Source organism: Bos taurus, chromosome 3 (genome assembly GCF_002263795.3).
Source record: "Bos taurus isolate L1 Dominette 01449 registration number 42190680 breed Hereford chromosome 3, ARS-UCD2.0, whole genome shotgun sequence".
Classification (NCBI taxonomy): domain Eukaryota; kingdom Metazoa; phylum Chordata; class Mammalia; order Artiodactyla; family Bovidae; genus Bos; species Bos taurus.
In genome coordinates, this window is record NC_037330.1 from 114,729,320 (window position 1) to 114,873,498 (window position 144,179).

The window sequence follows — 144,179 nt, forward strand, 5'->3', positions numbered from 1 at the left end:
CCCATGGATGGAGGAGCCTGGTGGACTACAGTCCATGGGGTCGCTAGGAGTCGGACACAGCTGAGCGACTTCACTTTCACTTTTCACTTTCATGCATTGGAGAAGGAAATGGCAACCAACTCCAGTGTTCTTGCCTGGAGAGTCCCAGGGACGGGGGAGCCTGGTAGACTGCCGTCTCTGGGGTCCCACAGAGTCGGACACGACTGAAGCGACTTAGTAGCAGCAGCAGCAGCCCAGCAAGTTGTCCTAGTTTGAAGATGCTGCCTGCCCCCTGCTAGGACCTGAGGGATACAGCCTGGGTCATAATATTTGAAAGAGTGCAAATTCAAGCCACATGAATATGTTGATTTGATAACTTGCACACGGCTTTTGGAAACCATTTATATGTTAATGACTCCTGAATTTACATCTCTAGTCCATTCCTTTCCTCTGAGTTTCAAGATCATATATACCCACTTGAATACTGGCTATTACCTTTTGGATAGTTCCATTTCTGTTTCGTTTCAGAGGCACCTCAGGCTTTGTTCTTGTGGCAGATCCCATCTCTTCTCTTGTCCTGTGTCCCACCTGCTCCTTCTCAAGTCATCCTGGCCACAGCAAGTCACACCACCACCCACAAGTTCACTCCAGCTGTCACTTCTATATCTCAACAAGCGCCCCACACCCACCGAACCGCTCAGTGCAGTGTCCCTGCAGAGTCTACTACCTCCAGTTCATTACTGTGGGAGGCAGGTTCCACTCCACAGCAGATGTGGAATCTCTTCTGTTCTTCCCATTCCTGCTGACACCCACCTAGTTCAAGGACCACCGTGGACCTGAATCACAGCAACGACCTCCTGAACACCTCCTGTCTCTCCTCTCCAGTCCTCTCCATACAAACATCCAAAGAGAGAGTTTGCACACCTAGCTTGGATCACATCACTGCCGTCTAAAATCTGTCTGTACTCTCAGGGGCATCCTTGCCCTCACCCAGCACTTTGTGCTGAGCCCTTTCCCACCTCCCTCCTTCCCATCGACGTCCCCTGCGCCTGGACTGATCTTTTCCCCAGAGCTTCACAGGTCTGGGTTGTTTGTGTCTTTTTTATCCAGTTCTCAGTTCAGTTCAGTTGTTCAGTCATGTCCAACTCTTTGCAACCCCATGGACTGCAGCACACCAGGCTTCCCTGTCCATCACCAATTCCCAGAGCTTACTCAAACTCATGTCCATTGAGTCGGTGATGCCATTCAACCATCTCATCCTCTGTCGTCCCCTTCTCTTCTTGCCTTTAATCATTACCAGCATCAGGGTCTTTTCCAATGAGTCAGTTCTTCGCATCAGGTGGTCAAAGTATTGGAGTTTCAGCTTCAGCATCAGTCCTTCCAATGAATATTCAGGACTGATTTCCTTTAGGATGGACTGGTTGGATCTCCTTGCAGTCCAAGGGACTCTCAAGAGTCTTCTCCAATACCGCAGTTCAAAAGCATCAATTCCTCAACGCTCAGCCTTCTTCACAGTCCAACTCTCACATCCATACATGACCACTGGAAAAAACATAGCCTTGACTAGACGGACCTTTGTTAGCAAAGTAATGTCTCTGCTTTTTAATATGCTGTCTAGGTTCTCAGCAGTTTTCAGTTTGGTGGGAAGTTCATGATCCCATCTCTTAATGGGATGAGCAGGACAGTCATCTTGTGAATGGTGAGAATGTCAGGAGGCATGAAGGACTGTGGCCACTGGTGAAACTCCCATGTGGTGGACAATGGTAGAAACAGGCTGACCTGGGTAAACGGTCTCCCTAGGAACAGAAGGACCTTCCAGGTCCCGAAGTCATTCTGGGCTGGCGACCGCTCCTCCTGGGTTCCGCTGAGAAGTGACTGGGCTGTTCCTCCCTGGGATGGGAGGCACCTGGCCTGTGGGGTAGATTCTATCAGCACTGTGTCCCCACCTGTCCCTGCTCAAGGTCACCGGCAGAGTCCAACTTACGAAGTGCTGCCTCACCATCCTCAGTGACCCATCAAGTGACCATCTGTGCCGGTATTCTTAGCTTGACGGTCAGGCCTCTGCATCCTTCTAACAGCAGTGATTCCCAGCTGAAACAGGAAGTCCAGATTCCTGCTGGATGTCAGAAAAAGGCACCCTCAAATCTGGAATGAGTCACAAAACAGAAATATCAGTGTGGTCAATGCCAAGGTTACCATACACCAGCTGAGAGGTCCAGAAGCTCCTTCTAGGCTACGATTCAACCAGTCCATCCTGAAGGAAATCAACCCTGACTATTCATTGGAAGGACTGATGCTGAAGCTGAAGCCCCAGTGCTTTGGCCACCTGATGTGAAGAGCCGACTCACTGGAAAAGACCCTGATGCTGGGAAAGATTGAGGGCAGGAGGAGAAGGGGCAGCAGAGGATGAGATGGCATCACTGACTCAGTGGACATGAATGTGAGCGAAGGACAGGGAAGCCTGGCATGCTGCAATCCACGCAGTCCACAAAGAGTGAGACAGGACTTAGTGACTGAGCAACAGCAGCTAAGGATCCATGGCCTGAAGCAGCTACTGAGCGCACGTTGAAATGTCTAAGGCATGCGCACTTAGGTCTCAGGGCACAGGCTCCCAGTGAGGTGAGGGGCTGGGGGAGCCCCTGTGGGTTTGGAGGTGTCACACCTGGAAGGTCACCTGCATTCTCCTGCTCAACACCTACCAGGGCCACACATCAATCATGGTTGTGTTTTTTCCCCCGCTGTGGTCACTAGATGTCACTGCAGGAAAAAATCTGACCAGTAAACAGATGCAAGGGAGAGAGCCATTAGTGTTTTGGATCCTAAGGAAGTGGTTGCCTTGGCAACAGGGAGCACGTGAAAGAACTTCCTTCTTCGGGAACAGCGTGCGGCTTGTGAGTGATGGTTTAGGCAGTGCCTCAAACGGAAGACACTGTCCGGAGCCAAAACCCACGTACGGGCCCCCGATGAAGCAACGCTGGGTGGCGGCTGAGGGGAGACACAAAGGCCAGAGAGAGAGGGGAGGGGGCAACAGACAGACAGACGAGGGGCATCTAGCATTGGGAGTGCTCCCCAACCCTTGTTGATTCTAAGCCTGAATTCCACGGACTCAATCAGAACGGTATTTTTTCTCTGCAGTTGTTCCTTATCCTAAGAAAGGTGTCCTTTCTTGGCAAATTCAACCGCAACTACAGAAATACTGAGAGCAGAGCCCGGGACCAAGCCTGTGCCCACGGATGACTCCACTTCAGATACTAAACCACTAACGAGGGGTGAGGATGTAGGTGCAGGGTGGGGTGGGGTGTAGGGGCCAGAGGGCAAGGGGCATCCAGCTCATCTGGGGTCACCACTCTCTTCTGCTTTCCCACTTTCCATCCACACCTTTTCTTGAGGATGGGGACTCTCCCTTGAGATGCAGAGATGGGAGAACAGGAGAGAAGAAGGGAGAAGTGTAGGCTGAATGTTCTAAGCTTCCCGGCTGGTCTTGGGTTTTAAGGACCGATCAGCTGGCTGATGGCAGGCAGGGAAGGTGTAGACAGAGATTAACTGCCCCCTGAGCAGCACAGCCCTGAGCAGAGTGGTAACAGAGTGAGCTCTTTGCCCCCATCTCTCCACCCTCTTCCCTCTACCCCCTCCCCACTCCAAGGTGCCAGGGTCCTTGAACTGCCCTCTGGATTTTCCAAAGTTCTGCTGTACACCACAGAGAAGGCGATGGCACCCCACTCCAGTCCTCTTGCCTGGAAAATTCCATGGACAGAGGAGCCTGGTGGGCTGTAGTCCATGGGGTCGCTAGGGGTCGGACACGACTGAGCGACTTCACTTTCACTTTTCACTTTCATGCATTGGAGAAGGAAATGGCAACCCACTCCAGTGTTCTTGCCTGGAGGATCCCGGGGACGGGGGAGCCTGGTGGGCTGCCGTCTATGGGGTCGCACAGAGTCGGACACGACTGAAGCGACTTAGCAGCAGCAGCACTGTACACCAAGCTTCCTGCCTCCTCAGAGCTGGTTCCCAGAGCCCTGCTGAACTTTGGGATTGGAATAATCTAGCTCACCAGAGCCCACGGTATAGCCCCTTCAGGGGATGTTAATGGTTTCAAGAGTGGTTTCTTAACCAAATGCATCCTATCTAATGCCTGCAATGAGAGATCGGAGAATTCTAGACTGGATTCCACTCAGAGCTACCAAACCAAGAATCTTCACTTTACCAAGGCCCTGGGCGGGGTCTTCCATGAAGCGCCACATGCAGCAGGGTGGGGCCAACCAGGCCAAGGAGGATGAGATCCCCAAGCTCTGACCTTGGAAGTGACTGATGTTTCCTGGATGGTCCTCAGGGAGGGCAGCCAGAGGAAATAGTACCCCTTGGAGATCAGGACAAATTACAAACAACAGGGTGGTACATTCCAAAGGCCAAGGTCCTCACAAAATCGAAGTCCAAACTGTCCAGCCAGGAGGGGTTTCCGTGCCTCGATCACATCAGAGCCTCGCAGGAAGCAGTGATGGGCATGGTGGCTCATGAGAGTCTGGAGGAATCAGCATCAGATAGCAGGTCCTAGTGGAAGGTTGTGGAGAAGGCAATGGCACCCCACTCCAGTACTTGCCTGGAAAATCCCATGGACGGAGGGGCCTGGTAGACTGCAGTCCATGGGTCGCTAGGAGTCAGATACGACTGAGCAACTTCACTTTCACTTTTCACTTTCATGCACTGGAGAAGGAAATGGCAACCCACTCTAGTGTTCTTGCCTGGAGAATCCCAGGGACGGGGAGCCTGGTGGGCTGCTGTCTATGGGGTCGCACAGAGTCAGATACGACTGAAGCGACTTAGCAGCAGCAGCAGCAGCAGTGGAAGGTTGGGGTTGGAGGCTCTGGGGAGGGGCCTTAGGACCAGCTGCCCGATCCTCAAGGGTCCTGATCCTTTTCTGCTTATGTCAGAGGACTGAGAATTCCCCTTCGGGTCATGCTGAGTGCCCTCGGTTTTGACCATACCGAAGTCTCGTGATGAAGCTTGCAGCCCAGATACATCTGCACAGAACATCAATCACCTCTCCTTTCCCTGACCCCCAGGCACCTTTCACCACACCGAGACCACTCTGCTACTTTACCCCATAAATATCTCAGGGACATTTATCACCCCCAGGAAGGCAGCTCTGAGACTTTTTCTCCTGTCTCCTCACTTGGCTGCCCCATGAATAAAGCCTTTCTTTGCTGCAAATGCCGTTGTCATGTTTCGGCTTGCTGTGCATGGGGCAAACGACCCTGTTTCGGTAACACAACTCGTCTGACTTCTAGTCCATTTCCACGCTCACCCCTGCACCTCTCCCTGGGCTGTGCACCTCTCCCTCTGTTAATCTGAGGCTCTGGGCAGTTTCTCTCAACCACCTTGATTTCTTCTTGGTTTTAATTGCTCAGTCATGTCCGACTCTTTGCAACCCCATGGACTGTAGACCTCCAGGCTCCTCTGTCCGTGGGGTTTCCCAGGCAAGAATATTGGAGTGGGTTGCCATTTCCTTCTGCAGGAGATCTTCCCAACCCAGGGATCGAACCTGTGTTTATCTGCATTGCGGGCAGATTCTTAGCCACTAGGGAAGTCCTGATTCCTTCTTTGCTGAACTCTAATCACAGCCCAGCCATTAGGGCTGCACAGCTCAGCAAGAGACTGGGTTCCCTTATTCCAGTCTTCATCTGTTTCAGGATTGTTCGTCTGAGTGCCTGGTTCAGTCCGTCTTTGTAACCCAAACATTCATGGAGCCCTTGGCTCAGAAAAAGCACTCAATAAATTGTTTACCGAGTCAATGACTAAATTGATGGGCCATGTCCTCTATTTCTGGGTACTCTTCACAGTTTCCAATAGAATGATTAATTGACAGATTGACTTTTCTTCGAGGTGTCCAAGATGCCTTGTGTCTCTCATTCACCCATTCATTCTCCACAAACACACTGGGCATCAGTGCTGTGCTATTTTCTAGGATTACAAAGATGAATTAAGACAGAAACCAGCCCTTAATTATCCTACGAATCAGTAAGACCGGAAGGCGTGTGCTGTCAGCAGCCCGGTCATCAGCCGCTTTGTGCTCGAGCGGAAATCTCTGCTCCCACCAGTCGTCTCTGGGGTCCGAGTGCGCACATGGAACACATCGATTCCAGGCTGAAGGATGTGTCAGGCGAGGTCCTGCTGCCATGCTGCTCTCCCAGTTGTTCCTGGCACCAAGGTCCCTCCATGACTTGGGACCCCTCAGAACCACTTTGGAGGGCTGCTCTGTGCTGGCCTTGGGGTGACACAATATGGAGGTACCCACGGTCCCAGGATTCCTGACGCCCTGAGACTTGGGTGGCGTGACGTGTCCTCCTGGACGTGTTACAGCAGCTGGGCCAGGGGCCGGCATGTCTCAGGCTGCAGTTATTGTTACAGACTGAATCATAAAATTTATATGTTGAAGCCACAGGACCTCAAGCTGTGACTTTATTTGGAGACCTGGTCCTTGCCTATGTTATTAGTTAAGATGAGGTCATACTAGAATCATAATAGACTCTTGAGAGTCCCTTGGACAGCAAAGAGATCAAACTGGTCAATCCTAAAGGAAATCAACCTTGACTAGTCCTTGGAAGGACTGATGCTGAAGCTGAAGCCCCAGTATTTTGGCCACCTGATAGGAAGAGCTGACTCACTGGAAATGACCCTGATGCTGGGAAAGATTGAAGGTGGGAGGAGAAGGAGATGACAGATGATGAGATGGTTGGATGGCATCACCGACTCGATGGACATGAATTTGAGCAAGCTCTAAGAGATGGTAGACAGGGAGGCCTGGCGTGCTGCAGTCCATGGGGCTGCAAAGAGTCGGACATGACTGAGCAACTGAATGACCACTACAACATACTAGAGTAGGGTAAACCTGTTGTCCTTATAAAAAGGGAGAATTTGAACTCAGAGACAGACTTGCATAGAAGGAAGACACACAGGGAGAAGATACATAGGGAGAAGGCTCATTGGGAAAAGACCGCAGTTCACAAGCCAAGGAGAGAAGCAGGAACAATTCTTTCCTCACGTCCCTGGGGAGGTCATCCTGTGACCCCGATCTTGGACTTGCAGCCCCGAGACTGTGAAAGTGAAAGTTGCTCAGTTGTGTCCTACTCTTTGCAACCGCATGAACTGTATAGTCCATGGGATTCTCCAGGCCAGAATACTGGAGTGAGTGGTTGTTCCCTTCTCCAGCAAATCTTCCCAACCCGGGGATCGAACCCAGGTCTTTTGCACTGCAGGTGGATTCTTTACCAGCCGAGCCACCGGGGAAGCCCAGAAATGAAAGTGAAAGTCATTCAGTTGTGTCTCTGCCACTGCATGGACAATACAGTCCATGGAATTCTCCAGGCCAGAATACCAGATTGTGAGATGATATATTTCTGTTGTTTCAGTCTCCAGCATGCTGTGTGGAGTCAGGGCAGCCCTGGCAGTCCATCAGACACAGCATCTTGGGGGTCTGCCATGTTGTGGACATCATGAGCCTCGAGCATCATGAGCTGCCCTCTGCCTCCCAGGTCGCCGGGGTGGACGGGGGCGTCACGGTCCGTCCCCATCCAGGAGGCAGTTCTCCGAGTCCCACTCCCCATGACATCACGGCTTGGTTACTGGTCTACCTCCTCTTGCCCAGCTCCTCCCGTTCTGAGGATGTGTCTCCCCACCAGCCATTTGGCCTCTCTCAGCCCCCAGGATCCTGAAGGGAAGCTGGCCCTTTGCCCATCAGGTGACGTGAGCCCAACCCCACAGAGCGAACAGCGTGAGGCTTTCCCCGGAGGCCCTCAGCCCGCCGCAGGGGCCGCCACCGCTGACCTGCAGGCCCCCACAGGTCCAACCCTGGGGACCCGCCCCGGGGGCTCAGGCCGAGGGCCCCGGGCACCCCAGGAAGTCACCCTCCGGACAGAAGGCTCCAGGCAGGGACTGAGGCTGTGACCCCGGGGTGGGGCACGCAGCATCGGGGAGGTCTGCGGGCGGTTCAGACGCGGCGGGAGCTGACGTGGGCAGAGAGCCGCTTGCGGAGGCCTAGAGGAGGGGGGCCGCGGGCTGGACAGGCCCGACGCTGCCCCGGAGGCACGGGCCGCGACAGGGGTGAGGAGGGACCGCGACAGGGGTGAGGAAGGGCCTGGACAGGGGCGAGGAGGGACCAAGACAAGGGTGAGGAGGGGCCAAGACAGGGGCGAGGAGGGGCCACAACAGGGGTGAGGAGGGGCCAAGACAAGGGTGAGGAGGCATCGAGACAGGGGAGAGGAAGGGCCTGGACAGGGGCGGGGAGGGACCGAGACAGCGGCGGGGAGGATCTGGTCAGACTCGCTCAAAGAAGAGCAGCTGGCCAGGGTGCCGAGCTTCGCTTCAGGTTTCCCATCCTCCCTTCATTCCTCACACACGTGTGTGAGTGTGCACACCCGCCACACTCATACACACAGAGCACACCACACACACATGCCAGGCATACACACCACACCACACTCACACACTCACACACACCACACTGACACACCAAACACACAGAGCACACCACACACAAGCCAGACATACACACCACACCACACTCACACACACATACACTCACACCACACTCACACCACACATACACACCACACCATACTCACACACACTCATGCTCACACCACACACACAGAGCACACCACACACACACTCACACTCACACCACTCACACACCACACATACAGACAGACCACACACACCAGATATACACACCACACCATACTCACAGTCACACACAGCACACTCATACACCACACACACAGAGCACACCACACACACACCAGACATACATACCACATTGTACTCACATACCACACTCACACATACCACACACACACTACACTCACACATCATACACACCACACACACCCCAGACATACACACCACCCTCACACACATGACACAGAGCACACCACACACACACCACACTCACATGCACACCATACACACCAGACACACACCAGATATATACACCACACTGCACTCACACACACATCACACCACATTCATACCACAGTACACAACACTCACACACCACACACACACAAACACTATATGCAGTACACACTCTCACACACACTTGCTCTCACACACACTCACAGACTGTGACACACACACACACCATACACCATACATCCTTCTGTGCCGTCTGCCTGGCAAACACTTCCCAATGTTAGCTCACCAGTCTCCCCAGGAAAAGCTCTTTGCGGTTCTGAATGAGCAGGGCAAATATGTTCATCCCTCTGAGGTTTAGCCCCCTTTCCTGGAAATGACATAGCTGTCCTGCTAGGTTCACCTACAAGGGTGGAACTAGATTTCAGTATTGGCCAATGCTTTCTGTGTTGGCATGAAAGTAGGGGTGCCGGTGAGAACTATGATGCTGGTGATGAAGATGATGGAGGTGGTGGTGGGGATGGTGAGGATGGGGATGCTGAAGGTGGTGGTGGTGGCAGTAATGGTCATGATGATGCCGATGGTGGTGATGGTGTGGTGATGGTGGTGATGACGACGATGGTGATGGCAGTAATGATGGTGATGGTGGTGGTGATGCTGGTGCTGGTGGTAGTAATAACCATGATGATGGAGATGATGCTGGTGCTGGTGGTGGTGGTGGCCATGATAATAATGGTGATGATGATGTAGAAAGCCAGTGAATCCTATCTTCCAGGCTATTGGCCCTCTAGACCAGGCGGCTACCTTATGCTGCTCTTGATAACACAGCCAGGGGGTGGGGGGTAATTGGCAAATGTGAACAGAGCAGCTTATCCCCAGATACTCAAGTTCATCAGAGCAGAGAGGCCCACTGCTCATGGACCCTCCTCATTCGGGAGCTTGTGCCTGGCACTTCAACGAGGAGTGAGGATGCCTTGAGCACACCCTCTGCTCAGCTCCTGTGCCTCTGCAGGGTGTTCTGGGTCTGGTGGACTTGAGCCCTGAGATCGTGGGCCTCCACCCTGGTGGGCCAGGCAAGCTCTGCTACTTCTTGCAGTCCCATGCAATCCACTCGTGGTTTGCTCCCCAATGGGAAACTCGAATTAGCCAAGAGAAGTGGGAGTTCACACATAAGAACTTGCACATTCTTATGAATTAAAAAGTGATCAGCAGTCCTGTTAGTCACATCCTTTTACCTCTGACCTAGAAGGCCGAGACTTGAGACAAGAAAAATGCTGTCACTTGATCCCCAAGGGCCTCTAAAGTCACGTTCTCAAGGCCTTGAGGCCTTATTCAGCAACTTTATTTTCCCAAGGGCACTGAATTTTTTATAGGTTATCACTTTAGACTGAAGATTTTGGTTTATTGGAACAAAAGTTAACTTCTGCTATATTCCATATAATCTGTTTTCTAAAACAGGTTCAATCCAAGGAGGAGAATTAGAAACAAATAAATACCCAGGGCTCAAAGTGAGCCATCAACTGGGATAGACAAGCATCTTGCACGTGACTGGAGGGAAGGACGGATGTTTCTCTTTCTAATGAACTGGCTCTCCCACACCGGGACAGGATGTTTGTTCAAGCAATTGATAGAAAATGTCTTCCAAGACAAGCCCTCAGGGTTTGGTGTGAAAAATCCCACGAGTCACTTCCTACTCTCTATGTAGCTGGAACCTGCTCAGTAGCATTGACTGCTAAGATGCTATTAAAAGTCAAACCAAGTGACTCTTGCCAAACCCCAGGGGGAGAGATGTCGTGAGTCAATAGTTCTAAAAAGATCCTGGAAATCTGTGTGCATGAACCACAATAGGCCACTGAAGTCAGAGCAGCAAGGGGAAGCTGCTTCAGTCGTGTCCGACTCTGTGCGACCCCATAGACAGCAGCCCACCAGGCTCCCCTGTCCCTGGGATTCTCCAGGCAAGAACACTGGAGTGCATTGCCATTTCCTTCTCCAAGGCAAGGGGAGCAGGGGAGTCTAAACTGGGACCCCTATGAAACACTGGCTCTCTCCCCTCAGCCTGCTTGAGGGAGGCGATGCCTGTGCCCCCATCTACAGTCTCAGCCACAGGATGCCGTCTCTACTTTTGATCAGTTAGTTCGGTTCAGTAGCTCAGTCGTGTCCAACTCTTTGCAACCCCATGGACTTCAGCCCGCCAGGACTCCCTGTCCATCACCAACTCCCAGAGTTTACTCAAACTCCTGTTCATTGAGTCGGTGATGCCATCCAACCATCTCATCCTCCGTCATCCCCTTCTTCCCCTGCCTTCAATCTTGCCCATAATCAGGGTCTTTCCCAACAAGTCAGTTCTTTGCATCAGGTGGCCAAAGTATTGGAGTTTCAGCTTCAGCATCAGTCCTTCCAATGAGTATTCAGGGCTGATTTCCTTTAGGATGGACTGGTTGGCTCTCCTTGCAGTCCAAGGGACTCTCGAGAGTCTTCTCCAACACCACAGTTCAAAAACATCCATTATTCAGTGCTCACCTTTCTTCATAGTTCAACTCTAACATCTGTACATGACTACTGGAAAAACCATAGCTTCGACTAGACGGACCTTTGTTGGCAAAGTGATGTCTCTGCTTTTTAGTGTGCTGTCACTTTTGATCACTAGAGGGGAGAGAGCAAATTCCTTCTCAGTAGCTTCAATACCAGACTCCTCCTCTCATTGCTGGGGGCTACTCCTACGGCCCCTTCAGTGCCCCAACAGGCTGAGGTGGGCATTTGCAGCCAGGAATCTTCCCAGGTGGCACAGTGGCAAAGGATCCATCTGCCAGGGCAGGAGATGCTGGTTCGATCCCTGAGTCAGGAAGATGCCCTGGAGAAGGAAATGGCTACCCGCTCTAGTATTCTTGCCTGGGTTTGTATGGAAAATTTCATGGACAGAGGGGCCTGGCAGGCTACAGTACATGGGGTAGCAAGAGAGTTGGACATGTCTGAGCATGCGTGCATACAGTAGTCAGGTCAGGGCAGTGGGGAGCTAGGGCATTGATTCTCCTGCTGGCCTCAGATCTGGATTTACCAAGGAAACTCAGTAACTTCTGCCCTTATCTCTTCTTTGCCCACCCATGGTCACATTCATTCTGGGTGCTGCTGTCTTCAGAGAAGGCAATGGCACCCCGCTCCAGTACTCTTGCCTGGAAAATCCCATGGATGGAGGAGCCTGGTGGGCTGTAGTCCATGGGGTCACCAAGAGTCGGACACGACTGAGCAACTTCACTTTCACTTTTCACTTTCATGCGTTGGAGAAGGAAATGGCAACCCACTCCAGTGTTCTTGCCTGGAGAAACCCAGGGACGGGGGAGCCTGGTGGGCTGCTGTCTATGGGGTCGCACAGAGTCGGACACGACTGAAGTGACTTACCGGCTTAGCGGCTGCTGTCTTCAGGGAATCAGCCTACGTTTATGTTGAGCCCATCACTTAAACAGTCTGAACCTCAGCTTTCTCATCTGTCGAATGGGAATGAGCCTTTCCTGGTTGCAAGAACAGAGACTGATTTGTTGTTTTTAAAATATTTTTAATTACTATTTATTTTTAATTGGAGGACAGTTGCTTTACAATGTTGTGTTGGTTTCTGCCGTACATCAACACGAATCAGCCATAGGTTTACTTGAGGGCTTCCCTGGTGGCTCAGATGGTAAAGAATCCACCTGCAATGCAGGGGATCTATGTTCAATCCCTGGGTTGGGAAGCTCCCCTGGAGGAGGGCACGGCAGCCCGCTCCAGTCCTACCCCTCTAGGCTGTCACTGAGCACCAGGTGGAGTTCCCGGTGTTATCCAGCAACTTCCCACAAGCTACCTATTTTACATACAGTAATACATACACATTTCAATGCTACTGTCTCAATTTGTCCCACCCTCTCCTGCCCCCGCTGCATCCATAGGTCTGTTTCTATGTCTGAATTTCTATTCCTGCACTGCAAATGGGTTTATCAGTACCACTCTTCTAGATTCCATGTATATGCATCAATATACAATGTATGTTTTTCTCTTTCTGCCTTATTTCTCTCCAAATAACAGGCTCTAGGTTCATTTACCTAGAGACTTATTTAGATTACATCAGAAGTAAGGAAACGCTTGGCAATAAGAATGACAAGGATCGTGAACATGAGACCATTTTGCCGAGAGACTGAATTGTGTTAGGCTCTGAGCGAGAGTTTTCGGGGTTCAATAGCTGAACTGCAAACTGACCAAGGGCTGTGGGGGTGGGGGGTCAGGCTTCCTGACAAGGGGTATCCACTCATCCCAACCCCGCTGCATTAACAGGACTCAGCAATGCCTCTCCGTGTGTCTTCCTGGGAAAAGCCCTTCTGAAGGGACAGGGTAACACTTGTTTCCCAGGTGGACTTTCTGTGTGAAGCTACACTTCAGGGGGCTGGACTGTAGGGGCCTGTCCTTAAACCACATGCCTGTCCCTGGTTTAATGAGACTGCAGAGGTCAGGGTCACTAAAAACAGGCAGAGGAGGTGTTTCACGCTTCACCTTCAGCAGGGGAGTCATGCCTCCCCAGTAGGCCATGTCATAAGGATAATGACACAAGTGTCCAGACCCCCATCACTACCTTGGAGAGTCTGGTTAGGTCAGAGGTGGTCAGAAAAATCTGGATGTTGAGCAGTAGGTGAGGTCTGATGGGATGATGAAGCGTGGGACAGGGGCTGGGCTTCCCCACCTTCCCTGGGTGTCCCTGGCCCCGCCCCACGCCCTCCCCCACACCCAGACCACCGCAGCCTCTGCCTGGGGCGGGAACCGAGGTGCCTTTGTGGAGCAGCCTTTGTTCTGCTGTCGCCCTCCAGCCCTGGCCGGGACCTGGGTGTGAACAGGTTGGGGGCGGGCACAGTGTCCAGCACTGTCTCAGGACAGAGTCTGATGGTGGTCGTCTCCTCCTCCTCCGACAGACAGGGCCACATTGTGGCAGGTGAGTGGCTTGGTAGAGGCCCCTGCTTCAGTCCTCACGTTTGGATCTCAGCCTCGTGGGAGGCTGAGCTACAGACCCAGCTACTACCTGCTGGACTCCTAACCCCGGGAAGGTGTGAGGTCATGCGTTTGTGTTGTTTCAAGTAAGTCCTAAGTTTATGGCAATTTGTTATGCTGCAATGGAAAACACAGAGCCTGTGAAAATATAAGTCCCCAAGAAATTTGTAGAAATCCTAGTGAGGGTTTGGGATGCTTTTCAGCTGTGCAGTTTGGAGAGTCCAGGCCCCTGTTTACTAGACTCTGAGGAGTAGAGGGGACTCTTTGACACCTGGTCCCACCAGGCTCTGCCTTCTGCACTTTCCTGCTCCCTAACGAGGTAGACTGTGGGACGTGCTCCTGCGTGGTGATGCAGGCCAGCTCCAGGCCCAGGTCCCCTGAGCAGGTAGGGTGCAGGTCAGCTCTCCCTGGAAGGGTTGAAGTCACCTGGGAGCTTGCTCAAACCCTCACCTTCCCAGGGTACACATTCTACAAGGAGAAAACAGAGCAAGACTGAAACCACGAGTGTGTGAGGTGATGACAAATGCTACTGAGAATCCCCAGGCAGGGTTGGAGGCAGAGACGATACTGGGCCAGGAGGAGGTTTTATGCGCAGAGACCAAGGAAGACTGTGCAATAGAGAGGTGTCCCTGGGAGGGGGTCTGGACGGGGACCTCTGTGCGTAGTCTGCGAGGGGCCATCCAGGCCGAGAGGAGCACAGGTGCAAAGACCCTGAGGAGGGGCACTGAGGAGACCAGGAGCTGGAGAAGAATGGGAAGGAGCCAGGGTCGGGGAGGAGGCTCAGAGGCACTGGGGTGGGGGCAACACATGAGGTCTTTAGATCCAGTGGAAGACTTGGGCTTTTACTCTGAACAAGATGGGGCCACGTCAGGTGTAAAAAGTGCTCAGTGTTAACGACTGTTAGTGTCAGCCCATTTTCCATGTGTGGGCTTCCCAGTGGAACTAGTGGTTAAGGAACCCGCCTGCCAATGCAGGAGACACAAGAGATGTGGGTTCAGTCCCTGGGTCGGGAAGATCCCCTGAAGGAGGAAACGGCAACCCACTCCAATATTCTTGCCTGGGAAATCCCATGGACAGAGGAGCGTGTCCGACTACAGTCCATAGGGTGGCAAAGAGTCAGACGCGACTGAGCAACTAACACACACATTTTACACTTTTAAGAGAAAATGTCTTGGCTAACTTAATTTTGCAAGCAGTTTAAGGAGGGAGTCCGAGAAGAGAACATCTGAAACCCCTCTTCTGTCTGCCAGCTGCAAGCGGTGCTCGCACCACCTCCTAGTCCTCTCTGAGACTGTTCCGGAGCTTGTTCAACTTCTCAGTCCTTTGGCTGCTTCTGGGGTATTCCTAGGTGTTTGGTTCCTTCCTGGAATGCCTTAAACTCTGCAGGGATTCTAGAGGCCTCATAACTGCCATGGAGGAAAGCATTCAGGGAGGTGAAAGAGAAAGATTGCACAGAGCCTTCGAGAATCTGTTGGATGCTTCAGCCTCTTTTTACACTCATCGCCTATAGGAATTCTGCTTAAGCCTGTGTCTTCAGCAAAAATCTTTGAATGTTTCCTTGTCATCAAAATAGCGCAGACCGGTTGCTATTCACAACTCAGAGATGAGCACCGACTGTCAGAGGACTCCCATGCAGGTCAGGCTGGTCCTGGTGCAGGGAAGGGGACTTTCCATGGGAGAGAATGTAGTTCTTTCTTAAGAGATGAATCGTTCTGCGGAGCAGAGGCTCCGACCAGCCTCCCTGACCACTGTGGCAGCTGTTTCCATGGCACCTGCTGGCACTGGGCACATTGAAAGAAAGAGCAAGGTTGCAATTGAGAGATGCTTCGGGCATCAGGGAAGGGAAGAGCAAGTGAAAGAGTCCATGCGTGGTGGGCAGAGCCCTCCTGGATACGGTTTGGTCACCAGCCCTAGGTTGGACAGGGCTCCCTCCTTTCATGGAGAGCAGACAGGGTACTTAGTGTGGCTCCCTGGCATTAGACAGACCGTTTTGGTTCAGAAAAACCACAAGAATGTGTGTTGGGGGAACTCCTGAGACGCTGAGATCTCACAAAAGGTCAGTTGCCGTCTCCACTCTGAACTTGAAGCTACAGAGCAAGGCTGGTGAGGGTGGGTCTGTGCTTTGTGTTACTAGCATCATTAGTGAGGAGTGGGCGCCAAGCGCTATGTAGATTCTGCAGGGATAGAAAGCCACGTGGGGCAAGGTCTCATCTCCTGGAGTCAGAATCTGAAGGGGAGAAGGGCTTGTTGTTGTCTAGTCTCTCAGTCGTGTCTGACTCTTTGCGACTCATGGACTGTAGCCCACCAGGCTCCTCCGTCCATGGGATTTCCCAGGCAAGAATACTGGAGTGGGTTGCCATTTGCTTCTCCAGGGGATCTTCCCAACCCAGGAATTGAACCTGGGTCTCCTCGGAGAAGGCAATGACACCCCACTCCAGTACTCTTGCCTGGAAAATCCCATGGATGGAGGAGCCTGGTAGGCTGAAGTCCATGGGGTTGCTGAGGGTCGGACATGACTGAGCAACTTCACTTTCACTTCTCACTTTCATGCATTGGAGAAGGAAATGGCAACCCACTCCAGTGCTCTTGCCTGGAGAATCCCAGGGACGGGGGAGCCTGGTGGGCTGCGTCTATGGGGTCGCACAGAGTCGGACACGACTGAAGCGACTTAGCAGCAGCTCCTGTATCACAGGCCTTTTTTTTTTTTTTTTTTTTAACCACTGAGCCACCAGGGAAGCCAGGAGAAAGGCTTGGTGGATTTTTATAAAAAGAACAAATCAAACCATGTCTGGGACCTGCTCACTCAGTCAAGCAGGTGAGCAAAACACACAGGAAACCACTAATTCACCACATATTCAGAATCATTTTAGAAACTTCTACTTGAAAAATTATTAAAGGGAACACTTCAACTCAGGAGAGATGGTATGTCTTTCCATTTGAAAACTTTTATTCTCCGAAATGATATACTACATATGAGCTGGCTATATCATATTTGATTTTATAGCAGTCATAAGTTTTAAAATATTTTATTATTAAAATTATGCATGCACATCAGAGAAAATTTAGGACATACAAAATAATATAAAGGAAACATTGAAATTGTCCATAACACACTACTCAGAGATTGTCACTGTCAAGCTTTCGGTTTTTCCCTTTAAAATTTTTATGTTTCTTTTTATAAATATGTTTACAAGATAAAATATATTTGATTAAACTGTCTATTGTAAATTGGTGACTGAACAACAAACAACAAAACTGCATATAGAACTACAGCCTGATCTTTTTGCATAACACTATATTGTGCACAATTTCCCATCATTAAAGTTTTTTAAAGACCACTTTGTTGGTTTGTTCAGTTGCTAGGTCACAGCCAAGTCTTTGCAGTCCCATGGACTGCAGCATGGCAGGCTTCCTGTCCTTCACCACCTCCCAGAGTTTGCTAAAACTCATGTCCACTGAGTCAATGATGCCATCCAACCATCTCATCCTGTTACCCCCTTTTCTTCCTGCTCTCAGTCTTTCCCAGCATCAGGTTCTTTTCCAATGAGTCAGCTCTTCACATCAGGTGGCCAAGATATTATTGAAGCTTCAGCATCAGTCCTTCCAATGAATATTCAGGGTTGATTTCCTTTAGGATTGATTGGCTTGATCTCCTTGCCATCCAAGGGACTCACAAGAGTCTTCTCCAGCACCACAGTTTGAGAGCATCATTTCAGATGACCACATTCCATCCTGCAGATACACTACCCCTGATTTGACTGCTCCCTGACTGTTAGGCACTTACGTCATGTTTCATGTGTTACCATAATAAATAACGAATATCCTTGCACAGAAATATTTGTCCACCTTATTCATCTATCCAACAGACATTTACTGAGCTTCTGTAAATGCATCCCTCTGAGAGTCCAAGAGGACAAATCCTCACCTTTGTGGTGTGTGTGAAGTGTGTGAAAGTCGCTCAGTCGTGTCCGACTCTTTGTGACCCCGTGGACTATACAGTCCACGGAATTCTCCAGGCCAGAATACTGGAGTGGGTAGCCTTTCCCTTCTCCAGGGGATCTTCCCAACCCAGGGATCGAACCCAAGTCTCCTGCATTGCAGGCGGATTCTTTACCAGCTGAGCCACGAGGGAAGCTTGGAGTATACACAATAGTAGTGGTGACAAGCCATAGATAAGTAAATGAATCATGTGATTTCAAATGATAAGTGCTTTAAAAAACTAAAGCAGAGTAGTGGGCAGAAACTGACCAGAGATGGAGGCTATGTTACTGATCCCTTCAGAGAAGGCCTTTAAGAATGTGATGCTTAGATCCCTGCGTGATGGGTGGAGCCATGTGTGGCATTCTAGGCAAAGGGAACAGGCAGGGAAAAGGCTGTAAGTGGATAGTAGCGTGGGGGATTGGAAGGACTTTGGGAAGAACAGTGTGACTACAGGAAAGGGAGCACGAGTGAAGGTGGCGGGAGATAAAGGTCAAGTGGCCCATAGATCCAGGCGCTGGAGTCTCTGTAAGTGGTCTGGATGGTGAATGTGACGGGCAGCCATTGGCCACAGTGGTCAGGACAAGAAGTGACTTGGATGACATTTAAAACATGACTCTAGCTACTAAACCAGAACTGGTTGGGAGGAACAAGAGTCAAAGCAGATCCCAACTCAGTCTATAGGATGGAATTACCCTGATACCAAAATCAGACAAAAAAGACATCACGGGAACAGGAAACTGCATGCCAAAATCATTGGAAGGACTGATGCTGAAGCTGAAGCTCCAATACTTTGGCCATCTGATGCGAAGAACTTACCCACTGGATAAGACCATGATGCTGGGGAAGGTTGGGGGAAGGAGGAGAAGGGGGTGACAGAGGTTGAGATGGTTGGATGGCATCATTGACTCAATGGACCTGAGTTTGCGCAAACTCTAGGAGATAGTGAGGGACAGGGAAGCCTGGTGTGCTGCAGTCCATAGGGTCGCAAAGAGTTGGACACAACTGAGCAACTGAACAACAGCCTCTCTTGAGAAAATAGATACAAAAATCCTCAACAGAATACTAGCAAACCAAGCCCAGCAACATGTAAAAGGGATTACTCACTATGACCAAGTGAGCTGTATCTCAGGAATGCAAGGTTGGCTTAATATTCAAAAATCAAAGAAGGGTCCTAGAGTTCTGAACACATCCACTTCTTCTTTATTAAAATACATCCCCAAATGTAACACCCCTGAGTGAAAAGATAGAAAAAAATGTCTGTTTTGCAAAGGTTTTAGATTAGGGGTTCATAGGTCATTAGAGTCACATGGTGATTGGAGTGCAAGTGGGAGAAACGGCCCCAGTCTAATTTTATGGATCTTGTCCTGCAAGCTGTCTACTCTGCTCCCCAGTGTAGCACAGTTAAATTATCCACACTCTCTGGACAAGCTGTGCCTTTCTTCCCCAGAAAGAATTGCAAACTACAGAAATGTAAATACAGGACTTTCCAGGGGGCACTAGTGGTAAAGAATCCACCTGCCAGTGCAGGAGACATAAGGGATGTGAGTTTGATCCCTGGACCCAGAAGATCCTCTGGAGGAGGGCATGACAACCTACTCCAGTATTCTTGTCTGGGAAATCCCATGGACAGAGGAGCCTGGTGGGTTACAGTCCACTGGGTCACAGAGTCTGACATGACTGAAGCCACTTAGCATGCATGCATTACAGAAATGTGGCTTAAACATACAGCCACGCTTGGAAGGTTGACCTGTCAGCAGCTCTCGTAGGAGAGCTACCTACAGTGTTAACAAGTCTAACAAGCTGTGAGTTGTGACCTGAAGAAAAAGGGACAGAGCAAACTTTAGGAGGAGCAGTGAGGGGATGAGGACACAGGGTGGAGGGTGGAAGGAGAGGAGCAAAGTCAAGTGAGAAGCTACTCTTCCTTCCTGAGCTGAGAGGGCTGACCATGTGGAGCCAACAGCCAGCCAGGATCAAGGGATTGGAATCTGCTGGGGGAAGGACAAGGTGAGTCAGAAAAACCCACCCAGCTGTGCACTACATAGGGTTTGGGGAAAGCATCTCACCATGTGTTCTTTCTGTGCTCGACTGCCTTTAAAAACCATGAAAAGCAACAACAAAGTAGAGCCACACACAAACCGTTGCAACCTCTCACCTCTGTCTTTTAAGGGGCCAGCAGAGGCACTCACCTGCTCAGAGGCGAGCTGCTGATATCGGTCTTGAAAAAGAAACTGAAATTGTGAAATAGTCCCTGGCATTTGGTGTCAGTGTTTGGTTTTGAAGCCAAAGGGCTGAAAACCATGAGTGTAAAGGTATCTGTAAAACCACAGACTCAGAGCTTCCCCAAGTCTACTTTTCTAGTTGAAGTTTCCATTCTGTCAAAGGATTCCAGAATGTTCCAAAGCTATTTGAGTTGAATCCCCACTACATCATTTCCTTTCTCCACAAGGCAGTGAGGTCACCTCTGATGAACCTTTCATCATTCCCTTATCTGTTCCGGCAAAGAAAGGATTCTATGTCTAACGTCCATGTGAGGGTCATCTGAGGTCAGAAATCCTCCAAAGAGTTCTGCAGGGTTTCCAGGTACCTACAGATTTCTTTCTGCAGAAGCAAGGATGAACATTTTCATCCTGAGTCCAGCCTGTCCTGTGCTTACTGCAGGATTGGAAAGTTCATCCACTTCCAATCTTTCCTTTCAGAGAAGCAACTTGACCAAAACATCTTATATTTTGGACAAAGGTACCGTAGCGTCTGCATTTATTGTGGACTCTTGATGTAAAGATTTATCTTCTTCATATGGTCATGACTCTATAACCATGTGTTCTGCATCTGTGGCTTCAATGAGAATTAAAAAAAAATTTTTAATTCCAGAAAGTTCCAAAAAACAACACTTGAATTTGTCATATGCCAGCAACTATTTCCATAGCACTTACATTATAAGTAATCTAGAGATGATTAAAATGTGGGGGATGATGCACATGGTTGATATACAAATACTATGATGTTTTATAAAAGGGCTTGAGCATCTATGGATTTTGGTATCCATGAGGTTCCTGGAACAAACCGCCATGAATATTATGTGAGAGTTGACTATTTGTCCAAAAATATTCCTCCAGGAATCTCAACAGTGAATGAATGCCACGTGATCAACAGATTTTTGTTCTGTTTGATTTCTGTTTTCTCTCTCCAGAAAAGATAGGCTGCCTAAATTTGCACTGTAGGTCAATTAACTAAGTTCTCCTCCATGTCTTTCTGAGCTGATGTAAATAGATAGAAAAGGGGAACGTCTAGTAGAAATTATTACTGCTGAAGAGAAGGAGAAGGACGCAGAAAGGAGTGGCAAAAACCACCAGTCCCCACCCACCCCCCGCAAAGAAATAAAAAAAAAAACCCAGATCTGCGAAAGTGAAAGTCACTCAGTCATATCCGACTCTGTGACCCCATGGACTCTACAGTCCATGGAATTCTCCAGGCCAGAATACTGGAGTGGGTAGCCTTTCCCTTCTCCAGGGCATCTTCCCAGCCCAGGGATCAAACCCAGCTCTCCTACATTGCAGGTGGATTCTTTACCAGCTGAGTCACAGCAAGAGGGGGGATAGACAATTGTAAGATAACCATATGAAGAGTTGGATGTCTTTGGCCACGAGTAACTTGGAAAAGTTCACTCAGTCTACACCATTCGTGATCTCTGGGAAATGAGAGAACACAGCTTGAAGAGCTTAAAGTCTTACTGATAGCCACTGCTTGGCACAGAAATATCTCGAGGCTAAAGATGACTTGCAATTGGCATCTTTCCTAGTGGCCCAGTGACGGTCTCATGTGGTTGCTATAGAGATTGAGTAAGGTAAAGCTTGAGAAAGCCCATTAAACTGGAGCATGCTATTCAATTTTAGGGATTATGTGTAGTCATCAAATAAAATCCTACTGGCATGAAAAGTATTTATCAAGGTGTGACAAACATGCCAGATACTTCACATTCATGGCTTTTATTTACTCATATATTGATGACTGTCCTGGGTCTTAGTTGCGGCATGCAGTCTGTCTAGTTGCAGCGAATAGAGGCTATTCTTCATTATGGTGCTCGGGATTCTCATTGTGTGGCTTCTCTTGTTGCAGAGCACGCTGGCTCTGGAGCCCGCAGGCTCAGTAGTTGTGGCTCATGAGCTTGGTTGCCCTCCGGCATGAGGAATCTTCCCAGACCAGGGATCAAACCCATGTCTCCTGCATTGGCAGGTGGATTCCTATCCACTACACAACCAGGAAAGTTCCTTATGATGTATTTTCATCTTTATTAGTCCCATTGATTGTTTTTGAAGTGAAGATAAGTCCACGGGGTTGCAAAGAATCAGACAAGACTGGGCGACTGAACAATAGGTATGGCTTGTCTGTGAGAGGTGTTTCTAGGTGTTTAGGAGAAATTTCCTGGGCGTGCAAAGTAGCTGTAAATGCAATTCTTGAATTCCACAAGAACAAGAATGCAGCATTTGGATTTAGATGACTCTAGCGTCTCTAAGCCTGGTGGGCTGCCGTCTGTAGGGTCGCACAGAGTTGGACACGACTGAAGTGACTTAGCAGCAGCAGTAGCAGCAGCATCTCTAAACCTGGAGCTGAGTATTAAACACATTTGAACTTGGATGTGTCCTGCAGCAGGGGAGTGGCTAGTCGATAGACACTCTGAGAAGGAAAATGCAGAGATAAGAGTGCCTGGTGAAAAGAAGGGAAGGCCACATTTCTTAGGTTCCCTCTTCCTAACTGACATTTATGAGAGGAAAATGAGCTAGATCTTACCCGGTTTTCCTCGTACTACTGGTTTGGGGATGAGAAAAGGAGCTCAGGGTGGAGGAGGGGCAGGAGACGGTTTTGAGTGAAGATGCTGTGTGGACAAGCTGAGATGACTCGTTCAAGAAGCTGCAGAAAGTGTTTCTTCCAGCCTCGTGGGCTCAGAACACCTCCAGCTGAAAAGAAGAAACAGAAAGAAGAGAGAGAAAGCTAAGCTGAAAGGTGATGTGGAACAGAGTCACAAGAAAAAATGGAGCTTCTGTCTTTTGGAAGTTAGAGAGGTAAGCAGAGGGTATGAAGCTGTGGACCAAGACCCCAGGACCCAGAGAAGGCCTGACACAGAGCAGTCAGAGGGACAAGGAGAGGCAGCCTAGTGATGACGCTTCAAGGTCCCACCAGCTCCTCCTTTAAAAAATAAGGGAAGTTCAAAGAAGGAATACAGACTGCCGATTAGCACATGGAAAGATGAACTCACCATCACTAACCATTAGGGAAATGCAAATCAAAACTACAGTGAGACATCACCTCACACCCATCAGGATGGCTATTATCAAAAAAAAAATCCCGGTACATTACTCGTGTTAGCGAGGATTTGGAGAAGTTGGAACCCTTGTGCACTGTACACTTGCACTTGGTGCAAATGTAAAATGGTGTAGCCGCTGTGGAAGACAGGATGGAGATTTCTCAGAAAACTAAATGGAGAGTTACCCCAGGATCCAACAATTTTGTTTCTGGATATATACTCAAAAGAATCAAAAGCAGGAACTTAGAGGTATTTTTATTGATACGCCCATGTTCACAGCAGGTAATTCACGATAGCCCCGAAGTGGAAGGCCCATTAGTGGGATGAGTGGGTAAATAAATGGTTGTGTATACACAGAGTGGGCTGTTTCTCAGCTTCCAAAGGAAGCAAATTCTGGCATGCTACAGCCTGGATGAGCCTGGGGGACATCATGCTAAGTGAAGTAGGACGAATACTATAGGAGTCCATGTAAGCGAGGTATTTAAAGTAGACAGGTTCCTAGAGAAAGAAGCCAGGGGCTGGGGTGGAGGGAATGGGGACTTAACGTTTCAAGGGGATGATTTCCATTTTTCAAGATGAAAAGGGATCTGTGGCGGATGAGGGAGTTGCTGACACAGTAATGTGAAGGGGCCTGATGCCCCTGTATGTTATACGCTTATAAGTGGTTTTAGGATGGTACATTTTGTGTTATGTTTATTTTACTACAATTTTTTTTAAAGGGAAGGGGCAGGCAGATTCGGGACACTCAAAAGTGGAGGATGCAGAAGACTGGTGTTCTCTCGGTCACCTTGCTCATCTTTTCCAGGGAGGAAACCTCCCCTCACCTGTGGTTCTGGGTCCTGATATCTGGGGACTGCCTTATTTATTTATTTTTTTAATATTTGTTTATTTGGCTGCACCGGGTCTTTATTTGCACCATGTAGGAGCTAGTTCCCTGACCAAGGATCAAACCCAGGCCCCCTGCATTGGAAGCGCAGACCACTGAGGTAGGCCATCCCTGTGGGCCGCGTTATGGTGACTCCTGTCAAGGTTCCCACTAAATGTTTCTTCCTGGGGATAAAGATGGTCCCTGCGAGAGAGGTAGGACACACAGAATGGCTCCTTGGGCCTTGTCCCTCTTGGACTCAATGTATAACAAAGATAATTCTATGCCAATAGCTCCTCCCATTGATCGAGATGGAAGCTTGGTGATGTCATGGGCTAGGATCCTTGGTGATGTCATGCGTCAGGTGACCCTTCCCATCACCTTCACATCCTCACCCCACCAGGTTGTTGGAGAACAGAGGCTTTCATTACTCAGAGGGAGCAATGCACCCGCCAGGACTGTACTCTGGTGACAACGTGTCAAACTGCAGAAAAGCTCTTGCTGGAGCCCCACGTCACGCTCATTGTTGCTCCAAGCAAAGAAAGACCATTTTGCTTCCGCTGTGCTGGAGATGGACGTGCTCATTAACCTCTGGGGGACCTGAACACGAACAAGCAATCACGGTGTCCCACTTACCCTCCAGATGAAATCAAGCCAAAGAACTGGAAGAAAAAAATAAAACAAGTATAAAGAAATTCACCAACATTCTCATTTTCCCTGTGATCACTACTGAGATGAGACTGAAATTTTTTAATCAGTGTACTTCATTTTTTAGATAGGTTTTAGGTTAATAGAAAATTGAGCAAAAAGTACAGACTTCCCATAAAACTCTCACCCCACCACCCCCCACACATAGAGTTTCCCCTGTTATTGACACCTTGCACTGTGTGCTTGTATGCCGAGTCGCTCAGTCGAGTCTGACGCTTTGTGACCCTGTGGACTGTAGCCCGCCAGGATCCTCTGTCCATGGGATTCTCCAGGCAAGAATACTGGAGTGGGTTGCCATGCCCTCCTCCAGAGGATCTTCCCGACCCAGGGATCGAACCTAGGTCTCCCTCATTGCAGGTGGATTCTTTACCGACTGAGCCACCAGGAAGCCCAACACCTTGCACTAGTGAGGTACGTTTGTTACAACTGATGAACGGATATTGGTCCAGTATGATTAGTAACTGAATAAGCCCACAGTTTACCCTAGGGTTCACTCCTGGTATTGTGCATTCTGTGGGTTTTGCCAAACAGATAATATCATGTGTCCAGATAATATCAGATAATATCATGTGTCCAGATAAAACAGATAATATCATGTGTCCAGCGTGACCGTGTCATCATTTCACCACTCTAAAAATCCTCTGTGCTCTCCACCCTACTCCAACCCCTGGCAACCACTGAGCTTCTTACTGTGTCTGTGGTCTTGCCTTTTCCAGGATGTCTTATAATTGGAATCATACAGTATGGAGACTTTAAAAGCTGGCTTACGCCATTTAGCAACATGAATTGGTCTCCTCCATGGCTTTCCATGGCTCAGCGGCTCATTTATTTTTCACTGGATTTCCATTGTCTCGAGGTACCAGTTTGTTTATCCATTCATCTATTGGAGGATAGATGAGCTGCTATCCAAATCAGGCGATTATGAGTAGAGCTGCTATAAATATCCACACAATGCAGAAGACCTGTGTTTGATCCCTGGTCGGGAATCTCCCCTGGAGAAGGGAATGGCTACCACTCCAGTATCCTTGTCTGGAGAATCACAGGGACAGAGGAACCTCGAGGCCACAGCCCACGGGGTAGCGGAACTGGACACAACTGAGCGGCTAAGCACACAAGCATCCTTGGGCAGGTTCTCACGAGGGGTAAGTGTTCACCTCATTCGGGTAAATATCTTGGGGCACAGTTGCTGGATTTTGTGCTGAGACTATGCTTCACTTTGGGGAAAACTGCCCAGTGTCTGCTCCGGGGCCCCAGGGGCGCAGGGTGGGGGTCGGTCCTCTCTGCTAGGACATCTGCAAAGATTTAAGGAGTGTCTGCACCTGCATTCAGCCCTGAGTGGTGCCCTTACCAGCATCTGGGTGAACCAACTCAGATATCACTGCTATCCCCATGCCTTGCTTCTTGGTCTGATCCTCTTCCGGGTCAGGGAGAGCCACAGCTCTCAGCGAATTCCTGACCCTGCTTCCTCCTGCTTCTCCATCTCTCCCCTGAATCTATGCTGCCACCATCCTGGGTCCATCCCGCAGCCCTCAGAGCCAGCCATCCCAGGAGCATAGGGACTTCCATTGAGGCTGCAGGTGTCCTGGGAAGGGGGTCCCATGGAGAACAGGGCAGCCTCCTCCCCTCCATCACCCTGCCACTCTGTGGTCCTGGCTGGCCTGGGACATCCTCCCCACCAGGGCCCAGCTTCCTGCCTGTCTCCCTGGGTAGTGGGCCCTCCCTGCCCTCCTAATCCTGTTATAGAATTGTTCACCATCTTGTCCCCAAGCATACTGGTAATTATTTTGTTCTTTTCTTAATCAGTTTCAAATCCTATGTTTTTACTTGCATCTTTTAAGAACCCTGTGAAGTGAGCCAGATGAGATGGGATTCCTGTTGCTCTTTCAGACACGAGCAAAAGAAACACCCAGACTTTGGTTGTTAGGCGATTGGTTTAGGAAAGTGGCAGAGAGGACAAGATTCAGGTGTTTTGACCCCTGGGCCAACTCCCTTTTCTAGAAGTGTCCAAACCCTCCTCTTTGCTACCTCTGATTAGTTTTTTACTCCCTCTTATGATCCCAGTTTTTTACCCAATCCGGCTAATGTTTCATATGGGTCTTGTCTTATAATCCTTTCATCAAATTGTCCTGCAACTGGCCTGAAATTGAAAGCTTGGAATTGGGGACTGAAATTTTGGAAGGTCCTGACCATTCTTGATAAAGGCTTCCTTTCAAGCCAAGTTCAACATCAGTTTCTGGGGTGTGAATTCACGTGCCCCACAGACAGGCCTGCTGATTTAGCCAGGTTCTCCAGTAAAATGAAAAAGGATAATGAAGGCATAAGTTTTCTCTACATTAACATAGAATTTTATCTTTCCAGCCACTTTCTGAAAATTAAGAATTCTTTCTCACATCACGAATGCTGGCCTTAACAGGGAGGCTGAGCCTACAGGGACGCAGCAAACGAAGCCCCCATCTTGTCTATGAGCCGGATCAGAGAGTCTGGTTCCCGTGACACTACCACCTAAGCATTTGAATCAAAGTGCAGAAGAGAGAATGTGATTCAGATTGTGGCAAATCATTACAAAAACATCCTTTCGTGAGCATTTTTAATGAGTGGACATATCATCACAGCTGGGAGAGTCATTGCTGAGATCTCATGAAGGCTTTTGAAAATTATTTCATTGATATTTCAAATAACCCTTTAAAAACATTCCCTGGAGAGCTGAAATCAATTCATAACTGCAAACCATCCCCATTCCTAAGGAGGGTGCCCATCACAGGACAATCATGTTTTAGGTGGAGGAAGGATGCCTATGAGATGGAGCTGCATTGACCTGCCTCTCCTGAGGCCCCCAGCCCTCCCAGGCTCCGAGTCTCTTGGGTCGGTGTATCGCACGCAGCCTTTGACTTGGCTCAACATAGTGAAGGAGCCTCGTTATCCAAACTTCACAGCCCGCACCCCCACCGAGCCTCGCTGTGGTCAAAGGATTGTGCGATGCTTGATTATAACCAGCTTCCTCTCTCTGCCTCGAGCCTGGGTTTCACGGCCAACAGATGAAACCAGACTCAAGCAGCACCTTCGGGTGCAAACATCCTACTTGGAGACCAGCCTCCTGCACAGCTTTGCCAGGTCCCTTTCTGCCATGCGGCTGCCCAGGTAGACATTGCTGAGTGGGCAGTGCCTTGGAAGTGCCCGCCCATCAGCAGATACCTGTCACAGCAAAGTGAGAAGATGGGCAGCAGGGAACACTGCACTGGGAGCCGGCGGCTTCGGGAGAAGCCCATGGACCTGGTACCACTCCATCTCTGACTCTTTCTGTCCAAAGTCTAAGCCCCTTTTGGGAGAATAGATTTGCTCTTTGGGAAGCAAGAACTGTCAGGATTAGTACAGAAAAGCAGCACAGTGGGTTCAGGCATTTTCAGGGTGAAGGACTCAGATGTAGCCCAGGTTTTCTATTATACGTTCCTAGAGGTTTAATAGATTTTAATCCTAGGCTGGATTAGCACCAACAGTTTGAAACAACTCACTTTTCTCCCTACTGTGCCTTCAGTAAGGCAGCTGAGGTGGAAGGGCTGAGCTCTGAATGCAAATTCATTTCACCAGCTGGTCAGCTCTGGATCAGAGACCTGAAATAAAGATAAAGACCACGGCACGAACATTCCCACCTAGGACTCATCCCCTGTGCTCTCTCCTGCTGAAAAGGGCATGTGTGCATGACACATAAATACTAATGCCGGAAACGAATGCTGTAATTAGAGGCTAGAAATTCCTTTTTATTTATTTCTTTTTTTGGCCTCGCCACATGCCATGTGGGATCTTAGTTCCCTGACCAGGAATCAAACCCACACCCCCTGCATTAGAAGTGCAGAGTCTTAACCACTGGGCCCACCAAGGAAGTCCCTAGAATTTCAATTTAACGGAAATGGTTTTCCCAAGAAGCTGAAGTCGGGACACAGAGCTGGAGCTGATCTTGTCTATTCCTTTCCTCGAATGCAGGGACTTGATCTGCCTTGATCTTGGTCCGTCTTGTCTTACTTATCGCTTTCTTACTCTGCTGAAGGACTCAGCTCGCAGGCCCAGCTTCATGGCGGGGTGACCCCACAGGCGCACCAGGCCCCACGCTCAGGGGCCGGCACTGGTTTAACCCTGTGTGCCTGCCCTCCTGAGATGCTTAATAATTTTGGAACAAGAAGTCCTGTGTATTCATTTTGCACTGAGCCCTGCCACTTCGGAAAGATTGAAGGCAGGAGGAGAAGGGGAAGACAGAGGATGAGATGGTTGGATGGCATCACTGACTCGATGGACATGAGTTTGAGTAAACTCCAGGAGTTGGTGATGGACAGGGAGGCCTGGCGTGCTGCAGTCCATGGAGTCACAAAGAGTCGGACATGACTGAGCTACTGAACTGAACTGCCACTTAGGTAGTTGGTCCCAGTGATTTGGGGTCAACAGGATTTCTGTGCTATTGAGGGTCTGCCGCTGAACCCCCCATGCAGATCAAGCATCCATTGACATGAGACAAAGTGAAATGGGATCCAGGGCTCAAAATGATGAGCACCCAAAGGTGCTGCTGGCTGCAACCAGGACCTGTGGCCCTAAGGAATGGGACATGGGGAGGAAAGGCCTATGGAGTGAAACAGCCAGAACTCCTGGGGTGTTAGGGGGAAGGAAGGATAATACTTGGAAAGAAGACCCAAAATTAGACCACTGCTGTGTCCCCAAGAGGAAAAGCACAGGAGGTAGTGAGAGTCACATGGTCACACGGGTGTCACAGGCTTTGCCCCACCATCTGCCACTGATTCACTTGAGGTACTGGGGTCGTGCAGGGTTGACTTTATTTTTATTGAAAACGTGATGAACTCTTCCTCCCGGACATTTATTTTCTCTAGGTCTGTGAGGAGCTTAACTGCAGGGAGACCAAGGCTGATACGGAATCCTGTTTATCTGAGATCTAGGAATTGAGGACAGAACCCCTCTTTGAACTCTGCCCAGGGAGAATGGGAGAGGTGCTTTGGGGGGAGGGCAGTTCTTCCTGGATTGCAGTCCACAGGTTGAGATCTACATCACGAGATATAAAGAATGAAGGGAGAGTCGAGCTGCATGTTTTGACTCTGTAAATAAACAGACTGCAGCTCAACGTGATACCTTCTTCCTGTTAGCAGGGTCTCATCCCATTGGGACAGAGTATAAATCATCCTAGAACACTCTGCCCTGTTTGAAGGGAGACCTGGCCACTGAAGTGCTTCCCGGGTGGCTCAGTGGTAAAGAACCCACCTGCCAATGCAGGAGACATTGGTTTAATCCCTGGGCTGGGAAGATCCCCTGGAGAAGGAAATGGCAACCCACTCCAGTTATTCTTGCCTGAAGAATCCCATGGACAAAGGAGCCTGGCAGACTACAGTCCATGGGGTGGCAAAGACTTGGACACAGCTGACCCCACGCCTGTGGTTCCTGAATCCTACTGCTTTTTCCTTTTGCCTCTTTCCCCTCTCCTCCTTTCCTCAGAGATTCACTCCCCACCTCCACCCCTGCCACCTACTTCTGTCCAGTCTCTCCTCCCCAGTCACTGATGCCCTAGGCATCCCTCCTTCGTGTCCCCACCCCCCAGATCTGAGCCCCGCCCCCTGGCCATGTCCACTGAATGGAAGCCCCTGGCCCCTAGTGGGGGTGGCCACTGCTCCCCCAGGCCTGCAGTGGGTTCCCCATAAGCGCCGTCTTGCTGCACAAAGTTCGTAGTGTTTCCCACCACGGACAGAATAGGACCAATCCCCATCATGGCCCCACCTCGCCCTCTGCTGCTCCCCTGCGTCGGTCACACGTGGCCATTCTCCGTCTACCCTCCTCCACTTCAAGGCTGCCTGTCTGCTCCTCCCCCGAGTCAGTCACTGTCCCTCTTCACAGCCAGGAATGGTGCTTCTCATGTGTCCCTGTAGGGCTGCTGGCCCCCTACCCCCACCCCAGTGGAGAACAAGCCCCCTGAGAGCAGGGCCTGTACACTCAGCCCTTGTCCAGAAGAGACAGTGGACACCGGCTCAGCCTTCAACAGCCCGTCTCAAGTGGTCTCTGTGCAGCCCTTTCCCTTGTGTCCCCAAGAGCCAGGGTGACACGGCCGTGTTCTGGGGCCACCTGCTTTCCTGGGCCGGCGTTGCATTGGCTCGGATGCCTGATACATAGCAGGCCAATAAATGTTAGCTATTATTATTTAAAAACAAAGTTTGCTGTTTGTTTTCTCCATCAGGAAAAATTTGGCAAATATCTTATTGCCTCTAAAGAATCTCTAAGACAAACGCTGTTACTAATCGGTGTGTTGTCTTTGGCATGCTAATTTAATCCAGGCAGCTATTCATTCAGTCTTTCATTTATTTTATTTAATGTGCTGGTTGGATGCTCCAAGAAGCAGCTGCTGGTGCGGTTATTAATATGAGAGGGTTATTGGAAATTAACACCTCTGAAAGATGAAAGAGGGAAGAAATGGGACTGGGCAGGGCAACCCTTCAGACCACGATGCAGCTGCAACCAGGTGTCAGCCGCCGAGCAGCAGGTGTCCCTACACCGGGCAGAAATGTCCCTGTCCGTGTATCTGCGGTGCCCAGTCACTGTCTGGGGCAGCCCTGGAGGAATGCAGTCTCTTCTCAAAGCCAAGATGGTGTCTGAAGTTGCTTCGAGCTGGAGGATTGCAGCCCGCGGCACACTTGCAGCCACCTGGCAAGTCCTGTCTTGCTTTCCCAAGACCACCTCTCTCCACCCCTTGCTCCCTGGGTGTCTTCGTATGACACCAGGAGCTGCGTGGCTAGGGGACCATTGGGCAGCTGATACCCTCTACTGACTCTTGAGATGGTGACTCCTCTTATACCTGCCTGGATGCAGAGTTCACAGAGTGCTGGAGGCAGCTGTCACTTGTATATTACTTCATGGAGCCCCAGTAGCACACCATCCGCTTGGGAAACCAGAAACCCTGTAGAGCCCTGACTTGCAGAGAAGAGAAGTGAAAGCCTCCCAGTCCAATTGTTCAGAAGGACAGGGTGCTAGCTCAGGTCCTTTGAGGAGAAGATGCCAAGATGGGATTGGACATGCAAGAGAGTTTGCAGAGGAGGCACCATAAGGATGGAGTGGAGTGAGCAGGAGGTGGGGAGAGAGCCTTAGGTTTCCGCAAGCCTGCCACCTGTGATGGAGAAAGAAGCACAGAGGGCTGGGCAGGAAGAGTCTGAGACTGCAGCACAATCCCACCTGAGATCTGGCCAGCCAATGGAGAGTTCTCGAACTGAAGTCACCCATTAGAAATGTCCAGTGGAAGACAAAGCAGGGGAGGCAGGATTGAGGGAGAAAAGTATTTGGACAGTAATGGAGGTGTGACACTTAAGAAGGAGAATGGGAAGGAAGCTGGATTGGGCAGGGAGGGGCTTCATGGGCAACACGAACTTGAGAAAGTCTCGGGCGACCCAGAAGGGACCGCAGAGCAAAGACGGCTAGCTAGGGGAGCTCTTCACAGGCAGACACGCCCAGGATCCAGAGCCAGGGAAGGGCTTGGTCTCAGCTGCAAACCTGGAGTTGACCTTGAAGTGCGAACAACTGGAGGCTGCCCACTCACTGCATCCTCGGGCTAAAGGGTATGTTCTTTCCTGATGGGAGATTGAAGCAACCTGTCTCCACCACTGCTGCACCAAACACCATTCTACAGTCAGTTCCCACTTTATTGCCAACATGAAGTTAAATGTCTGCTTATTTTCTTTAAGATGAATGAAATAATGTCGAACATTTTTAGTGCCTATTTAACAAGTGTTTATATTGCTTAAGAGTTGACTCCAAAATGAAATTCTTGGGTCAAAAGTATGATCATTTTTAAGATTCTTGGTACACAGGGCTCATTTTTTCCTGCAACATCTGAATCATTTTGTGCTTCACTCAGCAATATAAGCTTGGCTCCTTGAAACAGGTCTACTTAGGGCCATCTAGTTAAATAGAAAAAAAATTTCATCTTGATATTTATTTATTACAACTTGAATGAGGTCCTTGAATATGATGGAGGCTGGGCATTTTTTTCTAGATGCTCTTAAACCAGTGGTCATTTATAAACATGTGCTAATCTTCTTCTTCTCAGAGGAGGGTGTCAGCACAGGATTAACCTGGCCAGAGAGTCACTAGAGCACTGACCGATGGGAAGAACTGGGAGGGAGGTGGGAGAGCTGGAGAACATGACGGTTTGACCCTACGTGAAGGAGAAGGGGAAGGAAGGAAGGCATGAGGGAGGCGTGCTCCACTGCAGTGTGTTCCAGGGGAGCACGAGGGCCAACGTTGTCTCCAGAGGAGCCCCACAAACCCCCAGAGATAGTAACCTGCCTTGGTGGCCCTGCTGCCCTGGAGCCTGGCTGGGAGCAGTGTGGCCTCAGTATGACCGCTATGATGGATTTCAGAGCCAGCTCTGGTCAATTACACTCCCCGTGGTTGGAGATCTGAGAGATGCGTTTGCATGATCACCATGAAATTCTTCCTGTGCTTTACCTACAGTAGATTGCTGTTCAGTCGCTAGGTCATGTCTGACTCTCTACGACCCCATGGACTGCAGCGTGTCAGGCTTCCCTGTCCTCCACCATCTCCCAGAGTTTGCTCAAACTCTTATTCACTGAGTTGGTGATGTCATCCGACTATCTTATACTCTGTCACCTCCTTCTCCTCCTGCCCTCAAGCTTTCTCAGCATCAGGTTCTTTTCTAAAGAGTCGGCTCTTCATACCAGGTGGCCAGTGTTTGTGTTATTTCATTATTATTTGAGACTTTAATGTAGTTACTAGCTAGTTGCTTGTCAACACTGTCGAAGATATAAATGTCAATTTAGCATTTTCTTTTCAGATTTTTATACAAGCATTTTTATGTATAAAAATCAAATTTATCTACTTTTTTCCTTTTTTTACTGGAGAAGGAAAAGGCTACCTACTCCAGTATTCTGGCCTGGAGAATTCCATGGACTGTATAGTTCATGGGGTCGCAAAGAGTCAGACACAACTGAGCAAATTTCACTTCACTTTCCTTTTTTTAACATTTCAATCTCAAGAAATAAGGATTTTTTTGAGTTTTCCTATTTAACTTTTGAATCATTCTAGAATTTATTTTTTTAATTAATTTATTTTTAATTGGAGGATAATTGCTTTACAATACTGTGTTGGTTTCTGCCATATATTAACATGAATTTATTTTAACATGGGGTTTGAAGTATACATTTTTTCAAAATTCCAAATCACTGATTTCTCCAGGCAATTTTTGAACAACTCTTTCCTTATCTATTGATTCAAAACGCCACTGTTATGATGGATCATACTCCTGTGTCTCCTGGATATAAATTGTGTACCCATAGCTATCATTTTTCCCAACACCACAGTTAATGTTGTTTAGTCACTAAGTAGTGTCCAACTCTTGCAACGCCATGGACTGTAGCCTGCCAGGCTCCTCTGTCCATGGGATTTCCCAGGGCAAGAGTACTGGAATGGCTTGCCATTTCCTCCTCCAAGGGATCTTCCCAACCTAGGAATTGAGCCCACATCTCTTGCGTTTCCTGCATTGGCAGTCTGGTTCTTTACCACTAACGCCACCTGTTAGATGGGTTTAGACCATTGACATGTTGAGCTACATGTCATGTCTTTGTTTTCTGGAGCTGCTGTAACAAACCATCAAAATCCAGGTATTTAAAACAAACAGACAAAATTTATTCTCTCACAGATCTGGAGGCCGGAAGTCTGAAGTCAGATATCAGCAGGGCCGTGATCCCTCTGAAGGCTCCAGGGGGGAATCTAAACTCTATTCCAGGACTTTTTCATAGTTTCTGATGTCCCCTGCCATCCTTGGCGTTGCTGGCCAGTAGACGCATGACTCCCATCTCTGCCTCCATCACCAACATGTGATTTCCCTGTGTTTCTCTCTGCCTCTTTTCACAAGGACCCAGCCTTTGGATCAAAGGTCCAGCCTACTCCAGGGTGACCTCTTAGCTAATTCCATCTTCTCTCTAGGTGAGATGACAGGAGGGGGGTGCCTGCAGAGGATGCTCAGCCCCACCGGGCATTCTCCTCTCCTCTCTTTGGTGACTGTAGTGTCTTCTTCCACTGTGTTCCTGCCTCTCTGTGCTCAGCACACTGGGCTCAGGCCCATCTTGCCTTCTGGGGCTCCTGGCAAGCAGGTATGCTCAGCAGAGCCAAACAACTCCTATGTCCTTGTCCTGAGAGACAGTGGAGAGCTGAGGGCATCAGAGGCTGCACTGCGGCCCCAGATCCCAGCTCAGGGCTCCAGTCCAGTTTTTCCAGTACAAAAGGCTGATTCATTACATCCGGATGTCCAAATTCTATGTGTGACTTTCAACTGCCTGGGAATTTATGTGCGTGTGTGCCCTGTTGCTCAGCTGTGTCTGACTCTTTGTGACCCCATGGACTGTAGCCTACCAGGCTCTTCTGTCCATGGAATTTTCCAGGCAAGAATACTGGAGTGGGTTGCCATTTCCTCCCCGAGGGCATCTTCCCAACCCAAGTATAGAACCCACATCTCTTATTTCTCATGCTTTGACAGGTGGTTTCCTTACCACTGAGCCACCTGGAAAGCCCACGGTTATTTGGGAATGAGATAAACTGGAGAGATGGCTGGAATGAACTGGTCCTGCATTTGGGGGTGAGGATTGATAGCTGGAGAGACAGAAACTGCACTGGGACAGAGCAGCTCCTTACCGCCTAGGGAGCTCCGTGTGCAGAGGGCAGAGCTGGGCTGTGAGTAACCCGCAAGGACTTGTTTATGACGCTTGCCTGGATCTCTGCAGTCACCTTGACCTGAATTCACTGGAGCCTGGCTGGGTCACAGCAGGCACTGGAAAGAGTGTTGGGGCCCCAGCCAGGCAGAGCTGCCCATGTGGACTGTGCAGGCAGTAGTGGGCAGGTGCTTTTATTGGCTTTCTCCAATCTCCTGGCCAGTCCAGTGTTTACACTGAGAGAATTTTGGTATCTTCCTCTCCATCTTCTCTGACCTTCATCTAAAATCAAAGCAGTTTTATCCAGTAGTTGTGTGGTTGCTCCACCTTCACTCTGATACCGAAATGTGCTCATTTTGATTCTGAATTTTGGAAATTAGAGATGGCTTTACCCACAAGGCATAGGAGGCCTTTTTAACAAATAATTGGAGTTGCATAAAGACCCATATGGGAGAAGGAAGCAGAAGTAAAGTTGAGTGACATTAATATAAATCTAAAGGGCAGAATAAACCTCCCATGAGACTTGTATCCAGAACATCTGAGTGTGGGAAGAGATGACATGGGCACTCCTGAGACCTAAAACAGCAGTGGGAACCGTTTCAGGAGGCGATGGGACTGAAAAGGGAGAGACAAATCCAGACCCCCACCCACTTCCACCCTGGCCTCGAGCCTGCAGAGTCAGTGCTGAGCACAGCTAGCTCTGGGGGAGAGCAGACGGCAGACTCATTGGCCCCAGCAGGCCACAGGGGTCCTGCAAAGCAACTGCAGCTGCTCTTGAGGACTCTGCTGAGGACAACCTTCCTGCAGAAGCAGATGCTGAGAAGGAGGGAGCATAGACCTCTGGGAGTTAGATTTCACTGGGCAGAGCAATTCCAAAGCAAGAGGCAGTGGTAGTAGCCATGGTAGCCAAGACACTATCACTAAACATCCCACCACTGAGGCAGCACCCAGGCTTCCCAGGTGGCTCAGTGGTAAAGGAATCTGGCTGCAACGCAGGAGACACAAGAGATGCGGGTTCCATCCCTGGATCAGGGAGATGCCCTGGAGGAGGAAATGGCAACCCATGTAGACTGGTAGGCTAGAGTCCATGGGGCCACAAAGAGTCAGACATGACTTAACAACAACAAAGAAAACACGTGAGGGCTAGAAGCACAGGCTTACAGAGATGCAGAAATTGAAAATCTTCCTACACTCAGAATGTGCAAAAAGGAACCCAATCCAAGACCTGATGATTGGAGTGTCATCAATAAACTCCCTAAATTTCACAAGAAGATGGGATACCTCGAGATATCACTCTTTGGCAGAGGAAACACAGATGTTTGGCTCTTTGACTTTGTATCAGACAGCTACAGCAATGCTGGTTAACAAACAAGCCCAGAACCTCAATTTTTATATCTTGTCCATAGGTCCATAGGTTCACGTGCAGGCACCCCCGGTGGGCTCGGTTCAGGTCTGCTCAGTGTACTTCCTCACTCTCTTTGGAACAGTGACTGACAAGGCACGTCCCTTTTCTGGCAGAAGCACAAGAAGTCCAGCTGAACAGTGCTGGCACTCTGGAGAGCTCTATGAGCATCTCATTTGCTGACACTCCATTGGTAAACAAAAGCAAGTCCTGAGACAAAGCTCTAAATCAACAGGGGATATGGATTATCCTCCAAGTATTCCATGAGAAGCACTGCAAAGTCACATGGAAAGTCTGGATGTGGAACCTATTACAGAGGGCAGGTAAAGGACCAGACCCACACGCCAACTTACCATGTTCCTTATGGTTATGAACGCATGACACAGATTCTCCAGCAAGAGCAAAATCAAGAATCGTTCCTTTCACATTCCCTCTGTCTGCCTTCTTTCTTTCAGGTGCACACATCTCTAGATGGCCTTTGGAGACGTTGCTGGCTCTGCATTTTTGGAGTATCTCAATGCCGTCTCAGTTCCGTCTTCTGATCACATTGCGAAGCCTCTGGTGAGCTGTATAGTACATCTTGCTGGACATAATTTAAGACAGTTATTGGAAAAGAGAGTATATTTTCAGCCTCAGGCACAATATGTCATGAGGCAAATGTGATTAATGTACTGTTCTGTACCATTTCAGAACCATCCCGGGGAAGGACTGAACTGCTCAGTGGTGCTTACTGGGTCCCTGAAGGACACAGGCAGGAGCTGTGGTTGAGATTAGGGAGGGGCCTCCTGAAGATAAGACAGCCGTGATAGAGAAAGCTGAGTGCTGAAGAACTGGTGCTTTTGAACTGTGGTGTTACAGAAGACTGAAAGGAGACCAAACCAGTCCATCCTGAAGGAAATCAGTCCTGATTATTCATTGGAAGGACTGATGCTGAAGCTGAAACTCCAATACTTTGGCCACCTGATGTGAATAACTGACTCATTGGAAAAGACCCTGATGCTGGGAAAGATTGAGGGCAGGAGGAGAAGGGGACGACAGAGGATGAGATGGTTGGATGGCATCACCGACTCAATAGGCATCAGTTTGGGTAAACTCTGGGAGTTGGTGATGGACAGGGAAGCCTGGAGTGCTACAGTCCAGGGGCTTGCAAAGAGTCGGACAGAACTGAGTGACTGAACTGAACTGAACTGATAGATTAGGCTCTTCTCCCCGCGAGGGTCCAGCACCAGGCCCTGACAGACCACAGCCCGACAGCACAGCGCAGGGGCTGAGAGCACAAACCGAGGGGTGAACGCTCATCCTTCACCCCTCACACCAACACGGTGGGGAGAGGTAGTGGTCAGTGAGGGCAGGGTTACGCGGCTGTCACACATGAAACCTCAGGGGCTTGAAACAACAAGCGTTTGTATCTGGCTTACTCCACGTGACCCTCAGAGGTTGCCAAGGCTACCCTGTTGCACCTTGCCCTTACCCAGGGGCCCACGAGGACGGAGGGAACTCCACAGGGTAAGATGTCAGCCACCCGGTGATTCAGTCCCTCTTTTTAAAAGCATACTTTATGTATTTGTTTGACCACATCAAGTCTTCTCTGTGGCATGTGGGATCCTTCTTTGTGGTGTGTGGGCTTGGCTGCCGCGCAGCATGTGGGATCTCAGTTTTCTGACTAGGGATCGAACCTGCATCCCCTGCATTACGAGGTGGGTTCTCAACCCCTGGACTACCAGGGAAGTCCCTCATTCACTCTTTTTAAACATTTTTATTTGTTTTTATTTATTATTTATTAAATATTCTTAAATATTTATTAAAATATTTATTATTTTATTTACTTCTTTTTAAAAATTCTATTTTATATAAGTATAGTTTATTTAGGACTTCCCTGATGGCTCAGACAGTAAAGCATTTGTCTGCAATGCGGGAGACCTGGGTTTGATCCCTGGGTTGGGAGGATCCCCTGGAGAAGGAAATGGCAACCCACTCCAGTACTCTTGCCTGGAAAATCCCATGGATGGGGGAGCCTGGTGGGCTACAGTCCCTGGGGTCGAAAAGAGCTGGACACAACTGAGCAACTTCACTTTCACTTTTTCATAGTTTATTTAACTATACACAATGTGTAAATTTCTGCTGTACAGCGAAATGATTCCGTTATATGTTCTTTTCCATTATGGTTTATCATGGGATATTGAATAGAGTTTTCCGTGGTATACAGTAGGACCTTGTTTACCCATTTTTATATAATAGTTTGCATCTACTATATCCCAAACTCCCAATTCATTCCTCCCCTATCCCCATTCCCCCTTAGCAACCGTAAGTCTGGGGTCTGTGTCCGTGATTCTGTTTCTGGATTGGTTGGCTTGGGTCATATTTTAGATTCCACATGTAAGTGATATCGTGTGCGATTTGTCTTTCTCTGGTCTGACGCACCGTGTTCAGTGTGATAATCTCTAGGTTCATCTGTTGCTGCAGGTGGTGCTCTTCATTCTTCTGACGGCTGAGCCGTATTCCATATATATGCACCATACCTTCTTTATCCATTCGTCTGTTGATACACATTTAGGTTGTTTCTATATCTTGACTACATGAACAGTGTGGCCAGTGATTCATTTACTCTTAGAGGCTTCCCCCAGAACTCATGCCCAACCCACCCATGCCTCCCTTTCCTAAGCTAGTCACCTGGTCACACTGATCCATGCCTCCCTTTTCTAAGCTACTCACCTGGTCACACTGACCTTGCACACTCTGGGCAAGTGCAAGCCTACTACATGCTCAGTGGGGAGAATGGTGGGACTAGCCCCGCCGACCAGTGTGGGAAGGAACTCCCAGTTCTGTCCCCAGGAAGAGACAGTCCGGGAGAACCTCTGCTGACCTCCTGCATCTCCATTCGCTCCCATCTCCCGAGACTTCTCTGGTTGGACTGGGGAGCGGGACAATCCAGTGGTCGCTCAAAGGCGGCTCCCTCTGCTTCAGAAGCACACTAGGTCAGGTGCAGGTCAGGACGCCCCTGTCTGTCCCCAGGCAGGGGATGCAGTGTCCACATGATGGAGTGCCCCTGATCTGCAGATCTCAAAACTCCTCCATACGAGCCAGCACCAGGGCTGTCTTGGGAAAGAAGCTGATGAGAAGTCATATTTTGGGGACATAAATTCAAATTAAACTTTTCAGTATGTTTACCTCTTAAGCAAACATCCCTTTCTCTGGATTTAAAACTCCATCTGTACGGTACTTGTATCTTATTCTCAATATTTCCTAATTCATAGGGGACTTAGGGCTGATGACGAAACCCCAACAAGCCCCTCTTCAATCTTCTGGGTTTTATTTTTCATTTCAGTAAACTTTTCATCGAAGTTTCATTATAGGATACTTCACATACAGAAAGATGCACAAATCGTAAGTGAACTGATGCATGTATTTTCATTAACAGACATGTAACCGACATGTAGGTCATCAGCAGAACACCCCTGAGATCAAGAAACAGAAAGTTCCCAGCACCTCAAAACGCCCCCTTATGTCCACTTGCATTAACTAGTCCCCTCTGCCCACTATTCTGACTTTGAACATCATGGATGAGCTTTGCCAGCTTTCAGACTTCGCATAAATAGGATCCTAGCTTCTTCAGTTACATTGTTGTCGTGAATGGCTTTGGTTTGCCCCTTTCCATTGCTGCATGAGGCTCTACTGCGTGTATCTCCTCATGAGCTTTTGGGGTGGTTCTAGTCTGTTACTATGATGAATGCTGCTTCTGTGAACAGTCCAGGACACATGCCTTTTGGTGAACATTCATGTGAATTTCTCTTGTATCTACCTGAGAGTGAAGTTTCTGGGGAATAGCGTATAAACAGGCATGTGTATATTTTGTCTCCAAAATGATTGTGTCCACTCACATTCGCAAGGGCAGTGTATGAGAAGTGTAACATCTTCACTAATGCTCGGTCTCACCGTGTATTTAGTTTCAGCCATTCTGGTGGGAGTGCAGCAGCATCTCCTTGCTGTTTTATGTTGCATTTCCCTGACAACTGGTTAGATTGACTGGTATCTGCTTTGGTCGTTTGAACAGCCTGTTTTGTGAAATACTTGTCTTTTGCCTACTTTCTGCTGGATTTTCTTGTTTTCCTATCAACATGTGGAAAAGGAAAGTGAAGTCACTCAGTCGTGTCTGACTCTTTGCAACCCCGTGGACTGTAGCCTACCAGGCTCCTCCGTCCGTGGAAATTTCCAGGCAAGAGTACTGGAGTGGGTTGCCATTTCCTTCTCCAGGGGATCTTCCTGACCCAGGGATTGAACCCATGTCTCCCACATTGCAGGCAGATGCTTTACCATCTGAGCCACTGGGAAAGCCCTCATCAATCAACATGTGAGAGAGCTTTATATTTTCCACATATGAGTCCTTGGTCAGATATATTTATCTTGAAGACACTTCTCCCATTCCTTGGCTTGTCTTTTCCTTATCATCCTGTCTTTTCCCATTTTAGCTAATACTAACTCAGAGCTCTCTCCTCACTGCATGGGAACGACTACTTCCCACATCTGTGCCTCAGATGGAGTTTGATATTGTGGTGCTAACTTTTCAGGCCATGATCCAGAACCTACAGACTGGTTTATAGACAGGGACTCAGCACAGCAGCCTCCCCACCGTGTAAATCAATGCCCACGGTCCACTAAAGCGTGTGACTTCTGAAACGGGACCCTAACGGGTGATAGAACCTTAGAGCCATCAGCCATGATTCATATCCATCTGCCATACATCAGCTGTCTTCAAAGATACATCCACTGAAATGACCTCTGTTTCAATCATGAGAGTCCATGAATCAATCCAGGCCAAGGGAAAGAAGACAAAGCTTACAACATTTCCCCTTATATTGTTTTTTTTTTTTTTTTTTGAGGCTCCCTACTGGTTCATGGGACTCTGCAAACCCAAAATGAGATACATTTTGGCTCTAGGATAAAGGGGCAAAGGGACGAAATAATTTCTCTTTTTTAAATGTAAAGGAAGAATCACACAGACTCTGTGAATGTGAGGTGGGCATTTGAAGATGAGCATTTTTAAAATTAATTAATTAACTTTTGGCCACGCGGTATCTTCATCGCTGCGCATTTTTCTAGTTGCAGAGAATGGGGCTACTCCTGGTTGTGCTGCGTGGGCTTATCGCTGTAGTGATTTCTGTTTCGGAACACGGGCTCTAGGCTCACCGGCTGCAGTAGCTGTCCCGCACGGGCTTGGAGACACGTGCGATCTTCCCGAACCAGGGATCGAACCCATGTCCCCTGCATGGGCAGGCGGACTCATCCACGGCCCCACCAGGGACATGCGATCATTTCCTGTTTTTTACATTGAGGATGAGAGAGGGAGCGATTCTGATGTCTTTTCAGTGAGGATCTGCCCAGGTGTGATGCAGATTGAGAAGGCGGCGATCAGCGCGAACACACAGGATCCGAGGCGAAGGTGAGTGGACACACAGCCCTTGGGGGGCATGGCAGGTGAGGCGAGCACTCAGAAGCCGTCAGCAGAGACCCCATTACGCATATCCTGGACCCTCTGTCCAAGGACGTTTCAGGAAACCAGAGATGGCACATACAGGGTCTACAAGACTCTCTTGCCTGGAAATTCCGTTTGAAGGGGTTTGATGCCAAACAGATGTGACATCTTGGCTTTGGAAAACTTCTGAGGCTCCTCTTTCCTTCCCAGGAAGCTGGTGATGGCCTGCCGGGACCGTGGGTGGACAGCCACTCCTCCCCACCCGGGGAGCTTCCTTGGGGAGCAGATCAAGGATGCATTAAAAACACGTGGTTGCTGACCAAACCCTGCTTGGTATAAAACACAGAACAGACCGACGATCCTGATGCAGTGGTTCTCGACGTCCACATATGCTTTTCGGGAAGAGGGATTTTCACTTCCTGTCAAAACTCAGAGTAAATAAATACACTCATTACATGGCCAAATGTGAGAACACTTCTTTCCAACTATTCTCAGAGCAAGTCAGTGAGCCCCGGGTGGTAAATGCCTCTTCGGCTCCATGAAGCTCAGGCCTCTCTCCGCCCCCCTGAGCAGACAGCCAGGAGTGATGTGGGCTTTCCCTGGAGTGGAAGCAGGAACTGAGCCAATGTGCTGGTGGTCCCAGGACCCCTGTGAACCTCTAAGAGTGGAAACCTACAACTATTCCCTGGGTTTGGGGATGCTACCATGAAAATGAAGAGAGAGCAGGAAATTTCCAGGTAATTTGCTATGGGTTTTCTCAGAGGTCCCCCCTCAGATACACAGCCGGGGTCACAGATGAGCTGCAAAGCTCTGTAGCCATCACTGGTCAATCCACAGATGTGGTCCTTGGATGCTGGTTCCTGTTCTAATCACTCCAGCCCGACCTATCTGATAGTCACTCAGTCCAGTGCACAGTCTTCACTGTCGCCAGCCTGGAGCTGGGTGAGTCTGTGCCCCTCAGAACTGGGGGCCTCCGGAGGTCAGAGGAGCCAAGCTGTCAGCGTCCTGCCAGCTCACAACCCCTCCCCCAGACCCAGCCTCTCCGTGATTCTGGCTCCCGGGATTCCCACCAAAAACGCTTACTAGACATCCTTCCAGAACAATCGGCTGTTTAATCCAGATACAACTGTAGATGGACAATGGATTGCTTTTTATTAATATATAGAATTTCCCAGCGCCCAAAGAAGATTCTAGCGTGAGGTTCCAATTTACATTTACTAGAGTAAGAAAATAAGGAAACTAGATTTCCTTTGTATATTTGGCACTCGGTGGGAGCTGAGTAGCAGGGGAAAAAATGATGCTCTCGTCTAATTGAATAAATGTCTTTTGATCCAATCATCTAGGCGGCCTTCTGAGACAGCTGGTCTCTGTCATGTTGCTCAGAGCTCAGAAGGCCTCTCTCCTGGCTGCCCTGGCTCTGGGGAGAAAGGGATGTAAAGGATGCCGCGGTCTTGGAGGAAGGGCAGCCCCGGCCCTGCCGTCCTCTGGGCATTGCCCGGGGCCCTGGGTGTGGTTGGTCCATCTTTTCTCTTGATGTCCTGCCACCAGGACTCTGGGGGCACAACCAGTGGTTCCTTCTCAGCCTGTTCACTGCCCAGCGGCCCTCTACTGACCAGGCGCCCCACCCCAGCCCTTCCTGGTGTCTGTCCTGGGGGCTGAAGCCCTTAGCCCACGTGTTTGGCCCCTTATCTCAGTTCAGTTCAGTCACTCAGTCGTGCACTGAGCCCCATGGACTGCAGCACGCCTGGCTTCCCTGTCCATCACCAACTCCCGGAGCTTGCTCACACTCCCGTATCTACCTGCCTGGCTGTTGTTGATTAGTCACTAAGTCGTGTCTGACTCTTTGCGACCCCATGGACTGTAGCCCACCAGGCTCTCCTCTTTCCTTGGGATTTTCCAGGCAAGAACACTGGAGTGGGTTGCCATTTCCTCCTCCAGGGGATCTTCCCCACCCAGGGATCCATCCCGGGTCACCCATATTGGCAGGTGGATTCTTCACCACTCAGCCAGCTTCCCTGATATCTACCTGCCTAGGGGGTCATTTCACCCCAGTGGCCCCCTCCTCTGGGAATCCTCCCAGGCAAACTTCAGTGATGTCTAAGTGCCCCCTGTGGGTATGAACAGAAATTTCTAGTTGCCTTCCCACCAAGGCGAGGTCCAGGGAATCATGGGAGGGCTGGTCTGGAGTATGCCCCTTCCGGACTCTGGGTCCCCTCCCCAAAACCTTAGGGGCATAAAACATAAAAACCCCTCTGGCTTTCATCCTGTCCTCTCTCTCTCTGTTAACACACACCCCCTGCACTCCTGGGACCCCAGCCTCAACCGCCACCCGTGTCTGACTCTCAACCACCTCCCCCACCATTCATGGGGCCAGTCGCGGCAGAGGGAGGCTCTGCTGGGGTCAAGTGTCTCAGCGCTTTCACCTTTGTGGTGGTTCAAAACTGTCAAGTGTTAAAATTTCAGGAGGCTGGTTGTTACAAACAGGCGTAATTAAAACTGAACTTATATACACTAACAATTAGATAAATTTGGTTAAAACGAAAGGAATGAAAACTTAAAACTTATCATCCTCTGAATATTTTACTATGATCTATACCCTTGAGATTATTCCATATTGTGGGTTTAACTTTCTTTTTTATTTAAAAATAAAATTTCTTCCAACAGTGATGGTGTTTGGTTCATTATACAACAAAGAATTGATGCTTTTGAGCTGTGGTGTTGGAGAAGACTCTTGAGAGTTGCTTGGACTGCAAGGAGATCAAACCAGTCAATCTTAAAGGAAATCAGTCCTGAATATTCATTGGAAGCTGAAGCTGAAACTCCAGTACTTTGGCCACCTGATGGGAAGAACCGACTCACTGGAAAAGACCCTGATGCTGGGAAAGATTGAAGGCGGGAGGAGAAGGGGACGACAGAGGACGATATGGTTGGATGGCATCACTGACGCGATGGACATGAGTGTGAGTAGGCTCCAGGAGTTGGTGATGGACAGGGAAACCTGGCGTGCTGCAGTTTATGGGGTTGCAAAGAGTTGGACACAACTGAGTGACTGAACTGAACTGATGCCTTATTTTCCCTTTCCAGCCTCATATATTTATTTAAAAGATAATGTATTTTCATCTCTTATAAATAGAAAATTACCCCTCTCTAAAATTTTTCTGTGTTAGGTGAAATTAATCACAAGGCAAAAATTTTCCTTTGGGTTGTAATAACAATGATCTTTGATATTTTAAATGTTTATCCTAGGTCCTGGTTTCTTGTTACTTTCTGCTCACCTCATTCTTAAAGCTGATATATCTCATTGTTATAGTTCAAAGGTATTGAAGAGTTGCGTGTTTTTATTCATAAGTATTATCAAACATCTCCAAACTATGTCTACAATGATCTTATATACCCATCAGCTCTATTCAAATATTATCAAGAAATTGCCACATCATTTACCTGTCTTCCTTCCTTCTGGAATGTTTTTAACTGAATTCCAGACAACAGATCACATCTCTTTTATCCTCTTCAATGTGCATTTCCTTAAAAGCAAGGGCACTTTCTTACATAATCGTAATGCAGCACTCTTTTAACTCCTAACGTAACTAATACAGCAATTTCTTGATCGAATCCGATACCGTTTCGTATTCAAATGGCCGGGATTGTCTCAAAATGAAAAGCTTGGCTTTAAAAATCAATCCTCCTTGGCCTGTTTGAATAGAGTGGGGTCTGTGAGATGCTGAGCTACAGGATGAGAGAAGACAGGAGATGGACCGCCGCCCCTCCTCCGCCCTCCCCACCCCTCGCCCCTCCCCCGACCCCCCCACCCCCACCCTGAAGTTTCAGCTAATTCCCCTGTCCCATCGCTCTTCCTGCTGAGTAAATTGCAGGCCTGGAAGAATAGCTCTAAGTACTCACACGAACAGTCTGGAGGGTGAATATTTGATTTCTCAGCCCCATTTATTACAGCTCCCATTAAGCCTCCACTCGCACAGCTGCCCCGCAGCCCCGGTGGAAATCCCGCGTGTGCAAGCCCAGCCACTTAGGCTGGAGATGAGAAAGGACGGCTTGTTTTTTCAAGTGCATTTTATATCCACTTCAAAAATGTCTGAAGCTGGGAGAACACTTTCATTTTGCAAAAGGTTAGGAATAAAGAACTTAGGCAGCGTGGGCCCTATTTCGAAGGAGCAGACGATTCCGCAGATCAAAGGGCAGACCATGGAAATTGTAGTCACGGATTTGGTGTTTTCCCCTGGAGATCACAGAAGCCTGAGTGCGGAGGAAGGTGAGCACACATCTGAAAATATCCCGATTAAGGGCTGACAGTGCTCCGGTGCAGCGGAGACAAGAATCAGGTCTCTCGGACCACGCCCGGGGTCCTTTGAAGATGCAACTGCCCCCAAAACAGCTGTAGGGGAACATCCAGAGATTTGGGGTGGGGCCTCGGACTTTTTAGATGTGCTGCTTTTTAGAAGGACTGGACAGGCTCCAGGTGAGAACTAACTGCTGAAACCAACGCCAAGGCAGACCAGGCTCCAGACCGGGAGCTGAGAATTCAAGATCTATTCTAGGCTCTGCCCCGTCCCCATTTGGGTCTAAAACATGCCATTCTGCCTCTTTCTGCAGCACATTCTTTGTGACTCTGCTTCCCATCTGTGCTTCTGTTTGTTATGAAGTAGGTGTAACCTCATCATCTCTGCAGAAAGCAGGAACCATTTGACCACAGTGATGACTTTTTCTACAGGAAAAAAATGTTTCATCATCCGGATCATTGAGATGCCTCTCTCTCTTTTCCTGCATCTCTGCCTAACTTGGGCAAACCTGATGGTATAGAGAAGGAATATGCTTTTCTTGAGTAAATCACAGAATTTCTCCAGACTCTGTTTTCTGAGCAACAGAGATAGCAGCGCCTACCTTTCAGATTGTTCCGGCACTTAACACCTATAGTTCCTGGCTTCTTCACTGGTTTGTTCTCTTTCATTTGACCAGTGATGCTGGTAGCTGAAGCTGAAACTCCAATACTTTGGCCACCTGATGCGAAGAGCTGACTCATTGGAAAAGACCTTGATGCTGGGAAAGATTAAAGGCAGGAGGAGAAGGGGATGGCAGGTGGTTGGATGGCATCACCGACTCAATGGACATGAGTTTGAGCAAGCTTCAGGAGTTGGTGATGGACAGGGAAGCCTGGCGTGCTGCAGTCCATGGGGTCGCAAAGAGTTGGACACGACTGAGCGACTGAACTGATAGACTGACTGCTGGTAGCTCTTCATCCTACAAACCACCTCACGAATGACGTAACCACCTCTCAGGTGGCCTGCAACCCTTCATCAGCCTGTCACTACAGCAACGAGAAGCTGGGTCCCCGGGATTCCCCGATGGTTCTGCTGTCCTGGAAGGGTCCTTCTCCATCCCCCCCTCCTGCTTTATCAGCCTTGAAATACCAGGGCTTTACTTAACATCTGCCTCATCTGACTTGTATGTTTCGGACATACAAGGAACATACAAAGAACCTAGATCTCAGATCTGCTAGTGTGGGGCTCACAGCTCTTCCCCCAACTCCCTGTCGGGCTCCCTTGGGTGCAGGATGCCAGCCTCCCTTGCCCCCGACACTGAGTGGGCTTGGGCACATGGCCTGCTGTGACTAAGGATACATGGGCAGAGAGGCATGGTAGCTTTGTTTGTCCTTCCCTACCCCTGCAGAGCCCCCTGGAGGTCATTATCCAAAGTCCTCACACTGCAGAGCTGTTCCCCTTTGCTCAGGTGGCAGATCCCACTTCTGCAGTTGCTGGAGCCAAGGTCACCACGCACCCTTGTTTTCCTCCACCCCCTCGGCCTGGGTAGACCTCACAACTGCACTCGAGAGCCACCCACTGCCCATTGGAGGACTCTGAGCTTGGGACAGGAGCCCAAGGCCACCTCCCAAAGCCCTTCCCTTCCTTTTCACTCTCTGGAGCCGTATGTGACCCACGGGTGACCCATGGGTCTTGGGTATGATGGTTATTCCAAAGCCCCAGGACATTTCAGCACCCACTGCTTTCCCGCGGAAGTTCCTTAGGGTGAGGTTGCAAATCTCCCCACTGAGGAGGGAGGGCTGCTGATCTTTCTTCTACTTCCTCCTGTGACGCCTTTAACTTTTCCACAAGGATTACAAGTCAGAGGGTTTTAGAAGGGTCTGTGCTTGGAAGTAAGTAAGCGAGGGAGGAACGGATTGTCTGGGGCATGAGAGCAGGGCATGAAGGGGCATGGCAGTTGGAATCTTGACTGGACAGAGGGAGCAGGGGTTGGAGGGGAGGAGGTGAGTGGATCAAAGGACACACATGGCCTCTTCTCCAATTTTGTTGGAAAAGCCGTGGACAACCGATGAAAGAGGAATTGAAAACCACCCCTGAGTCTGTTCTAGAACTTCACTGCTTTTGCGTGCAAAATTTTGGTAATAATTGCTGGAAGGATCTTGTGTTTAAGTTGGTACCCCTTCCCCAGCCATGAGGTAGGACTCGACCGATAACATCTCATCTCAGTCCCACCTGCCAGGGCCAAGAGGTCACCCGGGGGCAGCAGAGAGGTCCAGCACCAAGAAGCGGTTTCATCCCAATGAGCTGACCGGGCACTGGCTTAGGGACTTTGAGAAGCAAAGCCCTGTAACTGAGCTGACAATTCAAGAACGTGGATTTGGTTGGCTGATCTCTGGTCTTGTCCTCGCATGAGACCATGAAGGAAATATAAACAAGCTTCCCACCAAGATGCCAAGTTGTACCCAGGGGGAAAGGCCCTCCCACCTCTGCCTTAGCCAAAATTTTTGTTGCTGCTAATTAAGTAACTAATGTGTAGGTTTTGTTAAGGGGTGACTTTCGTTTCCAACGAAAGTCTTCACGAAAGACGCGGTGGAACACAGAAGAACCGATCACTAGAATGACCTTCGATTTTCCCTCTGACACCCCCATCTCACCCCAACCCCTGCTTTCCTTGTGTTTATTAAAATAGTCCACTTATCTTGAAGCTGATTTGGGAGTGGGACCCTGAAAAGCCTTTCAGTGTGCCCAACAGAAGGGAAAGGGTGTTCACCTTCCAGCGAGAAGTCTTACATTGCAGAGTTATTATCTCGTGTGTCTTGCTTAATTCAGATGTAACTATAGCAACTGCTTAGAACTGGAGATAAGTGAGGAGTCATTCCCAGGAAAATGAACTTTGCCTTAGGCCATTTTAATTAAACCATAAACGTCTTTAGGAAAGAACAAGTTAGATGTTTTTAAAAGAAAAACCAGAAAGTAGCCCACCAGGCTCCTCCATCCATGGAATTTTCCAGGAAAGAGTACTGGAGTGGGTTGCCATTTCCTTCTCCACATAGTACCAGCTTCATAATACATATAATAATCCTATAATAATAGTGTGTCATCTTCTCTGGTGGCTCAGGCGGTAAAGAATCTGCCTGCAATGTGGGAGACCTGGGTTCCTTCCCTAGGTTGGGAAGATCCCCTGGAGGAGGGCATGACAACCCACTCCAGTATTCTTGCCAGGAAAATCCCATGGCGGACTACAGTCCATGGGATCGCAAAGAGTCAGACACGGCTGAGCAATTAAGCACACATCCTAGCACTAGCTTCAAGGTGGTCAAAATACAAAAACTTCCAGTGACAAGATAAATAACTTGAAGATGTAAATGTACCGCATGGTAACTATAGACAGCAGCACCGTATTGTATATTTGGAAGTCTCTAACAGAGTAGATCTTAAAAGTTCTCATCACAAGAAAACATTTTGTAACTATGTGAGTGATTGATGTTATCTAAACTTATTGTAGTAACTGTTACATTTTATACATACACCAAATCATTATGCTGTGGACCTTGGACTAATGCAACACTTTATGTCAGTTCAGTTCAGTCGCTTAGTTGTGTCCAACTCTTTGCGATCCCATGGACTGCAGCATGCAAGGCTGGCCTGTCCATCACCAACTCGCAGAGTTTACCCAAACTCATGTCCATTGAGTAGGTGATGCCATCCAGCCATCTCATCCTCTGTCGTCCCCTTCTCCTCCCGCCTTCAATCTTTCCCAGCATCAGGGTCTTTTCAAATGAGTCAGTTCTTTGCATTGGGTGGCCAAAGTATTGGCTTTTCAGCTTCAACATCAGTCCTTTCAATGAATATTTAGGACTGATTTCCATTAGGATGGACTGGTTGGATCTCTTGCAGTCCAAGGGACTCTCAAGAGTCTTCTCCAACACCACAGTTCAAAAGCATCAGTTCTTCAGTGTTCAGCTTTCTCTATAGTCCAACTCTCACATCCATACATGGCCACTGGAAAAACCATAGCCTTGACTAGACGAAACTTTGTTGGCAAAGTAATGTCTCTGCTTTTTAGTATGCTGTCTAGGTTGGTCAGTACTTTCCTTCCAAGGAGTAAGCATCTTTTAATTTTATGGCTGCAGTTACCATCTGCAGTGATTTTGGAGCCCAAAAAATAAAGTCAGCCACTGTTTTCCCATCTATTTGCTATGAAGTGATGGGACCAGATACCATGATCTTCGTTTTCTGAATGTTGAGCTTTAAGCCAACTTTTTCACTCTCCTCTTTCACTTTCATCAAGAGGCTCTTTAGTTCTTCTTCGCTTTCTGCCATAAGGATGGTGTCATCTGCATGTCTGAAGTTATTGATATTTCTCCTGGCAATCTTGATTCCAGCTTGTGCTCCCTCCAGCCCAGCGTTTCTCATGATGTACTCTGCATAGAAGTTAAATAAGCAGGGTGACAATATACAGCCTTGACATACTCCTTTCCCTATTTGGAACCAGTCTGTTGTTCCATGTCCACTTTAACTGTTGCTTCTTGACCTGCATACAGATTTCTCAAGAGGCAGGTAAGGTAGACTGGTATTCCCATCTCTTTCAGAATTTTCCACAGTTTTTGGTGATCCACACAAAGACTTTGGCATAGTCAATAAAGCAGAAATAGATGTTTTTCTGGAACTCTCTTGCTCTGTCGATGATCCAACAGATGTTGACAATTTATGTCAATTATATCTCAACAAACTTGAAAAAATACAATATGAAAAAAATAATAGTTACCAGCTTCATAAGGTTGTTAGTGGAATTAATTAGGACAATGAATGAAAATTATTTGGCATGGGATAGTCCATAAACACTAGCTATGATAATTATCAGTCACATCTTATTAATGAGGCAGAGAGTGATGGAAGGCTTAGGAATGAGTAGAAGTTTAGAGACAGGGCTCCTGGGAGTTCTTCTTCCAGAAACTAGCTAGGAAATCTTTTCCCCTTTCTGGGCCTCAGTCTCCTCACCTACAATCCTCAGGAGATTGGACTGCATGGTGTTTAACGTTCTTCCAGCTCTTAAATTTCTGTGCATCTAATCCACCCTTCCCACCAGAGAGCTTTAAGGGCACTTTTCATCTTGCATGCTCTGACGAACCCAGGAAAGGTGTGTTAGTGCATCTCCATGTCTTCAGAAAGGATACTGGGGCTCATGATGGGGGAACCCCAGTAATCTCACACCCTTCTCATCCTCCTTTAAATTCAGAAGTCTGCTTAAAGGTCACTGATCAAAAGGAACACATAAATCACCCAGCTAAAGTCATGCCCCAGAGTTCAGATTGATTTCTGCATTCAGACCTTATCCTCTGCTCCTCAGCGGTTCACACTCCGGGAATCCAGGCCTCCTCCCAGCATTTGCCTGTGTTAGTCAGCCTGGAAGTGACACCCTGGACATGGACACTCTTCCCGTTGAGTATGTATGGTGACTTTGCAAACATATTTACTAAGATTTTATATGAAGAAACTTGGTTCACTTTCAGATTTTTTTTTTTTAATTCACAACACTGTGCAAATGCACACAGCCCACAGGCCCCCAGAATGTTACCTTTCTTAGAATTACATGGGTAAATATATTGACTGTTACATTTATAATTTTATTCAGTGGAAAATTCTATTAAAGGAAGAGGAGAAAAATCTATCTCTTGAAACTTATTTATTTATTTAGATTTATTTTATTGAAGTAGAGTTGATTTACAATACTTCCTTTAATAGAATTATCCACTGAATAAAATTATAAACTAAACAGTTTCTGATGTATGGCAAAGGGATTCAGTCACACACATGTATAGCAGTTTGGACCTGCGAATCCTGAACTCCCAGCCCCGCCCTCCTCGGCCTTCCACCCTGCACCCGCAACCCTGCACCCCCAAGTCCGTGCTCTGCCTGGGATCTGTTTCTGTTTTGCAGATGAGTTCACGCGTGCCAAGCTTTAGATTGCACATGTAAGTGGTGTCACGTGGTGCTCGTCTCTGTCTGATTTACTTCACTTGGTATAATAATCCCTAGGTCTACCCATGGTGCCGCAAATGGCTTTATTGCCGTCTTTTCCATGGCTGAAGAGGATCCCATTTCATTCCGTGTGCACCACGCATTCTATCCATTCATCTGTCAATGGACATCTAGGCTGCTTCCATTGTGAGCAGTGCTGCCGTGAACAAATAGGTGTGCGTGTATCTTTTCCGAATTACAGTTTTGTCCAGATACATACCCAGGAGTGGGATTGCTGATCATGCTGCTACTGCTAAGTCGCTTCGGTCGTGTCCGACTCTGTGCAACCCCATAGACCGCAGCCTACCAGGCTCCCCCATCCCTGGGATTCTCATATGGTAGCTCTAATTTTAGTTTTTGAGGGACCTCCATACTGTCTTCCATTGTGGGTGCACCAATTTACCTTCCCACCAACCGTGTAGGAGGGTTCCCTTTTCTCCACACCTTCTCCAGCATTTATTATCTGGAAACTATTCAGTGATGGCCATTCTGACCAGTCTGAGGTGATACCTCCTGGTAGCTTGGATTTGCATATGAAAGTTCTAATTTAAATTCAACAGCCCGTCATTGTTACTGAGGATGTGGACAACACTGGGGAAATTAAGGCAGATTATTGCCATCCAGTTTACCCCAGTGGGAGGGGTTGGCGGCCCCTGGTTTTTCCTGTCACCCCAGGCAAGCCTATGAATGATGTGAAGACCTGGGGGCTTGGAGGGGGCTTGTCTGGGGACCTCAGGGAAGACTTAGCAAGAAATCTTTCTCCACAAGGATGAGTAGAACTTGTAGAATGAGGAAATGAGGGGATGGCCTTTGAGGCTCAGAGCCAAAGCTCTGAGTTTGGGCTTTACCTCTTAGCCGCAAAGGGTCTGGTAGGCTGAACTGATAAGCCTGCAGGTCGGGTTCTTCCAGGAGCAGAAGCCAAGGCGGAGTGAACAGAACAAGGGGAGCACTGGGGAGAGATATCTGTGAAAGGGAAGAGAGAGCATGGGAGCGCTTGGGCTGGGGGACAGAGCAGGCAAAGCCTCTCCCCTGCCCATTCACAGGGCTGCGCGCAGAAGGCGGCCTCCCCTGTGGGCAAGGGCCAGGCCCTCGCTGTGCACAGTCACGGTCTGGGACCTCCGCAAGGACGGCCTGGACTCAGCAGCCAAGATGAGCACCTAAGGAGCCCAGGGTGGAGACCGCGAGGGGACCACGCTCTTCCAGAAGGCGAGGCTGAGCAACGGAGCTCCGTGTCAGCCACAGAAAGAGCTGAGTGTGTGCGCAGCATGAGTTAGCATTTATTGGGTGCAGAATACATCCCCCAAGAAGTGCTTCATTCTTCCATCTGACCTTCAGTCATCCTGCAATGGAGGTGCTCTAACAACTATTCCCAATTTCCAGATGAAGACTGGGGGCTCAGAAAGGTAACATCAGCTCAGAATCACGAGGCCGCTAAGTAACAGAGTCCGGGTGGCCTCCCTCTCCCTGCCTTTTCAGTGTCTAGAGCTGGGAGTCTTAGTTTTACAAGATGACGATGAGGTGAGCAGCTGAGGCAGGAAGCCTGGACAGAGGGCTGGTCCCTAGCACAGCCCAGAGCAGCGGCAGCAGGTAGAGAGATATGAAGGGAAAGCTTAGGAAAAGTCTTCCAGGAAAGATGATGCCTGGCATGGTGTCTCATTAAAGAGAGAGGGTAAGAAAGAGAAATCACCGGATGAGGCTGAAATGTCAGCCTGTTTAGATTTGATACCTTTCATGGACCAATTTTGACAACTTATAATACATTAGAAAGACATCAACCACATCCAGATCCCTCAATTTATTAGCTTAAATTATGTCTGTAGTATTATTTATTTAATTTGCTGGATATGTAGTACAGTTACAAGTTATAAAAGTGTATATAATAAATATCTCCATCTCTCCCCTGCTCCTCATCTGATCACTTCTTACCATGTGGGACACCCAAGTATATATCCAGTGTTATCCATCTCAGTATTCTTGCCTTGAGAACCCCATGAACAGATGAGAAGGCAAAATGATAGGACACTGGAAGAGGAACTCCCCAAGTCAGTAGGTGCCCAATATGCTACTGGAGATCAGTGGAGAAATAACTCCGGAAAGAATGAAGGGATGGAGCCAAAGCAAAAACAATACCCAGCTGTGGATGTGACTGGTGATAGAAGCAAGGTCCGATGCTGTAAAGAGCAATACTGCATAGGAACCTGGAATGTCAGGTTCGTGAATCAAGGCAAATTGGAAGTGGTCAAACAGGAGATGGCAAGAGTGAATGTAGACATTCTAGGAATCAGCGAACTGAAATGGACTGGAATGGGTGAATTTAACTCAGATGACCATTATATCTACTACTGCAGGCAGGAATCCCTCAGAAGAAATGGAGTGGCCATCATGGTTAACAAAAGAGTCTGAAATGCAGTACTTGGATGCAATCTCAAAAACGACAGAATGATCTCTGTTCGTTTCCAAGGCAAACCATTCAATATCACAGTAATCCAAGTCTATGCCCCAACCAGTAACGCTGAAGAAGCTGAAGTTGAGTGGTTCTATGAAGACCTCCAAGAAATTTTAGAACTAACATCCCAAAAAGATGTCCTTTTCATTATAGGGGACTGGAATGCAAAAGTAGGAAGTCAAGAAACACCTGGAGTAACAGGCAAATTTGGCTTTGGAATACGGAATGAAGCAGGGCAAAGACTAATAGAGTTTTGCCAAGAAAATGCACTGGTCATAGCAAACACCCTCTTCCAACAACACAAGAGAAGACTCTATACATGGACATCACCAGATGGTCAACATCGAAATCAGATTGATTATATTCTTTGCAGCCAAAGATGGAGAAGCTCTATACAGTCAGCAAAAACAAGACCAGGAGCTGACTGTGGCTCAGATCATGAACTCCTTATTGCCAAATTCAGACTTAAATTGAAGAAAGTAGGGAAAACCACTAGACCATTCAGGTATGACCTAAATCAAATCCCTTATGATTATACAGTGGAAGTGAGAAATAGATTTAAGGGCCTAGATCTGATAGATAGAGTGCCTGATGAACTATGGAATGAGGTTCGTGACATTGTACAGGAGACAGGGATCAAGACCATTCCCATGGAAAAGAAATGCAAAAAAGCAAAATGGCTGTCTGGGGAGGCCTTACAAATGGCTGTGAAAAGAAGAGAAGCAAAAAGCAAAGGAGAAAAGGAAAGATACAAACATCTGAATGAAGAGTTCCAAAGAATAGCAAGAAGAGGTAAGAAAGCCTTCTTCAGCGATCAATGCAAAGAAACAGAGGAAAACAACAGAATGGGAAAGATTAGAGATCTCTTCAAGAAAATCAGAGATACCAAAGGAACATTTCATGCAAAGATGAGCTCGATAAAGGACAGAAATGGTATGGAGCTAACAGAAATAGAAGATATTAAGAAGAGATGGCAAGAATACACAGAAGAACTGTACAAAAAAGATCTTCATGACCCAGATAATCATGATGGTGTGATCACTGACCTAGAGCCAAACATTCTGGAATGTGAAGTCAAGTGGGCCTTAGAAAGCATCACTACGAACAAAGCTAGTGGAGGTGATAGAATTCCAGTTGAGCTATTCCAAATCCTGAAAGATGATGCTGTGAAAGTGCTGCACTCAATATGCCAGCAAATTTGGAAAACTCAGCAGTGGCCACAGGACTAAAAAAGGTCCGTTTTCATTCCAATCCCAAAGAAAGGCAATGCCAAAGAATGCTCAAACTACCGCACAATTGCACTCATCTCACACACTAGTAAAGTAATGCTCAAAATTCTCCAAGCCAGGCTTCAGCAATATGTGAACTGTGAGCTTCCTGATGTTCAAGCTGGTTTTAGAAAAGGCAGAGGAACCAGAGATCAAATTGCCAACATCCGCTGGATCATGGAAAAAGCAAGAGAGTTCCAGAAAAGCATCTATTTCTGCTTTATTGACTATGCCAAAGCCTTTGACTGTGTGGATCACAATCAACTGTGGAAAATTCTGAAAGAGATGGGAATACCAGACCACCTGATCTGCCTCTTGAGAAATCTGTATGCAGGTCAGGAAGCAACAGTTAGAACTGGACATGGACCAACAGACTGGTTCCAAATAGGAAAAGGAGTACATCAAGGCTGTATATTGTCACCCTGTTTATTTAACTTCTATGCAGAGTACATCATGAGAAACACTGGACTGGAAGAAACACAAGCTGGAATCAAGATTGCCGGGAGAAATATCAATCACCTCAGATATGCAGATGATACCACCCTTATGGCAGAAAGTGAAGAGGAACTAAAAAGCCTCTTGATGAAAGTGAAAAAGGAGAGTGAAAAAGTTGGCTTAAAGCTCAACGTTCAGAAAATGAAGATCATGGCATCCGGTCGCATCACTTCATGGGAAATAGATGGGGAACCAGTGGAAACAGTGTCAGACTTTATTTTTCTGGGCTCCAAAATCACTGCAGTTGATGACTGCAGCCATGAAATTAAAAGACGCTTACTCCTTGGAAGGAAAGTTATGACCAACCTAGATAGCATATTCAAAAGCAGAGACATTACTTTGCCAACAAAGGTTCGTCTAGTCAAGGCTATGGTTTTTCCTGTGGTCATGTGAGAGTTGGACTGTGAAGAAGGCTGAGCGCCGAAGAATTGATGCTTTTGAACTGTGGTGTTGGAGAAGACTCTTGAGAGTCCCTTGGACTGCAAGGAGATCTGACCAGTCCATTCTGAAGGAGATCAGCCCTGGGATTTCTTTGGAAGGAATGATGCTAAAGCTGAAACTCCAGTACTTTGGCCACCTCATGCAAAGAGTTGACTCATTGGAAAAGACTCTGATGCTGGGAGGGATTGGGGGCAGGAGGAGAAGGGGACGACAGAGGATGAGATGGCTGGATGGCATCACTGACTTGATGGATGTGAGTCTGAGTGAACTCCGGGAGTTGGTGATGGACAGGGAGGCCTGGCGTGCTGCAATTCATGGGGTCACAAAGAGTCAGACACGACTGAGCAACTGATCTGATCTGATCAATCTCCGATACATTCTTCTAGAGATTTATAATGTAGATGGCAGCAAAGACAAAAATGTATCCTCCCTTTTTTACACAAATTAAAGCATTGTATACGTACACTTCTGATTTTTCCATATTAGTACATGAAGACCTGTCTGCTTATTTTTCACATCAGTATAACATTCCACAGAATGAATATACCACATTTAATTTATCCTGTGGATGAACACTAAGAACACTTCATCTACAGAAAAGTTCTAGTTTATTATCTCTGTAATAATTTTCTCCTGCTATGTCTTAATTTCTTTTCTTTTTTTTCCCCTTTGATTGTACTTCCTGAAAGCTTCTCTATTTTCTCTTTAATGTTTCAAAACAGGATCTTGACTTTATTTTTTTCTGCAATTTACCTCTAATGTATCATGTTTTTTATCCTGATCAACACCTTCATTTTTGCTTATTTTTAGCATTATGTAAGTTCTTGAGTTAATACTTAGTTAATTCTTTAAAAATCTTTCTTTTCCAATAGCAAAGGTTTGCAAAGTTATGAATTTGAGTTGGCAATATACTACAGGTTTTATTTTATTTTATTATTAATTTCTTAATCATTTATAAACTTACTTTGACAATAATTGATCTGCTCTTTGACTCAAAACTATTTGAAAGAGTGCTTTCAGAATTGTCCCAGTACTTAAAATTTATTTTTTCTTATCTATTTGCAGACTATTTCTGAAGTTAATACATTTTGGTTAAATAGTGTGACCAGTGTAATTTCTGCTTTAAAGTATGCAGTCAAGTTTTTCTTTAGCCTATATATAACCAAATTTTGTAAATATTCCATGTTTTTCTAAAAAGCCTTGCCTCTATTTGTAGGGTACACAATTCAATATGTGTCTATTAAAATAAACATGTTAATTGCCACATGCTAATCCTTGTCTTTCCTTATTTATTTCTTGTCTCCATCTGGCAGATTCTAAATTGGCGCATTAATGTCTTCCATAATTACTGTTTTGATCGTTTCTCCCAGCGATTCTGATGCTTTGCACTTTATGTATGCCAGCACTCTGCTGTTTGCGCATCAAAGTAGTCCATGAATTTACACATTCCACAGCGTTTTTATGGAATATGTAAATAAGGACAAGAGAGCTGTTATTAGTTTTTTTTAATTTACGGAGCATTTCGTGGGGTGAAGTTGCCTCTGGTGTCATGTCTTTTGCCACAAAGTTTGACCAAACCACACGTAGTGCAGAGAAATCTGTTGGTTCAGTCATTTCACTGCTCTTCTCAGAAACTCAGCCAGTGTCTTTCCTCTGAATGTGGTCCAGTCACTGTGTGGTACTCATGACTCTTCCAAGGTATCAGTTTACAGTTTCTTAAATGATGGAGTCACCATAGCAAAATGAGAAAGGTCTAATTTGTACCCAGACACAAATTTCTACTCTTGGCAAGACTTGCTCTGCTTCATCTCCAGAAACTTACTGTAAAGATTAAAAATGCAACCACAATTGGGGTACTTTCAAAGTTACATAAAGTTAAACTGTAATTCACATTTTGCCATGCTGAATAAAGTTTAACCTATCTCAATAGGGAATAAAATTTCAACACAGTGCCCAGTCCTGAGTTCCTAAGCATCCATATTTGGGGTTTATTTCACAGAACTTGCAGCGATAATAACAGGGATTTTTTTCCCCCTTCTGACATCATCTTTTTAAAATATCCTTAAATATACCTTTAGACACTTACGCTAGCATTCCTTAACCTTAAATTCCTAGAAGTGAAATTCTCATATCAAAGGATGGGCAACTTACAACTTTGATGTGCGATTTGAAACTGCTCTTTGAAAATGCTTACCCCAATTCACCCAGTTAGGTTGGATGTGATTTCCTATGTTCTCATTGCTCTAGGCGTTATCACTCTCTTTTCTGTGTCCAAAGACGGTGATATTTTTCTGGCAGAAGAAAAAAAAATTCATTGCTTTAATTTTCATTTCTTTAAGTACTAGTAAGTTTGAACATTTTTTCAAATTTAATGGCTGTTTGTATTTCTTCTGTTAATTGCTTGTGCATCCTCACTGCCCACTTTTCTGTTGGGTTATTTGTATTTTTCTTATTTGTCTTTAAGAGCTGTGTATAGGGTTATAAATCATATGTCATATTGATGAGCTCCTTAAAGCATTCTGCATTCCAGCCATCTACATACCCGATCCAGCTGAGTTTTTCTTACTGACCATTTTTAATATCAAAAGACACTGCAAAGAGAGTTGGTATTGTTATTCCCATTTTAGAGATAAGAATGGAATTCAGAGAGGTCAAGTGGACAGAAATGGACAAAAAAAACTGAGATGAGGTTCTGAAGTTCCAGGCGTTTTTGTCCTCAGTCCCCAGAAGGCTTGCACAACTTTGTCACTGGCGCTGCGGTCACTACCTCTTCTACTGCTGTTCCTGTGGCTTCAGACAGTTTCTACTTGACCCAGAAATATCCACTGCCTCTAGAAGCCTGGATAATCCCTAAAATCTTTATCTAGGATTGGTTTAAAGTCCTGCCTCCTTAAATTCGTGGAGTTTCAGTTTCCAAGAATATCTATGTTCCATCTTAAGGGGAAAGCTCATTATTTTGTTTGGGTTTGAACACAAGTTCAAGAAGCCAGAGAACAATTCTGTGGGTTGAGGCAGAGTCATGTGGCGTTGGCCACGAAGCCTGGAGAGCTCCAATCCCCATCACAGGCAGGTTTCCCTCCAGAGCCTGAGGTTGACCAGATGGACGCACTGTGTGATTAGCAACCCTTAGCCAATGCCAGCTTGCTGAACTGTTTTGAAGAGGAAACGGGGAAAAGCAAAAACTTACAAGGGATCAGGTTTCACTGTTGCAGCACCAAATAAGCTTTTTTTTTTCTAGAACCACCACATCTCTGGTGAGCGGACATGGGTGGACAAGAGGCAAGCTGCCCAGCCCAGGGATAAAAGCCAGTGCCAAGATGCTAGTCAAATGACAAGGTGGCAGAACCAGTCTAACACAGCAGCATGCCCAGACCATTGCAGGCTTTGTGCAAGTGTGGAATACACGCCATCCCTGTGTGGGCCCCAGCTGTAGGTGGCTTTGACTGTTCACCCTAGAGCGATTTCCAGACCACGGATGTTCTCACTTGCATAGCCTGAAGGGTTCGGTTCGATTGGTTTCCTCTGGGATTTTGAGACTCTAGAAAGTGATCACCATAGAGGTGAACCTTGGCCAATTTGAATCTCTATACAGTGAATCCCATGAGCACAGGAGGAATTCTCCCTAGGCTGGTGGGTGCCCCAGAAAGTTTTGTTGAGTTCCATGGACTCTGTATACAGATTTATTTGAATGAACAAGTTAAATTCACAAACTGGAGAGAAAAAGAGGATATAGGCAAAGACAGAGAGGTGATGCCTGCAAATTCTAGAGTCAGACCACCAGGTTGAGACACTGACTGTGTACTCACTCTGGGCAAAGCACCTCGGCTTTGTTTGTGCCTCTGTTTCCTCATGGGTAATGGTACTATGCTGCGGGGTTATATGAGGATTAAACTGGATAACGCACTTACCTGGCAAGCACAAGAACATTAGCTAAAGCCATCAGAGTCATTGCAATGCCATACCTACGGCTGCCTTTCCTAATGCCCCCAGGTCCCAGTTCCCTTCAGAGCCAGCTTTAGGGGTTCTCAGACCCACCTCTGAGTTTTGCTTAAAATTCAATCATAACACACTATGTTTGTGAATTTAAATTATACATACACATTTTAAATATCATTATATTTATATACATACGGGGTTTTCTTGGTGGCTCAGGTAAAAGAATCCACCTGCCAGTGCAGGAGACATGAGTTCACAGGTTCAGTCCCTGGGCCAGGAAGATCTAGAGAAGGAAATGGCAACTCACTCCTGGAAAATCCCATGGACAGGGCAGGTCGGCGGGCTACTGCCCACAGATGGGTCACAAAGAGTTGGACACGACCGAGCTCCTGAGCACACACGCAGTGCTGAGTGTTCTGGAATGATCTGATTTCAAACACCCTACAGAGAGACCTGAAGCTGAACCTGGTGGGAGCCGTAGGGATGGGGTGGAAGTTGGGGTGTGGGTGTGTATAGGGCCATCTTGGGGACAATATCTATGCCGAGATGCAGAGAACTAGCATGCCTGCAGGGCTTTCTCTGTTTGCTTGCTTGACTTTTTGTTTGTGTGTTTTTTGCTTGTATTGAATGCACAACAAGAATGCAAGAATGTAAGTTCTGTTTGAATGATTTCCTAAGTCATCACTGGCATTTAATTTTCTGGGAATGTGCACTTTATTTTAAAACCACAATGACACCACACAGTTTTAATATAATTCTGCCCCCTTATATGGCTCTTCTTTCAGCCCTCACTCTGGGTCAGGGTCACAGGTGACAGAGGAGCAAGGCCTGTCCTCCAGAGATCTGGCTTCGGCCAAACACAGGGCAGCCTGAGCCCAGTACCCTCAGATATTGCGTGCTACGGCACACTCCTCGCTGCCTACTTTGGAAAGAAGCAGTTCCCATGATGTCAGCCTCTTCCGGATGCTAATGAAGAGAAGTACTCTGTGTTCCGAGCTGTGCTCTGAGGCATCGCTAGGTGCTTGGAAACTTAAGGCAGCTACCGATTTAACCCAGCATCTTGCCTGCTCCATCAGGGTTAATAAGGGGCAAAGATGGAAGGAAGGGAGAAACATGCAGTGAAGGAAAAAAGGGAGGAGGCCAAAGATGGGAACTGGGGGACGGGAGGCAGGGGGAACTGGGGAACAGGAAGGGGCAAAGAGGGGGAACTGGGGAACAGGAGGGGGCAAAGAGGGTGCATGTATTACCCCCAGGAGGATCTAAGCCTGACCCTGGAGCCAGGAAAGCAAAGCCAATTCTTTCCTTCCCTCCCTCCCTCCTTCCTGCCTTCCTTAATTTCTTCTGTCATTTTAACTTCTTTCTTTCTTCCTAGTTTTTCATTCTTCAGAACCTCAAGGGAGAGTTGGTAATCTTCCATCCTTGAGGAATTATGACAAGGTTTAGAGCTCCTGGAATGTGCAGCATCTCAGAAGCACTGGGAATTTATTATCTATTTCCAAACAAAGCCATAATTAGATCGCTCTGGATAACTAATATCATGTTTTCAGAAGCCCCGACTGGATGATAAGCTAATATTTGTACAGTTGACCTTAAAAATGTGACAACTGAGAAGCTTCTGGAGAGATGCCCAGAAAGGCACCAATTATGAAATGGTTTAGCAAGGCCGGGTGGAGAAGAACTTTCAGAATTCTCTTAAGAATACAATACAGTGATTTTGCAAATCACTCTGTTAGAGTCACTGTGGAATTATTCTTTGACAGTATAATTACATTTTAATTGTGAAGCAGTTCATGAAGGGGAAGTCCAGGAGCCATTCAGTTGCCACCACTATGAAAGGTAAAGGCTGAAGTTCCCACTGTAGACGTTCTTCCATTTCCCAGTGACCACTGGCATCTTTCAGTTAGGTCCAGGCATTTGCATGGAGAGCGAGGACTCTCTCAAAGGCAGCTGGACTCTCAAATACCCCCAAAGAAACAGCTAGCATCTGTCAAAAAACCAGCTCGAGGCTATTTTGCAAAATGTTCTGAAGACATATTTGGGAAAATATTCCCTGTTGTGCAATCCGCTCCCATGAGACAATGAAGTCTCCAGAGGAAAAAAGAAGCATTTTTGCAGGGGGCTGGGTGGGCACAGGCTCTTCACCCAAGATGCTCCTTGGGGGTCCATTCAGAACTGTTCTCTTTTCTTCCTGCTCTAAATGTGAAGCTCTTCAGGCTAGAAACCACAGGGAGCACAAATGACCAGTGAAATGGTCCTTGCTCCAAATGATCCATGTGGCATGTCTCCCCATTTGACGCTTCCCATCTCCCACCTCCCTCGCTTCCAGATCTGATGCCTGAGCTCTGAGGATGATAAATACTACAAAGCCTTTTCATTGTAAACTACTTTCCCAACCCCCTGTCTCCTAAAATACTAAAAGTTTTATCCCCATTATAATTTTTAATCCCTATGGTGATGCTCAGCATGCCTAAAATGGCAGTTTGGGACTTTGGGGCAAATGGTAACTATTTAGAAAGCTGGAGTCTCTTACAGACTTAGAAAAAGAGCTTTCGGTTGCTGGGGGAGGCAGGGGGAAGGAGGGAGGAAGGGATAGTTAGGGAGTTTGGGATGGACATGTACAAGCTGCTATATTTAAAATGGATAACCAACAAGGACCTCCTGTATAGCACAGGGAACTCTGCTTAACCTTATGTGGCAGCCTGGATGGGAGGGGAGTTTGGGGGAATGAATACAAGTGTATTAATATATGTCTGGCTGAGTCCCTTCGCTGTTCACCTGAAACTATCACAACATTGTTAATCGGCTACACCCCAATACAGAAGAAAGCAAAGAGGAGGTAAAGAGCCTCTTGATGAAGGTGAAAGAGGGGAGTGAAAAAGCTGGCTTAAAACTCAACATTTAAAAAACTAAGATCATGGCATCTGGTCCCATCACTGCATAGTGAATAGATGGGGAAAGAGTGGAAACTAACAGACTTCATTTTCTTGGGCTCCAAAATCACTGCAGCTGGTGACTGCAACAATGAAGTTAACATTTGCTCCCTGGAAAAAATGCTATGACAAACCCAGACAGTGCATTAAAAAGCAGAGGCATCACTTTATTGACAAAGGTCTGTCTAGTCAAAGCTCTGGGTTTTTCAGCAGTCATGCACAAATGTGACAGTTGGACGATAAAGAAGGCTGAACGCCAAAGAACTGATGCTTTTGAGCTGTGGTTTTGGAGAAGACTCTTTAGAGTCCCTTGGACTCTAAGAGATCCAACCAGTCCATCCTAAAGGAAATCAGTCCTGAATATTCATTGGAAGGACTGATGCTAAAGCTAAAACTCCAATACTTTGGCCACCTGATGCAAAGAGCCGACTCATTGGAAAAGACCCTGATGCTGGGAAAGATTGAAGGCAGGAGGAGAAGGGGATGACAGAGGATGAGATGGTTGGATGGTATCACCAACTCGATGGACATGAGTTTTAGTAGGCCCCAGGAGTTGGTGATGAACGCCGGGCATGCTGCAGTCCATGGGGTTGCAGAGTTGGACATGACTGAGTGACTGAACTGAACTGAATTTCATATATAAAATTCAAATGAAAAAATGTTAAGAATGAGTCTATCTGGCTAGAGGGGTCATTGGTGATTCACAGTATTTCCCAAAACCTCTACAATGAGGTTTTGTAAAAGAACCAACAAAACTCTCTAGTGCACGTTTTATTTTATTAACTAATTTTCCCCAGCTTTACTGAGATATATCTGACCTACAACATCGTATAAGTTGAAGGTGTATAATGTGATGATTCATGCACATATTTTCAAACAATTGCCACACAGGTTAGTTAACACACCCATCAGGTCACATACCTACCGGGGTCCAGCCCCGGTGCAGTCAGGGCTTTCGAAGGGGAGACGGCTTCAGCGATCAGGATACGATAGAATTAAAGATATAAAGAGTGGTTAAATAAGGATAGCTCAGTGAGAAAATTCAGTGGAGAAAAGAGGCTGAATAACTTGGTTTACATGGAAAGCTAATAAAATTCCAAAATAAGGAATTTGCGTCACCTACATAGGCCGCAGGCGTCCTCCCGTTCTCCCGAAGGAGAGGAGACACTAAGACCTCCCCGGTCAGATCTTAGAAGCCCAGGCATAATTAGTAGGCTTGACGAGCCTCCATGCCCCAGATGGGAATTCAGACGGAAGGTGAGAGAAAGAACAACATAGGGAGACCAAGTTTCGGTGAATAAGGCCCGCACTTTATTTTCCAAAGTAGTTTTTGTACCTTAAGTTGTGCATAGAGGATAATGGGGGAAGGGGTAGAGTCAGCAGTAAGCCAGGCTTTCTTCCTGAAAACTTATCATATGCAAAAGTTTAGGTGAATTACATCATCATCTGGCCAAGAGGCCTGTTAACATTTTATGATCCTTTCTTCAGAAAACTTATTTTTCTCTAAAGGTGATTATTCTCAAGTCAGGCGCCACCCTCCAAAAGCATTAGATAAAGTTGCATTCCTATAGGGCAAAGGTGTGGTGGGCTATAACAAGAAAAAGAATTAACTCAAGGGTCCAAGGTTACAAACATTAAAGTTACTACTTACATTCCTATACACCAATTATATTAATCAATACACTGCCAGGGACACAGTAGGTAAGGGATATGGAAACTAAGCAGCAGTCATTGGCCCAACAAGTGAAAAACCCTTCACCAATACAATTTCTAATCAATCTTTTAATTGCTCAAAGGAATCTGTAATTCAGACAGTTTAGAACATCTCATGCCTCTCGAAGTTGTGAACTAAAACACTCTTGTCACGCCCAGGAACTTTATTAACTGGAGCTGTAATTTAACTCTTTTTCAGAGAGAGGTGGTGGGGGACAGCCCCTGTAAAGTCAGAGGTGTAGGTGAGAGCACAAAGCAGTAAAGTAGGCAGACTCTGGTTTTGGGGATAGGTGCTCGAGAATTTCCAGGGGGACTCCTCAGGCTTGATCCCGCCTTTGCATATGCCGAGCCTCCTTCCTCATGACCTTTGCCGCAGGTGGAGTTCCTCACACTGGCTCCTGGAACATAACTACTTTTTTTTTCACATTTCAGGAAAGCACTTATTACACCTGTATATAAGTCCAGTCTGGACACCCTATACATGCTGTCAGAAGCTTAGAGTCTTTGCAGTGAGTCAGTGCACGTGTGTGTGTTCAGTTGTATCTGACTCTGTGCCGCCCCATGGACTGTACCCTGCTAGCCTCCTCTGTCCATGGGATTTTCTAGGCAAGAATACTGGAGTGGGTTTCCACTCCCTTCTCCAAGGAGCTCTCCTGACTCAGGGATCTGATCCACATCTCCAGTGTCTCCTGCACTGGCAGGCACATTTTTTACCACTGAGCCACCGGGGAAGCCCTGAGTCCGGGAATAACTACTTTTTTTTTTTTTTTTCATACTGAGAGTGTTTAAGATCTACTCTTGTAGCAATGTTCAAGTCTCTGATACAGTATTTTTATCTATAATCACCATGAGATCCCAGATACTTGAGATCCCAGAACTCATTCCAGCTGGAAGTTTATACCCTTTGACCAGCATCTCCCCACTTCAAGGCATGACAACCTCTCAAAGACCCATCCCTAGGCAGGTCAAGGCGTGATGACCTCCTGGGACCCCCCGGACTGGAGTTTGGGTGTCCCCAAGATCTCCAGTGTTACCAATGCTGGGTAGAATTAAGAGATTTGTAACTCATTGCTAGTTTGCCCACCGTGGACAGGAATAGATAATTAAGAGGTTTGTTTTGCCCACTGTGGACGGGAATAGATATGATGTAAGTTCATCCTACCCAGAACTGTTGCAACCTGAGAGCCAGGCATCCCCGGGTCAGGGTGCAGATCCCCAGGCAGACTGAGGCGTGACAGCCTCCTAGAGATCAAATCCCCGGGCAGGTCGAGGGGTGACAGCCTCCCGAGGATTGGGTCCGTGGGCAGGTCGAGGCGTGACGACCTCCTGGGACCCCTGGGACTAGAGGATCCCCGAACAGGTTGAGGCGTGACAACCTTTCGAAGACCAATCCCTAGGCAGGTCAAGGCGTGATGACCTCCTGGGACCCCCCAGACTGGAGTTTGGGCGTCCCCAAGATCTCCAGTGTGACCAGTATTGGGTAGGATTAGGGGGTTCAAGAGGGGGGAAATGTTATAGAGTATTTCCCTCCCAAGGCCAGATATTTTCTGGTTGTCTCTCCAGAAGATTGTAGAGGCGGTCTTGTGGGTCTGGATGGGGCTCAGGAAAAGAGCATGAAACAGGAGGGAAGGGGGCAGAGCACAACCGTTGAAAGAATTATATAGCACAAGGGTATAATGTAAACCAATTAAAATCAATTGGGTCCAAGACGACAAGTCAAATTCAAGTAAACCTTAATCCCCAGTCTATAAGCCAACAGACACACCCAGAGGTGGCAGGACAGCTCCAAGGCACAAGGTCAGAAGAGGGAGCAGTGGGTGGTTCCCCAATGGCTGGGATGATCCTCTCACTCATTAGCATATGAATTCCATCCCCTCACAAAACCTAGCCAGGCCTAATACCATGCCTCAGCCCTTGCCCTCGGCAATGGTTCACACCCTGAAGGGTGGCTTCTCTCTGGATCCTAACAAATCTACCTCTTATCGCTTTGTCTCTCAATGAATTTTTGCAATGAGACATCAGAGCCTGAGTTTCACAAGTTTTGGCTGGGCTTGAGTCCCGGGAGAGAGCTGAAGGACAGGAGGAAAAAGCAGTGGGAAAAACGTGCCAAGGAATCCCCTTCATAGCCCGCTGGAAAATTTGCTAAATGTCTGACCGGTGCTCACAGTTTCATTGGTCTGATCCTTGGCACAGAGAAGAGAAAGGACAGAAGAACCCCCACCGGCTTGTGTAACAGCCACTGGGGCTCAGCAGATAGCGCCTTTGGGACATGCTGAGGAGCAGCCTCTCCAGAGTCCCTCAATTGTGCCCCTGCGGCCCGCCTGTTCGCGGGAGGTTCGAGGAAACAAGAAACGAGAGACTGTGAAGGTCCCTCCAGCCATAGGAGCGAGGACCTCTTACCTTAACTGGAAGTCTTCTGGAATCTGAGACTGGGCCACGTGAGCTTCCTGCTGAGTTAGGTTTTCGTTGTCCCGGTTTCCAGCACGATGGGGCTTCCCCTGCGCTGGGTTTCTTCACCTTTCGCTTCTAGCAGGGAGCTTCGCTGAGTTGGGCTCCTGCTGTGCTTGGCCTCTTCCACGTAGAGGTTGTTTCAGCCAGGTTAAATCTGAGTCACGGCACCATAGATGTCACGCGAGTGTATGTTCCTCGGTTCTTTGTCTCGTCACAACAAAGATTTGGAGCAACAGACATTAAAGCCCTCGGCGCATCACAGCTCTCGGGTCTTGGACAAACCGTGTTACAGCTCTTAGGCAAATCAGTGTTACAGCTCCATTTTATTTTGTTCTCATGTACATTAAAATAAAAGTGAACTTGGATAACAATGAATCTAAGCAATCTGGATACAAATATTAAAAATAAAATGTTCTAATGAGATTATGTTAAAAGAAGGAAGGAAAAAAAACCCTGATGTCCTCCCAACAAAATGACCACCGGTGATGGAAAAGAGACACCAGGAAAGCAAAGAGAAGGCAGACATCAACTACTGGTACAAAAGTTAAAGTCTATTAAGAAAATGCATTGTGAGAAACTTGTCATTTTAGAGGAATGAATTATAGACTTAATCAGGAAAAGCCATCCTCAGACTTTCTGCCACTGACCTGTTGTCAGCCAGGAGAGTCTGGGGACTCCAGTCTCTTCTTGCGCCTTTGCTTCATCCCTAACAGCAGAAATACCATGAGAGACTTCACAGAGATGCTGTGGAGTTGAATGAACTGTTGAGGCAAGCACTCGCGCAAGAACCTGAATGACAAGTTAGAAGTTCAGTCGCTCAGCTGTGGCCCACTCTTTGTGAACCCATGGACTGCAGCATGCCAGGCTTCTCTGTCCGTCACCAACTCCTGGAGCTTACTCAAACTCATGTCCATCAAGTCAGTGATGCCATCTGAATAACAGCTGCTCAGTAAATTTCCTTTTCATCTCATGTGCTGAACAACATGGCACCAAAATGTGCAAAGGAAGATTAATCAGACATCAAAGGGAAGTGAATGGAAATGCAGTTGTTATATGAGATTGTAACTCTGAATTGTTGTCTGAATTAATAGAATAGCAACCACCTCACCTTGTCTGGGGGATCATGAGAGAAACCAAAGGGTTTTGTAACAAGAAAGCTGCATTACAGTGTTATTTATTTTCAAGATGCAAAATAATATTTATGGGAGTGATTACATTTTTCTCAAGGTCATAAAGAAATTCTCAGTAAATTTTTAAAAAGTCGAAATCTTGAAATCCATATTTATGACCCCAGTACCTAATATTGAACCAAAGAAATGCCATCCCCTTCAACATTTCAAGTTCTCTTCTGAATAATAAGCATATAACAAATGAAATGAAGGATTTAATAGTAACTTATTTAGAAAATAAAACACTATATTTATTTTGAAATATTTATATTTATATTGAAATAAAATTATACTAATAAATTAAACCATACCTTTCAAAATGTTATAAATTTGAAAAATTTATATTTATATTGAAATAAAATTATACTAATAAATTAAACCATACCTTTCAAAATGTTACTGAATATTAGCTTTTAGGTGTAAGATTAATTTATGGGCTCTGATTTCATTTTTTAAAATCACCAAAGAGACATTCAAAAGATGTGGTAATGAAAAATGTTTAAACTATCTAAATGAGGACAGGCTGAAATAAAATATCCCCAGCAAATATCCAGACTCCATAAAGAGCTTACAGAAGTTGATTAGAAACAAAGTTAAAGATCCAATGGATAAGCAGACAAAAGATTTCAACCCAGAAAGCATTTTTCGTCATTAACTTGTGTGTAGTATTAATAGATGGAAAGGTCAATGAGAGTACTTAATTAAATGCCCACAAATTCTAAGTGTTGCCATAGTAACTCCTTCCACCTTCCCAACATCCCTGGAAGGTAGAGAGCATTGTTGTTCCCATTTTACAGACGGGGAAGTGGATCCTGGGAAGAGGAATGACTCACCCACAGCCACCTCGTCAGGAAGTGGCAAAGCCACTGTGTTGTCTTGGTCACTACACAGCAACCTCACCTGTTTACTCCGTTTTCTCCACCCACAGGGCCTTTGCATCTGCTCCTCCCTCTGCCAAAAGCATTCATCCTTTTGCAGTCTGCCTGTCTGATTCCTTCCCACCCATCAGGGTACGGTCCAAGCACTAGTCTCTGTATAAATTAGGCCACTCTGAGTGAGGCCTTCCCTAATAGCATACCGTAGTGTGGTTTGATGACTTTATTAAATGTCTATCTTTCCAACCAATTCGGAAGCTCATGAGTCCAGAAAGCTTGTCTGATTGTGCACACCATTGCATCCATCTTCTCTACTTGGTAAACATGTTTTGAATGAACAAATGAATGAATGGGTAGGCAGGGCTTGAAGCCATTTTTATTTTGGCAACAGTGTGGAAGTGGCATGAACTGGCGTCACAGGCTGGCCAAGTTGCCACATCTCGAAACTCTTTCAACAATACGAAGCCTGTTCCGAGTTACCCTGCAGGCCTGTTAAGTCACTTCAGTCGTGTCTGACTCTCTGTGATCCCATGGACTGTAGCCCGCCAGGCTCCTCTGTCCGTGGGATTCTCCAGGCAAGAATACTGGAGTGGGCTGCAATGCCCTCCTCCAGGGGATCTTCCCGACCCAGGGATCGAACCCGCGTCTCTTACGTCTCCTCCACAGGCAGGTGAGTTCTTTACCACTAGCACCACCACAGTCAAAAACCAAAAGTGAGCTAAAGATTTTTAATGAAAAGATCTCTAAGACCACAGTCCACAGGTATTGCATGTTTGTTTAATAGTTAATATTCAGCTTCTATTATTAGCATCCTTGGTGATGGGCCGGGAGGCCTGGCGTGCTGCAGTCCGTGGGGTTGCAAAGAGTCGGACATGACTGAGTGATTGAACTCAACTGAGACTCAGGAGATAGTTCAGTCACCTGCGTTCAGTCCTTTCTTCTGCTTCTCACTGATAATCTGCCCCATAACATGTTAGGATCTCAGCCAAAAGGACACAAAATCTGTTTTGAATTGATTTTTTTGGTGGAAAACCATAGGAACATTCGATAAAAGCCAGAAAACAAATGAAGCTACAGAGCTCACGGATGGAAAAACAGCTGCCTCTGCAGTGATGGGTCTTTGGGTGGTTGAACGTGATTCTCTGAGCTCCATTTCCTTGAGCAAGCAGCCTGTCGAGGAAATGTGGGTGCAAGTGATGGCTTCATTCTTTCATATGGTTGTTAATGTTCTTCCATCTGGAAGAATAAGCAAACCAGGTCCAGGACAAGTTTTCTACTACCAGCCTTCATTCTGATTGCACCATTGCCTAACTCGCCACCCCACCCCTCCCCGTAGGCATTCTGAATCTGGATCTTGCCCTGACAAAGGCTTCTTATATTCTCAGTTAGTAACTAAAAGCAGACCGGACAAGCATCCAGAAACCTGACATTTCATGCCAGCACGGCGCCCGACTGGTCTGGGCATAGGAAAAGTCCATTTTCTCTGGTTTTCTGTCTCTTTACTCAGTGGTGAAGTGGAGCTAGAGGAGCTTCAATTCCTTCTCATTCTACTATTTTCTGCTTCTTTTATGAGTTTTGAAACTCAGTGTCTTTTTCTCACCCAGGACACCATTGTGTCATGCTTGATCAGCAATGGCAAGGCAGGAGGTACCCAGGAGCAAAGAGAGAGGTTGGAGATCCAGGCAGGATCCGAGATGAGAGTGACGGGTTGGTGGGAATTAGAGAAACAGTGTCCTATAGGTTTTAGGGAAGGGGACTGGGGTGTGGGCTCAGTCGTGTCTGGCTCTTTGCAACCTCATGGACTGTAGCCCACCAGGCTCCTCTGTCCGTGGGATTCTCTGGGCAAGAATACTGGCATGGGTTGCCATGCCCTCCTCCAGAGGATCTTCCAACCCAGGGATTGAACCCGAGTCTCTTGCATCTCCTACATTGACAGGAGGGTTCTATACCTTTAGTGCCAAACACACTCAGGAAAACCAATAATCTGTCAGGAGTGTGTATTCACAATCTATTGCGTGTAACAAGTTACATCAAAATTCAGTAGTTTAAACCTCCATCTCGCGGTTCTGGGGCTCAGAAGTCCGAGCACAGCTTTGCTGCAGCTTCTGTTCAGGGTTTCCCACAGGCAGACGTCAAGATGTCAGGGAGATGTTGATCCTGGAGGGTGGACAGGGGAGGGATGGGCTCCCCAGCTGTTGGGAGAATGCAGTCCTCACTGCCCCCCAACAGGACTACTGGCTCCATCCAGGTGTGCAGGCAGGAGAAGGGGACAGTCTGCTCCCAGAACAGACACCACTGTTTTATATAACTTAATTATGAAAATGGTCTCCCATCAACTTTGATATCCTACTGGCAAGCAGCTGGTCTCCACATGTAGCCCACAACAGAGTGAGAGAATCTCTTATTTTTCTGTCCTCCTGGAAGTGGAGTCTATTGGGTGCATTAGATCATGCAAGGCAGCCAACATAGGCATTGAGGTCACTACAATGGAATATTACTCAGCCACCAAAAAGAATGAAATATTGCCATTTGCAACAACATGGACAGTCTTAGAGATTATCATGCTGAGCAAAATAATTCAGAAAGAGAAAGAAAAATACCATATGATATCACATATGTTGTTGTTTAGTCACTAAATCGTGTCCAACTCTTTGTGACGCCATGGGCTATAGCCCTCCAGGCTTTTCTGTCCATGGCATTCTCCAGGCGAGAATACTGGAGTGGGCTGCTATTTCCTCTGTTGATGGACATTTGGGCTGTTTCCAGGTCTTGGCTATTGTAAACAGTGCTGCGATGAACATCGAGATGCGTGTATCCTTTCAGACAATGTGTTTCTCTGGCTATATGCCCAGGAGTGGGATTGCACAGTCATAGGGTAGCTCTAGTTAAATTAACCATTTCAGTTCACTTCAGCCACTCAGTCGTGTCCGACTCTTTGCGACCCCATGAATCACAGCACGCCAGGCCTCCCTGTCCATCACCATCTCCCGGAGTTCACTCAAACTCACGTCCTTTGAGTCGGTGATGCCATCCAGCCATCTCATCCTCTGTCATCCCCTTCTCCTCCTGCCCGCAATCCCTCCCAGCATCAGAGTCTTTTCCAATGAGTCAACTCTTCGCATGAGGTGGCCATTTAGAAGTGAACAATTCAGTGACATTAAGTACATTTGCAATGTGCAACCACCACCTCTAGTTTCAAAACATTTTCATCACCCCAAAAGGAAACCCTGTACCCATTTAGCAACTGTTCCCGAGCCCCTGGCAACCCTCAGTCTACACCGTTGCTTTTTTAAGGGATTATTTCAAGTGTGTTTAGTCTATCCCAACATTCTGCTCTTCACCTGAGCATCCCAGATAGAGCTCACAACGCTGTGGGCGTGAGCCATACTACCATGTTAGACAGGGTTCTCCAGGTACACAGAACCAACTGAATGTTTGTGCATGTATATATACAAAGAGATTTCTTTTAATTGGCTCCTGTGATTGTGGAGGCTTAATGAGTCTACAATCTGAGGGGATAGTTCTGTCAAGCTGACTTTGGGAAGAGTTGAAGTTCAAACCCAAAAGCCATCTGCTAGAATCTCTCTCTTGCTTGGGAGAAATCAGTCTTTGGGGCCTTCAACTGATCAGGTGCGGCCCACCCACATGATGGAGGATCATCTGCTTTATTCCAAACCCACCAACAGAAATTCAAACTTCATCCAAAAAAAAGTCTCCACAGAAACACCTAGGATAATGCTTGACCAAATATCTGGACACCATGGCCCAGACTGGTCAACACAATTAACCGTCATGACCGTGAATCGTTATCACTTTGCAGAAGTGAGAAAGCTGAGCTCCAGGGAAGGTAAGTAACCAGCCCCTGGTGAGATGAAGGGGCTGTCTGGGGACATACAGGCTGGCTCCAGGATCCACACTCTCTCCCCATGCTCAGCCATATACCAGCCTCAGATAAACTGCAGTGGAGACCACAGAGCCCTTCGCACACTAGCAGTCTCTCCATACTCCCCGGTCTTGCTCACACTGAGGACTTCTTCCAGGCTCTTGGGCAGCCGGAAACTTGCAGGAGCTCCTCTGAAAGCACCTCATGTCCCCATCAGGACACCTCTGGGTTCTACCGTCCTAACCCACCTCCTGCAAGGGTGCTGGGTTTCCCCTCTTCCCCTACCTATCTGGGTATCTCCTCCTGCCCCCTGATCCCCCAGACTTCACTGCAAGCCCTGTGGCTCTCACACTCCCCTAACTGTCTCTGCATCTACTGACCTCAGAACTTTCCGCAGACTTCACTAAATGTGGGATAACCTTCCCAGGATGCTGGAAACTTCTGTGGCAGAAACAGATTGCAGGCCCCACCTTCAGGGAAACAAGAAACATCACATTAAGCCAGACAGAGAAAGACAGATACCATATGATATCACTTATAGGTGGAATATAGAAAAAGAAGAAAGATTCAAATGAACTTATTTACAAAAGAGAACCAGACTCACAGACATAGAAAACAAACTTACGGCTACCAAAGGGCAAAGGACAGGGGAGAGGTAAATTAGGAGATTGGGATTAATATACTATATATGCAACAGATAAACAACAAGGACCTACTGTAGAGCACAGGGAACTGTATTCAAAACTTTGTGATAATCTGTACAGGAAAAGAATCTAAAAAATATATATATAATACATATATAACTATGCATGTGTATAGTATGGGCTTTCAAGGTAGCGTTAGTGGTAAAGAATCTGCCTGCCAACAGAGGAGATGAAAGAGATGCTGGTTCAATCCCTGGATCAGAAAAATCCCCTTTTGAAGAGGGCATGACAATCCACTCCAATATGCTTGCCTGAGAATCCCATGGACAGAGGAGCCTGGTGGGTCACAAAGAGTCAAGCACACTCAACAACTTATCAGGTATGGACGCACATGTATGGGCTGCCCTGGTGGCTCAGTGGTGAACAATCCACCTGCCAACGTAGGAGACGTGAGTTCAATCCCTGGGTTGAGACAATCCCCTGGAAAAGGAAATGGAAACCCACTCTAGTATTCTTGCCTGGAATCCCAGGGACAGAGGAGCCTGGAAGGCTACAGTCCGTGGGTTGCAAAAGAGTCAAACAATACTTAGCCACTAAACAACAACAACAATGCATATGCATCCATAGCCATACATGTATACACATGTAACTATACCCTTCAGTTCAGTTCCGTTCAGTCTCTCAGCCGTGTCCAACTCTTTGCAACCCCATGGACCACAGCACGCCAGGCCTCCCTGACTCCCATTAACTTCTGGAGTTTACTCAAACTCATCTCCATTGAGTTGGTGATGCCATCCAACCATCTCATCCCCTGTCATCCCCTCCTCCTCCCGCCTTCAATCTTTCCCAGCATCAGGATCTTTTCCAATAAGTCAACTCTTCGCATGAGGTGGCCAAAGTATTGGAGTTTCAGCTTCAACATCAGCTTCCAATGAACACCCAGAACCGATCTCCTTTAGGATGGACTGGTTGGATCTCCTTGCACTCCAAGGGACTCTCAAGAGTCTTCTCCAACATCACAGTTTAAAAGCATCAATTCTTCAGCACTCAGCTTTCTTCACAGTCCAACTCTCACATCCATACATGACTACTGGAAAAACCATAGCTTTGAACTATATGATTCACTTTGCTATATACCTGAAACTAATATAATATTTAAACCTACTATACTTCAATACCTGTGGCGGATTCATTTCGATATTTGGCAAAACCAATACAATATTGTAAAGTTTAAAAATAAAATAAAATTTTTAAAAATATATATTAAAAATAATAAAAATAAAAAATAAATAAATAACAAAAGCCATTTTTATTTCCTAAAAGTAATAGCACAGGGGCCACACAAGGGGTGGGGTTTGAAGACCACAGCACAGGGTAAAGGGTAGGTCCTGTCCGTCATCCTCATCATGTCTTCCCTGGACCCTCAAGCTCAGCATCCCTTACCCGCCCTCCCTCTGAAGTCATCCACATGCGGGTCACTGACATAGAGCCAGCCTCCCCGTTCTGGCCAGCAGAGCCTGGAAACCTCGGCCCCTCCCCCACCTCTTAGAATCACCCCTGGACAGTCGTCTGTCTGCGTTTCCCTAAAGGCACACAGTGTCAGTCCATGTCCTTTGCGACACCCGCCCTCAACTTCCATCTCTACCAAAGCGATGGAAACAGGAGTCAGGGACCCCTCCCAGACCCGGTGGCAGGTGCAGATACATCCACAGCTGTCTTCAGCCTGAACAGACAGAGTGACTGAAGAGATGCAAGGGAGGAAAAACCACGCTCTGGACCTCAAAAAGTTATTCTGACAAACGGAAGAACACGCTCATAGAGCTTTCTGGGCACCTTATCAAAATGGCCTCTGGAGAGAAGGGTTTAGACGCCACCCACCGCTGTGACTCAGACCCAGAGCCTTGGAAATGACATGAGGCACACGTTTGTCCCGGGGACTCAAGAAAGTGAGCGCGCTTCCTCTACAGTTTGTTGTATCACCAAGAAATAAAAGCAACAGCGATGAGAAGAAATGAAATTGCAAAATTAGAGCTGCAGGCAGCCTTGGAGATCATCCAGTCGTATTTCCCGTTATGGATGGAGTCAAAGGCCTGAAAAATGGAAGGGTGTACCCAGGCTCACAGTGAGTTAGAGGAATGAATGCAGCCGGCACCCCTTCTTGTCCCACATGGTGGGGCTTCTCAACAGGCCCATGGCCCCGGGCAGGATCCCCTCAGTCAAGCACAGAGGCTGTCTGCACACCCATGGGTGATGAGAAGCAGCACAGAAACCAGGCCAACGGAAGCGACAGCCACTCTTCCAAGGGTCCCACAGCGGACACTACAGCAGGTTATTTCCAGATGTGTATGGAAATGTTTTACAACACAGATGCTTTTCAGAGGCAGATTTTACAAAATGCCAGTCCCCGAGCAGATAATAGCGGGCCTTCAGAAAGAGAGGAAACCAGGCTGGCTGAACATTTCTGCTCTCTTTGAAAAAAAACCACAGAAACCTCAGGAGGAACAAATGTGACAGAGGAAGGCTTCCTGCCAAACGTGGGAACCAGGGAGAGAGGAGCGCCTTTCTTTTATAACTGAGACAGAGACCGATCCCCCACCACCGGAAGTGAAAGACACCTCTCCAGAGAACAGGCTGTTCCCACGGTCCCAAAACACACTCATTTCTGAGAGACAAACAGGGTGACCCATCAGCCTTCAGTTCATTTTAATAGTATATCTCAGTATTTATGAGACTTGGCAACAAAGGTAACTCAAGGCGAGGACAGAGTTAAATATAATGTCATCCCCAAAATGACACACTTGGCTTTGAGAAGAGACAAAAAAAAAAAAAAGACAAATGGCAACAAGAAATGGCATTTGTCTACTAAACACTAAGCAGAGAGCTTAAGCGTGTCTTTTTCTTATTACGCAATAGATTGCATTTAGTCTTGTAGAAGATTTAAAACATCTCAGAAGCCACAAACTTACTTCTGGATTCTATTGGAATAGCTTCCGGCAGCTGCCAAGTTGTCCCAGCCAGCATCTCCATTGCGGTCTGAGCTGCTGTGAAGAGAGGAGGCCACATGGCTGAAGAGCGCCAGCATCTTCCACCCTGATGAGCTCAATTTATGGTCTGAGGCCAAAGCCCAAGGAGACGCAAAGACAGTTATGAGAAATCATTCACAGAGCTGGTTCAGACAAACTAAAAATTAACACAAAAGCTGACTCCAGGAACCTATAATCCAGGACTATAATCTGAAAGAGCCCTCTTCTGAACACAAGTTTAATGCTGCAACCATGGAAAAAATAAAATAAAAACAGTTTGGGTCACTTAATCGTATCACACATCTATGTCTTGATTGAAGAAGTTCAGTTCAGTTCAGTCACTCAGTTCTCTTTGCAACTCCGTGGACTATAGCACCCCAGGCTTCCCTGTCCATCACCACCTACTGGAGCTTGCTGAAACTCATGTCCATCGAGTTGATGATGCCATCCAACCATCTCATCCTCTGTCGTCCCCTTCTCCTGCCCTCAATCTTTCCCAGCATCAGAGTCTTTTCCAATTAGTCAGTTCTTCGCCATCAGGTGGCCAAAGTATTGGAGTTTCAACTTCAGCATCAGTCTTTCCAATGAATATTCAGGACTCATTTCCTTTAGGATTGAGTGGTTTGATCTCCTTGCAGTCCAAAGGACTCTAGAGTCTTCTACAACACCACAGTTCAAAAGTGTCTTTGGCGCTCACCTTTCTTTATAGTTCAACTCTCACATCCATATGTGACTACTGGAAAAACTATAGCTTTGACTAGACAGACTTTTGTTGGCAAAGTAATGTCTCTGCTTTTAAATATGCTGTCTAGGTTGGCCATGGCTTTTGCTCCAAGAAGCAAGTGTCTTTTAATTTCATGGTTTCAGTCACCATCTGCAGTGATTTTGGTTCATGGGGTTATCAAGGTAAGGATACTGAAGTGGTTTGCCATTCCCTTCTCCAATAGACCCAGGTCTCCTACATTGCAGGTGGATTCTTTACCATCTGAACCTCCAGGGAAGCCCAATTATTGAAGAAAGAGACTGCCGTACTCAATCGTGCAATATATTTGCAGTCTTAACTTCAGATAGTAACATAGTGCAATAACAGAATAAGGAAGAAAAAGGCATGGGATATCTCAACTGATAGAAAAAAAATTTAGTAACGCTCAATACTGATTTATAAACCAAAAAGTTATTAGCAAACTGGAAGAAGAAATGAACTTTCAGAGCTTGATGACTTGCAGTCAGTCTTAAAATCCTAATGGAGAAACTTTAGACACATTCCTTTCAAGACTGGTAACAAAACAAGAATGTCCATTATTATAGGAACTGTTGAAGATACTGGCAGAGGTTCCAATAGCAAAGGAGAAAAAATAAAGTTAAGAATCAAGAAGAAAGCAATTTTAAAAAATATCATTTACATATTAAAAAATTATCTACCCAGAAAAACTAAATGGATTCCTCAAGCACTGTATTAGAGCTAAGAAAGATTATTCTGCAAGCTTTCACTTACAAGATCAACCTTCAGTAGCATTTTTCTACAACACACACAGAGAATACAAATGCATAATCATTTGATAAATGCAGTAGATGCTGCAGAAACATTTGACAAAATTCAAGATTCACTCATGTTAAAAGTTAGCATCAACCTGACAGTAAAACGACTCTCCTTAATGTGATATATTAATGAAAAAAAAATAAAAGAAATACAAAAAACCTTTTTAAACTTGGTGGTTAAATGTGAGTTGTTGAATTGTTTCTTCTGGATCAGAAACAAGACACAGATGCCTACTCGGACCTCTTCCAAACATCAGTGGAGGTTCTAACAGCGCAAGGTAACAAAATGACATGAGGATTGGAAAGGAAGATACAAAACCGCAATTATTTGCTGACAACATGATGTCCATAAGGAAAGCTAGATTAAATATTAGAACTAATAAGCAAATTCATCAAAGTCACTGGAAAAAAGGTCAGTATTTAAAAACCAATTTTATTTCTTCATATCAGCAAGTCAACTGGAAAATTAAATTTTGGAACATTTTAGTAATATCAAAAAATTATCAAATACCTAGGAACGGATCTTAACAAAGATATGCAAGGTCTTTATAGGGAAAACTGCTAAATATTAATGAGAAAAATTTAATAAAAACTAAATAAATGAAAAGATATGCCATGCTTGTGTATTGTGAAAGTCTCCATATTACAGTGATGTTGGTTTATTTCAAGCTGTTCTGTACATTCAATACCATTTTACGCACTGCAAAATCTAACAAGGGGTGTGTTGCGGGGGGCAATGTGTGTGTGTAAATTGACAAGTATATTCTTTTCATTAAACGTTTTGTTTTGCACTGGGGTTTAGCTGATTAACAAACAATGTTGTGATAGTCTCAGGGGACCAGTGAAGGGACTCAGCCATGCATATACATGCATCCATTCTTCCCCAAACTCCCCTCCCATCCAGGCTGCCACATAGCATTGAGCATTGTCGGCTGTGCTCTACAAGAGATACCTTGTTGGTTATCTATTGTAAACATAGCAGTGTGTACATGTCCATGACAAGTACATTCTTAAATATATATGTTAATAGAAAAGGCCAGGAAAAGCAAAATAATGCTGAAAATTAAGGACAAAGTTGAAGGATAAACGCTGTTAATTGGTGTTGGGCCAAATACAGACGAATATAGATGAACAACGGAACCAAGTAGAGTCCAAAAGCAGACTCACACATAAAAAGGTACTTGATATATGGCAAGGACAGCACTGCAGATCAATAGAAAAATGGTGGTCTTTTCACTAAATTGTGCTGGGTCAGCTACATATTCATTTGGAGCATAATGAATCTCTTCCACTCCTACCCCATAACTTGAGTCTCAAGGAGCGTAATTCTAAATGTGAAGGATAAGCAATAAAACTTCTAGAAGAAAACACAGTTTATCTTCATGATCTTGAGATTGCAAAATTTATTAAACAGAACCCAAAAAAGCAATAATCATAAAGGAAAAGACTGATAAATTATTGACATACTGTGTTATAATTAGGAACTTCTGTTCAATCAAAGACATCATCATGAGATTTAAAAATGCAAATCATAAAGTGAGATAAAATACTGGCCACACATGTATAAATGACAAAGAGCTTATATCCAGAAAATGCATAACATTCTCACAAATTAATAAGAAATAGCAAGACTTTCAACAAGCACTTCGCAAAAAAACTATCCAAGTGACCAACAAATACAAATAGGTTTTTATCCCCATTGGTCATCAGGGAAGAATGATTAAAACCACAATGACGTATCAGTGGACACCCACCAGCGTGGATGAAGTTAAAGACACAGACTAAACTAGACACGCTCGCCGAGTCACTTCAGTTGTGTCCGACTCTTTGTGACCTGCCAGGCTGCTCTCTCATGGGATTCTCCAGGCAACAATACTGGAGTGGCTTGCCATGCCTTCTTCCAGGGAAACTTCCCAACCCCAAACTAGACTCAGCAAGATGTAAAGTGATAGAAACTTTCATTTATTGCTGGCAAGAAATATCGATTCTACCACCACCACTGATGCTGGGAGGGATTGGGAGCAAGAGGAGAAGGGGACGACAGAGGATGAGATGGCTGGATGACATCACTGACTCTATGGATGTGAGTCTCAGTGAACTCCGGGAGTTGGTGATGGACAGGGAGGCCTGGCGTGCTGCGATTCATGGGGTCGCAAAGAGTCGGACATGACTGAGCAACTGATCTGATCTGATCCGACCACCACTTTGAAAATCTATGTGCTGTATTAACAATAGTAAACACATGTAGCAATTTTGCTTCCAGATTTATACTCAACAAAATGTGTACACATGTGTCTATTCAAGAAGCTCCACAGAAGCATTATTTGTAATTGTCACAGACTGGTAACAAGCCAAATGTCCACCAAAACCAAAATGGATAAATAAATTGTAGTATAACAGTACAATGAACTAGTATACAACAATGAAAACAAACCAGTCTATACGCATCAAGACAAATGATTCTCAGACACATATTGTTGATTAAAAGAAGTCAGACACAAAGAAAGGCATAGCATATGATTTCATTTTATATGAAATCCAAAAATAGCCACACTTAATCAATTCATATTGTAAATCAGGATAGCATTTATCTTGGGAGAAAAGAAGAGAATAGCAATTCGGGGGATCCACAAAGGGGGCCCTAGCACCAGGAAACCCTCTGCTTCCTGACATGGTGCTTATCATGTGATTGCAGTTACTTCATAAAAATTCATTGGTATGATCTTACTTTTGTGCAAAATCTAATAATAATAGTCAAACTCGGATTTCCCTGGTGGCACAGTGGATGAGAATCAGCCTGTCACTGCATGGGACACGGATTTGATCCCTGGTCTGGGGGTATTCCATATGCCACGGAGCGACTAAGCCCACGTGCCACAAGTACTGAGTCTGCGTGCTGCACCTGCTGAAGCCCACACACCCAGAGCCTGTGCTCCACAGGAGGAGACACCACAGGGAGAAGCCTCCACCACAAGGACGAGCAGCCCCTGCTTGCCGCAACTAGAGAAAGCCCATGCACAGCAATGAAGGCCTAGCACAGCCAAACACAAATAAATCAAAATAGTCAAACTCAAAACAGCAGAGGGAGAAGGCAACGGCACCCCACTCCAGTACTCTTGCCTGGAAAATCCCATGGATGGAAGAGCCTGGAGGGCTGAAGTCCATGGGGTTGCTAGGAGTCGGACACAACTGAGCGACTTCACTTCACTTTTCACTTTCATGCATTGGAGAAGGAAATGGCAACCCACTCCAGTGTTCTTGCCTGGAGAATCCCAGGGATGGGGGAGCCTGGTGGGCTGCCGTCTATGGGGTCGCACAGAGTCGGACACGACTGAAGCGACTTAGCAGCAGCAGCAGCATAGCAGCAGAGAGTAGAATGGTGGCTGCATAGGGGTTGCGGAAGTGGGGAGATGTTTGTCAAGGGATACAAAGTTATGCAAGTTATACAAAGTTTTAGTTACGCAAGATAATAAGCCCCAGAGATCATGGTGACTACAGTTAACAATAAGGGATTGTATCCTTGAAATTTACTAATAGATATTAAGTGTTCTCCCTACAAACACACACACAATTCGTAACTGTGTGAGGTGGTGGATTTGTTAATCAGCTGGACTGTGCTCATTTCATCATGTATACAAATTTGAAAACATCAAGTCACACACTTTAATCCTATACAATTTGTATTTCTCAATTATACCTCAATCAAGATGGGAGAAACTCATTTAGCTATACCCGTATAACATTTGAAACAGACATGCAGACGATGGAACAGTATATAGAATATATGTTTAAAATAGCTCCAAGAAATCAGTGTGAAAAAGATCAATGACTCAAGAGTATCTGGGAATAAAGATGGAAACACATTTCATGGGAGAGAAAGTGCAATAAAATATAGGGCTATAAAAACATGGACCAATGTCCAACTTCACTAGAAAAAAAACGTACCCAAAACAAAAATATAAATTTTTCAGGAATTCACATTACTATGGGTTGAATTCTATCTCTCTAGAACCTGTATGTTGAAGTCCTAATCCTCGGTTCCTCAAATTCTGTGTGTAGAGACAGGGTCTTTTAGGAGGTAATTATGTTAAAAATAAGATCATTAGGGTCAGCCCTCATCTGATCTGACTACTGTCACCCCCAAAAGAGAATATGCATCTTTACATACATGTGTATGTGGTTATTATAAACCTTACTGATATAAAGAATGTGTAACACAATTTACAAATTTTAAAATATACAGTATCTTTGTTGTCGATTCTATATAGCCAATTGACTCTGACACAATACTTGCTTGATTTTTGGTGAACTCTTGTGTCCACAGCCAACCTATGGTTGCAGGTGACAAATGAATGATGTCATGAGACAAGCGTTATTTGAGATTTTCCTTGATGTAGTATTCCATTGCATGCATATATACTTATACACACAATACACGGTGGAATACTGCTTAGCCATAAAAAAGAACCAAATTTTGTCATTTGCAACAACATGGCTAAACTTGGATGCTAAATGATACCATTTACTTATGGGATATACAAAACACAACAATCTAGTGACTATAACAAAAAAGAAGCATATTCACAGATGTAGAGAGCAAGCTAGTGGCTGCCACAGGGTGGAGGGAGTAACAGGGGTGGAGCCTTAAGAGGTACAGATGATTGGGTGTAAGCGATGTATTGTACAACATGGGGAACGCAGCCAATGTTTTGTAATAACTGTAAATGGAGCATAACCTTAAATAATTGTATAAAAAATTAAAAATTAATTTAAAATGACAAAAATAAAGCAATGAAGTTGTGTGTTGAAACTTTTTGTCAATGGTGTGAGTCACTTTTGCTGAATAAGATAGTATTTTTATTAAATATTGGAAGAAATTTCCTCAGTGTTCTTGGGCTATTCATGGTGGCTATAGAAATGTGTGTCCAGTCCCTTGGTCACATCTGACTCTTTGCAACCCAACAGCTGCAGCATCCCAGGCTTTCCTGTCCATCACCATCTCCCGGAGCTTGCTCAAACTCATGTCCATTGAGATGGTGATACCATCTAACCATCTCATCCTCTCTCATCCCCTTCTCCTCCTGCCTTCAATCTTTCCCAGCAGCTGCTGCTGCTAAGTCGCTTCAGTCATGTCTGACTCTGTGACCCAATAGACGGCAGCCCACCAGGCTCCCCCATCCCTGGGATTCTCCAGGCAAGAATACTGGAGTGGGTTGCCATTCCTTCTCCAATGCATGAAAGTGAAAAGTGAAAGTGAAGTTGCTCAGTTGTGTCCGACTCGTAGTGACCCCATGGACTGCAGCCCACCAGACTCCTCCGTCCATGGGATTTTCCAGGCAAGAGTACTGGAGTGGGGTGCCATTGCTTTCTCCATCTTTCCCAGCATCAGGGTCTTTTCCAATGAGTCAACTCTTTGCATCAGATGGCCAAAGTATTGGAGTTTCAGTTGAGGCATAGATAATAGCAAAATGTAGTAAAGTAATTAGTGCTTTTTGTTTTACTGAAAATGCTGTGCAATTTAATTTTGGAAATTTCACTCAGTTCTCACGACCTGATATGAGTTTGCCCAGGCACACCTGAACTAAGCAATCCAGCTCACACAAGGTGTGTTGGTGTGCCAGCCCTGCCCATGACCCTTCTACTGGAACTGGTCCTGTCCTCACCCCATCATCATAGAGGTCAAGGAGGCATCTTGGTGCCATGTGACTCCCCCAGGGCAGAACTGGCTAGATCAGATTGAAAACATGTAACCTAAGAAGACCAGTTTGAGTTCAGACTGAGTCAGATTCCCTATTTCTCAGGATTAGAGCCAAGATTCAGAGAAAGTGGCCAGAAGGTAGCTAGGCAGAAGAGATACATGTGGAGTGAAACGGGGAGCTTGTCCATGGCGAAAAACCAGCACTAGAGTGGATCATCACAAGCTCTCTTTGCTTGGATCATAAACCTATCCCCATTCTGAACCTTCCTTGGTTATTCAGATTTCCCCTTTTTATTTATATATTTTTTTCATCTTTGCTCTATCCTCATCTATCTATCCATCTTTGAGCCAGAACCAAAAAATCTAAGACAGCTGTTGCATCATTCACTCCAACTGGATGTTGCCTGCATACAAACAGGGAGATGGCCAGGTGCTACCTCCCCGTATGAGGAATGCCAATGGGCACCATCCAGGTTGAAACGAAGGTCCGTTTGGCTGATGTCTGAGTCATGCAGCCCATCCCAAGCGTCATACACAGAGCACCACTGTGTGCTCCCAGGGGAGGCAGAGATACCGCAGGGAGAATGGGAAGGATGAGTCACCAACAGGACCACAGGGCTTTCCATCAGAGGCCGTGAAACATCAGAAAAACAGGCCCACGAAATTCATCTAGATGCTGAAACCCTGGGCCAAACTGATATCAGCTCACCTGCTCGTCCATTTGTTCTATGGTAGAAAGCCTACAACACACCACCACAAGCCTCCCAACTCCTAGAAAACCTTTAATCTTGGCATCCTTTCCGTGAAAAGATAAATCTGGAGTAAATGTTGTGCAGAATGAAAACAGGTGAAGGTTTTGTGTATTTGTTTCCTAAAATTTCTTCCTCGGTCCTAACTAAACTATGGGCTTCCCAACTGGTTCTAGTGGTAAAGAACCCACCTGCCAATGCAGAAGTCATAAGAGATGTGGGTTCGATCCCCCTGGGTCAGGGAGATCCCCTGGAGGAGGGCATGGCAACCCACTCTAGTTTTCTCCATTTTCCTGGAGAATCCCATGGACAGATGAGCCTGTTGGGCTACAGTCCATAGGGTCATAAAGAGTTGAACACGACTGAAGTGGTTTTGCACAACTACTAAACTAAAAGCCAACCCAGGTCAAAAAAATTAACTTTGTTAGAAGAGAAAGTAAATGTAGGCAGTGTACACAATTATAAAACACATGTGAGATAGGGACTTTCTGGTGGCCCAGTGGTTAAGACTGCGTTCCCAAGGCAGGGGCGTGAGATCAATCCCTGGTTGGGGAACTAAGATCCTGTATGTGGCATGGCCAGAAACACATGTTGATTTTATGTGTCAACTTAATCAGACCACAGAGTACCCATTTAGTCAAACATGGTGAAGGATACGTCTGTGAAGGTGCGTTCCTGGATGAAACTAATATTTTGAATCTGTAGACTGAGTAAAAAGCAGACGGCCCTCCCCAGTGTGGGTGGGCCTCATTCGGTCCACCGATGGCCTGAATGGGACAGAAAGGCTGACACACCAGGAAACCCCTCCTGCCTGACTGTCCCGCGCGCGGACGCTCGTTCCTTCCTGCTTCAGGCTGGAACAGACAGCATCAACTGTCCAGGTTCTCAGGCCTTCAGGCTTGGACGAGTACTATAGCACTGGGTGTCCTGGGTCCTCAGCCTGCCAACCGCAGCTTCAGGGACTTCTCAGCCTCCATAAGCATGGGAGCCATTTACACACACACACACCCTGTTGGTTCTATTTCTCTGGAGAACCTTGAATATGTACATGTGAATGTGTTGTGGTTGCTGTCGTCGCTAAGTCACGTCCAACTCTTTGCGACCCCATGGGCTGCAGCACACCAGGCCTCCCTGTCCATCACCATCTCCTGGAGTTTGCTCAAACTCATGTCCACTGAGTCAGTGATGCCATCCAACCATCTCATCCTCTGTCGCCCTCTTCTCCTGCCCTCAACCTTTCCCAGCATAATGTCTTTTCCAATGAGCCAGCTCTTTGCATCAGGTGGCCAAAGTACTAGAACTTCAGCATCAGTCCTTCCAATGAATATTCAGGATTGATTTCTGTTAGGATTGACTGGTTTGATTTCCTTGCAGTCCAAGGGACTCTCAAGAGTCTTCTCCTGACTGCAGCCATGAAATTAAAAGACGCTTGCTCCTTGGAAGGAAAGCTGTGACAAACCTCGACAGCATATTAAAAAGCAGAGACATCACTTTGCCTACAAAGGTCCATATGGTCAAAGCTAGGCCTTTTCCAGTAATCCTGTAGGGATGTGAGAGTTGGACCATAAGGAAGGCTGAGCACCGAAGGACTGATGCTGTCAAATTGTATAATATGTTCCTTCTCTGTAAAACAACGATACCTCACAGGGATGTTGCCAGACTCACATAAGATAATGAGTTCACTCACTCATTCATTCAACATTCCGTGGGTACTAGTAAAGCATTGAAAAGCCCTTGTGAGGTACCCAGATCCTGGCTGGAGGCTGTGAACAGTTCTTAAGGCTATGCATCTTGCTGCTCATGCAAGCCATTGTTTCTAATCATTGCTACACATAGCAGTGGGCAGTTTACAAAGAATGTGATTGGAAAGTGAAGACAATTTAGGAGTTAACTGTATGAAGTTGCGGGAAGCCACAATCCAGGCCTTAAAAAAAAAAAAAAAAAAAACCACCCAATTGGAAGGCAGCTGAGTCTAAGTTCGGAGGTCTTTCTTGGGTGCCACCCTGAAGGACTCCAGTCCTGCCCCTGAGACCTGAATCAGCTTCAGCTTCCCAGACTCTGAACTTGAAGAACACGTGGAAGTCTCATTTTAGGCAAAAGGTGGATTTTGGAAGGCTTTGCTTCATTTAAGACTGATTTTCACAGACTTATTTAAAGGGATTTATATCAAATTATGCACATAAGGTGAAGTGAAATTCATAATTTTTCAGTGGTTTTGGTGTCATTGTTTAGTCTCTAAGTCATGCAACTCTCTGCAACCCCATGGACTGTAACCCACCAGGCTCCTCTGTCCATGAAATTTCCCAGGGAAGAATACTGGAGTGGATTGTCAATTCCTTCTCCAGGGGATCTTCCCAATCCAAGGATAGAACCCATGTCTCCTACATTTTGGGAAGATTCTTTACCACTGAGTCACAAATTTTTTAGTGTATTGTTTCAAAAAATTCCATACTTAAATTTTTATGAGATGCATCTGTGTTGTGCATTGTCTGGTCCAGGCTCTCTGACACTGACCCTGGAGTGGACCCCTTAGAGTCTGTGCTCCTCCCACCTGAAGGCCTTCTCCTCCTGGGCCCTGGGCAGCCTATCAGAGCCTGACACCCCATGTCACTCACTTCCAGGGCTATGGGGCCCTGCCTTTCTGGGGCTGGCTCCTCCTTCCACGAATGGGGTTCCAAGGCCTTGGTAAAGGAAGGCCCCTGACCTGTCCCCAGGATGCACTTCCAGGACTCCACTCCCTTAAAATTTTCTTCACTTTCTCATGTCTATGGCTCAGAGTTTGTGTGCACTTCATTGTTCAATCACTAAGTTCTGTCCAACTCTTTGCAACCCCATGGACTGCAGCATGCCAGGCTTCCTGTCTTTCCCTACTCCTGGACTCTGCTCAAAGTCATATCCATTGTGTCAAGGATGCCATCCAACCATCTCATCCTCCGTCCCCCCCTTCTCCTCTTGCCCTCGATCTCTCTCAGCATCAGGGTCTTTTCCAATGAGTCTGTTCTTCACATCAGGTGGCCAAAGTATTGGAGCTTCAGCTTCAGCACTCTGGACTGTCTTGTCTGTTCAGAAGTGCACACCCTGAGCAGCCTCTGAGGGTGTTTAGCCTCAGAATTCTGTCCCCTTTCACCTGGACATCTCCCCACATCATGCCCATCATGAAGCACGGGTCCTCCCCTGAACACCAAGCCAGCAGCATCTTGATGTAGTCTGTTGGGCAGCCATGTGGCTCTCGTGGAAGACCCACCTTTGCCCGAAGCTGCCAGCATCATGCCCAGCTCTTCTGAGGGCTACACACTGCCCCTCTTCCCCCCAGTTTCAAAGCCCCCTTCCCACCAGCGTGTAAGCCTTGCTTCCTCTCCAAGGAGCCAGCTCAGCTGGGAGATGGGCAGAAGTGATGAAGTAATTCATGAGGCCAGGGGTCCAGCCTCTGCAACCCATGGGATCAAGTGTTTTCTGCTTCTTCCAGGAAAGCGGACAGATTCTTTGATCTAAGAGAGGGTCTTGCCCTGGGAAAAAACACAGGATACCCCAGACATTAAGGAGGAGAAATGAAGAACCAGAGATGCCGTACGAGTCACTTATTTATGTCTAGGGATTATGTGCTTCTCGATAGCAAGCTGTATTTTTCCTGTTTATGTTCTGAGTCTATTTTGGGTCCTAACTGCTCTCCCTGCCTAGACTAGCAGGAGTTTCATGCATGGAGAGGTTCCCTCACACCCACAGCCACTGCTGAGTGTCTCTTCCTGTGCTTCAGAACCCACATTTGCATGATGAGGAGGAGTTAGTTACCCCGATTCACACATGTGGACCCCAGATCCTGAAAGTCTGTGATGTACATGAGGCGACCCAGGCAGAAACTGGGTAACTCCAGACTAGAACTCAACTGCTGGACATCAAAGTCAATGCCCTCTTTTCAATATAAGAATAAAGCCCCAGCTATTTTCCCATGGATTAAAATCAGCCTTCGAATCTTGTGTGTGTGTGTGTGCTCAGTTGCTGAGTCATGTCTTTGCCACCCTATAAACTGCAGCCCGCCAGGCTCCTCTGTCCATGAGATTGTCCAGCCAAGAATACTGGAGTGGGTTACCATTTCCTCCTCCAGGGGATCTTCCCGACAGGGATCGAACCTATGTCTCTTGCATCTCCTGTATTGGCAGGCAGATTCTTTACCACTGTTTCACTTTTGAGTCTGTAGATGACTTTAAAAGGCAACACGTCTGGTAAATTGAAGGCATCCGTGGTCCCAGTCCTTCACCTACCCTGCCTTTTGCAGGCACCTGTGCGGTGCGCCCGCCCTTCCAAGAGTGGGGTCACTAGCCTGCCTTCTGACATTGGTCTTGGGCCTGTGACTTGTTTTGGCCAATAGAACAGGCGGAAGTAGCAGAACACCAGTTTCAACCTAGACCTCAGGATGCCCTGCCAATCTCCCCTTGTCCTGTGCCGTTGCTATGGCAACCTGTTCAGGACACCTTGACGAGGATGAGAGGTACACGCAGCACAGCCAGACTGCCGGAGTCTCCCAAACCACGGCCAGCCCCGCTCATCGGCAGCCAGCCACCCCCTCTTCTGTGCATCACCAAGACCACCATGTCCACCTTGCCCTGAGTCTCCCAAACACGGCCAGCCCCGCTCATCGGCAGCCAGCCACCCCCTCTTCTGTGCATCACCAAGACCACCATGTCCACCTTGCCCTGAGTCTCCCAAACCACGGCCAGCCCCGCTCATCGGCAGCCAGCCACCCCCTCTTCTGTGCATCACCAAGATCACCATGTCCACCTTGCCCTGAGTCTCCCAAACCACGGCCAGCCCCGCTCATCGGCAGCCAGCCACCCCCTCTTCTGTGCATCACCAAGACCACCATGTCCACCTTGCCCTGAGTCTCCCAAACAACGGCCAGCCCCGCTCATCGGCAGCTAGCCACCCCCTCTTCTGTGCATCACCAAGATCACCATGTCCACCTTGCCCTCATTTCAAGCTGTCCTTACTCTTTTGGGCAAAGACCTGAAGAGTGGAACGATCACTTAGGAGGGCTAAGGCCTGAGTTTGGAGTGTTCTGGAATGTTCTGAGAGGTGCTTTGGGCCACTGCAGGGATTGGGTCATGTGAGCAAGGCATGTGGCTGAGAAGCGAGTGGGTGATGCTCAGAAACAAGGCAGGGCCACAGTGGCCTTGGGAAAGCTGAGCCTGCTGGTGGTGGGGGGCAGCTACCCGTAAGACAGGCAGGCCCACCCCTCAGGGTTCCACACGTGGTGCAGACGGAAGCTCAAGTAGAAGCCCGCAAGAGGAGAAGACAGAGACCTGAAGGAGAGGCAGTGGTTACTGACAAGGCAGAAGCAAGTAAATAAAAGGAAAAACCCTCCCCCAAGTCATCAGCAGACAGTCCTGGCAAGAATGTGCGCTCCAGGCTCACAGGCGCGTGCAGGACGACGGGTGATGCCGGTGGCTATTCCGTAACCCACCCCTAACACTTAAACTGGCAACACAAGCATTTTCCCAAGTGCTTGTCATTCGAAGGTCAGTGTAAGAGAACACACAGATTTGCTTTGGAAAGGGGGGCTGATAAGTGGATCTACACAGACTATTTCCCAGCATCAGGGTCTTTTCCAATGAGTCGGCTCTTCGCCTCAAGTGGCCAAAGTATTGGAGCTTCAACTTCAGCATCAGTCCTTCCATTGAATATTCAGTGTTGATTTCCTCTAGGATTAATCCTGTTGCTGGAAAAGATTGAAGGCAAAAGAAGATGAAGGTGGCAGAGGATGAGATAGGTAGTGTCACCAACTCAATGGGCATTAACCTGAGCAAACTCTGGGAGATAGTGAAGGGCAGGGAAGCCTGGTGTGCTGCAGTCCATGGAGTCGCGAAGAGTCAGACATGACTGAGCAACTGAAAAGCAACAGCAACAGAGGCTATTTCCGGATAAAATCCAAAGGCATCTTCCATGGAGGCAGGTGTGAAATCACCAAGGACAAACCCAACAACAATCACAGTCTGTGTATACAAAAGAAAATTGCAAACACATGCTAAGGTTGTATGATACCTTTCAAAATTCTTAATTTTTCATTCACACATATTCAGATCTTTCAGAACTCCTTGAGAAAGTGAAATGAATGAAATTTTATCTCTAAAAAGTACATTGTGAAGTTTAAAAATAAAAGCACCCAATTTTCTTGGGGTCAAGAAAGGACACTTTCTAAGATACTGAAATCCAAACTTTGGAACCAGAGTTTCAAAGAGCAAAGAATCAGATTAAATACGTGTGAAAGAAAAGTGCCTTGAAAGTGTAAATTATATTTTGGTATTAATCTGTTGGTATCACTCACTTATTTACTCAACAAAATAACTTTCACAAGGAGGAGATTTTCCTGCAAGGTTTGATGCATTGGTGGGTTAAACGTGACAGAATCAGAGAAGGTGAAGTCGATGACTTAATCATGCCGCAGCCTGGTGAGTAAATTCACCCTCCTGTGACACATGTAATTTACAACTGGAAGTTAGTAAAAGCAGTTTTTCACATCAAGCCTTGTAACAAACACAGCTTCTACTATACTCCTGGTTGGCTCAGTTTACTGACCCCCCTCTCCCTGGAAGATAAGTATTAATGTAAATCTCAAAATCACACAGAAAAATTTCTTGCCCTTAGTGTTAAACAGCCTAGGAATTTCTTTTGAAAAGGCAGAAACCAAGTACATGTTGAGTTAAACGTGTTTCACATTTGCTGTTTCTCACTTCCATTATTTCTTAAGCCACCTCTTTATTTCCCACCAGAGGTTTCACCTGCTAAGAACATCTGTGTAGCATGGGGGGCTTTTCATAAAGCTCTGTTGAAGGTGTGGCTGGGTTTTGTACACTTTTAGACAAAGCTCAACTGCAGTATCTGGGGCTGATGAAAATCTCATCTCATCTGTGAAGCCTACGCTTAGGTTCAAAGCCACTGCACCATTGTCCAGTGTGACATGCCCAGGGCGGCCGTGGAGAGCCTTAAACCTACAGATACTCACCTCTCTCCTGGCTCAATTTCTTTCCCTTTGGCCCTTCTCATGTATCTCCCCATCACCATTTCCCTGACTGTCTCCCCACTGCATCTCTGCCCCCTCATTGCCTATGGTGGAGTGGTGGAGTGGCAGAGTGGTGGACCGGCTTCCTCGGGGGTCCTCCTGCTGCATAGAGGGATGGTGATGGTCTGTAACATCACCCCCGACACCCAACCAGTGACACTAAACCACTGCGTGTAGGGATAATGCAAGGTTAGCTTCCCACACTCCTCTGGTCAACCTTGTTTTATGTGTGTGAAAGACATCTTCTGTAGTACATAGTTGATTCATTAACATTAAACTCACGGCCAACAGCTGTGTAACTCAGACCAGAACAAAGCTCTCACCTAACACTCGTATATTCTCCATGTGGGCGGTCTCAGCTGTCTTGAGCTGAGGACACCAGATAACACTTCTGCTGCTGCTGCTGCTAAGTTGCGTCAGTCGTGTCCGACTCTGTGCGACCCCATAGACTGCAGCCCACAAGGCTCCGCCATTCCTGGGATTCTCCAGGCAAGAACACTGGAGTGGGTTGCCATTTCCTTTTCCAATGCATGGAAGTGAAAAGTGAAAGTGAAGTCACTGTCATGTCTGACTCAGCGACCCCATGGATTGCAGCCTACCAGGCTCCTCCGTCCGTGGGATTTTCCAGGCAAGAGTACTGGAGTGGGGTGCCACTGCCTTCTCCGAGATAACACTTCAGCCCTGTGTTTTCCTTTAAACAACAAAATCACCGAGAAAAAGCCCCCAAATGGAAACAGTGTGTCACTAAAGAGACTGAAAAGGACCCCTGTCTCCAGTGTGAGGGGGGAGAGAAGGAGGTAGAGCCGCTGGGAAGGAGGTGGTTGGGTGACCCATCTTTCAAGGCTCTGAGGAAGTCTGCCAATAATCGCAAAAGCACCCCGAGTATTGATTTGGGGGTTTCAAATGAACGTTCATAAGTAGGCAAGTCCACAAATAATGATTGGCTGTATTTTGATCCTCCTCTTTGGTCTGAGTCTCTTGATTGCAAAACGTGTTGGGGAAAGGGTTAGACGGTAGGGTTGTGGGATGGTTTTCGAACTGAGCTCTGGGGACCCTAAGGTTTGGGGGCGGGGCCTCAGGGTTGTGGGCGGGGGAAGAAGCCCCGCCCACTTCTTCTCTCTCTTCCGGTGGCAGCCCCTCCTCCTCCCTTAGTTCAACCACACGTTTCCATGAACATAGATTTGCAGCCTGGAGATGGGTGTCTGCCCACAGGGGCTCATCTGAGGACTCTCGGCTTCCCTGCTGCTCCAGTCATCAGTTAATGGGGCGAAAAGGGGAGCAAACAGGGGCAGAGTCCTCCAGGGCACAGACATGGACCCCAGGAAGGAAGGCCACCTCCGCTTTGTCTGGACAGTAGGGCAAGGACACTGTAAACCTCGTGTGACTATCAGCCACCTCCTGCCAGGCAAGGATGCCATCACCGGGGAAGGTGGAGCCAAGACCTGGGAGAGGGAGAGAGGAGTCCAGCCCAGCCCTCAGCAGGGTTGAGCCTCTGACTCCCCTGTGCCTGCAGTCACTTAAGCCTCAGACTGCCAGTGAACGCGTTTAAAAGAATACGTTTCCTAATTTATACCCCCTGTTCTCCTTTGGTAACCATGCAGACTGAGCCATCAGGGAACCCAGACTTCTAAATACCAAAGAGATAAATAAGGTCCCACTGTATAGCACACAGAACCATGTTCAATATATTGTAATAAACCACAAGGAAGATGAATACACATACAGAAACCTGAGGCACTTTGCAATACAGCAGAAACTAACAGACCTCATAAAGCAACTATGCTTTAATTAATTAATTAATGTTAAAATATATGCTTCTTTACTTAAGTCAGTTTCATGAGAATTTCCACCACTTGGATTAAAAACAACAGCATCTTTATTTGCACCTGAAGGCTGGACAAACTGGAATTTACTGGATTAGATGGTCTTCATGATTCTTTTTCTTCATATTTTTATATTTTCCCTCTTTTTTCCCATAGTCCTGCTTCTCTTCTTTACCTGTTTATAACATAGGGCTACAGAATTTAGTTCACCAGGGGTCATGTTTTTCCAACCAAGTTGCATGTCTGCTTTTCTTATTTTGAAGAGCAAGAGGACAAATTATTTCTTTACCTCTGTCATTAAAATCATAGGAAGCAGATTTCTTCTTGTACGTGATGATTGATTTCCACTCCCCAGGGGTGACTGTCCTTTAATTTTTAAACAGGCATATGGCTTCCTTGGTGTCTCAGTGGTAAAGGCTCTGACTACCAATGCAAGAAACGTGGGTTACATCCCTGGGTTGGGAAGAGCCCCCGGAGAAGGAAATGGCAACCCACTCCAGTATTCTTTGCCTAGGAATTCCCATGGACAGAGGAGCCTGGCGGGCTGCAGTCCATGGGGTCGCAAAGAGTGGGACAAGAATGAGCACACAAGAAAAAAAAAATGGCATAATCTACAAAAGTGATTAAAAAAGAGAATCAATATCCTGACTCTCCAGTGCAGTCAGGGTGGCTGGGGAAGAAAGCAGGTTTCCCTGGGGAGCAGACAGGGGTCCACCCTACTCCTCTCTGACTCTTGGCTTCCTGCAACTTTCTCTCCTGGCTTCTGCTGTGACATCCTCTAGGCTTGTGTCTCTGAGATGGAAGCCCTCAGATCCAGCGTCTCAAAACTCAGCTCCTATTTCTAACACCCCTCTGCCACCACCCAGAGCTGTCATGAGACGGGCTGTCTATCAGAGACATGAGACGGGCTGTCTGTCTAGCTCTCTCAAACAATCTTATCATTTTTAAATTATATTTATTTATTTTATTTTTGGCTGCACTGTTCCCGGGCTTTCTGTAGTCGCCTGGAGTAGGGGCTGCTCTTGGCTGCAGTGTGTGGGCTTCTCTTGTGGAGCATGGGCTCTTGGGCACTGGGGCTTCAGTAGTTAAGGCACTGGACTTGCGGTTGCTCCGCAGCATGTGGAATCTTCCTGGGCTAGGGATTGGCAGGGGGATCCTTGACCACTGATCACCAGGGAAGTGGCCCCCTCGTTTTTAAACAGAAGACTTTTCTCATTTGCATCAGCCACTCTGTGTGTGCTCAGTCACTCGGTCGTGTCCGACTCTCTGCAGCCCCATGCACTGTAGCCCGCCAGGCTCCTCCGTCCTTGGGATTCTCCAGATCAGAATACTGGAGTGGGTTGCATTTTCTGTCTCCAGGGGCTCTTCTGGCCCCAAGGATCAAGCCCACGTTTCTTGCGTCTCCTGCATTGGCAGGCGGGTTCTTTACACTGGCACTACATTGTTGTTTTGACCTGGAGGATCTGTGCTGTTTGGGAGACGCAAGCAGTGGGTCTAATCTACCCACTTCCTCTTTTATTCTCCGTCTGCTTCTCAACAATCTAGAATAGCTACCCCTTGCTGAGTTCAAACTTTGAGGTGGCATTTTAGATACAGTGGCTCAGTTAAACATCACAAAACCCATAAGGAGTAGGCATGTTTTGTGTACTTTACAGACTAGGACAGCAAAACTCAGAGAGGTTAAGTGATTTGCCCAGGATCACACAGCACAGAGATGACAGAGCCAGGACTCCAAAAGCATACAAGGTTATAACAGCTTTAATGCGGCTTCCAATAAAGATCAGATTACATGTGTGGCCCCCATTTGAGCCTCACATTGCATTTCTGTTGGACAGACTGGGTGAGACAGGTAAACACACTGAATTAAATTAGCATCACCACCACCACCAGAACGCTTGAAACTGGAACACTTGAAGACTTGGAGAGTTGCATGGGGAGGAGGAGATTTCAGGAGGAGCGATCAGGGATAGAATAGGGCACTGAAATCCTTAAGTTTACAGACAGAGTATTCAATATATAATGCTCATTAGGCCATGATTAAGAAGCTGTAGCACATTAGAATGAAATGCATGATTAACTTTGGAACGTAATTAAAGCTGTAAAATAATTGGATCGATGCTGTTTCCTTGAAGCTGGTGCTCTCAGGCATGCAAGGGCAGCCTCCACTGTCACCGTGCCCTGTGCTCCGGGAAGGAGGGTGGGCCTGGCGGGGAGTGTGGGCTGGGCCTCTGCAGGCGTTTGGCCAAGGGGAGGCACCAGCTGGAGCTCAGACGGCGGGGCCAGGCAGTCAGTGACTGCAGCCATGAAATGAACAGATGCCTGCTCCTTGGAAGAAAAGTTATGACCAACCTGGACAGCATTTTAAAAAGCAGAGATGTTACTTTGTCAACAAAGGTCCGTCTCATCAAGGCTATGCTTTTTCCAGTAGTCATGTATGGATGTGAGAGTTGGACTATAAAGAAAGCTGAGCACCAAAGAATTGATGCTTTTGAACTGTGGTGTTGGAGAAGACTCTTGAGAGTCCCTTGGACTGCGAGGAGATCCAACCAGTCCATCCTAAGGTAGATCAATCCTGGGTGTTCATTGCAAGGACTGACATTGAAGCTGAAACTCCAGTACCTTGGCCACCTGATGTGAACAACTGACTCATTTGAAAAGACCCTGATGCTGGGAAAGATTGAGGGCAGAAGGAGAAGGGGACGACAGAGGATAAGATGGTTGGGTGGCATCACTGACTCAATGGACATGAATTTGAGTAAACTCCAGGAGTTGGTGATGGACAGGGAAGCCTGGCGTGCTGCAGTCCATGGGGTCGCAAAAAGTTGGGCACAACTGAGCGACTGAACTGAACTGAGTCAGACAGAGCTCTGGGCCCCACCTTGCTGGGCTGAGGATGGGTTTGGTTGCGTCTCCCTCTCTCTCAGGAGGTCTCTCCTAGAACCACTGCCCGGTCTCAACACCGGCCCCGCCCCCAGCCCGGGCAGCTCCACCCCCTCGTGGGTTTCCCTGAACCCGCCCTCTCCTGTGGGCTGAGCTCGTTCAAGTGTATCTGTCCCCACTCCCTCCAGCCCAGGGGCTGCAGAGCATGGGACAAAAAGACCCATTTTACCTGGGGGAGAGTTCACCATCCCTAAAGAGCTGGGAGGGAACGTCAGACCAAGGAAACCGAGACACCAACGGGCAGGAGCTTCGGGGGCAACTAGAGAGATGCCAGTACAGAGGTGGAGGGTGGGCACAGAGGCAGGGGAAGGAGGGAAGAGGCACACACACAGTGGAGCCCAGCGGTCCCCCGACCTTGGCTGCGTTCTGCTCTGCCCCCTCCCTGACCGCTGGCAAGTTTCCTCGCTGCCCTGGCCTCCTCTTCCTCACTTGTAAGATGGGCTGTGTGCCTGACGAGCTGTGGGGAGGGTCAGCCCAGCGCCCACCTGGAACGGGGAAAGGAGAACGCCAATATCTGGCTTCTGGTTTATTGGTGCCCATCCCACGGAACATCAGTCCTGACACCAAGCCACTGGTGGTTGGGAGAAGCAGCTAGGACCTCCCCCAGCACGGAGCCCTGCACTCTGGGGCAGTCGGAAGGTCCCCTGGGGCCTCTGGTGAAAGGGGACACAGTGTAGAGTGTGACCCATACGGGTCGACCAAGGAGCAGAGGCAGGGCTGCAGTTGCGGGGCCAGGGGTCCCATGGAGCCTTCCTTCCCCATCTCCAATGCGGGACAGGAGACGGGGGGCTAATTCCTCTCTCTGTGGCTTCCCAAGCTCCCTGGAGCCCCCCAACATCCCGCCCCCTCTGCCTTAGCCCACCCTCCATCCCAGAGTGTCTGATCCTTTTTGCCCCTCATTGGACACCCACATCTTTCATTCTCTTGACCTTCACCTGTGCCCTCTGCATCCTGCTCTCTACCCCTTGCCAACATCCCCGGTCCCCACTTTCTCGTCCATGTGTTCCCAGCACGGCGTCTCTTAGCCAAAGGTCATCATGTCCCTGGAGGCCAGCCAAGTGGTGGCTTTAATGTCTCAGAAACCCCTTCTCTCCGGGTTGAGACAGAATCTGTGCCCTCCTAGAAGACCCATAATGGCTCGAGCCCCAGCTTTTCCTGAGGGACCCCATGGAGGGTCACCCATGTGAAGATATCTGGGCTCAGCAGGAGACTCCCACATGCCACCTGAGCCCATCTAAATGGTCCCATTGGTCACTGTGACCGGTCATTCTGTGACTCTCCACTGCCTCCCCTTCCGTCCCCCACACGGCACCACCAGCGCAAGGCTGCAGTGCTAGAGATGTTTGAGACCAGCAGAAAGCCTTCAGATGGGATGTCACATCCCTGCATCCCTCCAGACCATGCCTTCCTCAACTAGACCAGGTCCTTCTGTTACTGGAGCAACCTCCCCTCGCTGGCTCCTCCTCTTCTCTCCATCCTGGAGTCAGTCCTCCTGCCTGTGAACCCCAGTCTCCCCAAATGCAGATGCTTTTTACCCTTCTCTGTCTAAACCTCTCCCAGTGAGGCTTGGCAAAGGGACCATCACCTTACATGGCCATTGTGGTTTTCCGCCTAAACAAAAAGCAGTTTTCTCCCGAAAAGGAATTCTGTGTTCTCATGATGCTACAAGCAGATTTCACAATTACAAACATTCCTTCACATCCCGTGTTACTGTCTCCCTTTGCTGACTTGCTCCCCGCTGAATCCCCAGAACAAACCACAGTGACTCACAGTAAATAATCAATTTCCATTTGCTTAATAAGTAAAGCGATGCTTTAGGATGGCTCCGTGCAGCCCACCACCATTATTGAAACCGCATCCCATGCCTATGCCTTGGGGATAACAGACTCTCGTCCAATTCCCCGCTCCGAGGCAGGGAGACACAGATCTGGCAGGTCATATAGCTGAATCCCACCAGCATCAATCAGTGTCATCGGTTCACATTTCCTGTGGGACTCTGGGGCTCCACACAGTCTCACTTAATCTCATTTTAAGTCATCTTAAGTCAGGGTACACAGTCTTAGTACAAACTGAGACCTAAAATTCATTAAAGGCATAATTCTTCTGTATTCTGGGATCTTGCTGTTATGCTTCCAAACAGAAGCTAACCATTTCTACTGGGGTGTTGGCTTTTTCTCTCGTGTCTTCATAATATTATTTGTAACTATTATTTGAGCCCATTGTCATAGATTTGACAGCTATTAATCCTCAGTTTCTGATTTGCCATTTAATTGTGCGATGGTATAGAGAATTTAAAAGTTACTCACATTTATGTAGTTAAATCTTATTTTTCTATTTAGAAAAATTAATTTTTTAAATTAAATTCTATTTATTCACTCATGTTCTATTTAGTTTAAAAAAAAAAAAAAAAACAGAAGCTAACCTCCAATGATGACATTCTCATGTGTGAACACCCACCCTCACTCCCTCTGAGTGGACTCTGCCCTCTTCACTGATGACAAGGAGAGAGAGCTGCCAGGATTGCCTGGGTTTCTCACAGCTCCATGCTCTTCGGGGTCTAGGGCCCCTCCACGCAGAAAAGCAGGCAGGACAGGTGTGTTTATTCTGGCTCCAACCCACTGGCAGGAAGGTGTGGTGGGTGGTGCTCTCCCACCCAAACCCCTGTTCCCTGATCCCAGCTACTGTTCTCATAGAAAATCCTCCCATCTCTACCCCAACCTCTCAAGATCAAGACCCTACAGTCTCTTTCCCTTGATCATCTCTGTGTCAGATATTAATAGCATTATGACAAAAACATGTTTGCCAGTCCAGGTAGATTTGTCTTACTCTGCGGAATCCATGCATTTTATTTCAATTTAACATTACAAATATTCTGCATCTAGGCCCATCACTTCATGGTAAATAGATGGGGAAACAATGGAAACAGTGACAGACTTTATTTGGGGGGGGGGCTCCAAAATCACTGCAGTTGGTGACTGAAGCCATGAAATTAAAAGATACTATTTCCTTGGAAGAAAAACTATGACCAACCTAGACAGCATATTAAAAAGCAGAGACATTACTTTGCCAACAAAGGTCCTTATAGGCTGTGGTTTTTCCAGTAGTCATGTACAGAAGTGAGAGTTGGATCATAAAGAAAGCTGAGCACTGAAGAATTGGTGCTTTTGAACTGTGGTATTGGAGAAGACCCTTGAGAGTCCCTTGGACAGAAAGGAGATCCAACCAGTCAATCCTAAAGGAAATCAATCCTGAATATTTGTTGGAAGGACTGATGCTGAAGCTGAAGCTCCAATACTTTGGCCTCCTGATGCAAAGAGCCGACTCATTGGAAAAGACCCTGATGCAGGGAAAGATTGAAGGCAGGAGGAGAAGGGGATGACAGAGGATGAGATGGTTGGATGGCATCACCGACTCAGTGGACATGATTTTGGGCAAACTCTGGGAGATGGTGAAGGACAGGGAGGCCTGGCGTGCTGCAGTCCATGGGGTAGCAAAGAGTTAGACTCTGAGCGACTGAACAACAGCAACTATGCAAAAACACATTCCTAGTCTCAAAACCTTAACGTAACTGAACAGTTCTGAGGCTGGAAGTCCTGACCTAGGTGCCGGCAGGGTTGGTTTCTTCTGAGGGCGCTCTCCTTGGCTTGCAGGTGGCCACAATCTTTCTGTGTCCTCACATGGCCTTTCCTCTGTGGGAGTGCATCCCTAGTGTCTCTCTGTGTGTCCAGATCTCCTCTTCTTCTAAAGACCCCAATCAGGTTAATTAGCACCAGAAAGACCCTATCTCCAAATACAGTCACAATTTGAAGTCCCGAGAGTCCTTAGAACTTCAACGTATGAATATGCGAGGGTGGAGGAAGGAGAACACAGCTCAGCCCCTAGCAGACACGGTGTCGTTTTCTACCACGAGCCTTCAAATACTGCCTGCACTACTTTCTAATTGCAAGCATGTTTAGTCACTTGAGATTCCCTTGTGGTTCACCTGGTAAAGAACCTGCCTGCAACGCAGGAGACCTGGGTTCAATCCCTGGGTTGGGAAGATACCCTGGAGAAGGGAAAGGCTACCCACTCCAGTATTCTGGCCTGGAGAACTCCATGGACTGTATAGTCCGTGGGGTCGCAAAGAGTCGGACATGACTGAGTAACTTTCACTTTCTTTGGAGAAATAAATGGCAACCCACTCCAGTACTCTTGCCTGGAAAATCCCATGGACAGAGGAGCCTGGTAGGTTACAGTCCATGGGGTCGTAAAGAGTCAGACACGACTGAGTGACTTCACTTTCTTTCTTTAGTTACTTAGTCCTGTTCAACTCTTTGCTACCCCATGGACTGCAGTTCACCAGGCTCCTCTCTCCATGGGATTTCCCAGGCTAGGATACTGGAGTGGGTTGCCATCCCCTTCTCCAGGGGATCTTCCCAACCCAGGGACTGAATTCATGTGTCCTGCATTGCACTTGGATTCTTTACTATCTGAGCCACCAGAGAAGACCTTCTAATTGCATATCCATAGGCAAACTAATCTCTCTGAATCCTAGGTTCCACCTCCTCCAAATGTAGGTAATGACCATGGTCCCTTAGGGCACAGGGAAGGATTAAATGACATACTATGGCCAAAGTGTCTGGCAGGCATAGTGAGTGGCACACAGTAGGCACTCACGTGATAGACACTCCCTTCCTTTTGAGCCTTTCTCTGCACCACAGATGGAGGTGCCAGCCTTGAAATTCCAAGAGGAGCAAGTGCCCATTGCAACGACAATGCCAGGTTGCTATGGCACTCTCTCTCCTCCAGACGTTCTGGCAACCAAGGCCTCCATTAGCTTCATTGAGGCTTCTGGTCCAGAACCACTGGAGGGAAATTGCTACACTTTATTATGGTAGGAAACCGACATTTATATTCTTGATCTAAAGAGGGAAATAAAGGCATTATTTTAACGCCTTGTCACAAAATGCTTGGGACTAAAATTTCTCGCCTGCTCAGAAGTCACTGAAGGGTTGCAGTGATACACCTTCTGGTTATATTTCCACATTTCCACTTTTCTGTTACTATTTTTAAGGTGATTTTTCTATGTTTTCAGCTTTTTTTCCTTCTCTTGGCTAAATATATTCCCAACATTAACATATTTTCACTTAGCAGATTTATATTTATCACCATTATTTATGTCCATCTACTCTTCCGCTTTTATAAATTGAGAAAAGAGGGCTTTCTTTTAACCAACCTGCTAAAATTACTTTAAAATTTCAACTCTAATTTTTTTTCATTTTTACCCTATTTTCCCCATCCTCCTGCTTCGCTTTCCATTTACTTTAAGTGGACAGAAGACTTTGAGAAAAATCAAAGTATCATTTTATAAATGGCACAGTTTCTCCTCTGCCCTTAACCAGTGAGAGGAACTATGCAAGCCGATTTGCCTGCTCTCAGAATCTCATTATTCCTTGTGATGTATTCGGTCTTACTGCCACCTTTTAATACATCCATTCTGCCTGGGCTTTTAAGACCTTCATTACTTCAATACATTTAGTTTCAAATGTTCCGCCTGGAAGGGCTCCAGCCTTCTTGTTCTCACAAATATGAATTCAATTCTGGTAATTGCTAAATGGATACACCCGCTGAATAACCACCTGATCCTTGCAACGGCATTTACACACGACTCCCGGTTAAGACCTAGTGAGCGGAACGGTGGTTCGTGCATCCAGTGGAGTTTTGTTCTAGAGGCAGCGGAGGGCCTCTTCAATCCTGGGCTTCTCACGAAGTGCCTCACTCTCCCAATTAAACTGATGTTTGTTTAACCCCAGTGCCCATGTGTGCTCAGTCGCTTCAATTGTGTCCAACTCTTTGTGACCCCAGAGACTGTAACCCACCAGTCTCCTCTGTCCTTGGGATTTCCCAAGCAAGAAGACTGGAGTGTGTTACCATTTCCTTCCACAGAGGATCTTCCCAGCCCAGGAATCAAACCCGCGTCTCCTACACTGCAGGTGAATTCTTTGCCACTAAGCCACCTGCCAGTGCAGGAGACATCAGCAGCGAGGGTTCAGTTCCTGGGTCAGGAAGATCCCCTGGAGGAGGACATGGCAACCCACTCCAGTATTCTTGCCTGGAGAATCCCAAGGACAGAGGAGCCTGGAGGGCTAGAGTCCCTGGGGTCGCAAGGAGTTGGACATGACTGAAGTGACTTAGCATGCGTGCATGTACCTGGGAAGCCCCATTTCACCCCAGAGCCCTTCAATTATCCATTCTGCTTTCACAGTCAAATACTGTCAACTTTTAAAGGTACACAGCAGCTTGATTTTCCTTCAGAAAGGGTGAGAAATTAAATATTGAATTAAACTATTAAACAATATTAAACTAAAAATCACAAAACTCAGCTTGGAAATGAAAATCTCTTTGTAGGGATATGTAACCCCAGGGAGGTAAACTAGAGAACTGAGAAATAAGCTCTTGGGAGTTTTGCTTATGATTTGAATAACTATGTGTCTGCCAACGTAGAATTTGGAGGATGCAGTACCAAGTGCGTAGGTAATTTATCTCATGCTCCTAGGCATGACAGAACTACATCTTCACAACATCCCACATGGGTCTCCACAGCCATGCACGCCATTGACTTGCAATCCAATTTGGCTATCAACGTTCATGAATGAATGAATAGTACAGTGTGGTATAGTAAGATAAGAATGATTCCATTCCTCCATATAGGTAAGCCAGGGCCTCCATTTGACAGAAGCTTAGAGTCTATACCTTTTCCCTTTTTGAACAATAGGCTGAGACCCAAAGAGATGTCATAGCATCTCACTGAGATGCTGAGTGAGACATCTCACTGAGACAAGACTATTTCTGACCATTGTTTTTCTTCTATAACTAAAGTCCATCTCCTGAGTGGTATTGCTTGGTGGATGGAGTGCCTCCCTGGCTCTTTCACCAACTGAGTTTTCTGGCTTACCCCGTCTGTACCAACGTTTTCCTCATCCATATAGCAGGGTGGAAAGTGCCTGCTGTACCCCACTACCTCACTAAAGGTTGGGGAGCGGGGGTCCTTGGATGAGACTGTGGGTACAGTGAAAAAGTAAGCCGACACTGAATGCCAGTGATGGACATTACTTTATAGCATTTTCTCCTTGTGACAACGGACAGCTAATTAAGGTGACATTTCTTTCATAATTTTGGTACAGTTGGATATTTTCTAGGAAAACTTCCTCCTGGTGTCTCTGGATTCTTTGCTTCATGTTAAAAATCCCAGGTCACGGAAAGGATGTGTGTTGGCCCGTGAGTACTGAATTTCCAGGCGACAGTACCATAACCTGGATGCCAGAGAAGTCACAGAACAAAAACTCTGGGTGGCCACGACACCACTGCCACCTCAGGGGACAGCCACACAAACAAAGCATCGTGGAGGAAGTTGGCTTTTGGTCGCAGGCAGCCACAGAGAACTTGCTACCACACGCTGCCGTGCGATTGCAATGCATTCACCAAAAGGCAGGCTCTCTTTGGGGTTGTGAGTCACTGTTCAAAAATCTTTGTTTTCCTTTGTGTATGCGCAAAATGAGATTATCTGTTTATGCCTTATTCTGAACATTCTAGAAGAGCGGAGCCCATGAGAGGCGTTTTCCTGCCCCATCCCCTAGCTTTTGGATTCTTTTGTTTTAGCTCATTGTTTCTAGCTTGTTAGTTTAGAAAGCCTACATTCCTCCATGGGAATTGAGTGGCTGCTATACCCACTTCTCACCTGTCAGGTTGGCCAAAAATTCCCAAGTTTGACAATGTACTCTGTTGGCAAGGTTGTGGAAAACAGATATTCTCATACATTGCTGATGGGAATGTGAACGTGGGGTGACACTTATGAAAAGGAATTTGGCAATATCCAAAAACTCTACCTATTCCTTTGCCCTTAGACCCAGCAATCCCTAGTTATTTATCCTAAAGATATTAGGAAAGTGAAAGTGTTAGTCGCTCAGTTGTGTCCAACTTCTTTGCGACTTCATGGACTGTAGTCTGCCAGGCTCCTCTGTCCATGGGATTCTCCAGGCGAGAATACTGGAGTGGGTTGCCATGTCCTCCTCCAGGGGATCTTCCCAACTCAGGGATTGAACCCAGGTTTCCTGAATTGCAGGCAGATTCTTTACCATCTGAGCCACCAGGGAAGCCTATTTACCCTGATTTACCTCCAACAGTATAAAAATACAAATATACAAGGTTGTTGATTGCAGCAGGGCTTATAATTGTAAGATATCGGACACTACCAGAATGCCCGTGCTAGGAAACTGTTTCAGTAAACTCTGGCACATACATACAATGGAATACAATGCAGCTATGAAAAAAGAGGCACATGCATGTATTTCCTTGTTCTGTCAGCTGAGAGAGCCTAGGAGCATGACTCTTCAGTAGGATGAGCACAGGTATTTCCCAATCTTGGGGTCTAATACCATTCTCCAATAAAAGGAACCAACACTTCTTGGAGAAATGGCTGATTCTAGTACTGAAGCAGGAACTACACAAAACAAATCTGAAACATCTTATATTGCCAGAAAGTAATGAAGAATGTGGGGGGAAAAATGCAATGTTTTGGGTATATCAAAGAAGCATAGAAAGGGTTCCCTGTGACCAAATCTGAAAAAAAAAAAAGAGTAATAAAATGTTGTTGTTCTTTAGTTACCCAGTCATGTCCAACTCTTTGCAACCCCAGGGACTGCAACATGTCAGGCCTCCTTGTCCCTCACCATATCCTGAAGTTTGCCCAAGTTCTTGTCCATTGCATTGGTGATGCCATCCAGCCAGCTCATCCTCTGACACCATCTTCTCCTTCTACCCTCAATCTTTCCCAGCTCCATGGATTTTTCCAGTGAGCCAGCTGTTCGCATCAAGTAGCCAAAATACTGGAGCTTCAGCTTCAGCATCAGTTCTTCCAGTGAGTATTCAGGGTTGATTTCCTTTAAGATTGACTAGTTTGAGCTCCTCACTGTCCAAGGAACTCTCAAGAGTCTTCTCCAGCATCCCACTTTGAAGGCATCAACTCTCTGGCACTCTGCTTTCTTTATGGTCCAGCTCTCAGAAGCATATGTGACCACTGGGAAGACCATAGCCTTGACTATGCAAATATTTGTCAGCAGAATGCTGTCTCTGCTTTTCAACACACTGTCTAGCTTTCCTGCCAAGAAGCAATTGTAAATAAAATGTACAATAAAATATAGTAGTATTTATAATAGTATTAGATTATATTACTCAAGTATAAAATAAATATCCTTGAGTCCATATTGTACAAATAAATGATTCTGTAAGTAAATAAGGGGGAAGAAGAGACAAATCTCCCATGGGGAGGAATTCCAAATAATTATGTAAATATTTTCAAGGTAGGGAGTAGGAAGGGAACATAATCCTTCATTCCTTAAGTATGGGCCTTGCATGGTGATTTCCTTCTGGAGAGCACAGTATTAAAAGGGGAAAAGAGTCATTTGACAAAGGAGAAACCCAACACGACCTTAAGCAGGTGACCAAGGTTAACATCATCAATAATAAGTTGTGTTGATGGAATGTACCCTCGATTAGATATGAAAAGAATGACACTTCATCTCTCCAGTTAGTCTATAGTTTCAGTGCAATCCCAATCTAAAGCCCAGGATGATTTTTAGCAGAAATTGTCAAACTTATTCTAATATTCTAGCGGAAATGGAAAGGACCTAGAATATCTGAAACAACTTTGAAAAGGAACAAAGTTGGAGGAATAATACTTCCTGGTTTTAAGACTTACTACGTAGAACCCTTGTACACTGTTGATGGAAATGTGAACTGGTTGAGCCACTGTGGCAAACAGTATGGAAGTTCCTTAAAAGTCTAAAAATAGAACTACCATATGATCTCGCAGTTCCACTCCTGGGTGGGTATCTAAAGAAAATAAAAACACTAATTTGAAAAGATACATGCACATCAGTGTTCACAGCAGCATTCGTTACCATAGCCAAGATTTGGAAGCAACGAAAATGCCCGTCAATGGATGAATAGATAAAGAAGATGTGATACATAAATGTTATATTCTATAATAGAATATTATTACTCAGCCATAAAAAAATAAGAATTTAGGTTTTGCAACAACTTGCATGGACCTGGAGGGTATTATGCTTAGTGAAATAAATCAGACCAAAACAAAGACAAATACTGTATGATCTTGCTTATGTGTGGAATTAAAAACTACAGCAAACCAGTGAATATAGCAGGAAAGAAGCAGACGTGGACACAGAGAACAAGCTCGCTGTTACCGGGGGTCGGGAAGTGGGCAGGGGCGAGGTAGGCATGGGGACTAAGAGGCACAGACCTCTATGCACAGAATAAATAAACTGCAAGGGTATATTGTACAGCATGTGGAACATGGCCGATATTTTATAATAATTTTAAATGGAGTAAAGTCTATAAAAGTTTTGAATCACTATGTTGGACACCTGAAACTGATAAAATACTGTAAATCAGCTACAATGGCAAAGACAAATAAGACAAGCGGAAGGGCTGTCGCTCACAGGAGAATGCTGAGAGCCAGCTGGTAGCCACGGAGGGAAGCTGGACTGAAAAACCACCGTTTTGCAACCATCATGTAAAGACTGGACTGGACAGGAATCAACAATGGATGGGCAACAACGGGTCGGAGAGGATGCGGACTGACAGGAACTCTCATTCACTGCTGCTGGCAACGCAAAATTGGACAACCCCCCCACTGACTCAAAGGAGACGGAAACTTACCCCACACAAAACCGACCCATGGATGTCTACAGCAGTATCATTCATGATCGCCAAAACTGGAAGCGTCAAAAATGTCCTTTTATGAGGTTCGTGGATAAATTAACGGCGGTCCATCCAGACAGTACTTTGGCCATCTCATGCAAAGAGTTGACTCATTGGAAAAGACTCTGATGCTGGGAGGGATTGGGGGCAGGAGGAGAAGGGGACGACAGAGGATGAGATGGCTGGATGGCATCACTGACTTGATGGACGTGAGTCTGAGTGAACTCCTGGAGTTGGTGATGGACAGGGAGGCCTGGCGTGCTGCAATTCATGGGGTCGCAAAGAGTCGGACATGACTGAGCGACTGAACTGAACTGACTGAACTGATCCAGACAGTGGAATATCACTCAGAAGTAAGAAGAAATGCACTAACTAGTCACAGAGAGGGATGAAAGAAGCTTAAACACTCATTTCTTAGTAAAGGAAGGCAGTCTGGAAAAAGCTACATATCTTATGATTCCAACTATATGATACTCGGGAACAGGCAAAACTATAAAGACGATAAAAAGATCAAAAGATGCCAGGAGTGGGGGGAGGCATAGGGTATTTGGGGGTAAAGCAGAAAGAACCACCTGCATGATACTGTATCAGTGGACATGTAACACAATACATTTGTCAAAGCCCATCCCACTGTGCAACATGAAAAATGAGCCTCAAGGCAAGCTATGGGCATTAATTAATAACTGTATCAATATTGATTCATTAACTGTAACAAACATACGCACTAATGCAAGATGTTACTAACAGAGTCATGAAGGAGGGAAGGAGGATGTGGAAACTCTGCATGATTTTTATGTAAATCTAAATGTACATAAAATTTATGTAAATCTAAATGTGTTCTAAAGTATGAAGTCTATTAATTTTTAAAGATTTTAAAAATCAATCTGGCTCACAGTAGGTAATCTGGGCAGTCATGATGTCAATTTATTAATTTACAATGATGGAGAGTTATTAAGTTGAACGACATAATGAATCACGAAATAGATATTGGAGCATTCTCTCTCTCTAGGCCGATCTGCATAATAAGTGAATTAGAAAGCTGGCGGGCAGGCACTCAGGGAGGGAGGGGGAGGGGTGGTATCTGGGAAAACCCGGGGCCCATCCTCCTGCGTTCTTTGCTGCTGTTGGCTGCGGCGGGCTTCTCCTCGTTGAGCACGCTGGATCCTCACTGCAGTCTGCAGTCTTTCTAGTTGTGACCCACAGACAGGCTCTGGTCGCAGCGCACAGGTTTAGCTGCCCCACAGCATGTGGGGATCTTAGTTCTTGGACCAGGGATCAAATGCAAGTCCCTTGCATTGAAAGGTGGATTCTTTATCACTCGACCGCCAAGAAAGTCTCCCTCTTGCCCTCTTGCCAAACCATGCCCAGGCCAGTCTGGGGTCATGTAGCCCAGAAGCTAGTCCACAAATTAAAGCCTAGTGAGAAGTTCCTGGGGTCTTCATGGATCTCTGTGAGAAGGCTGCAAGGGCCCCAGAGAGCCACCCTAGAAAGTGTGCCTGACCCAGGGGCAAGAACTTCCTTTGTTTGGGGATTTTCATGCCCTTGAGGTCCATACACACTGAAATTCACGGGCACTGTTTTCAAAATTCATTGCAAACTGTGCGTCTGCCTGAGTGTACCTTTGTCTGGAAAGAGTGCCTACTGCCCCCCTTTAGAGTTTCAAAGGGGTTCTTGAAGACTCCCACATCTGCCCCTGCCTCACTCTCGGACTTGTAGACAATGATCCAGCCCCTTATTCACAGATTGATTTCATACCGACGAGCACCCATGGAGCCTGCATGGATAAGTAAGAGCGTTCAGTGCAAGCATGGGAGAAGATCGTGGTCATTCCTGAGTCTTTTTTGATATACAAGAAAGAAACATGGGACCACATAGAGAATTCTCTAGAAAAGAAACCATGGTTTTCTATGGATGTTTCTGCTATGAATTGTTGGAACACTGTAGGGCACTCCTAATTCCACTTGTGTGCAGATGTGACTGCACACACACACTCTACAATGGACACCTTTTCTAGAACCAAGATCTGGCATTGGGAATTCTTTTTTTTTTTTTTTCATTTTTTTATTCCTGCTAAGGATGAAAACTTTTGAGATGACAGTTCTGATGTTGGAATCAAGTTATTTTTAGAAACTGGGTTACCAATTTTTTTTTTAATCTGGGATGTTTCATGAAAATTGCAGTGTTTTCATCTCTAAGAGATCTTCTGGAAGCTATCTTTTTCTGAGAAATGTATAATTTCAGAAAAGGGATGAATCATTTTCTAGACAGAGGTATACTTGGGATAAAACCATGGCAAAGAATTGTTTACACGCTGCGAGCCTCTTTCTTTTGTTCAGGGATCTTTAGGCGTCTAGCTGGTTTTATTGCTTCGGCTTTGCTGACAAATGTTGCCTTTGCTGTTTCCCTGCACACTTGCCATGTGGAGGAGGCTTTCTTCCTTAGCTGAACAGGTGCCAAGCAAGACTGATTAACCGAGTCTTAGCAGGATTTACTCCTGATTGAATTTTGCATTTGCTCCTAGAACTCTGACACAATAACAAGGGTATTTGCTTTGTATACTTACTGTACAGCCAATGATTAAACCTAAGCTTCCCTGGTGGCTCAGAGGGTAAAGTGTCTGCCTGCAAAGCGGGAGAGCTGAGTTGGATCCCTGGGTTGGGAAGATCCTCTGGAGAAGGAATTGGCAACCCACTCCAGTACTCTTGCCTAGAAAATCCATGGACAGAGAAACTTGGTGCAGGCTACAGTCCATGGGGTCGAGAAGAGTCAGACATGACTGAGCAACTTCACCTCACTAACGATTAAACCAATGTTGTAAAATAAAAGTGCTTGTTGGAAGCAGGTCTGGGCCTCACACTTCTAGCTTGGAAGGGATCTGATAACTTCCCCCAGCATATCCAGGGAGTTCAGGGTTTAGATGTTGTTGGTCAAAAGATGAACTAAACCCTTCCAGTTGCTATCCACTACAGTGTAATAAACTGTCAGAAGTTTAGCAGCACAAAACAACACATATTTATTATCTCAGAGCATCTCTGGCCCAAGAGTCTGGTCACAGCTCATCTGGGTCCTCTGATCAGGGTCTTACAAGACTACAGTCAAGGTGTTGGCCAGGGCTGAGCTCTCATCTGAAGGCTTGACTGGGGAAGTATTCCCATCCATGCTCATATGGTTGTTGGCAGGAATCAGTTCCTTATACGTTGCTGGACTGAGGGTCTCAGTATTATGCTGACTGTTGGACAAAGGTAGCCCTGAGATCCTCACCATGGAGGTCTCTTCCATGGATTGTCATCAAAGCCAGCAAGAGAGAGGATGACAGAGCAAGTCTGTTAGCAAGATAAAACCTACAGTCCCTTGTAAGCTAATCACAAAGGTGACACCCCATCATTTTAGCCATGTTCTATTGTTATATGAATATCATGAGGTCCAGCCCATTCTCAAAAGGAGGGAATTACACAACAGTGTGCATAGGAGGAGATGGAAATCATCAAGGGTCATTTGAATCACACACCTTTGTATCTCTTCACAAAGAACTTTTCAAGTTCCATGTTCCTAAAACTTGCCCTTTAGACCAGGATGCAATAAACAGCAATGAGAGCTGTGGCAGCCATAGAAATAAGCCGTTATGATCTCAAGCCACAAGGAGTATAGTTGACTGAAGGCCCTAGATGGATCCACCATCACGTCCCCATAGAGGCCACACTTGCTGCCAGCTGCTCCCAGACAAGGCCTGAGTACCAGGGGAAGATACTACTTCATGCCCACTCCTGGCAGATATTAAACTCTTACAGCTGGTGACCTTTTTAAAGATATACATTCTTTTATTAAATTTTACTTGTGTATCTATTGGCTGTGCTGGGTCTTCGTTGCTACCCTCAGGCTTTCTCGAGTTGCGGCATGCAGGGCTTACTCTCTAACCGTTCTGTGCGGGCTTCTCATTGAGGTGACTTCTCTTGCTGCAGAGCACAGGCTCTAGAGGGTGCAAGCTTCGACAGTTGTGGCACACGGCTTAATTCCCCACAGCATGTAGGATCTTCCTGAACCAGGAATCAAACCCATGTCTCCTGCATTGCAAGGCAGAATTCTTAGCCACTGGACCACTAGGGAAGCCCCAGCCCAAGTTGACTTTGGGTTCAACGACTCCCCTTCAGCCTGGCCAAGCCATTCTTGTAATGACACTGTAGAAAGACTCTTCCCACCCTACTCTCCTTCTTCTCTCCTTCCTGAAGTCAGACCTTCCTATGGTCCACAGGTTCCCTAGCCTCCTCCTGGCCCCTTCCCTTTTATCCTTTACGGGTGTTTCCCCACCATGTATCTTTTGCATGTCTAATCCCATCTTGGCATTTGTGGGCCCAGCTAACACAAGGATCCAAGGAGAAAACATTCAGTTTTAATATTTAGGAGCCAGAACATTTGAGGCTTGATACAATCTCATTTTGGGTATAGTGCTCAGAAATATAACTAGAGCTTCCCTGGTGGTTCAGACTGTAAAGAATCTGCCTGAAATATGGGAGACCTGGGTTCAATCCCTGGGTCAGGAAGACTCCCTGGAGAAGGGAACGGCAACCCACTCTAGTATTCGTGCCTGGAGAATCTCATAGACAGAGGAGCCTGGCGGGCTGCAGTCCATAGGGTCGCAAAGAGTCAGACACGACTGAACAACTGCATTACACTACAGTGCTCAGAAAGGAGAAACTTACCTACCCATCTGGTCTAAAGATTCCCTGAAACCTATGGAAATCCACAGAGATCCATTACAGCAAAGGCTAGAGCTGTGCCCACAGCCCGGGCCATGACTCTGCTGACATCCTGAATTTCTGGAGGCAGTGACTCCTGGACTTTGCCTTCCTTGACCACAGCAAGGAGTTCCAGGAAGAGCTGAGGGGCCATGGCAGGAATTCCTCTCTGTGGGGGTGATGTGCGTGTGTTTCCTGGGTAGCCAAGGTGAGAAGGGCAAGTGTTTTAGCCCCAGCTCCAGCACTCAGGTGTCAGAACCATCTTGCTTCAGGACTCTTTGCAGTGTCTTTTTTTTCTTTTTCCCTTTTGCTGGGACTCCATTGCTGTGGACAACTTTTTCTAGTTGTGGCAAGCGAGGGCCACTCTCTAGTTGAGGTACCTGGGCTTCTCATTGCAGGGGCTTCTCTGGTTGCAGAGCACCGTCTCTAGGCACGGGGGCTCAGGAGTTGCTGTTTCTGGGGCCTAGGGCACAGGCTCAATAGCTGTGGTACACGGGCTTATCTCTGCACAGTATGTGGGATCCTCCTGGACCAGGGATCATACCTATGTCTCCTACCCTGGTGGGCAGATTCTTTACCGCTGAGCCACCAGGGAAGCCCCCTTTCCAGTCTCTTGAGCGCCTTTGTGCCCCTGTCAACATAGCCTGGACCAGAGCGCGCCTGGGGGAGCCCTCCCCTCCTCACCCTGTGGAAACCATGCGTGCTCTCTTCCAGATGCAATGACTCCACGCCAGGCTTACTCATCTTCAGGCGCACAGTCTCCAAGAGCCACGAAGAGCTCTAGGGCGCATCAGGGACGACTGGCATCCTGGCCATGAGGCGGAGAGAACTAGAACCCTTGTTCCACTGGTGCAGAGCCAGAAGCACTGACCTGGCCTCAGGATGAAAGGCCCCTTAATTAGCCATAACAGGAGCAGTAGAGCCCCTTAGCACGGTATTGCAGGTTTCACTATAAGGTGGACTTTGTACCCCAAACTGGGTGGACTGGTTACAATGGCATTGTTTGCCTTTTCCTAGTAGATAGGCCTCTAGATTTAGCAACAGAGCTCACTCTCTTATGCATATTTATCTCTGACCACATGCTGGGCGGGCAAATGGCCAGAGTTCTTCCCTTCGAGTCAGCACCCCAAAGAACAGTCTGGACACTGGAGTAGAGATACATGGGTTATAGACTCTGGTTCCAACCTCTAGCTCTCAACTTCAATCCTGATTGAGCTTTCAGACCCGGTATCTAAGATGCCTAACTTGACCTCTTTTCATAATTCCACTGTTAAAAGTAATTTTTTCATCCCAACCCAAAACTAAAATAAACAAGAAGTCCTAATCAATTCCACATTTAAACAAATTGAAAAATAAATTATATCCATGTATTACAAAACAACAAGAGGAAAGAAACCCTTCTAAAAATTGTGAATGAGTTAACTAATAAAGCGTCAGCTCTTCTATTTTGATTTTACTTGTAAGGAATGTAAGTTACCTTATAAAACCTTTGTAGCAATCCTGAAAAAATTTATGCAGTCATTCAGCAAATGTTCTGAAACTATGTTCCAGGATCTATTCCAGGTATTCAGGATGCAGTGATAGAAAAAAAAGAAAAATGAAGAAAAATCCTAGAGTCGAGAGAATCACAGGAACAAAGGCTTGGACTGGGCTGAATTAGAAAGCTCAAGTGATACTGGGAGATTTCAAAAAGACTTATTAACACAATAAAAATACTTTTCAGATTGGTAGTAATACATTTTTGATGATGCCACCGACTTCCAAGCATAACATAGAATAGAAAGGGTCTACTATGCTGGTATTCGCATTTCCTGTTACATATTCTAGGCAAAACTACCCTTCGGTCTTAATTCCAAATGAAACAAGTAAGGTCAAAAACATCAGGATAGTGTTAAGGAATTTCTAGCACTGTCTTTTCAGACGTAGCCCACGTGCCTTGGGTTGTTAACCTCTGGGTTAGTACCAGTCCCTAACTCGGCAGTTTGCAAGGCTGGTAACAGTTCTGAGAGACGGATTGCCTTCCCTCATGACTAGGCGGCCATCACCCTGGCTCTGACCTCCTGACGTCCGTTCCTGCCCCTGCTCCTCCATCTGGCTCTAGTATAGACACCATAAACAGAGCTGCCTTCATGGACGCAGGATCACACAGAGATATACCCTCAGAAGGGGGCCTCGCCTGGGGTTTAATACTCTGGGGTCATTTGAGTTAAAATTCTTCATATTTTTCTCTTTGAGTTTGTGTTTTACAAATGAAGTCCAATGGGACAATGAAGTGTGTACTGCTCACCTCCCTCCCCTACCTGCCCCACCAAAAGATTCTCAGCCATCTTCTCCTCCAATCCCCCAGCGGCACTTGGGGACCTGGGCACAGGTAGCAAATGCACCCCACACACTGAGTCAGGGGTGGGGCCAGGCACTGGGGATGTCTGCCCTTTCTTCACAAGCATCCCTATCTCTGACGTTAAATAGCAAATAAAAAACATTATGACATATATAGAGAGAGAATACAGAAGGAAGGAAAAGCTTTTCCCTTGCCTTGTGAGCAAGATGCTCCAGTTTTTCATTTGGTGTGAGATCCTGAAAGTTATGTAGCCCACCCTGGCCATTAGCACCCCAAAGTCAATTTCCTTATCTCCCTCACAACTTAGAGGCAGCCAGCCCCGCAGAGCAGATCTGACCCATACAGCCAGCTTGCCACCAGCTCCTTGAGGACCAGAAATGTTTGTCTTATTCTTTGTTAATTTCCTGGTATAGAAGAGCAAGCCAGTGTTCAGTAATATTGGATAGAATTAACATTAAAGTACATTATTTCCACAAGTCCTGTCTCTTTGTCTGCGTCTCTAATTCCTGCGTTGGAAATAGGTTCATCTGTACCATTTTTCTAGATTCCACGTATATTCATTAATATTTGTTTCCCTCTTTCTGACTTACTTCACCCTGTATGACAGACTCTAGGTCCATCCATGTCTCTACAAATGACCCTATTTCATTCCGTTTAGTGGCTGAGTAATATTCCCTTGTATATCTGCACCACATCTTCTTTATCCATTCACCTGCCATTGGACAGTTGGATTGTTTCCATGTCCTGGACGCCACAGGGGAAGGAGAGAGCGGGACGGACTGGGAGACTGGGGTTGACATATATACACTACCATATGTGAAACAGATACCTAGTGGGAAGCTGCCATAAAGTACAGGAAGCTCCGCTCTGTGCTCCGTGATGACCTAGGGGGTGGGAAGGAGATCCAACAGGGAGGGGGCATATGTGTGCATACGGTTGATTCACTTCCTCGTACAGCAGAAACTAACACAACATCATCAAGCAATTATACTCCAATTTAAAAAAATCAAGTATAGTATGTATCTGTGTGCTTGGTAACTGTATCATTCAAGTACCTGCTTCACCGTTTTCTTTTTGATCTGTCAAACCATAAGGGTGATGTTATCATCCAATATAGTTCGATCAGGTTCTCCTTTTAATTCTCATGCACTTTCGATACTAAGTAGCTGTGTTTGGTGTGTAAAAGCTTCTATGACAAATGCATCTGGATTGTACCTTTTCTTAATACAAAAATCTTTTTCTACAGTGGAATAATAAATACTAGCCTTAAAAAAGAAGGGAATCCTTGGTGAAAGGACTCAAAGGTGAAGTCATGTAGGATGGATGTGTCTAGAGCTCTTGTGTACTGCATGATGACTCATTAGTAATATGGTCTTATGTACTGGAAATTTGTTCATGTAGATCAAATTTCAGGTGCCCTCACGACACACACCAGTGTGAGGAGAAGATGTGTTAGCTACCTTGACCTTAGTAATTGTCAATAGTATATGTGCGCCAGTCACCATGCTGTCTGCTCTAAATATATATGCTTTATTAAAAACATAAAATAAAAAAGAAGGAAATTCTGGCATTTGCAACAACACAGATGAACCCAGAGGACATTATGTGAAGTGAAATGAGCAAAACTCTTTTCGAACCGCACTCCAGGCGTTTGCTGCAAAAACTGATTGATGCCAGAGCTTGAAATAAATCTGTCAGACCTATTTGGAATATATAGATGGGTATGTTCAATTAATCAGCCCCCTCCACCCAGCATGAACTTGCAGATGCTGATTTTTCCTGGAGTCAGTTGTAAAATGATTGACACTACGGAGAAGGAAGATGGTTATTAAATGGCCCTGGTGGCCGGCACGGTGTTGTCTTGCGTTACGTCTGAGCCTGCTTGATTGTCACCACCCCAACTGGGAGCATGTGATTCCCACAGCACCAGCCACAGCTGCCCAGCTCCGCCAACACCACTCCACTTCAAGCCGTTAGTGATTCTGAGGCTGCAGCTACCCGACATCAAAATAGCCCATCAGCTTCAAAAAATAATAAGCAAAACAATGATAAGCAAAACAGCCTTTGGAGAAGCTGTAGTGTGTGTTTTTTTTTTCCTCCCCTTTAACTGGCTGTTTTGTCCACTGACATCTCTAGAGTCTCCATAAATAAAAGATGCTAGTTAAATAATGGCTTTTTTGTCCTGGGAATGACTTCATGGGTAAGGGTGATTGACGCTTCCATGGGTCTTGGATCAGCAAGGATGTAATTAAGAAGCCAGCTGATGTGGGCTGACAAATCCCCCTCTCACTTTAGAACACTGATGCATGGAATAAATTTCACTCCTGGCATTTAAACCGGCTTCCGAATTAACCATTTCCTTCATCTGCCCTCTTTTTTCAGCGCTTGCCTTTCCCTTGCGTCTTTAGACATCAGCTCCAACAGAACTCTCACTGAAGCCTTAAGGGGCTTATTTTTGACCATTACTCATCTGTTTAGAAATCTATATGTTTAACTTATTTGTTGTTTCACAAAATAAAACCTGCTCACGGTTTAAATAAATCAAAATATTCAAAAAAGACTACAGAAAAAGGCAATAAATAAAGATTAGAGCAAAAGGCTGCAGGGGCTTCCCTGGTGGCTGAATCGGTAAAGAATCTGCCTGCAATGCAGGAGACCTGGATTTGATCCCTGATTTGGGAAGATCCCCTGGAGAAGGCAATGGCAACCCAGCCCAGTATTCTTGCCTCCGTATGTTATTTAAACCATGAGCAGGTTTTATTTTGTGAAACAACAAGTAAGTTAAAGATATAGATTTCTAAACAGATGAATAGTGGCCAAAAATAAACCCTTAGCAGATAACCCCTTAAGGCTTCAGTGAGAGCGCTGTTGGGGCTGACGTCTAAAGACGCAAGGGAAAGGCAAGCGCTGAAAATCCCATGGACAGAGGAGCCTGGCGGGCTGCAATCCACTGGGTTGCAAGAGTTGGACAGAATTCAGTGAGTAAACTACCAAAGCAAACATCTCGACTTTTTCTCCCCAGATCTTGCTCCAGAGGCTCCACCACTTACGGTTTTATTCTTCTCTTCTGATGGTTAGTCCCTCTGTATGATATTCCTCATGGCAACCCACTCCAGTGCTCTTGCCTGGAGAATCCCAGGGACACGGAGCCTGGTGGGCTGCCGTCTACGGGATCACACAGAGTCAGATACGACTGAAGTGACTTAGCAGCAGCAGCCTGTTATTTCTCTCTGTGTACCTTTCAGTTCTAGCGGATTTTTTGTTGTTTGGGGGTGTATTTCTTGGCCGCACAATACCGCTTGTGGGATTTTAGTTCCCTGACCAGGGATTGAACCCACACCCTCTGAGTTTAGAAGCACAGAGTCTTAACCGCTAGACCCCCAGGGGAGTCCCTACCATTCAATTCTGATGTATCTCTTGACTTTTCAATTTCTCTTGGCCATCTGTAATGATGTATCTCATTCCATCAACACCCCTACTTCCCTGCATTGGATTTAGTCACATCACTATTTTTAGTCACTTTCACAAACGTCACTGCCCAACTGACCTCTCCCACTCCTAACTCTGTGGCAGCATCTGCTTCCCAAAGACCCAATTAACACAACTTCCCAGAGTATCTGAGAAGCAGGCAATAGTATGTGGGTTGAATAGGATAATTCAATGTCATAAAATTCTCAGTTCTCCCCAAGTTAATTTATAAATAAATGAATATTAATAAATACTAATGAATAAAAATTTTATTTAATTAAAATAATAAATACAACTTTATAAATATTAATTACTATCAACAAGCAGTTTTATGAAGCTGGAAAATTGATACCGATGACCACGTGGAAAATTAAATGTGCAAAAATAGCTAGAAAAACACAAGGACAAAAATCTACGATGGGGTCGCACTCTCCACGCGTGAGAACACCCTGTAAGGCCACTGTCGTGCTAGGGCATGAACAGGTGGACAGACAGGTGGACTCAAATAAAAAACCAAGAAACAGACGCAAGTATGTATGGAAATTTGATGTATGATAAAGTTAGTATTTCAAATTGCCAGAGCAAAATGAACTTTTTAATAAAGTGCTAGGACAACTAAGTTCAGTTCTGTTGCTCAGTCATGTCCGACTCTTTGCGACCCCATGGACTGCAGCTCACCAGGCTTCCCTGTCTGTCACCAACTCCCAGGACTTGCTTGAACTCATGTCCATTGAGTTGGTGATGCCATCCAACCATCTCATCCTCTGTTGCCCCCTTCTCCTCCTGCCTTCAGTCTTTCCCAGCAATCAGGGTCTTTTCCAATGAGTCCATTCTTCACATCAGGTGGCCAAAGTACTGGAGCTTCAGCATCAGTCCTTCCAATGAATATTCAGGGTTGATTTCCTTTACGATGGACTAGTTGGATCTCCTTGCAGTCCAAGAGACTCTCAAAAGTCTTCTCCAACACCACAGTTCAAAAGCATCAATTCTTCGGCGCTCAGCTTTATTTATGGTCCAACTCTCACATCCAAACATGACCACTGGAAAAACCATAGTTTTGACTAGATGGACCTTTGTTGGTAAAGTAATGTCTCTGCTTTTTAGTATGCCATCTAGGTTGGTCATAGCCTTTGTTCCAAGGAGCAAGAGTCTTTTAAGTTCATGGCTGCAGTCACCATCTGCAGTGATTTTGGAGCCCAAGAAAATAGTCTGTCACTGTTTCCTTTGTTTCCCATCTATTTGCCATGAAGCGATGGACTGGATGCCATGATCTTAGTTTTTGAATATTGAGTTTTAAGCTAACTTTTTCACTCTCCTCTTTCACTTTCATCTAGAGGCTCTTCAGTTCCTCTTTGCTTTCTGCCATAAGGGTGGTGTCATCTGCATATCTGAGGTTATTGATATTTCTCCCAGCAATCTTGGTTCCAGCTTGTGCTTCATCCAGCTCAGCATTTCACATGATGTACTCTGCATGTAAGTAAATAAGCAGGGTGACTATATACAGCCTAGGAAAACCAAGTATCTATTGGGAAAAGATAAAACCAGATACAAATCTCACACCATGTGCCAGGATAGACTCCAAGTGGATCTAAATGTACAAACATGAAGCTGTGTACATGCAAACACAGAACAATTCTCTTTAACCACAGTGGAGTAAAAGGCTTTGTAGCTATGATACAGATGGAAAAACAAGGAAAGTAAAGAATGATAAACTTGGCTCCATAATTTTTTTTAACTTTTGTACAGAAAAAAAAAAATCACCATAAATAAAACTAAAGGACAAATGACATTTGGGGTTACCCACAGGATATATCAAGGACAAAAGGTAATATCCCTATTATAAAGAATTCTTAATAATTGAAAGGAAAGTTATCAAAAACCTTATAGAAAATGGGCAAAAGGCACATACAAGAAATGTGTTTTCATTTATGAAAATGACAACTAACATGATCATGTTTTCAGTCTCACCCATAAGAGAAATACAAATTAAAACTACCCAGAGATTTCATTTCTCATCTATCAGATTGACAGAAGTTCAAAAGGATCACAGAACATTCAATTGGCAAAACTACAAGGAAACGAGCTGTCTCCTATGTTGCTGGTGAGCATGCAAACCAACACAGTCCTTCTGGGGGAATTTGGAAAGATCTAACAGAGCTACATATATGTGTTCACCTTGTGATCTAGCAACCTGACATATGAAGACAAGGTTATTCACTGCAGCACTGTTTGTAATTGGGAAGAACCTTGATGCTCATACCAGGAGAGTGGATATAGTATGGTACATCCAATGGTGGAGTACTACCCAGCTGTAGAGAAGAAGAACAATGATCTCCATAAAATGATATGGAGGGATTTCCAGAAGACGTCACATTAGAAAAAGAAAATGTAATGTGCATCTTCTATGTAGGAATAAAGGAAGAACAAGAAAATGTACATGTCTCTACTCTTTTGTGCAGAAAGAGACACAGGAAGGAGAGGCCAAAAAGTGATATTAATAGCACTGGTTACTTCCATAGGATGGGGTAAAAGCATGGGGAAGGAGTATACCTACAAGTCAGTTCTGACTTGGGACCACATTAATGTTCTATATACTTACAATCTATGAAGGGACTTCCCTGGTGATCTAGCGGCTAACACCATGCTCCCAATGCAGGGGACCTGGGTTCAACCCCTGGTCAGAGAATTAAATCCCACATGCCACAGCTAAGAGTTCTCATGCCAATCCCATGTGCCACAATCAAGACAGAAAATCCTACGCCACCAGATAAATAAACATTGTTGAAGACACAAGATGAATTAGAGTGAGATCAAGAAACAGTCAAGTACAGACTGAACTTAACTTACCAATGAACTCAGCTACTGTGTGATTTCAGGTGAACAACACAACCACACTGAAAGGTGAAGAAGGAGAACAACCTTAATAACATTTCAATGCAATATTTGACTCTACATCTGCGGGATAGAGACTGAAAGAACAGTCAACAGACATGGGACTCCAGCTGTAAGCCGTGCTCTTCTCACTGATAGGCGTTAGCACTTTTTAAACAATATACTCTAGCACTTGAGAAATACGAACATGTATTGTGAATCACGGGAGCCAGGTTTCTCATTATCTGAGAAGGAAATTAAAAATACGGAAAGACGGAAAGTTAAAGTAAACCCTAAAGTGACATATTGGAAGCATCAGTATAAACACTAGATAGATAGCTGGATGGGTGGATAAATCCTGATACATTTACTTCGCTCTGTCTACTAAGGAGGGCCCAGAAGCAATAATTCCAAGTGGTAATGAGCAAACCTATCATCCAGGCCTTGATTTCTAAAACTCTTTCCCCGGTGAAAGGAACCCCGGCCCTTAGAGCAACAGCTGTTTTCAGGTCTGAAGATGGAAAAGACTCAAAACCAGATCTGGGGAAGCAACTTGAAATATCTTCTTTGGTCTGACCACAAGGTCTGCCCTAAGAAGAATGAGAACAAGTCAAAGGATACGGGACCATCTTGAACGCACTCCCAGGAGCCAAATCTGGGACCATCTGAGCACCAAAACAACGAGTAATAAAATACTGACAGACAAAACAAAGGGGGGAAGAAAAATCTCTTTATAGTAAAAGGCCAACTAAGGAACAGGAAATTGGAGAAAAAAATCACCGTTTGACAACCATCATAAAATATATGTATTTCGAATGTTACCAGTGACTTGAATGATGTAGGAACTCTGGGTAACCTGAGGACGGAGAAGATGATTCAGAGAGCAGCTGGCAGACAGACAGGGCTCATTTATTGTGAAAATCCACATTGGGATAGAGCTTAGGCTCATCAGGAGACAAGAGACGTGTTTGCTCCCTGGGCAGCGTGTTTCCCTCCAGCCACACCGTTGTCAGCCACATCGCATAGGACACCCAGTTCACACCTCGGGGACCTGCGGGGATGAGGCACTAGTGGTTAAGAACCCCCCTGCCACTGCAGGAGACTCGAGTTCGATTCCCGGGTCAGGAAGATCCCCTGGACAACAGAATGGCAACCCACTCCAGTAATCTTGCCTGGAGAATTCCACGGACAGAGGAGCCTGATGGGCTATAGTCCCTGGGGTCACAAAGAGTCAGGCACGACGGAAGCAACTTATCACTCACGCATGCTGAGCCAGGAACTACAGACGAGCAGAGCTGCTTTGCTGCCTCCAAGGACAAGCTGGGTAGCAAGCTGACGCAAAGGCAGCCAGTGGGTCCGTGGTGTTTAAGCTGCCCCAGACTGTTCCCCCCTCCTTGGAATTAGCGGCTGCGATTCATTAGCACCAACTGCCTGGTCTCTTCAAAAAGCATGCCATCCTAATTCCCAAATCGCAGGCTTTGAGTCTCAGAGTCCGGAGGGCCTCCTGTGATTTGCAGCGTGTGTGTTCTATCAGATGGTCCTTGCCACCACGCAGATGAAACGTATGGAGGCAGTCCTGGGCAGGGCACTGGGTGGTGCCCCTCCCTGCCTGAGTGACACTGAGATGAGAGTGACACTCCTTCAGTCTGACTCCATCATTTTAATCACGGAAACCGTGAGCACCCCCGCTGCTAATCCCAGCTCTAGGCTTCCCGGGTCCTGGAGTCAGCCTAGGAGGGAATTCAATTAATGAGCCACTCTTGCAGGATGACTTAACTCAGTCGTTACCCCTGGGAAAACAGATTCTCAGTAAAGAGAAATGGAAATTGTAGGTTCCCGCTTGAGCCCTTTGTGTCTGAAAAGCAGGCGCACTGTCCTTGCCAGGAAGGGTGGGGGCTTTGCTGCAGTTCAGTGGTCAAATTAAAATTCCCACCTTTTCGTGCGGTCACTGGTTACATCTGTTTAGCTAAAGAACAATGAAGATTCAAATCCCACATTAGGTTTCCTGAAATGTTTACATGCCTGCGTCTCCATGCAGAGGTTTCTTCACTGCTGTTGGGACGGAAAGGGAACACAAAATGCATGTGACGGAAGTGCTTTCCATCTGCACCGTAGAAAGGGAAATAAATCAAAACTGGAAACGCTGTGTTTTAATTCAATGTTAATAGAGTTTGGAGGTAGTATACAAATAGATTCTTTAAAAAGCTTCTGGAGGTTTTTTTAACCTCAATACTTTAACTTCCAGTTTTGTTTACTTCAGAAAAAGCAAAAATGCTGTGTTTTACTTCCTCCCTTTTTAAAATGAATATATATATATACTTCTTGGAAGAGTTACATAGCTACATTGGAGAAAACATGGAAAATAGAAAATATTCACAGTTCCAACATCAGAAAACAAATGTTTGGTATATGTTACAATTGTTTTCTCCCAATCTATTGTTTGACTTTTTATTTTTGCTTTTTGCTTTTTTGACATTCATGATTTTCTATTTTCATTTATGTAGATATGTTGGCTTCTTTTGTCACTTATGAGTTTAGAAAGGCCTTTCTTTTCTATAGTTGTCAGTTTTCATTTCTTCCAGCTGTTTATATTTGATGTCTTTCACTTTTTAATTCATGCAGAAGTTACATTGATGAAAAGTAAGATTAAAAAAAAATTTTTATTTTGCACTGGGGTGTAGCCGATTAACAATGTTGTGATAGTCTCAGGTGAACAGCCAAGGGACTCAGCCGTACATAAAGTATTTATTCTCCCTCAAACCCCCCTCCCATCCAGGCTGCCACAGAGCATGGAGCAGAGTTCCCTGGGCTATATAGTAGGTCCTTGTGGGTTATCCATTGTAAATATAGCAGTACGTACATGACCATACCAAACTCTCTAACTATCCCTCACCCCAGCAACTGTAAAGTCATTTTCTAAATCTGTGAGTTTCTTCCTGTTTTGTAAATAAGTTCATTTGTATCATTTTGAAAAGTGAGATTTTCTTTTCCTTCGAGGAATCACCAAGGGATGCCCATGTGAACCATCTGGGTTCCTCCCTGCCCTGTTGTGTCACAGCATGCCATCTCTGCACCCCGCCTCCAGCATATCCAGGTCTATACTTCCTGCCAAGATGAAGACTCCTCTTGCTTGCTGACTTTTGGACAGAAGGAGTTCAAAGCAGTAGGCAAGCTTGCAGCTCAATGCAGCTCCTGTTAAGAGTGAACCCTGTCCAGGGGCCAGAATGTCTTATCCTGAGAAGCTCAGAGACGTAGGAACAAGGACCATTCAGCCCCGGGTGGGGCTCTGAAAATCAGAGTAAGAGAGGGCACTCCTGCTTCTGCTTGGGTCCAGGACTCAGCCTTCCAACCACAGTGACAAAGTCTGACTCAGAGCACACACTGCACCCCATCCTCAGATCATCGCCTCCAAACTGGTGTCTCCCTTGTGCCTCACAGACCATTTCAGCACTTTTGGGGCTGGCAGTTTCTAGAAGGAGGGATGCACCACACCCCAGAAGAGTTAATACAACTCATGGGAAAAACTGTGAATGCATAATGTTGTCTGTAACAGGTATATATGAATGGTTTCCGATCCTCTTTTCTGATTGAGATAGAAAAGAATACATTCACCCAAGTCAAGGATTGCAGTGTGTACCGAGGCTGTACTAACTCCTCTAGCGACGATACCAGATCCAGTGCAGCAGCTGCAATGGGGCTGCCTCTTGGTTGAAACTGGAGTAGTCTAGAGTTACTCTCCAGATCTGTCTTGTTTCTGCAGGAGCCAGACTGGCGAATTAAATGGAATTATGACTGGGACTGCCACTCCTACACTTTAGGTCTTTGCTGCTGCTGCTGCTGCTAAGTCGCTTCAGTTGTGTCTGACTCTGTGCGACCCCATAGACGGCAGCCCACCAGGCTCCCCCGTCCCTGGGATTCTCCAGGCAAGAACACTGGAGTGGGTTGCCATTTCCTTCTCCAATGCATGAAAGTGAAAGTGAAAGTGAAGTCGCTCAGTTGTGTCCGACTCTTAGCAACCCCATGGACTGCAGCCCACAAGGCACCTCTGTCCATGGGAGTTTCCAGGCAAGAGTACTGGAGTGGGGTGCCATTGCCTTCTCTGATAGGTCTTTGATGATGTACTAATGCTTCCTACACCTCCTTCCATCACAGTCTGTGGTATTATTTTATTTGTTTCCTTGGGGTGGTGGGGTAAGATGCTGTTTCAGGGGCTTCCACGTAACCATCCCCACTACAGTGGCTGTCACTCTGTGATCAGTGAAACGACATGGTGCTTCTTCCTACTGTGAAACATATCAGTCCCCACATTCACCAAACCACTTGACACCTTCTAAGGCGGTCTTTGTTGTTTGCTGTTTTTCTTTTGAAATACAGTTGCTTTATAGCATTTATAGCATTCTGTCAGTTTCCACTGTACCGCAAGGTGACCCAGCTACACGGATACGTATGCATTATTTTTTACCTCCTTTTCCATTATGGTTTATAGTGAATATAGAGTAGGACCTTGTTGTTTATCCATCCTGTATATGCTAGTTTCCATCTGCTAACCCCAAGCCCCACTCCGTCCCTCCCCACTTCCCCTCCCCTTGGCAACAACATGTCTGTTCTCTATTTCTTTTCCTGGGTACGTTCATTTGTGTCATATTTTAGGTCACATATACAAGCGTTACCGTACAGTATTTGTCTTTCTTTTTCTAACTCACTTCACTTAGTGTGGTAATATTCAGGTCCATCCATGTTGCTGCAAATGGCATCATCTCTCTTTTTCTGGCTGAGTAGTATTCCACTGTATGCGTGCACCACATCTTCTTTATCAAGGTGGACTTTGCCCAGACCTCAGCAAGAGTCTACGACTTTTTCTTAGAATGATCTCCCTCAGCCTCCTGATCACTCATTGTTGCTTCCTTTTGATTTTATATATGAAACACATCACTTTGGGAGGCCATTCATTTTTCTCCTAGGAGACCGCCTAAGAAGTTCTTCCCTGGTGGCTCAGTGGTAAAGAATCCGCCTGCTAATGCAGGAGATGCAGGTTTGATCCCTGGGTTGGGAAGATCCCCTGGAGAAGGAAATGGAAACCCACTCCAGTATTCTTGCCTGGGAAATCCCATGGACAGAAGAGTCTGACAGGCTACAGTTCACTGGCTCACAAAAAAATCAGACACAACTTAGCAACTAAACAACAACACAAACAAGCACCCAAGCAGACAGTGGTCTTGTCTCCAACACTCAGGCAGGTCCCAAGGGCCAACTGACTGCCCACTTGCAGCTAAACAGCAAGGTTTTTTCTCAAAGAAAGACTAAACCAACACACCCCCAGGGCTACTACATCTCTGGCGTGATTGCAGGTATTTTCGTAATTATCTGTATTCTTGTTATGCTTTTCCTATGTTTTCAAAGAACTATATTACTTTCATACTCACTTTAAAAAGTGTTTTATGAAAATTAATTGATGAGTTTGTCACTTTTCTCATGATACCTTGTAGTCATTGGTGACAGAAGATGCAGCATTGCAAGAATGAAAAGCAGATAAAGGGAAATCAGGGAGTCCCTGGCTATCAATTCCCTGCTTAGTAACAAGTCTATTAAATTGCTTCCTTGAGGAGTCTTTGTGAGACACCCTCTATCTTATCCCAGTGCTCTGACTGACATGGGATAGGTCTGCAGTGTGGGGACCTGGCCCTCGGGCATGGGGGCCTTGGTGAGGGGTCATCTACCAAGACAAGAGGCAAAGCCCAAAGAGAAGGCACACAAATGAAGCTGAGTCATGAGGAACTGAGGTTAGGTGACAGATGATTTCTGAAGAAGATTCTGGAAAAACAGGAACAATATGAGCTGCTGAAAATAATGACTATTACCACAAAACCAAATTTTCCTACTTCCCCTCACCTCTTTGAAGGGCTTGTCTGCATGGCATTGGGCTGGTGAAGCTACTTAAATTTTCATTAATATAATCCTGCTTTCCCTGGGAAGGGGCCATCACCCATTACCACCTTGGTTCTAGATACAAGTAAACCAAGGGAAAAAATGTCAAATGATTTGCTTAAGAACACACATTAGATAAATTCCTGTGTTTCTTCGATAGCAAAGTGGAAATAAAACTAGTCTGTCCTGGGTACATGCAAGAAAAATGGAAGTTGTCCTTCCTTCTTGCCTTTGTAACCAGGGATATTAATGCCAAAGTCAGCACCCTGTTGTAGAAAATGACTCAGCTGGGATCATTTTCCTTATGTTAGCTCGATTTTCTGATTTATTTCTAGGTATTGTGTTTTGCTTTATGAGTTTTACTCTTAAGATGGCCTTGAATCAAATGGGAGCAGAAGGGTAATTCCCAGGTTAAAAAAAGAATTTTGTCTTGTGAAGCCAACAGGAAGATTAAGGAGTTAATATTTATGCAGAACTCTGAGAACATTGGTGAGCAGTGTTTCTCATAACCAGAAGTATTATTATAACCTCTTCCATTCTGGAAGCTGGAATGCACTTATTTACTAATTAATTCCCAGTTAAGGAGTGTGTGGCTTACAACTGTCACCTTTCTCTGAGGCAAATTAAGTTTCCTTGGGAACCTACAACAGGTTCTTTATAAAGCACAGTAATGTGGGGAGAGCGGTCTGGAACTTTGGAAGTCTCACCCTTATCCGGGCTTTGCTCTCACCCAGAGGACCATCACCAACACTCTCCTCTCCCTGGGCTTCAGTCTTGTCATCTAATGATGAAAGTGCCTCTTTGGAGGAGGAGGAAATGAGGACATGCTGGCCCGCCAGCTTCCCCTAAGAGCAGGTGTGATGAGGTCGCGCCTCTCCTAGGCCTTCCAATAGCCGTGTGGGAAGACAATGGGTAGAATGCCAGCAGGAAAAAGTCTATTTGGTGTGGCCAGATGCTGGGAATACCTCACATTTTTTTCCAAGACCACAAGTATTTCCATGCTTTGAAATTGTTTTTCCTTTTTCCTTATGTGAGCTGGAATCTGTCACCTACAACTCACATCCACTTAATATTCTTAACCTTGAGTCTTTGCATCTAAAGCTTTCTTAGAAGATCATCAACCCTAGTTCTACTATTGAGTCATTAGCTTTCGTTGTTGTTTAGTCACTAAGTCATGTCCGATTCTTTGTGACCCCATGGACTATACAGTTCACCAGACTCCTCTAACCGTGGGATTCTCCAGGCAAGAATACTGGAGTGGATTGCCACTTCCTTCTCCAGGATATCTTCCTGAACCCAGGGATAGAACCTTGGTGGCCTGCATTGCAGGTGGATTCTTTACCATCTGGGCCACCAAGGAAGTTCCATTTATGATATCCCTAATCAATACCCTTAGCACTGTGATTGCCATATTCAGTAATATCAATTATTTAGGGAAAAAAGAGAAAAACACAAGGACACGTTGGTTCAAAAGGGAATGTGTCTAATCAGACATTCTTCTACCAAAAGAGAAAGAGTGGAGTCTCAGGACTGTGCTCTGGGCTGAGGCTAGATTCCTGAGAGTCCTTCTCTGAGCACATTTTTTTAGGCCAGATGGCCAGCCCCTTCCTGGCCTTCTGCAGCCTCTGTGACATCCCATCTCTAAGTTTCCAGTCCCGCCTTCAGTGATTCAGAGACCTGCACCTCCGCTCTGTGCCCTGGATGAGTAGTGCTCCCCTCATTTAAGCTGGGGTTATGCCCTGGACTGACTTGGCCCTGAATCTCTTAAGGTTTCCACAGTGAGGATTTTTGGGGTTGCATATAACAGAAACCAAACTCAAAGTCATATAAGCAAAAAAGCGGCATATGTTTTTGTTGTTATTTTTTTAGCCACGCTGCAGACCACGTGGGATCTTTGTTCCCAGATCAGGGATCAAACCCGTGTCCCCTGCAATGGAAGCATGGAGTCTGAACCACTGGACCACCAGGGAATTCACTCGGGGGTGTATTTTTCTTTTAATCCTGGGGTTGCTCAGGAACTCAGTAGTAAAATTGCATCCAGCCTTGGCCCACGGTGAGCTCACAGGCCACGTGGGCTGGAGGTACCATCTGCTCCTTTTGCCTGTCAGCTCGACCATGAACTGTTTATGTCTCCCATCCAAGTCTCCCTGCTGAATGTCAGGAGGGGCTGAAGGACACCAGCGGTGATCAGGCATGGCCGAGTGCAGAAGGAGATGGCGCTGCCTGTGGCCTGGGCCCCACCATGGCTGGGCTGAGATGGACCTGGAAGGTCCCACCTGGACCAGCAGGCCTACATCCTCACCCACACAGCAGTGGGGCCCTGCCTCACACAGGCCTGCGTGAGCATCTAGAGGAAGAGGGTGGGGTCTTCCCCTGTTCTAGAGACGTCCTTGGACTTCCCCTGTTATGCATGTTGTGTTTCAGTAAAGAGTGACCTGATCACCACCCCTCCCCCAAACAATCCATCCAGACTTCAGCAACTGATGAATCTTGGGGGAACCTCGCAGTCTCTGGAGTCTCATTCCGTCGCCCACCTCCCTACCCAGCTCCCTTCAGTTCTCCAGCCCACACGGCAGGAGCCACAGCTGTGGGTCTCAACTCCAGGCTCTAGGAGGGACTGACTTCTCTTCCTCTGTTCCAAATCCAAAACCCCCACCAAGCACTCTTTCCTGCGTTGAGTCAAGTGCCCACGGAAGGCCCAGCCCACGTCAGCCAGCCAGTGAGCTCGTGCGGGCCTGTTGGGGAGGCTCCTGTGGGGAGCGAGAAACAGAATAAAAGACAGATGGGCCGAGTTCCCTGAAATGAGTGGGGATTGTGCTGGGTGCAAAGAACTCCTCTCTCCCTTCCTCTCTGTCAAGCCCTACAACCACCGATCTGAGTTCCTCCAACCTCTTGTTTATAAATAGTTATATAACTATCCTAAAAGATGTTTTGTTCACCCCCAAATTCTCTCTTTAGGGCATCTGTAGATGGACCATGTAATAGGCACTCTCTGGAAAACTGAGGTTTAAATACCTCTTGAAAGTAACACCTATACCTGTGATGACAACCAGGTGGCACCAAGGAACAGGCTCTGTCACCTGGGCTCGTTTGACCCCAGCTCGTCGCTTTCACCAGAAGTAAGAAACGTGGCAAAGGTCGTAAAGGATGGAATGAAGGAATTCACAATGTCGCTGAAAGAAACAGACCCAAAGGGTACGCTGTGAAACAGGCCGCAGTGGGGCGTTCTTGGCACTTCTTCATGCTGATCCTGATCCTGCAGTGTATGTAGGCCCAGTGACCGCCCCAGTGTCCATGGGCTCAGAGCACACGGCCCCAGCGCACACAGAGGCTGACGTCCACTCTGCACTGCTGACCTTCATCACCCTTTCTTGATAAACAGCCAAACAGCATCTCTTAAAAATGAAAACGGGTATTCAATACCACCCTGAACTCTGCTGTGGAATGTGGAGGTGCACAGACTTAATTCAGTTTATAACATCTCTTTCTGACACACTTGGGAACTCTGATCAAGAAAGTGTCCAGACACAGTTCAGTTCAGTCCAGTCGCTCAGTCGTGTCCGACTCTTTGCGACCCCATGAATCGCAGCACACCAGGCCTCCCTGTGCATCACCATCTCCCAGGGTTCACTCAAACTCACGTCCATTGAGTCGGTGATGCCATCCAGCCATCTCATCCTCTGTCGTCCCCTTTTCCTCCTGCCCCCAATCCCTCCCAGCATCAGAGTCTCTTCCAATTAAGTCAACTCTTCACATGAGGTGGCCAAAGTACTGGAGTTTCAGCTTTAGCATCATTCCTTCCAAAGAACACCCAGGGCTGATCTCCTTTAGAATGGATTGGTTGGATCTCCTTGCAGTCCAAGGGACTCTCAAGAGTCTTCTCCAACACCATAGTTCAAAAGCATCAATTCTTCAGCGCTCAGCTTTCTTCACAGTCCAACTCTTGCATCCATACATGACCACTGGAAAAACCAACCCTTCTCCAATGTTACTGGAAAAGATCTTCTGAGGTTCAGCTCAGTTCAATTCAGTCACTCAGTCATGTCCGACCCTTGGCAACTCCATGGATTGCAGCACGCCAGGCCTCCCTGTCCATCACCAACTCCCAGAGCTTGCTCAAACTCATGTCTATAGAGTCAGTGATGCCATCCAACCATCTCAACCTCTGTCATCCCCTTCTCCTGTTTTCATTCTTTCCCAGCATCAGGGGCTTTTCCAATGAGTCAGCTCTTCCCAGCAGGTGGCCAAAGTATTGGAGTTTCAGCATCAGTCCTTCCAGTGAATATTCAGGACTGATCTCCTTTAGGATGGACTGGTTGGATCTCCTTGCAGTCCAAGGGTCTCTCAAGAGTCTTCAACACCACAGTTCAAAAGCATTCATTCTTCAGCACTCAGCTTTCTTTATGGTCCAACTCTCACATCCATACATGACTACTGGAAAAACCATAGCTTTGATTAGACGGACCTTTGTTGGCAAAGCAATGTCTCTGCTTTTAAATATGCTGTCTAGGATGGTCATAACTTTTCTTCCAAGGAGCAAGTGTCTTTTAATTTCATGGCTGCAGTCACCATCTGCAGTGATTTTGGAGCCCAAAAAATAAAGTCTGTCACTGTTTCCACTGTTTCCCCATCTATTTGCCATGAAATGATGGGACCAGATGCCATGATCTCAGTTTTCTGAATGTTGAGCTTTAAGCCAACATTTTCACTCTCCTCTTTCACTTTCACCAAGAGGCCCTTTAGTTCTTCACTTTCTGCCATAAGGGTGGTGTCATCTGCATATCTGAGGTTATTGATATTTCTCCCGGAAATCTTGATTCCAGCTTGTGCTTCATCCGGCCTGGCATTTTGCATGATGTACTTTGCATATAAGTTAAATAAGCAGGGTGACAATATACAGCCTTGACGTACTTCTTTCCCAATTTGGAACCAGTCTGTTGTTCCATGTCCAGTTCTAACTGTTGCTTCCTGACCTGCATACAGATTTCTCAGGAGGCAGGTCAGGTGGCCTGGTATTCCCATCTCTTGAAGAATTTTCCACAGTCTGTTGCAATCCACACAGTCAAAGGCTTTGGCAAAGTAAAAAAATAAAGCAGAAGTAGATGTTTTTCTGGAACTCTCTTGCTTTTTTGATGATCCAGCAGATGTTGCCAATTTGATCTCTGGTTCCTCTTGCCTTTTCTAAAACCAGCTTGAACATCTGGAAGTTCATGGTTCACGTACTGTTGAAGTCTGGTTTGGAGAATTTTGAGCATTATTTTGCTAGCATGTGAGATGAGTACAATTGTGCAGTAGTTTGAACATTTTTTGGCGTTGCCTTTCTTTGGGATTGGAATGAAAATTGACCTTTTCCAGTCCTGTGGCCACTGCTGAGTTTTCCAAATTTGCTGAGATACTGAGTGCAGCACTTTCACAGCATCATCTTTCAGGATTTGAGATAGCTTAACTGGAAACCCATCACCTCCACTAGCTTTGTTCATAGTGATGCTTTCTAAGGCCCATTTGACTTCACATTCCAGGATGTCTGGCTCTAGGTGAGTGATCACACCATTATGGTTATCTAGGTCATGTATAGTTCTTCTGTGTATTCTTGCCACCTCTTCTTAATATCTACTGCTCTTTAGGTCTATATCATTTCTGTTCTTTATTGTGTCCATCTTTGCATGAAATGTGCCCTTGATATCTCTGATTTTCTTGAAGAAATCTCTAGTCTTTCCCATTCTATTGTTTTCCTCTATTTCTTTGCATTGATCACTGAGGAAGGCTTTCTTATCTCTCTTCTGGGGTGGATGTTCTTTGTTTTATGTAAAGTCTTTATTGATTTTGCTACATTATCACCTCTATTGTTTATGTTTCTGGCTTTTTGGTCACCAGGCACCTGGGATCTTAGTTCCCCCAGCTTGGATTGAACCCACTCCCTCTGTTCTGTAAGGCACAGTCTTAACCACTGGACTACCAGGGAAGTCCCTGGGATGAACGTTCTTAATCTGGCATCTCTGACTCCCAAGGGACCTCTGGAGGGTGATCAGGGGAACCAAGGCACTACTAACGTCGGGTGTGAAAATGAACGTGTATTCTCTATGAAGTTCTTGTTGTCGTCATTGTCGTTGTTCAATCGCTCAGTCGTGGCTGACTCTTTGTGACCCCATGGACTGCAGCACACCAGCCTCCCCTGTCCTTCACTATCTCAGGAGTTTGCTCAAACTCCTGTCCATTGAGTTGGTGATGCTCTCTAACGTTTTTAGCTTTCATCAGATACTCAAAGGTGGTGTGTAAGCCAAGAAAGATCTCATATGTCTGATTTCTGGAAGGATAAAAACTGACTGTCACTTGACTTTCTTCAGATGTCTCCCATCTACTAGACTTCATTCTGCAGGCCAGCACCAGAGGCAGGGGCTCACTGAGAATACGAGCTACAGAGGCAGCCTCTGAAGGACAGGTGGGTCCCCCTGGATACATCATACCTTGAAGAATTGTGAAAGGTGGACCAGGAGCCCAAAACACTTTGGAAATTTTTCTAGTCTGCATCTTCTATCCCTGGTGTTCCCACTAATGCCCACAGATGCAACCACAGCTCTAGGTATGTGGATCTGAAGCCTAGGTCCCCATTCTTCATATGGTCTGAACTGCATTTGAACTTGACCCTTTCTCTCAAACTCAGTGTGAATTAGGTAGAGCAGGAAACACCCAAGCCTGTCCCATTGGAGGCCTGACTGTATCCCTTGGTAACTAATAATCCCAGGCAAACCCTGAATCTTTCTAAGCTTCCACTCCCTCACCGGTAATGCAGCTGGGGAGACCCACCCTGTAGGCTGGTGTGAGAATTCAAGTCTGAGGCCAACACTTTGCTCAAAATTGACATCAATCTTTCACCTCCAAATTAGATGCTGTCCAGTGTCCTTCTTTGTAAAAGTCCTGTTTCTCTTCACTGTTGTTGCTGTTCAGTCACTATGTTCATATCTGACTCTGCAACCCCATGGGCTGCAGCATGCCAGGCTTCCATATCCTTGACCATCTCCTGGAGTTTGCTCAAATTCATGTCCATAGAGTCAGTGGTGCCATCCAACCATCTCATCCTCTGCTGCCTCCTTCTCCTCTGACCCTCAATCTTTCCCAGCATCAGGATATTTTTCAATGAATCAGCTCTTCATATCAGGTGGCCAAAGTATTGGAGCTTCAGCATCAGTCCTTCCAATGAGTATTCAGGGTTGATTTCCTTTGCTGCTGCTGCTGCTGCTGCTGAGTCACTTCAGTCGTGTCCGACTCTGTGTGACCCCATAGACGGCAGCCCACCAGGCTCCCCCGTCCCTGGGATTCTCCAGGCAAGAACACTGGAGTGGGTTGCCATTTCCTTCTCCAATGCATGAAAGTGAAAAGTGAAAGTGAAGTCGCTCAGTCATGTCCGACCCTCAGCGACCCCATGGACTGCAGCCTTCCAGGCTCCTCCATCCATGGGATTTTCCAGGCAAGAGTACTGGAGTGGGGTGCCATTGACTACTCCGTGATTTCCTTTAGGATTGACTGATTTGACCTCCTGGCAAACCAAGGGACTCTCCAAGATTCTTCTCCAACACCACAGTTCAAAAGCATCAATTCTTCGGTGCTCAGCCTTCTTTATGGTCCAACTCTCACATCCGTTCATGACCACTGGACAGACCACAGCTTTGACTAGACATTTACTCTAAAAAAGAGTCCGTGAGTGCCTGCTGTGCTCCAAGCTCCACAGGAGGTGCTGTGAACTGGTGTTGGACGTGACGGCGTGGGTCCCCTGGTCGGTCTTCAACTGCGACAGGAGAGCGAGAGTGACAGCAAGGAGACAGACTCCCAGTGAAATAGCGCCCCCGAGTGGCGGGGAATGATTTGAAGGGAACAAGGGGCTAAAGTGAGGGATCCCAGAGCGCACCTCCCAGACAGCGCTGGCTGCGGGTCTCTCCCAAGCACGGCATCAAGGCTGAGATCTGGAGAATGGAGAGAGGCAGCCATTGGGAGAGGAAGTGAGGGACGTTCCAGAGGAAATGGCATGGACCATCTGGGCAGCGAGAAGAAAGGAGCACGTGTAAGGAACCAAGAAAGGGGAAGCGCCGTGAGATGGAGCGGGAGGGAGGAGGCACAGCATGCCAGGCTGCTTCCAGGCCCAGAAGGACACCCTGCAGGGAGCCCAGGGACGTGAGGAGATGTGGGGTTTTTTCAGTCCCCTCTGGCTTCCAGGCTGGGTGGGAAATGATTGGCTTAGGCCAGTGTGACAGCAGGGAGATGCGCCACAGACAGGTGCTGGGGTCCAGGTGACAAACAGGGCCAGCCCAGGGTGGGGAAGGCCAGTCCAGGTGAGGCCAGGCAGAAACCACACTTCCCATCCCCCGTCCTCCCCCACATCTCCTCACTCTTCCTTTGACAGCCTCTCCCCAGGCCCACACCGGCCAACTTGCTCCCATACAGGGCAGAGAGACAGAAAGACACAGAGAGGAGGCAGGGAGGGAGGGAGATGCTGTGGGGAGCAGGATCTGATTTTCTAAGAAATCAATGCCAGGGTTTCTTGCACCCGCTGCCATGAGATCTGACTGCAGGGCAGGGCCAAAGTGCCCTGCCCAAAGATGACCCTAGCAAACCTTCTTTTCCAGGCCTCCAGTGAATCTTGCTGTCAATCTCAATCTCTCTCTCCCCACCTCTTGATTGTATGGTGAAACCAACAAACACATATTTGAGAGCAAATTGGAGCACTTTTAAGAGAAGATTTAGTGTCTAATCATCTCTGGCAGGTGTCATTTGTTAATGATAATTGATTAGGCAGGATACATGTGCAAGAGGGACAGTGTTTTCAAAAGATGGTGTATGCATTAAAACTCAACTTTAAATCAATTTAAGGAAGATTCCCCCCACCCCCAGGTGATATTTACATGGTATCTTTCAACCATGTGTCATTTGATGTTGACAGCATCACTGTTATCTCCAGGGGTTTGGGGGAGAAGTGAAAAGGATTTCTTTCCTTCTTTTTAATTTTGCATTGTTTTTTGCCGTCTGAAGCACTGAGATATTATATCACAGAGGAAAAAGGAACAGAACCGCTTGCTTGTTCCTAGTGTGGAAACCTGTGAATAAAAGAGAAATCTCTCAGTTCTACAGCAGGAAGCAACAGGAGGAAATGTCAGCCTTGTTAGCCGAGGCCATCTCTCCTCGGCCTAGAACTATGAAGCTTTAAAAGATTTTACATTCCATAGAAACCTCTTTTAGCTTTCAAAAGAAACATAATACTCTGACTTGTCAGTTTAGCACAGTGGACAAACACTCTCTTGTATTGCAATCGTGTTCATTTTGTCAAAAACTTAGGCTCAAACAAAATGACATGCTCCTTTTTTAAAAAAATCTATCTTCTTTAAAAATATTCATTTATTTATTTGGCTGCACTGGGTCTTATTTGAGGCACGTAAGATCTTCCACCTTAGTTGCAGCAGGCAGGATATTTTAGCTGTAGCAATTGGGGTCTTTAGTTGTGAGATGCGGGATCCAGTTTCCTAACCAGGGATCGAACCCAGGCCCCCTGCATTGGGAGTGCAGAGTCTTAGTTCCCATCTTCCCATGTTCTTAATCAGGAAATGTTTCAGGAGACTCTCCAAAAATAATTCTTCTAGATTTAGGTATTTTTAAAATACTATCTCCTAACCCAGTTTTTCCCCTCAATCCACATTTTCTGATGTTCTAGCAAAACACCAATTTATAATAAAAAAAGTTGGTCAACTAATTTAAATATAATTAGCCATCTAATTTAACTGTAATCATATAGTAAATTAGGTTGAACGTGAAGTTTTCCAGAGTTTGTACTTCCTGCCTTCTTAGATACAAAGGTCCACTCTCACTTGCAAATGGGCATTCCTGTTTAACTCCATTAGCTGTCCTGCCAAACACTGGGCTCCGTCCATTATTCAAAAATTAACTTTGGCTTCTATTAAGGAAAGCAAAAAGGAATTCATAAAGAGTGACTATATGCTTCCCAAACTCAGATGAAGTTTATGTTAAATAAGTAGGGCTCCATCAGCTCCATCTGAGAGTGCTGGCCAGGACAACAGAGGGCTGGGGCTCTGTGTGCTCCATTAGCAGATGCAGAACAATCTCCATGACAACCCTTCCCTTTAGCTTGATGAAGGCTGGCCCTGGAGCTGTGGACTTCTGCCCTGTTGCCTTTGCTGGTCAGCAGCAGTCATCTTTCCAATGCTCAGCATCTGTCTGCCAAGGATCTGTGAACAGATGCCATGAGGTCTTTTACTGAACTCAGGTTCAACTGCTCGCCTCTCAAAAGTCAACACTCGAGAGACAAGTGTTAGCAGGCAAGAAAAGATTGCTTTATCCAGGAAGTCAGCCACTTGGAGAGAAGGCAGGCTCATCTCCAAAAGCCAGTTCCCCACTGCCAATCATGGGCAAGAGCTTCTAAAGGGGAGTTTCAGGGGTGTGTAGGAAGAGAGAGAGGGCTACATGCAGAGCAGCACGGTGAGCTCAGATAATCATCTTGAAATAGGTCATGTGGTGGTCTGATCAGTGCCATCTTGATTGTTTTAAGTACAATTAATCTTCAACTCTAGGGCTGGTTTATTCCCATTTCTTTGAGGCCAGTTCTCAGAATTGAGCAAGATGGAGCAGTCTTTGTCATGACTACAATCTGGACATCATGTAGTTAACTTCTTCCACCTGATAGGGTTTTAGTATCTGCAAAACATCTCAAAAGATATGGTTCAGAATTTTATCTATAGCCTTGGAGGAGGAACTAAAGGTCTTTGACTTTGTTTAATGGCTAAATCAGCCAACCCTAAATGAAATTAACCCTGAATATTCATTGGACGGACTGATGCCTGAAGCTCCAATACTTTGGCCACCTGATGTGAGGAGCTGACTCATTGGAAAAGACCCTGATGCTAGGAAAGATTGAGGGCAGGAGGAAAAAGAGGCAAGAGGATGAGATGGTTGGATGGCGTCACCGACTCAATGGATATGAGTCTGAGCAAACTCAGGGAGATAAGTGAAGGACAGGGAAGCCTGGCTTGCTGCTGTCCATGGGGTCACACAGAGTCGGACACGACAGAGCGACTGAACAACAAATCATTTTTTTTGTCTTGCTTGACTGTTTTCCTTCAAGTTTTTATTTTCTCATTTCTCTGATGAAATTTATCCTTCGGCTAAAGTTTTTCTATAGACAAGAGGCAGCCTGAGAGCATGGCAGGGTCGGGGCTGGGGAGGGGGGCGGTGGTGCACTGGTGTCTGTCCTGGGAAGGCCCCATAGGGTCCTGCTCAGCCTGACTCTGGTTCCCTTAGCAGAGGAGTGGGGATCAGATACTGCTTTCCGGTTTGTCCCGTCGGAGCTGGTGCCTTTCATGCTGTCGAACCTGCTGGCAGGATTTGCCAAGAGTGGCTTGAATCACAAGGGTCCAGAAGAGGAGTAGTCCTCAGCGGCTGTGGTGTGCTGGAGACAGATTTTAACAGCTCACAAGATCCAATTAGTAAATCTTCCGGAATTTTGCAAGCAAGTTGTTAAACTCTTGGTAATTTGAAATCAGCCACAGTGGGAACGTTTACACCAGGGAAATGGGCAAATGTTAAAAACCCAAGCTTTGGGTTTGTTTTTTTTCTCTGTAGAGCTAGTTATTAAATATTTATCCACATACACGTGGGGCTGGGTCATCTCTTGGCAGCCAGGAGAATCAGGCATGTGGTTCCTAATTGCTTTCCCAAGCTGCTGGAGAGCCCAAGAAGATGGTGCTGCGGAGGATCTGATTTCCCAGAAGAAAGTGTGACTGAAGCCAGAGGTTATATCAGAGATACTGTTCCATTTAGCCTTGAAAACATGAGTCACTACAGTTGCCTTTCACAGACTCAAACTGCATAATAAATGTCTGAGACAGCTCAAAAGACCACATCGTGGTTTTCTTTCATTTTCAATATTGCTTCTCTGGGAATCTGCAGGATGACCTTGAATGAAAAGGTGAAGTTGAAGTAAGTGGCTAATAAGACTACTCTATATTCCATTTCCTGGGAAAGAGGTGGATTTCTGAGTGAATGCTTAAATGACATCCAAGGTTAATTGCAGGACAGAACGATGATAGAAGCGCATTAAAGGTAAACATGCCGTCAGATAGAAATGTCACTGTGGCAGATGCCGTTGCTGCCCTCAGTGGCCTTGAGTTGCATCTTTGAAATGAAGGTATGCCCACCCCACTCTCAGCCCAGCATCTGCACCTCCTTGCCTGAGGATTTTGTGCTGGAGAATTCAAGCTCCCAGAAAGCAACTCTCAACAAAAGGTGGAATCAGTTTGGAAATTCCCCAGCGCCTGGGTTGGGACACACATTCTGTATTTTCACCCAAAGCTCCTTGCAGTTTAAGGTCCAGGGCCCCACGTGGCAGCTGGCTTGATAAGGCAGTCTTTGTCAGGTTTCCTGCCTTTCACATCTCATTTCTCCATTTTCCACGAGGCTTCCTAGGATTACCTCCCAAGGAAACTCCTGGAGTTGCGATTCTTGTCCCACCCAGAGCCTCCATTCAAAGAATATGGTCTAAGATGGTGCTTTTCACTGACCCCTCACTCACCCAGGACTTGATCATATGTGCACCCCGGTCTCCAAAAGGGGCCAGACCTGTGCCGAGACACAGTGATAGTATATTTCAACCAGAGTTATTCTCCCTACACTTCACCTACAGCTGGACATGTGTCACATCATGCTGCTTGTAATTAAACCCATCTGAGGCTCCATCTCATTCTCAAGCCCTCAACCAATGTCCCACGGGGTTCTGAGGACTGAATTAAGAATGAGGACTTTTTAAAGTTTTATTATGTAAATTTTCAAGCGCACACAGAATTAAAGCTAACAGTATAATGAATCCTTGTTCTCATTACCCAACTTCAGTATTATCAACATATGGCTATTCCCTTTATGCTTATACCCTAGATTCTATTTTTTCTGGATTATTTAAAAGCAAATCCAAGGTATTACCTCATTTCATCTGTAAATATTTCAAAGTCTCATAAAAAATAAGAGCAATTTCTAAAACATATTACTAACATCACACTAAATAATGAAGGAAAGAAAAACTCCTCCCTAACATCAGAACGAGACAAGGATGACCCTCCTGCTGCTTCTTTTGAACATTGTACTGGAGGTTCTGGCCAGGGCAATTAGGCAAGAAAAAGAAATAAAAGCCATACCAATTTGAAAAGAAGAAGTAAAAGTATCTTTATTTGTAGATGACATGATCTTGTATATAGAAAATCCTAAAGAAATCCATTCTAAAGGAGATCAGTCCTGGGTGTTCACTGGAAGGACTGATGTTGAAGCTGAAACTCCAGTATTTTGGCCACCTGATGTGGAGAGCTGACTCATTAGAAAAGACCCTGATGCTGGGAGGGATTGGGGGCAGGAGGAGAAGGGGACGACAGAGGATGAGATGGTTGGATGGCATCACCGACTCAATGGACATGGGTTTGAGTGAACTCCAGGAGTTGGTGATGGACAGGGAGGCCTGGTGTGCTGCGGTTCATGGGGTTGCAAAGAGTCAGACACTACTAAGCGATGAACTGAACTGAAAGAATTATTAGAAATAATAAATGAGTTCACCAAAGTTTCAGGATAAAATATTGACATTAAAAATCAATTATTTTTCTCTATACTAGCAATTTTAAAATGATGTTTTAGAAAGCAATCCCATTTACAATAATATCAAAAAATAAAATACTCAGAAATAAATTTAACAAAAGAAATGGAAGAATTGAACATTGATAACTATAAAATAGCATTGCAAGAAATTAAACAGAAAGACATCCTATGTTCATGGATTAGAAGACTTAACGTTGTTCAGATGGTAAAACTCCCCCAAACAACCTACAGATTCAGTGCAATCCCTATCAAAATCCCAACTTTATTTCTTATAGAAATAGACAAATTAATCCTAAAATTCATAAGGAAGTGTAAGAAAAGCCAAGACAAATTTTTTTAAGTAGGGACAAAGTTGGAGAACTCACATATTCCTCTTTTAAAATTTACTGCAAAGTAATAGCAATCAAACTAGTACTGGCACAAAGATAAACATAAAGATCATACATCTACGGTCCACTGATTTTTGCAAGGGTGCCAAGACAGCACAACAGGTAAAGAATGGTCTTTTCTACAAATGTGCTAGGACACTGGGCATCTGCATGCAAAAGAATGACCTCAGACTCCTATCTCATAACACATGCAAAAATGAACTCAGATGAAGCACAGACTTTAATGTAAGAGCTAAAGCGATAAAACATGTAGAAGAAAGTTTACCAGTAAATCTGTGTGACTTTCAGTTAGGCCGAATCTTCTTAGATAGAACACAAAAGCAAAGGGAACCAAAGGGAGAAAAAAACAGATAAATTGGATTTTACCAAACTTAAAATTTTTCATACTTCAAAGGATGCTATCAAGAAGGAAAATACAGTCTACAGACTATGACAAAGTACCTGCAAATCAAGTATCTGGTACGGGTCTAGTATACACAACATATAAAGAACCCTTACAACTCAATAAAAATTCAATTTTTAAATGGACAAAGAATTTGAATAGACAATTCTCCAAAAAAGATATACAAATGACCAATCAGCACATGAAAAGTACTATTAGTCAATAAGGAAAAGCCTATCAAACATGAAATACCACTTCACATCCACTAAATGGCTGCAATTAAAAACGATGGATAATAACAACTGTTGGGGAAATTGGAGCCCTTATACACTGCTGAAGAGAATATAAAATGGTGCAGCTGCTGTGAAAACAGTTTGGAAATTTTTTTATCAAGTTCAACAGAGAGTTTCCGTTTGATTCAGCAATTCCATTCCTAAGTATATATGAAAGACAAATGCAAACATATGTCCACACAAAAACTTGTACACAGGTTACTCATAACAGCCACAAAGTAGAAACAACTCAAATGTCCATCAACTAATAAACAGATTAACAACACGTGGTATATCCTTACAATGGAATATTATTCAGCTGCAAAAAACGGTGACGTACTGACAGATGCACAGCACAAGTGAGCTTTTTTATGGTAAGTGAAAGAAAGCAATCGCAAGAGACCATATCTTACGTAACTCCATCTATATGAAATGTCCCGAAGAGACAAATCCTTAGAAACAGAAGGTTGACTAGTTGGAACTAGGGGAAATCAAGAGTGACTGATAATGAAGTATGGGGTGTCTTTGGTTGGGGAGGGTGACAAACATGTTCTAAAATCAGACCATGATACTAGTAGTCACACAATTATGTGAATGTATTAAAACTACTAAGTTATACACCAAATAGTATGTGAGTTATATATCAATAAAACTGTTTTTAAAAGAAGGCATTAGGCTCTTTCTGGGAAGAAGAGTTAAAACATGAGAGAGATTTGTGGCTGGCTTTGAAGATGGAGAGGGGGCCATCTGAGGAAGAATGGGGACAATTTCCAGGGGCAGAAATCAGGCATCGAGGAAATGGGGATCTCAGTCCTACAACCACATGGAGCTAAATTCAGGCAGCAACCCGAATGATCCTAGAGGCCGAGTCTTGTCCAGAACCTTCGAAACAGAGTCCTAACAGCACCCCGATTTCTGCCGTCCAAGACCCTGAGCAGAGGACCAGCCCTGCCTCTCCCAGACTGCTGTTCTGCAGAACTAGGAGCTGATAAATAAGCTCTCTTTTAAGCTGCTAAGTTTGTGGTAAATTCATTGGCATGCAGCAAAAACCAATACAGCCTGCTGTTAATGGTATGGATTTTCTCTCACTCTTCAAACCATGTTGCCGCTCTCTGCCTGCAAACTTGTCAAACAGGAATTTTTAGAAATAGTGAAGCAGGAGACCTCAAATACATGAAATTTGTGAGGGGTTATCTGTAACATTCAGCACTCTGAAAAGATGTAAAAGGACACTGAAGAGAAGTAAAATAAAAATTGATTTAAAAAGTAAAGGTATGACAAAAGATAAAATGTTTTATCATTAAGTATTAAAGGGCAAGGGATTAAAATGCAATCTAAACATTTTATGCCACTATAAAAATAGTAAACCTCCAAAGTGATGAGAATCCAAAAGGAAATCTACTAAATATTAAAGTCACAAACTAAAAGGCAATTTGCGTCTTCCAGTTTATTGAGATACAGCTGATGTGCAGCACTGTATAAGTTCAGGGTATATGGCACAGTGATTTGACTTACGTGAAATGACTACTGAAAGGCAACTTTAGAAGTTAAAGATTATTTTAAAACTTTTTAGAGATTAATTTTTAAGAACACAGATTTCAAAAATTGAAAGTAGAACCATTTTCAAGAAAAGAATAGAAATTCTAAAGCTTCTTAATTAAAAAAGAATTAGAAGTTAAATAAGCAGGACCTTATAATCAATGGCACACCACTCCAGTACT